This window comes from Natator depressus, chromosome 3, assembly GCF_965152275.1.
Source record: "Natator depressus isolate rNatDep1 chromosome 3, rNatDep2.hap1, whole genome shotgun sequence".
In the NCBI taxonomy this organism is placed as follows: domain Eukaryota; kingdom Metazoa; phylum Chordata; order Testudines; family Cheloniidae; genus Natator; species Natator depressus.
The window spans coordinates 97,777,077-97,921,255 of NC_134236.1; the positions used below are offsets into that span (position 1 = coordinate 97,777,077).

At 42.5% G+C, this 144,179-nt stretch overlaps 2 protein-coding genes across 3 annotated transcripts; one reads left to right on the forward strand and one right to left on the reverse strand.

Moving 5' to 3' along the window:
• The first annotated feature begins 1,975 nt into the window (after positions 1 to 1,975).
• On the forward strand, positions 1,976 to 19,222 carry RNF146 (ring finger protein 146). Its single transcript, XM_074946936.1, has 3 exons — positions 1,976 to 2,131; positions 12,233 to 12,382; positions 17,596 to 19,222. Exon 3 carries the CDS (start codon positions 17,597 to 17,599, stop codon positions 18,653 to 18,655), a length of 1,059 nt encoding a protein of 352 aa, XP_074803037.1. The 5' UTR covers positions 1,976 to 2,131; positions 12,233 to 12,382; position 17,596; the 3' UTR covers positions 18,656 to 19,222.
• A 10,897-nt stretch (positions 19,223 to 30,119) lies between these two features.
• On the reverse strand, positions 30,120 to 74,971 carry ECHDC1 (ethylmalonyl-CoA decarboxylase 1). Of its 2 annotated transcripts, none has more exons than XM_074948396.1 (6): positions 74,837 to 74,971; positions 57,737 to 57,958; positions 52,423 to 52,565; positions 48,268 to 48,320; positions 43,256 to 43,336; positions 30,120 to 31,392 (listed from the first exon to the last, which is right to left on the reverse strand). In XM_074948396.1, the coding sequence occupies exons 2-6, from the start codon at positions 57,954 to 57,956 to the stop codon at positions 30,987 to 30,989; spliced, it is 903 nt and encodes a 300-aa protein (XP_074804497.1). In that variant the 5' UTR covers positions 57,957 to 57,958; positions 74,837 to 74,971; the 3' UTR covers positions 30,120 to 30,986. The 2 variants fall into 2 exon arrangements, with proteins under 2 accessions (XP_074804497.1, XP_074804498.1); XM_074948397.1 differs by lacking the exon at positions 74,837 to 74,971 and adding an exon at positions 74,545 to 74,639.
• Positions 74,972 to 144,179: the final 69,208 nt, after the last annotated feature.

A 144,179-nucleotide genomic window follows, 5' to 3' on the forward strand; every position in this document is an offset into this window, starting at 1 on the left:
ATACGTTGGCTCCCACCATATTCACTAGTTCAGCTAAGCTAGAGTCAGACCTGATGGGAATTATTTTGATAAATTTCTCCAGTGCAGGCAAGGCTTTAGAGCCACAAACAGAAGTGGGCTAAAAATTCAAAGTCTGGATCTGAACCTCTCCCAAGCAGAGAGTTGTTCAGATGTGGGGACAAATCATACTAAAGACTAAGTATGGTGGCTGAGAAGTTCAGATTCAGAACAGAATTTCTCAAAATTTTAGTTGTTTGGATCCATGGTCTGGTCTGGAATCACAATTTCAGCATAAAATATTGTAACAAATCAGTTGCTACCTAGGAAATCTCCCATGGGAGCTGGGGCTGCCTTATGCATGCCAAAGCTGCTGAGAATTTCACAAAGTCAATGGGACCAGAACTTATTTCCTTCTGCTGCAAAAATGGTACTTAAGCTAAAGGCAAGTTCCATTTGTAGTCACCACTGCAGGGCAGTATGGTATTACTCATGGTAGGGTGCTCCTGAGCCCATCCTGCAGAGACAAGTAGAACAAACACACATACGTGCTTGCCAGTTCGGTAGGGTTATGATTTGTACAAGCTCAGAAATCATGTGCTCTACTAATCCTGACTGTGGTTTAAAAATAATGAGATTTTTTAAAAAAATAATACATATGGGTACTTTTTATTTGGTTGTGGGGCCGTTATAGTGCTCTCAGGTTGTGTTTTGAAGCTCTTCTCTGCGACCTTAATGGCTAGAAATTTACCTCTTTTTAATAAAAACTGAGGTTATCACATAATCTCTTCAGTCCAGGAGCTGCGGCTTTATGAAAGCCATCAAATACCGTAAAACTCAGAATAAAATTGTGAGCACTAGGATGCACATCGGGACTCAGCCCATGTAATTTATAGCGCTGCTGATTTTCATTATGCAGCATAATTGTTAATGATTATAACATATAATAAATTGGTTAGTCTCTAAGGTGCCACAAGTACTCCTTTTCTTTTTGCGAATACAGACTAACACGGCTGCTACTCTGAAACATAACATTTATACTGTGGCGGCACCTATAGCATTAACAAATTCTGGTGTGTATAAAGAGGAGAGGAGCGGGTAGGCGATGTGATTTTACCCCTGTACCTAGCACTGGCGAGGCCGACACTGGAACGCAGTGTACAATTCTGGTGCCCACGCTTTTAAAAGGATGCTGAAAAACTGCAGAGGTGCAGAGAAGATGCACCAAAACGAGTCAAGGGCTGGAGAAAATGCCTTACAGCGAGAGACCTAAAGGGCTTAGCCGATCCAAAAGACCACAGCGCACAAGGAGAAAATACCGGGTCCACAGGGGCTCGCTAATCCAGCGGCAGGAAGCGTGACAAGAACCAGGGGCGGGCTGGGAGCTCAAGCCGGACACGTGCAACATTAGGTACAAAATACCACTGAAGGTGAGTCCCCACTGAAGCGAACTAGGAGCGTCTCCACCTCCTGCTGTCTGCAGATCCAGGCTGGCTGCCCAGCTGGAAGACTGGCTTTGGCCAGACCCTGGCGCTGGGGCTCCCGGCAGGGCTGGCGGGTCACAGCCTGCGCCGCGCAAGAGGTCAGACTCCCGGAGCTGAAGGTCCCCGCTGGCCGGCGCGCTAGGGCTGCTGGGCGAGGTGCTGTGGGGTCACCACCGCCGCAGGCCGCGCGGGGGAGCCGGAGCCGGAGCCGGGTCCGGGCTGCTGGGCACCAGCTCAGGCACGGTCCGCGGCGCCTGCCCCAGGCGCCGCGCGCCACCAGCCGGGGCCGAAGCAGGAAGAGGGAGCGCGCGGCGGACACGCGCAGCAGTAGGAAGGAGGCTGTGAGTATTGTGGACGGGGGGGTCTCCCCAGAAAAACACCGCGGGGGGAGGGGCTACTTGGCCGCGCGCCAATCAGGGTCTGGTTTGTCGACACCCCCTCTCAGGCTTCCACCCTGGGAGAGTGTCTCTCACCGCTCCCTCCTCCCCTTCGCCACGGCGCGTTCCGCGCTCCCCCTCCCCTCTGCGCGCTGACGTTGTCGCGTCTCGCTCTCTCGGCGGCTGGAAGCGTCGGGGCAGGTGACGGTGGCTCGGGCGGCTGTTTGCTCGCTCAGCGGTGAAGGCACGGAGCAGCGCGAGCCGGGCCCGCGGGTGAGTCCGTGACGCCGCGGCGTTCTAGATCCCGCCGCTCGGGAGCCGGGGACCTGCGCGCGCCCGCGGGGGGAGGGGCGTGGGGTTCCGCTCACCACCCCCACCCCGCGGGCTCCTCACAGCGGCTCCCGCCGGGGCCTCCCCGCCCCGAGGGCTGGAGCGGAGGCCGGGGCCGCCGTGCGCGGCCCTGGACAAAGCGCCACAGAGCCCCCGGGGCGGGGTGGGTGGTCGCTGCCTATGGAGAAGCAGGAGCGCGCCCGCCCCTCAGTCGCGGCAGGTTTCGGCGCGGGGACCGCTCCGCTTTGCCGAGGGGGAGCGGGGCCGGCAGAGCCCCTGGCAACCACCCACCCGGGGGAATCGGGCTGCGTTGTTTGGCAACTGCGTAACCCCTCGGTCACGTGACGCCGGTGTCCCAGCGCCGCCGTCGCCCTCCCCCCCCCCCCCCGGACTGCTAATTTATCCCCCTCACCCCCTTCCGAGCTCAGCCTACGGCCCGGACCAGCCGGGGGTGCGAGGGGTGGGGGGGCAGCGGATCGGGGAAAATTCACCCCGCTCAACATTTTATTTAAAAAACAAACAAACAAACAAACCTTACACCACCAAACTCGCAGTAGATTTATAATTCATCCACTCGCTGTGAAAACCCTTTGGGGAAGGGACCTGTGTCTCCTCCTGACAGGTGGGAAGCCCAGGGTGGGGTGTGATGTAACTAGGCTTAGGAGAATTTTTTTTTTTTTTTTTATGATTTGCAGGAATAATACCCAGGTCTATTTTTCTGCATTTTTTTAAATTAATTTAAATTTTCATGGTTGTGGGAAATTATAGGTGGTCAGACAGGTTCAGACAATTGTTTGATGACAGTAGACATTGAAATTCAAGAAGTTAAATTTTTATAACTCTGAAAACACAAATTGTCAACATCCTGTCACGTCAGAACATAAAACCTAAATGTCCTCAAATCAAGCTCTAATAAGTTCTCCAGCAGCATTTTTCTTATTTTGTCTCTGTAAATTTCAGTTGTTGTTGATGGAAATATTTTTATGGGTTTACGTGTATGGTGAAATTGATGTTGACCAATATTTACTGATAAAAATCTATTACTTCCGAGCTTAGATATAAGTAATATCCAAACATTTGAGAAATAGCTGCTCATCTGACGAAAGCTTATGCTCAAATAAATTGGTTAGTCTCTAAGGTGCCACAAGTACTCCTTTTCTTTTTGCTAATACAGAATAACACGGCTGCTACTCTGAAATCTGTCAGCCAAATCTTGCATTCATATTTCTTTTGATGACTTCACACAGGATTGTTTTGCTTTGTTTTAGGTATTTGTAGTGTTTTCCACAGTTTGTTCTGTGGTTGGGTATTTTGAAGAGTTAGTGGAGGCAGAATTGACTTGCAAATATTAAAATATATCTAAGTTTCAAAACTTTAGACCAGAGGTCCCCAAACTGTGGGGCATGCCCCCATATGGAGGCACGGAGGAATGTTCCGGGGGGCATGGGCACGGCTGCTCCTCAGAGCAAAGGAACTGCATAAGTGTGCAGTATTAATTTTTAATATCTTTTTTAAATAATGCTGTGCAGTATTTTGTATATCCTCTTTTCAAAATGTTATCTCTGCAGCTTGTAACTTTCATTATTGTAATAAAAAATTGAGCCAGGAAATGATATCAAAATGATGAAGGTACTTTAGGAGGTCTAAAAAGGGGGCACCCAAAAACTTTTAGTGAAAATGCTTTTTTTTTTTACTAACTAACAGTTTGAGCCCTGGGATTTCCTTGCATCATTTTTAGCATGTTTAAATGGAAGATGAAAATAGATCTGTGGCCCAGTTTTTGGTACAATGAACAGATAACACAGCTTCTCCGCTGAAACTAATAGACTATTAGGAATATCTAGTAAATATAATTTTTATCTAAGAGCAACAGATAGTAACCTATATTGACATGATCTAAAAAATTGAAAGTGTTGTAGTTCACAATAAAAAGGATAAAATGTTTACTCTTTGACTGAATCTCATGGTAATCTTCCTATTTTGCAGACTGTAAATGTTGTAGTTTTAGTTGTTTGTCTGCTAAAACAAATTCCAGAATATTTAGTAATCGTTAGGAGGAATAAGGTACAGAATATATTTTTGTGTTTCTCATATTTGATATCTTAAAGGAAATACTGCAGTCAAATACAAATTTGAAAACAAAAGCACAGAGGCAGCAGTCAAGTGTTGACAGTTTGTTTAAAACTGGTCTTTGGAACTGCTCTTTAAAATGGATTATCAGAATGAAGCTTTTGTCAGATAGTATTGAATTAACAGTAAAATCTGAATCTTGATTTGGTCAAAATGAGAGTAAATCTGACTTTTATTTACTGATAAATTTGCAGCAATTTACTCTACAATCCGTTGGACAGAACTAAATTGCTAACAATTACAGTAGTCTTTATAAGAAATTAAAAATAATACTTTGACTCTATTGATATGGTGCAGAATCTGTGCTAAAAGAGGGAAGGAAATTGTGCCCTCTTTTTACTAATGTGTAAATCAATTGATGAAATATGGTTTAACTTGCATCTTCAAATTATGCAGCATCAATTTAGCTGTAATTGAACTGTCAGTTACCAAGATGGAACTGCAGAATTTTCAAAGTGTACAGGAACAATTGACTTCTAGAATTGGTGGTAGAAAGCCAACTTAACAGAATCATACTCTTTCTCTGCTGTGCATCTTAGTCAAAGTTATAAAGGTGTTGCTGTATCCAGCACCTGTCTCTACACAGCAGTGGTAATTTGGGGCCCAAACCTGCTTCCACAGACATCCGTGGCAAAATTCCTGTTGCAGTTAATGAATATTACATTGTTTTGGTTATGACTGGTGAATCAAAGTTTAGATACTTTAGAAGTAAGTCATAGTAGGACTATTAAATTTGGCAGTTTATCCTTTATTAGAAATAATCTTCAACTATGTTAAGGGCTGTTCTAAAAAGGACTGTGATCAATTGTTCTTCATGTCCACTGAAGGTAGGACAAGAAGTAATGGGCTTAATCTGCAACAAGGCAGAATCAGATTAGATATTAGGAAAAACTTTCTACCTATAAAGAAAAGGAGTACTTGTGGCACCTTAGAGACTAACCAATTTATTTGAGCATAAGCTTTCGTGAGCTACAGCTCACAGTGAGCTGTAGCTCACGAAAGCTTATGCTCAAATAAATTGGTTAGTCTCTAAGGTGCCACAAGTACTCCTTTTGTTTTTGTGAATACAGACTAACATTGTTGTTACTCTGAAACCTTTCTACCTATAAGGGCAGTTAAGATCTGGAATAGGATTCCAAGGGAGGTTGTGGAGGTTTTCACAAACAGATTAGACAGATGCCTGTCAGGGTGGTCCAGGTTTACTTTGGTCCTGCCTGAGTACAGGGGCTAGACTTGATGACTTCTTGAGGACCCTTCCAGCTCTATATTCTTATGATTCTATGAAATTGAAACTTCTGTAACATATCTTTCCTAACATGGAAGGCATAAAAGGACTCTATCAACTTGAAATCTAATCAAATCACTATATATATTTTTTAAATCTTTCCCGCTGCTTTGCGAAAGAGTTTACGGAAACATGGGAAAGTGACTGGTTATATGGGGGAGACAGTGCGCTGTCAAATGCAAAGAAGACAGACTAATTTCAGTTATACTAATATCATGTGTTAATTGTAACAATGGCAGGTAACAAACTTTCAGACGGAAGTATAATTTTCATTTATTAAGTTGGAGTATCTTAAAACAAATCTGCAATTTTTATAACTGCTTCATGAGTATTAAGCAGAGGCACTAGTCAGACAGGGTTTTGTTTGACTTCTTTTGAGTCAGGGAGCCTAATGAAAAATTCTAAAATTGGATTTTGGTAGAGCCAGCTGTATTTACAGAAGAAAAGTTTTTATATATCTTAAATTACATTTATTGACAAGTTACTGAATGAGAATTTCACATCTTTTTAAGCATATAGGGTAAATCTTAATGAATTAATGCCTTAATTGCATTCATTATTTCAGAGCACTCTGTGCAGTGGTGCAGTACTTGCAGGGTTGGCAGTACTGTTTAATACGAGGCTTTAAAAATCCACTAGCCTTTGGCAAGCAGGAAGCTTTCCTGCTATCTGCTTTTGCAGAATCTAAGCTTCTATCTGGAAATAAGTTTTTTAGCCCTTGTGACTGTGAAGATCACCTTCCAAATACGAACAAAGTAGAAACTGAAAGCTTTGTCTTCCTAAATCTGCAGATTTTTAGTTCCTCTATTGATGTTCGGATCTCCAAAGCAGCATCCAAGCAAAAACTGACCAGAACCTTCGCAGTCTTCCCTGCTGTTATGAGAAAAGGAGTACTTGTGGCACCTTAGAGACTAACAAATTTATTTGAGCTATTTGAGCATAAGCTTTTGTGAGCTACAGCTTACTTCATCAGATGCATTCAGTGGAAAATACAGTGGTGAGATGTATATACACAGAGAACATGAAAAAATGGGTGTTACCATACACACTGTAAGGAGAGCGATCAGGTAAGGTGAGCTATTACCAGCAGGAGAGCAGGGGGCGGGGTGGGGAACCTTTTGTAGTTATAATCAAGGTGGGCCATTTCCAGCAGTTGAAAAGCATGTCTGAGGAACAGTTCCGGGGGGGAATAAACATGGGGAAATAGTTTTACTTTGTGTAATGACCCATCCACTCCCAGTTTTTATTCAAGCCTTTGTTAATTGCCACTTTTAGGTCCGTAATTGAGTAACCAACGAGATTGAAGTGTTCTCCGACTGGTTTTTGAATGTTATAATTCTTGACGTCTGATTTGTGTCCATTTATTCTTTTACATAGAGGCTGTCCAGTTTGGCCAATGTACATGGCAGAGGGGCATTGCTGGCACATGATGGCATATATCACATTGGTAGATGTGCAGGTGAACGAGCCTCTGATAGTGTGGCTGATGTGATTAGGCCCTATGATGGTGTCCCCTGAGTAGATATGTGGACACAGTTGGCAACGGGCTTTGTTGCAAGGATAGGTTCCTGGGTGAGTGTTTTTGTTGTGTGGTTGCTGGTGAGTATTTGCTTCAGGTTGGGGGGCTGTCTGTAAGCAAGGACTGGCCTGTCTCCCAAGATCTGTGAGAGTGATGGGTCGTCCTTCAGGATAGGTTGTAGATCCTTGATGATGCGTTGGAGAGGTTTTAGTTGGGGGCTGAAGGTGATGGCTAGTGGCATTCTGTTATTTTCTTGGGCCTGTCCTGTAGTAGGTAACTTCTGGGTACTCTTCTGGCTGTGTCAGTTTGGTTCTTCACTTCCGCAGGTGGGTATTATAGTTGTGAGAATGCTTGATAAGAGATATTGTAGGTATTTGTCTCTGTCTGAGGGGTTGGAGCAAAGGTGGTTGTATCATAGAGCTTGGCTGTAGACAATGGATCATGTGGTGTGGTCTGGATGAAAGCTGGAGGCATGTAGGTAGGCATAGCGGTCAGTAGGTTTCCGGTATAGGGTGGTGGTTATGTGACTACGGTGCTAATAAGCGATGGTGTCCACACAAGTGGAGCTCTTGTGTGGACTGGTCCAGGCTGAGTTTGATGGTAAGATGGAAATTGCTGAAATCATGGTGGAATTCCTCAAGGGCTTCCTTTCCATGGTTCCAGATGATGATGTCATCAGTGTAGCGCAAGTAGAGTAGGGGCATTAGGGGACGAGAGCTGAGGAAGCGTTGTTCTAAGTCAGCCATAAAAATGTTGGCATACTGTGGGGCCATGCGGGTACCCATAGCAGTGCCGCTGATTTGAAGGTATACATTGTTCCCAAATGTGAAATAGTTATGGGTGAGGACAAAGTCACAAAGTTCAGCCACCAAGTTTGCCGTGACATTGTCGGGGATACTGTTCGTGACGGCTTGTAGTCCATCTTTGTGTGGAATGTTGGTGTAGAGGGCTTCTCCATCCATAGTGGCCAGGATGGTGTTTTCAGGAAGATCACCGATGGATTGTAGTTTCCTCAGGAAGTCAGTGGTGCCTCGAAGACAGCTAGGAGTGCTGGTAGCTTAGGGCCTGAGGAGGGAGTCTCCATAGCCAGACAATCCTGCTGTCAGGGTGCCAATGCCTGAGATGATGGGGCGCCCAGGATTTCCAGGTTTATGGATCTTGGGTAGCAAATAGAATACCTCTGGTCGGTTTTCCAGGGGTGTGTCTGTGCGGATTTGTTCTTGTGCTTTTTCAGGGAGTTTCTTGAGCAAATGCTGTAGTTTCTTTTGGTAACCCTCAGTGGGATCAGAGGGTAATGGCTTGTAGAATGTGGTGTTGGAGAACACTTCAGTCTCGTTGGTTACTCGATTACAGACCTAAAAGTGGCAATTCTTCAACAAAAAAACTTCAAAAACAGACTCCAACGAGAGACTGCTGAATTGGAATTAATTTGCAAACTGGATACAATTAACTTTAGGCTTGAATAAAGACTGGGAGTGGATGGGTCATTAGACAAAGTAAAACTATTTCCCCATGTTTACTCCCCCCCCCCCCCCCCCCACGCACTGTTCCTCAGAGGTGCTTGTCAACTGCTAGAAATGGCCCACCTTGATTATCGCTACAAAAGGTCCCCCCCCCCCCGCTCTCCTGCAGGTAATAGCTCACTTTACCTGATCGCTCTCGTTACAGTGTGTATGATAATACCCATTGTTTCATGTTCTCTGTGTATATAAATCTCCCCACTGTATTTTCCACTGAATGCATCCTATGAAGTGAGCTGTAGCTCACGAAAGCTCATGCTCAAATAAATTTGTTCGTCTCTAAGGTGCCACAAGTACTCCTTTTTTTTTTTTTTTTTTTTTGCGGATACCGACTAACACAGCTGCTACTCTGACTGCTGTTATAGAGTACTCTATGGGTAGCAGTTAAACTGACAAGAATAATCAATTTCCTTCTGTTTCAAATTGGGAAAAGCTCTAGGCAGTAGAGGAGGGTGCCAAAATCAGATGCAGGGGGATGATGGTTTTGTTGGGAGAACCCCACCATCACTCTTGCAACAACCAGAGGGGCTTCGAAGGATGCAGGTGACACCTGCTAGCCAGACACTTCAAAAGATGGAACCCCTGAGTAGATTCCATGGACGTCAGCTTGGTAGGAATCCCAGTACCTTTCACTTTCACAGCAGCTGGTGTGGGATGTGGCTCTCTCTTGGATGTTGCTCCTGGCCATTAGAGCTGCTCCTCTAGTTTAATAATTTGGCTGTTAGGTGTTGAATAAATGTTTCAGCCCCTGTGTGTGAGATGGTAGGTGAATGAAATGAGGTTTTGTGTGTGTAATGGGAGAGCTGGGGGTGGTACAGTTGAGGAAGAGAACATGAGGTGCATAGGGTGAGCGATTACATTAAAACATACTGAAATTAGGAGCAGGGGCAGTTTGGGGAAGGGTGCATGTTTCAGCACAGGAATCTTTCATCCTGGCTAGGTAAAGTTTTCAAGTCCTGCTTAATGTAGAAATAACAATTTAATGAAATGTAGAGGTTACCTGAAGTCGGTTTCTGAACTAATTCATTTTAAAGGTACATAGCAGTTAAAAAGCTGCTTTACCTTAATATTATAGTTATATCCCTGACTGGATATTTAGGGGTAATTACCCTCCCATATAGTAGCACCTTGCTTGCTTTTTAAAAGGACTCATTCAGAATTGAAAGACCTGACTTATTTTCCTTCTCCCCACTCCACAGTTAACTAATTTGGGTTATGATGTATATTACCTCTGACAGTGGATTCGGAAAAGGGTTAGACAAAAAGCTTCTTTAAATGAGATGCAGCAGCAGTAATTCAGTGCCAGCTTCTGAAAGGTGATAGATCAAACACCACACCCAGGGTATTGAGCTTTGTTACAACTGCCTCTTTGGTCACACTAAACCCAGTATCTTGTGTGGTGGACTGCTTAAGGAGGAGCTGGAGTTTTAACACTGCTGCAGCTCTTCTTTTTGGAAGCTAATGGGTGGTGGAGGAGGGGGATGACCAGAAAGACACTGAAAACAACCTTTGTCTTTAAAAGAGTGTAAGGACAAATGTCAAGGCCTGTTGATCTTGGCATTATTCCTTAGGAATAATTTCTAAAATGTCCTATGCTCAGCTGGAGCCAGAGAATAACTTTAGTATGGCGATTTATTACTCAAACATGTTAACTAGAAAGTCATCTAACATTTACAGTCTGCTGTTATCAATGATGTATGGTCTACAGATACGCTAAGTATTCAGCTCTCTCTGAGACCTATCACTTTTTAACTTTACTCTGTTGCATACATATGAGTCTGATCTGTGCACTAAAATTTCACTGAAATAGCTCTTTTCTTGAGTGAATGGAAATATTGCATATGACACTTCCTCATGTTCGCTTTAAAATGAACCTCAAATGTAACACATGATGCAACAGTTGAAAGGTGTAGTGCAAATTGGTTAAGTAAATTAATAGTGCTTTAAAAGCTGCAGCAGAGGAGGAATGTATAACTCATAGGTGTAGGTGTAGTCAGGGGTATTTTTAGTAAAAGTCATGGAGAGCTCACAGGCATTAAACAAAAAGAAAAGGAGGACTTGTGGCACCTTAGAGACTAACCAATTTATTTGAGCATGAGCTTTCGTGAGCTACAGCTCACTTCATCGGATGCATCCGATGAAGTGAGCTGTAGCTCACGAAAGCTCATGCTCAAATAAATTGGTTAGTCTCTAAGGTGCCACAAGTCCTCCTTTTCTTTTTGCGAATACAGACTAACACGGCTGTTACTCTGAAACCAGGCATTAAACAAAAATTCACAGCCCATGACCTGTCCATAACTTATACTAAAAATACCTGTGATTAAATCTGGGGGCGGGGGGGAGGGGGATACCCATGGCTGGCTGCGGACTGCTTCCCAGGGCTGCGGACTGCCAACCAGGGACCACTACCCAGGACCGCGGATGCTCCAGCTGGCTGCCATGGGACCACTACTGGGGTCGCTGGAGCAGCAGCTGGTGTGGCTGTCCTGGAGGCCACCTGAGCAGCTGGCCCCAGAGGTCAACCACACTGGCCCTCACAGAGGTCGCAGAAAGTCACAGAATCTGTAACTTCCGTAAGCTCCGTGACAGACACAGAGTCCTACTCATAGGACTGGTAATGCTTTACAGAACGAGTAAGGGTTACCAACCATTTCCATATTTCATCTCCCTTTTTTATAGTAGAACCTTGCTTGATCCCAGTTAGGGTCTGGGGACAGTGTGATCTTGACACCTTGGTATCATTTTGTGACCTCGTGGAGGCTGTGGATCCCTGCTTTAGAGCTATTTGCCTATAGCTTACTGCTTCAGTTCCAGCTTCTGTCATTAGTAAGATAGTTATTACCATCTGATGGCTATTTGGCTTGTGTGACGTGAATTAATCTCAGTCTAGTTTCTGCTGAACAAATCACACACCGCAAAGTGTATCATGACTGGCATTAACTGGTACCCTTGGCACTTTGAAAGACCAAATAGTTATGGAAACTGAACTACCTTCTCATCCTCTCTCATAAAACGCATACATGCAATTTATTATGAATGAATCCCAAAACGTTTTATGAATGTTAAAGCCCCTGTCTTCCCAGACTCCCTGAATTTAAGAAGGGACTTGTGATTGAGCATACAACTTCCTAGAATTACGCAATGTATCAAAAGGCTTGGGAAGTAGAGAGAGAAGTGTTGGGTATGAACATAGTTGCTCTTGTTTCTCCACTGCTTGTCAGTACAGTAGTAAGCAGCAGTCTTAAGAATGACTGTTCACCTGCAGATACCTAGTTCTTATATACCAATGTAATTGCCTTTATAAATACCTTAGAAAGAGAGGTAGGTTTGTTGAATTTTGATATCACAACAGTAGATGACAAAATGCAGGCAGAAATTGGGGATTTTAAAACAAGAAGACCACCTGTTTGAAAATTGTATTTCTAGATGTTGAAAATATCCTGCATAAAATGGTAAAAGAGGTTGGTATTCTTCTGTTTGCTGTAATGAGAACATAACACTGTATTTTGTTTGATATTAGACTGCTAAATGAAAGGGAACTCTGTTCAGTGTTGCTCTAATAATGTTGTTTTCTTTTCTTCAACTTGCAGAGAAGTTGAAACGCTAGTAGTGTTCCCTTGTGCAGCGCAAAAGAATGAGCCAACAGTGGGAAAGAGTACACTATATCCTGATTGGATACATTTGAAGAGGACAATTTTAATCTTGTGGCATGCTTCAGCAGGAACCATACTAAAAAAGAAGTAAGCTCAACATCATTGTTTTATTATGTTAATTGAATTGCATTTATCAATTACTTAAAGAGATACTGAGTTGAGGTTTAAAATCTGGCCTTTACGATTTAAAAAAAAAAAAAAAAAAATCCACTGGGACAAATTCAGTTTCTCTCTTTGAAGGAACCCACAATGCCTTATGGCTTTTTATCTAGATCTCCTGCATCACCTGTTCCAAATTTTGAGTGCCAATGAGGACACTTCCAGACATACAATTTCACACATTCTTAGGATGTATGTATGATTTAATGATGATACATTCCTATAAAAATAGGGGATAACAGGGACAGATGTCTGGCAGAAGTGTGGGTTGCGTCCACCTTAAGTGGTTTTTTGCATTTCAACATGCATTATTTAACTGTGTGGTTCAAATGCCCAGTGTTCTTTGAGCATTCTTTTCACACCTGAATTGCTGGCTAAATGTTTCAGATAGTTCATTTCCAACATGGCTTTTAAAAATAAAGCTATGTATATTTTAGGCTGCTTTCTGCAACAATAGTAAGAAACATAATTCCTCCTGTTTATCAGCCATTTAAAAAAGTGAAAGTAGAGCTTAAGCAATTCAGGATAAAGGCAGTCCTACAGATTGACGCCGAAGAGTTGTTGATCAAACTTCAAAATAAAAAAAAATCACCATTGCAGAACAAACATGGGAAATTTCATCCCAGAGTAAGCTATCCTTTACTTATATGAGCACCTGAAAATAAGCTTGGAATGAGAGTGCTTCTGAACCATAACTTGACCATTGCTACTGTGGTCTCTAAATATTTTTTCCTCCTTTTGAAGTGCAATGTACTAATTTTAAAAACAAATATTTTTTGTTTGACCTACTGGATCTGATTAATCAAGTAAACCCGTAGACTATGATTATTAAAGAAAAAACATTAATGATAGGATCTTCTAAAAATTACATGTTTAGATGGTGGTGGTTTTATTGAATTTAAATGTTTTGGGACCTAATTGCCCTATCGTTTATGCATATGCAACTCCAGTTGACCTCAGCTGTTATAGGATGTGCACAACCAAGAAACTGATTGGGCCTCTGGAGAAATGGCTTAAACCTTCAGCCTTGTTAATTTAAAAAAACAGTTTTTCATCACTCTAAGTTATGGAATAACAGTGCTTATATGAATTTTGAGATCAGATAGTCATGCCCTATCTACCTGAAATCATTCCTCCTCCAAATAATTGTCTTCCTCTCTTAGCTCAAGCCAAGTGAATAAGCAAAAAGTCTTAGATAAGCCAGTTCCACACTCGGAAGTCAAGATGCAGAATTTGATAAGTTTGGCAATCTCTTCTAGAGACTATGCATATCTGTGTAAACTAGGAATGCTTCCGTTTCTCTCCTGAGAGTCAGCATTCCAAGACTGAAGGCAAATCTAGCTTCCCGCCCACTCCACCCCACATGCTTTCATGTGGCAAATTGGAAGTAACATAGATTTACTGTTAGTTATAAATTTAATTCATTTGAACCATTGATCAGACTTTCTAAGTGCTAATGCTCTTTGCATTGCTATTACTAAATAGTGGGAACTTTGAATCTCCTGTCATTAGAGGTCACCAGTAAGTGAAATTTGTGGCACCAGAATTTGTGATTTGCCAATACCAGCTGCATTTGTGCTTAGTGTTTGGATGTCTCACCTTTCTCTGAGGTGTTAATCAGGTGTGACATGAAACTTGTATAGAAAATTATTTATACACAAAGTGTGTTTAACCACCTCCACTCCTCTAAAGAGATGACAATTTTAAAAAGAGCATTCAGAAGGGAGTCTCTTGTAAAAGTAGTAGGGAAATAAGAATCTTTACCTAACTCTCTGGATAGTAATGCACCATCATGGAAGCTGCTGTTCCTGCTCTCCTCTTCAACGGTTGGCATATGGTAATCAGTACAAGGGTTTTTCTTTCAATTACTTCCCTGGGATATACCACCTCCATTACATCCTGTGGGTATTCTGAGAAATCAGTAGCTTGTGTCCCTCTATAATAAACTCTCAAGCACAAACACTAACTTAAATCTAAACAAATTCTATTCCAAAACATAACTTCAAAAGTCTGAGAAAGCTACAAAGCAAGTCAATTGGGGGAAAATCTGAAACACAACTGGTACAGTATCTTCTCAGATCCTTCTAGGGTGAATCACTCAATTTGGCATATATTACTGTGCAGAAAGACAATTGCCAGATGTAATTCTATTTCTGCATTCTGGCATGTTAATTCAGACACTATTACAAAGATTCCATTAATCTTTCCTCTTAGTTATTGATCTTGTCTAAGGGAGGGGGAAATTCTCAGATAAGAAACTGAAATATAGGTGGGCACAGTTATCCATATGATCTGCTAAGTGCTCAAGCTGTAGTGCTTTTAGCAAGCATAAATTGATGACCAGGAAGTGGTTTGAATAGATTGGTGTCTGTCATTCAGAAGAAAATTAAGACGATAGCACCCAACTATGTTACCTAGCAGATAGGGAGGGAGTGCACTAAAATAAAAGGCCTGAGATGCTGCTACATTCCTAATCCTTTTAAAATCCCTGTCTATATCTATGGGTTCTGCAGGGGTTGTATCATCCTCTGGGGAAGAAAAGAGCTTCTTGGCTCCTGAAGGAGCCAAGTCCCAGGTAGTTTGATAAATTTCCTCAAGATAAACAATCTTGCTGTATTAGGAGGAAGATTATATAGAATTAGGATTCTCCCAAAGAGAGCACTTGGGATTCCACAACAGAATGAACAGGAAAGATCCATTTCTTAGTGTTGTCACCAATATTATTTTAACGCTTCAGGTATCTCTTTTGGAGTCATGGGAGCTATATGAAGGACCCTATCTAAATCTAGAAGGAGAGGTTTGATCTTCAGATTTGTATTGTCATATAGCCTGCTTTGCGTCCTTAGAGTTCCCCTTTTCCTTTGAATTCTGTAGGGGATAAATAATGCCTAACAGCCTAGGCAAAACGGTTCTTTCCCCTTCTAACCTCACACAGCTTTCAAACTGGGTTCCCCCCATGAAAATTCCTTAATATTAACTTTCTGAAATTTTCACACCTTTGGGGTGTTTGGTTCTGAAAAAGATACATTGCTCCAAGAGATAGAGGGTCTGGTAAGCAGCAGGCTGTATATGGTAGAGGACTAGTATCAACTCTGAGGCAGCTAATACCTTGTTTGGATGAGGGAAGATATTTTAAAGGACCGTTTTACTTTGAGAACACCTACCAAAGGTGGTAGGCTGGAGAGGCAAAGTAGAAACTGACAGTTACCCACTTGGGAAGGGAGGGCGGTACCTCAGGCAAGAAGCAGCTGGAATGGTATCTGTTGCCAAGCCTAAATCTAGAGTTAATATGGTTGCCAACACATGTGCCACTGCTAGTTACAGCCATGTCTGGTAGGAGTTACGATGCAGGTTCTCTCTGAGCACTCTACAACACTGGCTCTCAACCAGAGGTACGCATACCCATGGGGGTATGCCAGGGGTGGACAAACTTTTTGGCCTGAGGGCTACATTGGGATTGCAAAACTGTATGGAGGGCCAGGTAGGGAAGGCTGTGCCTCCCCAAACAGCCTGGCCTCCGACCCCTCTCAGCCCCCCTCAGTACCCCTGACCTATCCAACCCTCCCTGCTCCTTGTCCCCTAACTGTCCCCCCCAGGACCCCATCCCCTATCTAACCCTCCCCCCCGCGCCCTGTCACCTGACCGCCGCCTCCTGGGATGCCCTGCCCCTAACTGCCCACTGGGACCCCATCCCCATCCTACCCCCCTATCCCCTGACTGCGCCCCTCCCCTCCCCGTCCCCCAGAACCTCCGCCCCATCCAACCGCTCCCTGTCCCCGACTGCCTCCCGGGACCCCCCGGCCCCCTTACCATGCCGATCAGAGCAGCATGTCTGGCAGCTGCGCCACCCAGCCAGAGCTAGTCACGCTGTCGCTCTGCCTGGCAGGAGCGCGCAGCCCCGCCACCCAGAATGCTGCCTGCTGCAGGGGAGGGGGAACAGCGGGGGAGGGGCCTCCCCGGCCGAGAGCTCAAGGGCCGGGCAGGATGGTCCCGCGGGCCGTAGTTTGCCCACCTCTGGCAGAGGTCTTCCACAGGGTACATCAACTCATCTAGATATTTGCCTAGTTTTACACTAGGCAACATAAAAAGCACTAGCGAAGTCAGTACTACATAAAATTTCATATAGACAATGACTTGTTTATACTGCTCTATATACTATACGTTGAAATTTAAGTACAATATTTATATTCCAATTGATTTATTTTATAATTGTGTGATAAAAATGAGAAAGTGAGCAATTTTTCTGTAATGGTGTGCTCTGACACTTTTGTATTTTTATGTCTTTTGTAAGCAAATAGTTTTTAAGTGCGGTGTAATTTGGGATTGTGCAAGACAAATTAAACTCCTGAAAGGGGTACAGAAGTCTGAAAAGCTTGAACGCCACTGCTCTACAACACTCACCATTCATCACAAAGTTACTTCTTTTGCCTGGGTGCCTAGCTGACTCTTGAGGGCTATTAGATGAGTGGAAGGAAGGAAAGTCCCTCATGAGAGCATCCCATAGAGTGTGGTGGGGGGTGGGAGAAAGCTGCTGAATAGGCATTTCCATCTTCTAGACTCCTGAGCTGATGCTCACTAGCCTTATTAAGAGAAGCCCTATATGTTTGCTTCATGTAGGTGCCTACAGGCAGAGCACTTCTTGAGGATTTTCTGTCATGAAAGCAAGATTTACAGTCTCACAGCTGCTGTTCATTTCTTGAGGAGGCATACAAACAGCTGGCTGACTGGATGCACTCAAGCAGCTATTGCACCAGAGTATGCATGAAAGAAAATTCGTTATTGATTAGCTAACACCCTGCCTGGGAGCACAGAAGGAACTGCATACCAATTAGTCTGAATTGGCATACTAAAACTGAAATAGACAACAAGGTTGGGATGGTGAACTTGGTATTTGGAAGCCATTGTTTTTGTTAATGTCACTGAAGTACAGAACAGAATGCTGTAATCTTTCCTAAAGGTATGCACCTATAAAACTTAAATATTTTAAAGGGTTCAGTTTGTTTCATATCTGATTGTCCAAAAGTTTAACTTCATGGAAAGCTTTCATTTATTCTGTGATTGGTATGGTCTTAGGTGAGTTAAGGTACTGATTTGGCTTAATACTTATAACCTGAGGTAAATCTATTTCTGATTCTTTGTAGGATGGCTGGCTGTGGTGAAATTGATCACTCGATCAATATGCTTCCCACTAATAGGAAGACAAATGAGTCCTGTTCCAATGCAACACCTTCCCTGACGGTCCCTGAATGTGCTATCTGTCTGCAAACGTGTGTCCACCCAGTGAGTCTGCCTTGTAAACATGTTTTCTGCTATCTGTGTGTGAAGGGAGCTTCCTGGCTTGGAAAACGATGTGCACTGTGTCGGCAGGAGATTCCTGAGGACTTTCTTGACAAGCCAACCTTACTATCACCAGAGGAACTCAAAGTGGCGAGCAGGGGCAATGGGGAATATGCTTGGTACTATGAAGGTAGAAATGGTTGGTGGCAATATGATGAACGTACCAGTAGGGAGCTGGAAGATGCCTTTTCCAAAGGTAAAAAGAGTACTGAAATGTTAATTGCTGGGTTCTTGTATGTAGCAGATCTCGAAAACATGGTTCAGTATAGGAGAAATGAGCATGGACGTCGCAGGAAAATAAAACGGGACATAATAGATATACCAAAGAAGGGAGTGGCCGGGCTTAGGTTGGACTGTGATTCTAACACTGTCAATCTAGGAAGAGAGAGCTCTGCTGATGGTGCAGACAATACATCGGTTCTGGGGGCTGCTGCTGCGCAGCCTCTAGCATCCGTTTCTGCTAGACCCCTAACTTCACTAGATGGTCAGCTGACGAGTCCTGCAACGCCATCACCTGACGCAAGCACTTCTTTAGAGAACTCTTTTGCCCACTTACAAATAAATGGAGACAGCATGGCTGAAAGAAGTCATAGGGGAGAGGGAGAGGAAGACCAGGAGTCATCGTCTTCTGGTAGGGTGCCAGCCCCTGATACCTCCGTTGAGGAAACCGAATCGGATGATAGCAGCGATAGTGAGGATGTGTATGCTCAACTTCAGCAACACACGTCCCCTGCCCAGCAAAGACACTTGAATGCGAATGCAAACCAATCAGTAATAGAGAGACCAGTGGCAGGGGGTGGGATAGCAAGCACCAGTGTAAGATCTAGAAGACCTGATGGACAGTGTACGGTAACCGAAGTTTAAATTTAGAGCCATGTGTTTTAAAAACTCAGTCCAGTTTCTGTAAATTTTCTGTCCATGCTGGCATTGCACTCAAACCTAGCAGTGTATTTGAAGTGGGATGGGGGGAAGGGGAGAAACAGATTTGGCCTGTTAACTTAAAAGTCTCAACATGTCTCAGCTGGAAGACTCTTTAAATGTAAGAAACTGGGGTGTCTTGTTAATGGTTTGAAAGCTACTTAGCAATACCCAGTTTTCTTGAAAATGTCTTCTGTGTTTATTTTGTAGCATTTTACCCCATGGAGATACTCAGTCCCTTTTTGGCCAATGTATATCCACTGTACAATTCAGATTGTCTTCATTATCTGACTGTTGCATTAAGTGTCTTACTACTTTCTGCATGGATTGATATATGAAAAGAACACTAAAGCAATGTGGGAACAGACAAGATGTTGGGTATGAGCAGGATGCTTAATTTAATGTGAGAAAATATATGTGAGTTTGGAGTTAAGATGTGTTTTATTAGACAAAGCAATCATTTTATCTTCCTGCAGTGGAAATGTAAAAATGCTATTAACTTTTGTTGAAAATTCTTATCTGTACACACTTCATGGCATTTTCATTGGCTTTGCTGTCTAGTCCTTGTAGTTTGTTTTTGAGTTCTTTGTTGATCTGTCTTGTTTTTGTTACAAAATTTATAATTTAATAAAAACTACACTTTAACAATCCGTGGTGTCTTTGCACTTTGATTGAATTGTACCAAGGGGCACTTAGACAAAGGTATCATGAAGCAGGCATGTTATGCTGCCAAAAAGGGAGGCTTGGGTTGGCTTTGAGGGATCTTGAAATTCTCGCTTCCCAGACCAGGTTATCATATCGTGTGCTCACTGGCATGAGCACATCCTTCTGGCTGACTGAATGTTAACTGTGGTGTTGGAAGCCATGCGTTCTGATTTCAAGGCTGCTCAGTTCATTTTGCTGTTGTGGTGGGGAAATAAACTATTGCAGGAGAAAACCGCAGGTGATCTATACCTGTTACATCCAGTAGTGGAGCAAGTATGTTTATCTGGGTGTATTTCATCTTAGACAAGCAGCTAGTTTAAATGTTTGGCCCTGGTTATGGGAAAGTTAAGGTATGCAAATATTAGGGAATACGTTTCCACTTGTTTATATACCATTAGAAATCTAATTTCATGCTCTCAAAGGGTGGGACATGCTTCTCCTGAGGTTGTCGTAGGTCTGGTCTACACTACAGAGTTAGGTCGACGCAAGGCAGCTGACATCAACCTAAGTATGGATGTATTTACACTTAAATTTAGCTTCCGCTGACATAACTGCCCCTTACATCAACTTAATAACTCCTCCTCCACAAGCAGGTTAGAGTCAAGGTCAATGTAGTTATGTTGACGCAGTATCAGTGTAGAAACTGTGTTGCTTATGTTGACTGTTACTGGCTTTCAGGAGCTGTCCCGCAATGCCCCACACTGATAGTACAATCCATACAAGCACTCCGAGGGAGGACATGCACCACTGACACAAGGAGCAAAATGTAGACACACACATGCGATGTACTGTAATTACTCTGGCGGCTTTACACCAATGTAAGTTAGGTTGACATAATTTTGTAGTGTAGACATGGCCTTAGTGGGAGATGTGGCTCTACTGCTGGCCTCAGTGTCAAAAGACAGGATAAGCCTTTTCCCCCCCTGGCTTCAGAAAAGCTTACAATAATTTGAGCTGACTTGAGGTCATAAGTACTGCATTTGCTTTTAATTTTCCAAATTCATTAAGAAACCACTTCAGTTAATTCGGTCCAGATTTTGGTCAGAGGGAAAGGACATGGCCGTATTTGCAATAAAAATGTACAGACTAAGACATTACAAGAAAGCATCTATTCACATGTCTCAGCTTCTTAATGTAAGTCATTGGAAAACAAACCACACAGTTCACATACAGTTATCATAGAAATATGATACCTGAATTGTACAGAAATTGGATACAACACTTAAATCCTCAGCTGAAAGGTGCTGTTTTTATTCTCTAGGACTTCAGTTCTTTGAATGTAATGAGGTCCATTCTGATTTAGAATTGTTCTGTAAGATTGAAGCCCACATACTCAAATCCTCCTGTTTTTCTGTAAGCCATAATTGAAGTGCACACTTGTGAGGAAGAGAGCTCCAAAGACCATGCAGGTCTCTATTGCATTGTCTGGCTTCTGTTTAGGAAACAGGGAGAACATGAAACAAAGGAGAATTTGACCTCCCATAGAAACTAATTTGCCTTCCATTTTTCTCCATACCAAAAATTGATGGATATGATTAAAATTACTATCTGAGCACACCAGTGAGTTGTTTCCAGAGACTGACAGAAGAGGAAGGAATTGCAAAAGGACACCTTTTGGCAGAGTGGACTGGAGAAGATGTGTATTTCCCTGCCCCCTAATTTGGGCCCCACAAAACAAGGTTCCTTGATTCTATTCTTTTAAGGGATATAGACTCTGAAGTTTCATCAGAGGAGACAGTAGGGAGGTTTCATTTTTTCGCTGGCTTATCAACTGATCCATTTTTAATTAAGGTTGATGAGGAGGGTGCTCTGTGACTCTTGGGCCAATTTCCAATCCCTTGTCCAATCATGCCTCCAGGCAGAGTCCCTCTGGATAGTGTCCATTGACTCCTTAGACACCTTTGAGGAGCGATGGGCACTATCCAGAGTGTTCTCTGCTCAGTGTCCCCTTCTGGATCCCTGATTTTTAACTGGTGACTCCTGTTTCTGTTTACTTACTTGTCCCAAGAAGTCATTTGTGATCTGGGCTCAGTGGGTCCTCCCCTGCAGTTGAGGGGGTGGATTTCCCGGCTACCACAACAAGTACACCTTTTGGGAAGGCTATTTTTCCTGCCAATTTTCACTAAGCTGCAGCCACAATGCGTCACTCTTTTCTCTAGCTGAGTGAATTAAGAGATTTTCACCTTGTAAGAAAAGATTGGAAAGATGCACATACGGCAATTTAGAGAAAAAGGGACTACAACTTATGTATGACATTGCTACCCTTAAATTTTATGTGGCAAAGTAAATCGGAAGGGAAGCTTGGGCTATGGGAAAGACTTGTGATACCTAAGATGGTGGCTGTTACAATTCAGGACACCTGCACCTGTATTTCCTCTCAGTGGTCCCTTGAGGGCACGCACTCTAGGTTCCGGGCACCCACTCTAGGTTCCTGGCTCCCATCACTTCTCTTGGGCAGAGACCTGTGTTTCTCTCCCTTCTGACCAGGAATTGTCCAGGCTGCATAGTTCTTGGCCTATATTGTGATATTCCCAGCAAGCCACACAGCCTAATGAGACCACCAGCTGCACTTTGCTTTCTCGCCAGAGGCTACGAACAGCATACTGACCCACAGTTGTAAGTTATCACATAGCTCTTTATAAGAAAGCACATTTATTCTTAAGGTGAATGCACTCTAGAAACATTAAAAAACCATAAAAGGACCCACATGCATGCTAAAAAGCTTACCAGAGGCCACCCCAACTTCACTCTCGGACTCTGATATGCATCAGTCCTTCAAAACCCACAGTCATGTTTCCCATGTGGTTACAAATTCATAACACTCTCAGGTTCAGAACCACCTGACGGCAGCAATCACTTTTGCAAGCCTACCCAGTGAAGCATCAAGCACTTAATTGCCCGTTTCTGCTGGCTGGTTATATACATCCCAACGGAAGAGGGGGAGAAATACCAAAATCTAGATTGACAAAGGGCCTTAGGTGTTTCAATGTCTGATTGTTAGGTCCCCAGTGCATCCTCAGGGATCCAGGCTCCTCATACTGTGCATGGGGAGAGTTAGGTGTCCAAGGAAGGGCTCCTCAGAAGCCGAATGGGGCACTTCCTAAGCTAGTCAGGTATGAAATACAGAGCAAAGAGCTCTTAGGGCCAAGAATCTCAAAGGTATTTAGGCACTGGACTGACAGGCCAGAGATAGGACCCTTCAGCTGCCTGGAATTCTCAGCAAGAACCTGCTCCTAGAGTTAGGCACTTAAGCCAGGTCAGCGACTTAGGTAGCCTGTGCCTTTTCTTAGGAAAAGCAAAAGAGAGCCCTCCTACACCCTATTAATAGGGTACTACACACCTGGCAGGGGAACAACCTGGCTTCAAATCACTGCTCTAGCTGGAGGGGAACACAAGTCTCCCAAATCCCTGCGGCGTGCCCTCACCACCAAGCTATTGGCTAGGTTAGAGTTGGGCTTTCTCAAGCTTATCTGTTAGTGCTATTCCATTGTTTATAAATAACTACTAATTGGAGCAAGGATGTGCACCTGAGTACCCTAACCAGTAGGCTAGAGAGGCTCTCTCTGGCTTTAGTGCAACAATTTCAACAGGAAAGCATGAAAGGGACCCATCCCCACCCAGTGATTAGGGCATTCACTGCTGAGAGGGGAGACCTGTGTTCAAGTCGCTGTTTCAAAACAGGGGAGAACTCAAACCTGGGTTTCTAGCCAGTGGGTAGTGTGGGACACAGCCACTGACCCCAGGGCACCCTTTGTGTGAAGTCCCATAGGTGCACTGTGAGACCTCGTACAGGGACAGGCAGGGAAAGCCCTAGCCTGAGAAACTTGCTAGGGATCGGAGTAGCTGGTTAGGAGTGGGGCAGCAACAGCCCTTGGGTGGCTTTGTGCCTGTGTACTGGCAGAAAGGTAGGCCCCTGTTGGGTTAGACAGCAGCTGAACAGTGGCTTTGAAAATGTCAGTGGCACCTAAATGTTGGGCCTTAGGCATCTAAGTAGCTTTGTGAATCAACTCAAAGTGAATTTTACAGTCTGCCATAAGTACAAGGAGCATGAAAGTGCCTATTGGCGCTTTTCATATAGCAGAGCAATACAGCTTCCCATGAGTAAGGCCCAGAGACACAAAGCGACTTAGGTTTGACACTCAGCATTGCAATGCCTGACATTTAGCCACTTAGCAAAAAAAAAATCACTGGACTCCACAAAGCCTTAGTAGGTGCCCAGGCTTCTTAGACAATGAATGGGGAGAGATATGTGATCCACAAAAATCACTTTCCTACCTAAACTAGCCAAGAATTGATAATGATACCAGAGGTATTTCCTAAGCACCACTCCCATCTGAATGATAGAGAGAAGGGATTTGAAAAGGCATCTCCCCCCTCCCAGAAGAGCGTGCTAACCAGTGAGCTATGGGATAGTCTGATCGGGGTGAGCCTCTCTTGATATGTCCTCTTGACAATGTTCTACTTTGGATAAATGATTCGTCATTGAAGCAGGGGCCTGGACCCTCAGTCTTCCATCTCCCTAATCACAAGGTTATAGAGGCATTCTCACTCTTCTCTGGCCTCTCTCTCAGTGACCCTTTTATTTATCCTAAGTGTATCAGCTTCAACAGTAGACCTTGCGGAAGCACACCACCCTCCCCCCATCAGACTGTCCCATAGCCCCCTGGTTATGGCAATCCCCTGAAATGTAAGATTTGAACAGGGTGTGATACTGTCTCAGGGTGCATAGGACTGTTTCATCTTGTTACCCCCTGCTGCAACAGGGAGTCTGCTGTAGCTAGATGAAAGCTCCCTGACACTAACAGACATTCAGCCACTCACACACTCTCTTCTGAGTATATGCCAGTCCTAAAATTGCCTAGCAGGTTAACACTAGGTGATCCCTGTCCTTGAGCTCCACTGACGCCTACCCCACTCCTGCAACATCCAGCTTTTAAGCATCGGGCAGTTACCAGGTTTGCTGTACCTAAGGGAACAGTATACACATAGCTAGCTAGGGTTGCCAACCCTCCCAGATTGGCCAGGAGTCTCCCTGAATTGATCTTGATCTCCTGGAGGCTACTGAAGCCAATCCGAGAGATTTTAGGCCACTAAAAGTCCAGTGGTGCAGCAGAGCTAAGGCAGGCTCCCTACCTGCCCTAACTCTGTGCAGCTCCCAGAAGCGGCCAGCATGTCCGGCAGTGGCTTCTAGGCACAGGGGCATCCAGGGAGTCTTGGTGCACTGCCCCCCACTCCGAGCACAGACTCCGCAGCTCCCATTGGCTGGGATCTGCGGCCAATGGAAGCTGCAGGGGTGGTGCTTGCAGTCAGGGACAGTGCCTGGAGCCACCTGGACACACCTGAGCTTAGGAGCCAGACCTGCTGGCTGCTTCCTGGGAGCCACCCAAGGTAAGTACCATGGGCCCGGCCAGAGCCCGCACCTCTCACCCCCTCCTGCACACATCCCAACACCCTGCCCCCCCTCCCACACTCCAACTCCCTCCCAGAGCCCACACTCCAAACCCCCATCCCAACACTGAGTCCCCCCGCAACCAAACTCCCTCCCAGAGCCTGCACCCTCTCCTGCTCCCCAACCTCCTGCCCCAGCACTGAGCCCCCCCTGCACCCAAACTCCCTCCCAGAGCCCACACCCCAACCCCCTGCTGCAGACTGGAGCCCCCTCCCACACTCTGAACCCCTCGACCCCACCTCCGAGCCCAGAGCTTGCACCTCAACCCGCTGCCGCAGCCCGGTGAAAGTGAATGAGGGTGGGCGAAAGCGAGCAACAGAGGAAGGGGGGATGGAGTGAGTGGGGGAGGGGCCTCATAAAATGTCAGGGTTGGAAGGGACCTCAGGAGGTCATCTAGTCCAACCCCCTGCTCAAAGCAGGACCTAATCCCCAACTAAATCATCGCAGCCAGGGCTTTGTCAAGCCTGACCTTAAAAACCTCTAAGGAAGGAGATTCCACCACCTCCCTAGGTAACCCATTCCAGTGCTTCACCACCCTCATAGTGAAAAAGTTTTTCCTAATATCCAACCTAAACGTCCCCCACTGCAACTTGAGACCATTACTCCTTGTTCTGTCATCTGCTACCACTGAGAACAATCTAGATCCATCCTCTTTGGAACCCCCTTTCAGGTAGTTGAAAGCAGCTATCAAATCCCTCCTCATTCTTCTCTTTTGCAGACTAAATAATCCCAGTTCCCTCAGCCTCTCCTCATAAATCATGTGCTCCAGCCCCCTAATCATTTTTGTTGCCCTCTGCTGGACTCTTTCCAATTTTTCCACATTCTTCTTGCAGCGTGGGGCCCAAAACCCAACACAGTATTCCAGATGAGGCCTCAGCAATGCCGAATAGAGGGGAATGATCACATCCCTCAATCTGCTGGCAATGCTCCTACTTATACAGCCCCAAACGCCGTTAGCCTTCTTGACCACAAGGGCACACTGACAACTCATATCCAGCTTCTCGTCCACCATAACCCCTAGGTCCTTTTCTGCAGAACTGCTGCCGAGCAGTCTGTCCCTAGTCTGTAGCGGTGCATGAGATTCTTCCGTCCTAAGTGCAGGACTCTGTACTGGTCCTTGTTGAACCTCATCAGATTTATTTTGGCCCATTCCTCTAATTTGTTTAGGTCCCTCCGTATCCTATCCCTACCCTCCAGCGTATCTACCACTCCTCCCAGTTTAGTGTCATCTGCAAACTTCCTGAGGGTGCAATCTACACCACCCTCCAGATCATTAATGAAGGGGCGGGGCCTCAGGACAGGGGGTGGGGCAAGGGTGTTTGGGTTTATGTGTATAACTCAGGAACAGGTCCTCTATAACACACAACACTCAGCTATATTTATAGTGACAACAATCATAAGTTTACAATTGAAGACTAAGATCTAAGCAATAGTGTGCAAGGACAGTAGGAGGGGACAGAAATGATTACATATAAAACAAAATGTGTAACACACTCTTCACGTATAAACTTAATTTTAACAGGCAAAAATGCTTGTCTCAAGCAGTTTCTCACCGTGTCGCTAACCAATGTGGCTAGAACCCAACTTTCATTAATGCAAAAAAACACTGTCCTTTTTGCTTCCTCAGCAAAGGATAACATGGTGTTCTTTTTGCCTTCTAGTTATATCCCCAAAGTCGCCTAAAGACAGGACAAACCCCTATAGTTTAGTCTCTGGTGTATTCCCATTCCTGTTTACTCTGTATGCAGATTTGGCTTCCAGTGTGTGGGCGTACAATGCTTATAGCCAACAGACAGGTGAATCAATGTCCTTCGTCTGACCCAAATCTTGTCTGTCAGCTCTACCTTGAATACAGATTTCAGTATATATACACAATTCTTTAAATATCATCCATACTTACATCTAGCAACGATTCGGAAGATGAGTATGATATAAGCTTTTATTAGATACCTTACATGATATTCTTTAGGGATAAATACTATGAAAGCAGTATGTTAGGTGTAATGAGTTTGGCAGGCCAGCTAAGGGTTGCTGTTACAGAACAGTGAATATTTCACTTGTTGGCATTGAGGGGGTTCTTAGGGTCACACAGAGGTCTCCCTTCTTCATGTCAGGTGGCAGGGGTAGTGAATGTAGGGCTCTCACAACCTGGGCTCTAACCACTGAGTTAAAAATTATAAGGTATTGTGCCCGATCAAGTAGGCAGCTTCTGCACACTCATGCTGGATTGAGCCCTGCAGTTGCCCTTAACTGTGACATTCTCTATCACCGACAATTTTTAAATCAAGACTGGATGTTTTTCTAAAAGATCTGCTCTAAGAATGATTTGGGGACCTTCCATGACCTGTGTTATACAGGAGGTCAGATGATCACAATGGTCTCTTCAGGCCTGGAATCTATGAATATCTATGGCAATTTAGTATGGTAGGCTAATTTGCATCCTAATGCTCACTGAAGGCTCACATTCAATCTTAGGCTGGCAACAACAGTAGTGTGTGAAGGTAGATCAAATGCAACATCATATTAAGCTGCTCACAGTGAATTGTACAAACTCTTCTCCAGATGCTTCCCCACCCTATCATAAGTAAGGCAAAGCCCAAAGTCAAGGTGGGGCAACTGCCTTGCAGTCTTCTCTGTTAATCAGTAAATTTGGGGTTCTGGCAGACCTTTGTTGAAAGTGTCCTAATTACTCATATATTTGTAGATATTCACTCAACTCTTAGAATAAACTTGTGGCTTCTGATACTTTTTGAAAACCACACCCCTTTTTGTACCTGCTTAAATAAGAAATAAGTTGATCATCAGTATTCTCAAATGGAAAGAGGTTTTGGGGGGGCGTTAATAATGTTCAACTTACTGTTACAGCACAGCTCTAGTCTAAAAAGTGACTAGGTAAAATATTAGGTGAGGTAATATCTTTTATTGGACCAACTTCTGTTGGTGAAAGAGACAAGCTTTCGAGCTTACACGGAGCTCTTCTTCAGATCTGGAATAGGTACCCACAGTGCCACAGCTAAGTACAAGGTGAAAAATTGTTTAGCATAAGGAATTAACATGTTGTAAGAGATAACTCAAGGTGAACTGAGCAAACATCTCTGCAGTCATAGGCCAAAGGAGAGTTAGTGGGTTATAGATTGTGGTAATAGGCCATAAATCCAGTGTCTTCACTGAGTCCATGATTTTTAGTGTCTAACAAAGTTATGAATTTAAGTTCCTGGGATCATCTTTTGAAGGTGTTGTGCAGGTTTCCTTTGCAGGCGAGGCCTGAGAGGTCAGCTATGGAGTGATCGTTCTGTGATAAGTTTTCACCCATGGGTGATATGGTGTTTTTGTCTGTTGTCATTTTACTGTGTGAATTCATTCAAGAGCTTAGTGACTGTCTAATTTCACCCACATAGTTATTGAGGCATTCAGTGCAGTGGGTGTGGTGCACCACATGTTGTAATAAGCATATCTAGGATATATGGATCTGGTTGGGAGGTATTGATTGCCATAGCAGTGGCGATAGGTCTACAGATTTTGCATCAGTTGTTATGGCAGGGTCTGGTGCCACTTTGAGTTGGTGTGTCCTGGTCTCTGGGGAGTTTGCTGTAGCTGATGAGCTTGATGAGGTTGGGGCCAGAAGGCCAGAAGAAAGAGTTTGGGAAAGATTTCTTTCAGGATGTGGTCCGCACTGAGTATGGGTTGTAGTTCTTTAATAATATGCTGTGCAGGTTCCAGCGTGGGGTGGCAGGTGACAATTTGGGGTGTGTGGTCGGAAGTTTCCTTCCCCTCATACTGAAGCAGGTTCTTTTACGATATTTGGGTGGCTCATTCCATGATAAGATCTACTTCTCTGGTGATGTGTCCTTGTTCAGCGAAGGTGGTTTTTAAGTATGTGTATCCCGGACTTTCTCCTTGGAGCATATTCTGTAGTACCTGAGTATCTGGCTGTAGACCACAGATTTCTTGGTTTGTTTGGGGTGGTTACGGGCTCTGTGGTGATCTCTGGGTTTCTTGTATATAGTTTTCTGCAGGGATCTATTGTTGCTAATAAAATATGGGATCCTGGGATTCCATGTTTGTTTTTCAATCGCATCTGTATCTTATTTCCATCACTTCCACATAAGCTGTAACTGGTGGCCCTGCAACAACCGCCTGACGTCTGAAAGTCAAAATAATTCTTTTTTTTTTTTTTCTAGCTCATTGGGTCTTCAGGTCTTTCATCCTCTCCATTACGCAAAAGCACCAATTTGGAGTAACCCAGTCTTGCAAACTGGGAAAAAGATATAATGTGGAAGAACTGTCTGAACAAGGGCATCATTTCCCACTTTGTCAAGGATGAGGGCTTTGCCTCTTTTCTAACACTAAAGCAAAGCTATAACCTGACACCCTCAGCAGAGTGGCAGTATTTACAACAAAAACACTTGCTAACTACAGATTGGTCCAGATGCCCTAGGACTGTCAGAAGAATTGGGAATCTTGGAAATGCTTCATAAACTCCCCAGGCCCATGTCCACTATGTCTGCTTTACTAATTAAGAGGAACTCGACTGGTTTGGGGTTATTTGTGAAAGAGTGAGAAGGGGGTTATCACAGCCCTTAAAATGATCCTAGTGGCAAGGCATATTACAGAATGTTAACAATGTTTCTGTGGAACTCAGGTTACATCTGATACAGCAAAAGATTCTATTCAACATATACTGGATGCCACAAAAGTTGTGCAAGATGCGGGCCTTATCCTCTGATGTTGTTGGTGCTGTAAATAAGGGGAAAGGAACCCTGGTGCACATGCTATGGGACTGTCCAATAATCAGGGAAAAGAGGTGGACACAATAGTGACAACAGTGCTTGGCTTCAGCAACCAAACCTCAGCTGAAAGTTATATCCTAGGTTATGTACCTGCTATGCTGGGTTGAACTCCACCACAAAGACTTTGGTTCTTGAGGACCGCAATGATTACGAAGCAGATGGTTTTATAAATATGGAGTAGGCTTATACCCAGATTAGAGCAGTGGTATTTTGACCTGGCTGAATAGTGAAAGAAAGACTATAGGTGTATAAGAATAAGAAAGCTTATAGATGTAGAGAGCAATTATATGAAATTTGTCCCCCGTTTCTAGATACATTTGGATAAAGAATACCGAGATAGCTCAAATAATATCAGACTTCCTTTCCACCTGACGTCTCCACTGTTCCCCTCCCATTTCCCACCTCCCCATTCCTCCCTATTTATGTACATCTTTTATTATTATTATTATAACCTCCACCATAACATCTTACATCTGTGTAACATTGTCTGATCTTGTATTGCAGCTTTGACAAGTTGTGAAGTTGTGTAACTGCATAATTCTATTGGCAATCCTGTGAAATGTGCAGTATTGGGTGATATAAATAAGCTGTAAGTCATTTACTATTCTGTATTTTTATTATTTGTTTCTTTATGAAAATTAATGAAAAATTAATCACAAAAAAGTTATGTACAGGGGCAAGTTAACATACAATTCCCAAAAGCAAATGCTAGAATTCCAAAGAAAGGCAACAGAAAGCAAAAATTGCCGTCTTATTTGAAGTTATTTGTGCTAGTGGAGTCCTTCACCTCTAAAAACCATCACTACAATTAGCGTCCTGGTTTGCATTCTCAGCAGAGAGGCCAAGAATTGATTGAAGACGGAAAACAAACTACCCCGTCACCTTAGTGGTTGTCCCACCAAAACTGATTTGAGGCACATTGGCAGCAAGTTCTGGGGAAGTGTACTTTCCTGCCTGGGATGCACTTGTTCGGTTGATGAATAGGCTTTATTTCTAGTACAGTCAACCTAGCACCTTCACAAGCGAATAATTCAAAATGCAGCAAGAATATAGACTTCAACTTCATTCTGAGAGGGTAACAGTTCAATTCGCAGCACAGAATTTACCCTTAATTTCACTAATCTCCATTCTACCTGTGATTGGAACAGCAAAGGATCCACTGGGGATTTCATTCTGTGGTAGCACACCAAATATGGTTCCATGATATGCAAGCTAGGAATGTTAGTGCCAGTTTAAATGAACAAATTCTTAAATGGTTCAAATAAACACCTGCTTTAGCGGAGGCTTTGTTTGCAAAAGATCAAAAACATTTTCCTTATGCATTGACAGTTAATCATTTGCGTTTTGTGCTTTGAGCCAAGGCCTGCAAATTGGCAGGCCCACCCCAAACGGTTCCAAAAATGTCCTTCTCCGCCCGCAAGGCAGCTTCTAGTTGTAGCTCTCTTCCTGCTGTGACCACCTTTTTCACAGCCTGAATCACTTCGGCCGGAGCCTTTGTATATTGATTTAGCCATGCTTGGGCTTCTTCTAAAGATCTGGTTTCATCTGAAGACGGCAAAATTTCCTCAGCCAGCCCGAGATGCACTGCTCTCTCAGGATCCACTTTGAGAGCGCCACTTAGTAGCTTCAGGGCAGCGCCACTGCCAACGATTTGTACTAGCCTGGCAGCTCCACCCCAGCCTGGTACTAAACCCATTTGCTTGTGGACAAATCTAATCTCGCTTCCTGGAGTCATTAACCTATCAGTGAGAAAAAAATATTCAGTGTTAACCTCTACACCTGATTTATATGACCCACATTAGAGTTGAGCAACGTTTACTATTTTTTATCCCAAAAGTAAAGTGCAACTGGATAGCGTGCTTATTACATATATTGTCCAGCCGCTTAAGCATCTTGTACCTGGAATCTCCTAATGCCAGACAGGAACCTAACTAAACACCATGGGCTTGAGCTCCCACTGACTTCAGCTCGAGTTGTGAGGGCTCAGTAGGGCCGTCCTTAGACATACGTGGCTGCGTAGGGCACCCGAAAATTTGGGGCACACCTGGATCTTAGTGTCCACCCTCCTGCCTCTTCCTATCCCTGTTCTGACCCTTCCTGCAGGCTCCCACCACAGCTGGCTGCTGCAGCCTGGTAAGTCTTCCTCTGGAGGGGATTTAGTAACTTAAAAGTAAAAAAAATCATTCCAGCCTGCCAGACCTATTCGCACAACATTGAAACTGTTAAAGAGCCATTCAAGTGGTAATGAAGCCATTTAACAGGCATTTGCCAACCCGCAGGTATATACTGTCGGCTTCTGAATTTACTGACAAAAAGAGTTGTGCATAACTGTAATGTTTACTCAGAACATGTTAATCTACAGGACCCTTAGTTTAAAATTTGCTTTAAAATATTTCATTGGTGTGTTGCTGAAGATTATAAAATCCCATCTCTAAAAAATCCTTGCACAGATTTTTAGATGCACAATCTGAGTATTCATCTTTAGCCTTAAATGCGTGGATCTTCAGACATATAGTTTTTTAGATATATCCTTCAAAAGACCACCCTTATCTAAAATGCACATTTTAATTACTATAGTACAAAAAACTTGCCTCCAAAGTCTTCCTGTCCATCCCTTTCTCCCTTCACCCACCTGTTGAAGAGAGCCCTTAAAGGGCAACACCCCTTTCCTTCCAGATATCTGGACAAACAAGTTTCCCTTTCTTTACTTCTGACTATTTGATTAACTAGTTTTAAGAGAATCCTCCAGCAAAGTCAGTACCTTAGTAAGATATAAAATCCATTGTTATGCCTAAAATCTTTGGAAACATATTTTTTAAAGTTGGTGAAATTTCATACACATATCTATTGTTTTGGAGATCACACAAAGTAAATTAGTGTTCCCTTTTTCTAAAAGCAATGAACATGGTTATAAACACTCCAAACCTCTGTGATTGATTAATTTCAAATGTCTATTTCAGTGAGTTAAATATGTACTAATCTGGAATGATTACTTTATGAAGGCTTAAGAGTACACTTAAAATATAAAAATCAGCTTAGAAATACTGATTAAGATAATGTAAAACAGAGAAGAGCTGCATGATGTATTCCATAATATGTAATTGCTGACTTGCCCTTACTACAAAGTTTTTGCAAATAAATCTCTGACAAACTTCAGGGTATAACAAAAAACCTGTGACTGACATTTTTTATTCCCAAATTTAGTGCTTTTAATTAGGTACTTTCTGCATGTCCAGTCTTCACCATCTGGCATGCAGTAGAAAACATGCTCCATTTTCTTTAGAAAGAAATTGTAGAAAAGTGTTTTTTTCAAATGTCATTTGCTTCATTTGGATTCAGGGATTTGGCTGGAAGGGGGGTGATCAGGGAGGGGGAGGGAAGAGAGGAGGGAGACAGTGGGGAGAGGGCAGGGCCGGAGTATGGGTGGGGCCACAGGCAGAAGAGGTGGGCTGGGGAGCTAGCCAAGCGGCAGCTTCACCCACCGCCCATGAGAGCAGGTAAGAGCGGGTCAGTTCCCATACACCCAGCGCGCACTGAAATCTCCTTAGGCAGGGGCCGTATTCACAGATCCGAACGCGCTGGCGCGGAGCATTCTGTGTGAGGGAGAGGATATGGTGACTCTCCGCCGCCATGAAACGGGCCAGATGGCTTGGTATCCTTTGCTGCCTCGTCCCTTCCCCGCCCCCTGGCTTTGAGCCTGGGCTGCCATCGGTCATAGGGGCACCATTTTAATAATACTGCATAGGGCCCCATAAATCCTAAGGACAGAACTGGTGCTCAGCACCTCTGAAATTTGGAAATCAGACCCTATATCCTTCGGCTGCTGTCACACAGCCCTGGTAAAACTGCCTTTGCTGGATACTCACTAGACTACTGTGTTCCGGTCCCCACCATACTCGGCCCGTGTGCCCTTATGCTTCCCATGATCTGACTAGGCTGCACGACTGTCTCTTTTCTTGGCCTCTACGGCACACTTCCTGGTTACAGGCTCACTGTTATCCTTTCATGGAAATGGGACCACATGGCCCAATTGCCCAAGGCCAGTGCTGATCCCCCAGACTCCCCAGTAGCTTGAGTTCACCCTTTCCCAGAGCTCCAACCTCATGGCACTCTGGGTTTATAGGTCACCTCTTCAGGGACACACGATAGCATTCTTCAGACTTAGTTGAGGGTCCTCGAAGGAGCAGCATCCCCACTCCTGTTCAAAGCTTCTCCTCTCTTCCCCTGCTTTGCAACCTGTTTCCTTCCTCCTCCGCTGGCCCCAGAGATAAAAAGACCGCATGCTGCTCTCTTCCTCTGTCCTGCCCAAGTGTCTGTGAGCCCCTCTGAGAATCTCAGGGCAGGTCTATATTACAAATTTACATCAGCGCAGATGCACTGGTGCAGCTGTGCCGCGCCTGGTGAAGCCACTCTAAACGGATGGGAGACAGCTCTCCCGCAGAGGCACCAACTTTCTAATGTGCCGGGGGTGCTCCCCTGGCTCCGCCCCAGGCCCTGCCCCACCCCTTCCCCCAAGGCCCCACTCCACCCCACCCCACCCCTTCCCGCTCTGCCTCTTCCTGCCCCGTTCCACCCCCTCCCCGAAGTGTGGCCCACCCTCACTCCTCCCCCGCCCCCTCCAGCGCCTCCTGAACGCTGCTGAACAGCTGATCACCGGCATGCGGGAGGCACTTGGGGGGGAAGGGGCAGGCGCTGATCAGTGGGACTGCCAGCGGACGAGAGGTGCAGGGAGGCAGGGGAAGAGTTGATCAGGAGTCTGCCGGTGGGTGCTGAGCACCCACCATTTCTTTTTCTGTGGGTGCTCCAGGGCTGGAGCTCTCCCATCTGCTTAATAACTCCACCTCCGTGAGAGGCAGTAGTTGTGTTGGTAGGAGAAGCCGGGGGTTAAGGCTGATATATGATATTACTACGTTGCTCAGGGGTGTTGATTTTTCACACCCCAAATGACATAGTTATACCAAAGTACATATGGGCGATCTACGCTACGCTTAAAAGTTGATCTAACTTACGTCACTCAGGGGTGTGAAAAAGCCACCCCCCCAAGTGATGCAAGTTTCATGCTGTCCACACCAGTGCCACTCTCCCGCCGACATAGCTTATGCTTCTTACCGCGGTGAAGTAATTATGCTGACGGGAAGGCGCTCTCCCATCAGCATAGTGCATCTTCACCAGATGCGCTACAAAGGCGCAGCTGCATCAGTGCAGGTGCCCCAATGTAACGCTGTAGCGTAGATTTGCCCTATGTGGGGTAGACCAAGCCTCATGTTCTGTGGCTTTTAAGAACCAGGGTTAACACCTGAATTCTTTGTTCTCTCATTTGGGGATTTCCCCCTTTCCAAATTTCAGCTTTGTGTAGAAACCTGGCCGGTCTAGTTTTCCTATGCTTCAGTCATCCCATTGTCCCAAGGTGCTTTCACTTGAATTGGAGCCATTGTTCCTGGTCCGGGAAATACCTGAGACAACCCTGACAGCAGGTCATAACCACAAAGGTTAATCCAATTTGGAAGTGGATTAAGCTAAAGCAAAAAGTTGCTTCATGATGAGGAATAAGAGTGGCTACATGGAAAGCTCGTGTGGAATAGCTATTTCACTATAATACCCTGTGAGGTTATGCCCTTATTGGAGTCAACATATCTTCCTTGCTGCAGGGGCACATGTCACACGTACAGGAGGGAAGAGGGCTGGAGTTGAAAACTTTCATACAAAGTCAGTCCTTTCCTCTACAGCGATGGCATTCCTCTTGCTGCTCTGAGCATTGGCTAAGCAGGTTGGGATTATTCAAGAGCTGTGTGAGGTGTTTCTTTTGCCACAGGCTGAGTATTTTTCCTGGAGTATTCCCAGCCCCTGCCCATCCAAAATGGGAGTAGTCCAGCTAAGGACTAAATCTGACTCCCCTGCATCACAGCAAGATACTCTGAGGGCTGGTAATGCTTCCCTTGTCAAATAGCTGGCCCAGGGAATGATATACTCAGATTACTGGGGCCGTTTACTTACAAAAACAATTTAAAAACCCTCTGTGGTTACATTACCTAGAATGTTTTATATGAGATTTTACCTCAGGACAAGAAATTTATAATGCAGTGATTTTTGGAGTCTTTGATCAATTTTGACGTAGCGGTGTGCAGCGGGAAGCATGTTATACAGTAGAAATATGCAGTACTACACTAAAATAATTCATCTAGTCAGCAAAGCATTTGATCAGCAGCTTGCAACCTTCACTTTGATTTTAATGACAGAGGTCGAGATACTGTCAGAATTCAATCCTCCAGGGTAAGAGTCTCCTCTAAAAAGCAAATTGGGACTAATTATTCCTTTTACACCTGCATGTTGTTGTATTCCTTCAGTCTCTGTCTGCCCTACCTACACTTTCAATTCATTATCCTGGTATTCTGTAAAGAGATTAGATAATCATCCACAGATTTTTCTGAAATTTGACCATATAACTCTACACTCAATCTATCAAAATTGACCCTTCTTCTCACAACAGATAACTGCATGAGATTCATCCTAAAGAAAGTGAGTCACAATTTCACCTGCTTTTCAGTTTTAATTGAATAGTTAGTTAGGTTTCTAAAGGGATACAAAAGCCTTGATTATACATTCAAATTACACATTCAAATCAATCAACAGCTTCCAGTTATTAACATTTAGCAGGTTTTCAAACTATAGCAATACTATGGATGTCTGACAGACATGACTTCCCTGCTCTTTCCCACAAATGCTCAACTATATGAATAAACCCCCTCCCTTTTCTGGAGAGCCCTTTGTGTTTTTGCTCTGTGCAAAGAAGGAATAAGGAAATTATGCATTACAACAACTGCTGCTTCACCATTGGGGATGACAGGAAGCAAAGCAGGTCCATTTTACTTGTAACACCAAGTGAGAATTCTACTGTGAAAATATTGTAATGTTGATATACAAAAGGTTTCTCCTACAGAGTTTTGCTGATTATCTAAGGAGAAGGCTGGTATTATTAAAAAAACAAAGCAAAACCAATTTTGCTCTTCTTGAAAATCTTCTGGTCACAAATATTCATTTGGCCGAAAATGATAATGGTAACCACTCAAAATCAAACTATGCCAAAAGTTTAATTTACAGAGATATATATTTTTAAAAGCCTTCAGCAAACCTACCCCTCATGAGGGGTATTTTTAGCTGCAAGCTCAGCAAGCAGTTCTACAATCCCAAATTTTGGGTCAATGAACAGAAGGTTCTGCAAAGTCAGGTTCTCTCCTGCTTGCAATACACAACTCACAAAGGTGAGCAGCTGAAATCTAGAGTCTTGAAAAAAAGGAACAGGTCTCAGCTACTATTTTAATAAACCAACAGGACAGTGCAGTCCTCATAAATTCTTTCAGTGATTAAAATAATAGCCTCATTAGCAAGAGTTAAATAAGTTAAAATGATATCCAAGAACCCCCCCTCCCCCCCAAAAAAATGAAAAAAAGAAAAAAAAGAAAAAGAAAAAAGTTCTACCTGACAGTCCCTAGTACAGAATGTTTTGGGCACTTCTTCTAAACATCTGGGTCAAAGTGATAGGCTTACTGCCAATATGAGAAATCACATTCATGTTACACTTTAAGTTAACTGTTCTTACAACTCCTTTCCCATGGCCCTACGTTTCCACTTGTTGAATTAATCCATAATATATTTTCTTTAAAGTCCCAAACAACATTTAAAGTTTAAAGTTTAACTTGAAATAATTTACATGAAATAAGCAATGGACTTGTTTCTCTCCCCGATCCCCCAGTAGGATCCTAATATGGAATGTGCAGATTAATAAGAATCAGGGACAAAATTTCCAGTGGCTCTTAATGCCAAACTTAACAAAAGATGCCCAGTTTTCAGAGGTGAGCAAACAGAGTCCAAGTCCATGATGAGGCAGCTACAGACAAGATCATAGCTTAACAATAAGGATTATTTAGAAGATGATTCTCATAGAAGTTGATTGTATTTGGGGTGATGTGGTCACATTTCTTTGAACACGTGAGAAGGCAGGCAGCTGCATTCAGCACCTTCTGAAATCTGGAGAATTGGGGTTTGTGGGACAATAGAGAAGGGAGTTGCAGTAGCTGAAGTAGGAAGAGCTGAAGGCATGGATGGAGGATTTCAGCAAAGGTGGAACTGAGGCAATGGTGTACACAACCAATATGGCAACTGCACTCATAGGCAGATTTTCAGACAAAGAAGATTATAGGAGGAGTCGGAGTTATGAATTCGTAGTCATTACAGCCGATTCATGCTGCCAAGTAGATCTCATTAGCTCCAACCTTGACTCTCTTTCTGAGGGAAAAGGAACTAGTACTAAGGTAAAGCCCTAGGAACAACCAAGCTTGGAAAGAAAATTTAGAATGAAGTTTATGTTTTGCTGTTATTTAAATCTTGATTAAAACCAAACTCTGAGAACTGAATATATTGGAATTCTAGACAATGTGTGTATAAATTGTTCTAAGCAAAATGGGCATTTAACCTGTTTACAACAAAATTAAATGAATAGTGGTAGTTCAGGGGGAAAAAAATCCCATCCTTAACACTGCTGTGATTATTTAAGCAGCAGTCAAATGTACCAGACCAAGGAAAACAACAGCATTTTGAGGGAAATGCTTCCTGGAACTCCGAAGAATCTGAAACTTCTAAAGCTATAAATTGGCTCTTTGAAAATTTGTCAGAAAATTGTACTAACAAACCTCCCAGGGTTTTTAACAAATGTGCTGTGATGCATGGATGTTCAGTGAAATTTTAAAATTGTGCACTGACTTTTTAGGAATATGTACATGGTTAAAATAAATCAGCTGACCTATGGAATATTAAACAAACAGCTAAAGTTACCAGAACCCATGCCTAGATTTAACCAACATTCCTTTTCCTGAAAACGTCCACTGACTTTTTGGATATTTTTGGCCCCCAACCCTCCTCCAGGAAACGTACTGCATCTGGTTAAAAGTACTTTGTCAGATTGGACTTCCAAAGAAGAGCTCATGAATATGCGAATGCCCTTTGTTAAATTCATGTCATGTTCTGCCTTGTGAAAAGAGCTACTATTTCAAATAAAAAGCATCTTGTTTACCTAAACACTGATTCTGATAGAAATACAAGCTGAAATCCTTACACAAAGCAAAAAGTTTTCAAAGAAGCTAATTTAGTGTGTTCTAACATTATGAAACCTACTCTTGGAAAAGCTTGCTTCAGAATACTAATGTCTTTATAGCTTTCTTAGAAGCAAAGAATTATGTTTTATGATTCACATTTTATACCATAAACAATAATACATTAAGCTACATATTTCACAAGAAATACAGGAATAAAAAACACCATATACATGGAACTTGGCTGATTTAACATTGTTAACAAGATATTAGCATTATATTTTTCCTGCTATGGGACAGATTCTGCCACTATCTCTCTCACAGATGAGAAGGATCACTCAGCAAGTAAGTCCCTCTTTAAATCAATGGTAACATTTATGAGGCAAGGTACTGCTCACCCAAAGTAATGATACGACAACTGGGTTCCTTGTAATTTTAATTGTGCAATATGAATGTTACATTTAACAATTGTTTTAATTGTTTAATTTCCTTTATTTCTTTTATAAAATGAATAGAATTGAGTGGTGCCTAGTAATGTTTGCATTTAAATGATCCCAATTAGACTTTAAACCAAATTCAGGTCAATGTTATGAGGACGGGCGATTTCCTTCCTTTACTGTTGCTGTCATCTGGCTGAAGACAGTTTATCTGAGGTTGGATTAACAGGGCACTGGCACATCTATCCACATTGTGACTGCATGATCTTTGGGGGTGCGTGTGTTAGGGAAGGAGATAAGACAGAGGGCAAAAATTTTCAAAAATGCCTAAGCCCTGGTCTATACTGGGGGTGGAGGGGTCAACCTAAGATACGCAACTTCAGCTATGTGAATAGCGTAGCTGAAGTTGGCGTAGCTTAGGTTGACTTACCTGGCCGTGAGGACGGCGGCGAGTTGACTGCTGCCACTCCCCCGTCGACTCCGCTTCCGCCTCTCGCGAGCTGGAGTTCAGGAGTCGACGGGGAGCGCATTCGGGAATCAATTTATCGCGTCTAGTTGAGACGCGATAAATCGATCCCTGATAGATCGACCACTACCCGCCAGTCCAGCGGATAGTGAAGACCTGCCCTAAGTGACATAGGAACCCATTTTCAAAAGTGATTTAGGGCTAGATTTCCAAAGGTGTCTGGGTGCCTAAGGATGCAGATAGGTGGCAACTGGGATTTCCAAAAGTTCTTCAGCAGGTTAGTCTCCTAACTCCCACTGAAGTCAATGAAAGACAGGCACTATGGTGCTTACAAATTGCTACTCGCTGTTGCTGCCTAAGGCAGCAGTTATGTTCCTTGAGACTACTAATTTGCGCAAATCATCGTGTCTTTACTATTAGCTTGTCCCTCACCTACCTCCATTTTGTCTGTTTATTCATCTGATGCATCGTGTCATAATCATAGATCATTAGCTTTCAAAGGCCCCAATCCTGTAAAGATTTATGTTGTGCTTTACTTTATGAATAGGGCTTAAAATAAGCATGTGCTTAAGTCTCTGCAGTCCTGGGACAGGGAATTGTCTTCATTTTGCATATTTTTTGTAAAATGCATTGATCGGGGCTTTTAGGTGATTCGACAATAGATAATCATTCATGTTTTTCAATGAGTGCTACAATCTCATGTAAAATTGCAAATGCACATTGACTCAGGCAGGGTTTGGGAACAGCAACCTCCAGACCTGTCAAGTTGGCTGGGGAAAATGTGCAATAATGTCACAAAAAGTCCAGCTTCATTAGACTAAACTAAAAATCTTTGATGCCCAATGAGCACATGCATGCGCACACACACACACACACATATATTTGAGGTAATTCAGTTTAAAACAATAATGAGGGGACACTAGAATTTTGTTTCTTATTACAGAGATAAAAGTATTTATTTTCCTCAGTTTCCATCACATAAAAAAGATGAAGGGATTTTGTTCAAACTTCAGAAACCAACTTCAAGCCTGGTCTACAAACTATTTTTATTTGAATATAACTACGTCGGTTAGGGGTATGATTTTTTTTTTAATTGAAACAGTTTTACCTGTACCAGCCCTAGTGTGGACATTGTTATACCAGCATAATGGTGCCTTATACTGGCATAGCTTCTTCCCCTTCTCTGCTGGAATAGGATATAGCAGTGTAAGCACCTTTATAATGCTATAACTGCATCCACACTCGGGGGTTGTCCCACATTAACTATACGGGTATACTTAAAGTGGTACAACTTGTGTGTGTACACAAGGCCTCTGGATAGATAACATACAGAGAAAAATTTAGTTGAGTAGTGAATATTTCAGTAACTTTGAAAATGGAAACAGTTTTGCAACTTCCAATTTTAGCTTGTACAATTGCCAAGTGCTATAACTTGAAAAAAAAAGGGGAAGGAACAGATAGTTTACTTGAGAAAACGAATAAACCTCTTTGTTTTCAATGTCCTTAACCTCCTCTTTGACCCAGGTTTTGCCACGGACTTCAGTGAAGCCAGTATTTCACCCCCAATATCACAGAATCATGGAATCATACAAAAATACGGCTGGAAGGGACCTGAGAAGTCATCTGCAGTAGATCCTGTTTCTCTCTCTAACCCCCTATCCCAATCAAGATCTTGCCTTTGTTATCCATTAAAATCCCACCTGGTGCTTCTGCATAGCTGTTATTTAGTTGTACTGGATTGGAGTGTTGGAAAGTGATGGAAGATGGATCCACAGCTACAGCTATTAGGAGAATTATGGCAGAATATGAAAGGAATTCCAGCTGCCCACTTCCTACAAACTACTTGACAGTGATTATAATTGTACAGTGTATCAAAACTGCATTGCTGCAGTAAGACTAGAGAATATTAAATTGTTTTTTAGAAAGCCAAAAGATGCATTCTGTACTACCAGATGGGACTTACTTATATTACATATTGTTCAGAGTGTCAAATTAAGGTTAAGGATATTTAAAGCAGGTACATTTATAGATCCATTGATATAAGGAAAAAACTTATCTTAGGTCCTCTTAAGTGTATGCTCCTGTCAATGCTTTATATGTCAAATATTTAGAACTGGGGTCTCATTTTTCTAAGAGCTCTATAGATACTTATAAAGACATGGTTTAGTCTAGTTTCAAGTGGCTTAAGTGAAATGGCTTCCACCTTTTCCTCTGGGAGGCTATTCTAAATTCTCATAGAACTGATTGCCAGGAGGTACTTTCTGATATCCAGCATATATTTTCCTTTGCTCATTTTTATACCATTACCTTTGCTTATAAGTGCCTCTCTGGACTGTCCTAAGCCCCTCCATTTAGGCATTTATGTTTTTCCTCCTTTAGATGCACATGGATAATTCCCACTGATTTCAGAGGGAGCCACCTGTGTTATCCCTTTGCTCCTTGTGCCAGCAAACTGTTTTCACATCCCTGTTAAACATCATTTAACTTAATGACAAATATACAGTTATTTTAGTCTCTCGGTCCCCACTCTGCCTTCAGCCTCTTAATAATTAAAGCCCTGCTCCTTCAGACTGCTTCATGCTGACAAACCCCTGCGCAGCTTGCAGGACTGGAGCCTCGTTTGCTATCCCCTGAATTCCAACTATTGGCATCTTTCCAATACTGATGCACCAAAAACTGTATGCAGCTCCCCAGTACTACAGTCCAGGAAACAAGTGCTTAAAAAACGATCCTCGATGTAACCTTTCATATAACATTAAAAAGAAATGGAGACTTAGCAATTTTTTTTTACTTATGGCAACAGATTCCTCAGCTTGGGTACATTTTAAGGGTACAAAAATTCAGCTGCTAGGTAGGGACGTAAGGTGATATGCAACGTATCATACTTACATATCAGGGAGGGGAAGTTTGAACTAACCCTTCTGTAATGTAGAGAATTAATAGTTAAAGTCACTGCAGCAGCGTATCTGAGGGTATTCACTGAGTAACAGACATAAACCAGAGCCCAGAGTGCAGATGAGAGAGGTCACGTGGCAGAAGAAGCACTAAAGGCTGAGCTCTTTTTACCCTAAAATGAAGACCTGTTTAGTTTAATTTATTTGTGTTGTAGTCTGAATAACACTGAGGTAGCATCCTGTTCACAGATATCTGATCCCATCAAGTGAATGAAGAGGTGCTCCCTTGTTTGCCCAGTGTGGAGTGCTTGGCTTGGCTTCACTGGTGGTTATGTTCTTTCCCCCCCATCAGGAGCTGCAGTCTGGAACTACTAGGTAAAGCATCTCTCCTGTTTCTAATGTCGGGAAACCCAAACCTCTCTTCCACACATGGTATACTTACACAGCAAGTGGGCAAAATTACAAATGTCCTGGGGTTCAGGGATATGAGTCCTGGTGCATTCTAGGAATCCATATGCAGATGTCATGGATTTATTAATTCCTCAGATTTCTACAATAACTGGTGGTTTTAGCGTATTAGTAGAAAGCCATTTCCCTACAGGTTGTAAGACAGTGATCAGCAGTGGAATATAATACCTTAAACATGACATGTCCCACAGAGACAACCATTCAGTCATTGTCACCTGTCTGGAGTCTATTCAACAAGATTTTAATCCTACCTGAAATCACATGCTGTGGTAAATTCTGCTCCACCTCCCAGAGCTTTTCCTTGAACTACTGCAACACTAATCAGAGGCAGCCTACACAAGAGAGAAAGACAGAGGATTTTTGTACCCAGAGTGTATATTTTTAATACCAATGTACAAATAATGAATGGACTCAAGCATTATATTTCTGCAGTAAATGCTCAGTAAACAGAAGTCATATCATTCAAATGCCTTCGATCTCTTGATCTGTGCATGTAAACAGAACAAAACTGATCCCTGCAATATTTATACCATGCTGGAACACCAAGAGAACAAAGCATCTAACGGAATAACTGATTTTTTAGACAAAAGAAATGCAGTAGATCTAATCTACCTGGATTTCAGTAAGGCATTTGATACAGTGCCACATGGGAAATTATTAGTGTATTACTGGAGATGATGATGATTAATATGAGAACTGAAAGGTGGATAAGGAATTGGTTAAAGGGGAGACTACAATCGGTCATACTGAAAGGTGAACTGTCAAGCTGGAGGGAGTTTACTAGTGGAGTTCCTCCAGGATTGGTCTTGGGACCAATCTTATTTAACATTTTCACTCACCACCTTGGTGCAAAAAGTAGGAGTGTGCTGATAAAATCTACGGATGACACAAAGTTGGGAGGTATTGCCAATAGTGAGGAGGACCGGAATATCATACAAGAAGAACTGGATGACCTTGTAAACTGGAGTAATAGAAATGGGATGATATTTAATATTTTATGCATTTAGGAACTAACAACAAGAATTTTTACTATAACCTGGGATGTATCAGTTGGAAGTGATAGAGGAGGAAAAAGACCTGCATGTATTGGTCGATCACAGGATGACTATGAGCTTGCAATGCAATGTGGACATGAAAAAGGATAAAGCAATCCTAGGATGCATCAGGTGAGGTATTTCCAGTAGAGACAGGAAAGTGTTAGTAGCATTATACAAGGTACTGGTAAGACCTCAGCTGGAATACAGTGTGCAATTCTGGTCTCCTGTGTTTAAGAAAGTTGAATTCAAACTGGAACATCTGCAGAGAAAGGCTACAAGGGTGATCAGAAGAATGAAAAACCTATCTTACAAGAGGAGACTCAAGGAGCTTGGCTTGTTTACCATAACCAAAAGAAGGCTTAGGGAAGATATGATTGAACTCTATAAATATATCAGAGGGATAAATACCAGGGAGGGAGAGAAGTTATTTAAATTAAGCGCCAGTGTTGACACAAGAACATATGGATATAAATTGGCCATCAACAAGTTTAGGCTTGAAATTAGATGAAGATTTCTAACCATCAGAGGGGTGAAGTTCTGGAACAGCCTTCCAAGGGAAGCAGTGCAGACAAAAAACCCAACTTGTTTTACAACTGAGCTTGGTAAGTTTATGGAGGGGATGGTATGATGAGATTTGCCTTCAGTGGCACGGGGCCTTCTACAACTGCTAGTAGCAAATATCCCCAGTGGCTGGTGATAGGACACTAGATAGGGAGGGCTCCGAGTTACTATAGAGAATACTTTCCCAGGTGTCTGGTTGGTGTGTCTTGCTGACTTGCTCAGGGTCCAACTGATAGCCATATTTGGGGTTGGGAAGGAATTTTCCCTCAGGTCAGATTGGCAGACATCTTGGGGGGATTTCACCTTCCTCTGCAGCGTGGGGCATGGGTCATTTGCTGGCTTAAACTAAATACTCTGGAATCTGAAGTCTTTAAATCATGATTTGAGGACTTCAGTAACTCAGCCATAGGTTGTGGGTCTATTACAGGAGTGGGTGGGTGAGGTTCTGTGGCTTACAATATGCAGGAGGTCAAACTAGATGTTCACGATGGTCCCTTCTGGCTTTAAAGTCTATGAGTGTCACCTTCATTAGTGAAACAATCCACTGTGCTACTGTGAAACGTATCTGCTAATGAATGATACAAAATATTGTTAATTATTTATCTAGCCACGTAAGTGCGTATAGTGCCCTAGAGACAAATAAAAGACCTTCCAGTACCCCAATGAGCGTAAGTGGGGACCTAACATGCTCACAGATAGTTACAAGCATTGGAAGTGGTGGTAAGAGAAACAGAGGACGTGGGTTACAACAGAAAGGTCATTTTGGTTTTGTTGGAAAATAACATGCACATCTGTCAAGGCTGATTCCCCACTCTGGCACTTCGAATGCAGAAGGTGGGGGCCCGCAGGGACTCTAAAAATTAATACTGGCCACTCCAGGCTTGTATTAAACTTCCAAGGTTACAGCTTTTCTCTGACCTTGAATTGGTAGATGCTGCCACGACCCAAGTGCAAAACCCCTTTGAGAACCTAGGATGGCACACTTGGGAATTCCTTCCTGTGGGGTACCCACAAGCCCTTTCCTGCCCCCCCTCCCCTAGGGAAAAGCTGAGAAGAAAAACAAAGGAAATCAGCTGTTGCCACCAGCTAATTAAACAACATGTGCATAAACCTCTTAGGACACAAAAATCCAATTCTGTTCTTAAAAAAGGTAAACTTTATTAATAAAAAAAGAAGAAAATACATCTCGGACTTAGGCTTTTGCTAGATTTAAAAAAAAACTACAATAATTAAGCATCAAGAATCTCTCTCTTGAGGTCCTGCTTAAAGGTTACAAGCAAAACAAAAGCACTTGGGGTTAGCACAGAGGAATCCACAAGCCATAAAGAAATAAAAGGGATAAACTTAATCGTGTCTTCCTAGACATTTCCTGATCTACTTACATATCTGGGGTTTCAGATGAGTAGTTTCTAGGTATGATACTAATAATTTTTCATACCTGGCCCAAGCTTTTCACAGCATAACTGCTCCCTGTCTGCCTCTCCCCAAGAACAACGACAGACAGACAAAAGGGGAGTCTTGTTTCAATTTTAAAAAGTTCTGGCCTTCCCACTGGCTCTTTTGGCCAGGTGCCAACTCGCTTCCTTTTACCTATGCATAGCAGTGAGACTTTTTAACCCTTTACAGGTACAGCAATTAGAGAATAGCTACTAAGAGGGATTTTATAGCTACTAGCTGGCTGGGTGTTCGTAAAAGGGAACTACCCCTCCCCCCCTTTCATTTATCACAACATCTTGAGGATTTCGGTTGAGAGTGCTTTACATGAAGGCTGGGATGACTTTTTTAAAATACTGAATTTGATCCACTTCCCTTTTCCACCAGAAGAAGCCTGGTCTATGGGGCCTCTGTGGCAAAAAGTCTGCCATTAAGAAATGGTGGTGGGATCAGCAACACTAGATTACTGGAGGACTTCAGATCAGAGTATAGAAAGTGGGCAGGGCTGGATGAGGTGGAGTGTGGCTAGGAACCTAAAGAATGCTGTGATTCAGAATGGTTTCTAGGTAGCCTCTGCCCGCACGTCTCCTATAGAGTCTCATTTATAAATGAAACTGCCCTTCACTGGCAGAACTCCTGAAGGGCAGAAGCAGTTTGTAGCCTTTGTGACTGCTGTATCTGCCTGTACCCGCTGGGGGGAGTCTCGTCCCACTGTTACTTCAAGGTCAGTAATACTTTCATTAATCACACTAACCAACTTGAGGTCTACCAGGAAATTGAAGCAATTGGTCAATGCCAGTTTACATTTCTACACAGTAGGTTGTCTCTAATTGCCAGACTAAACGTAATTCAGTGAGTTAATGGACAGTTTATTGTGAGGTTAAACAAGAAACCTAGATTCAAAAATAAACTTCAGAATTCTCCATCATGGGTAGACAGGGAATAAAACCACAGGAGCAGGAACAATTTTCAGCCCCCAACTGTGCCTAAGAAACATCCCTTAGAGAAGCATTAACGCCTGTATGTCTCGTATTCACAGAGACGAGGCACAAGGAGCTTATTGGAGAAGAAGGATGGTCTTGTAGTTAATGCACTCAGATGGAAATCAGAAAATATGGGGTCAATTCCTAGGTCTACCACAAACTTCCTGTGAGATTTTAGGTAAATCACTTAATCTCTCTGTGCTTCAGTTAAATAATATCTTTATGCCACCATTTGTCTGTCCTGTCTATTCTGATGGTATTAGAATATGCAACATGCATAGAATCATAGAATATCAGGGTTGGAAGGGACCTCAGGAGGTCATCTAGTCCAACCCCCTGCTCAAAGCAGGGCCGATCCCCAATTAAATCATCCCAGCCAGGGCTTTGTCAAGCCTGACCTTAAAAACTTCTAAGGAAGGAGATTCCACCACCTCCCTAGGTAACGCATTCCAATGTTTCACCACCCTCCTAGTGAAAAAGTTTTTCCTTATGGAGTCCCAGTTCTGCCTGAGACCTCTAAGCAGTGCTGTGATACAAATAACAGGTCTTCGATCTCCTGGGGAAGGTTACCGAAAGATGGGGAGCATGGCCGTTAACCCATCTCAATGCTCTCTCATATATTGTCTGGAAATATAGAACCCTTTTATCTTCCAAGTGCCCCCAACAGACATCTTGAAATGACAAATAAAGGACAGAAACAATCCACAGCACAGACTCATTAGAAATACTATTTCTTGATTTCTAAAGGTATGCTACAAACAAAAGAGAACAAAAACCAAGTATGAAAAACTATCAGTGGTAAAAGTGAACTACTATACCCCTCATCTGCACGTGTTCCTTCCATAAAGTGGCTGACCTAAAAAAATAAAATAATGCACCTGTATAGGCTGTGTAAGTTTTGCCTTCCCACTTTTGAAAGCTCACCAGCCTCCACTGAGTTAACTATAGAAAATGTGAAGACCCAGATTTTCAAAGTGACTTCAGCCTGCTCTCCGAATATAGGTCTGCAATTTTATCTGTGCAAATTTTTGCAAAACATAAAACTCAGAGTTGTACGTGCAAATCAGAGGTAGAGACACACGTCACTACCCAATTTGTACACACAAATATGAGATTTTGGGCTCCAAAAGCTTGCACTATTATAAACTGTATATGTAAATTTAGAGACCACTTCTGAAAATGTAGCCAGAAATGCATTGCAGTCCTTGCATGATTTCTTCATGGAGAAGAAGAAAGAGAAAATATTACCTCTTGAGTCTGGTTAAGGTGTTTTGCATAAACATGCACATGTTCATTCCATCCTATAAAGAATTAAAAAAAAAAAAAAAAAAAAAGATTAAAACCACCCTAAGATACAGTAAAGGTATAGAAAATTCTTTTGCTCTCTTAAGGCCCAGATTCTGATCTCAAACTAATTTATTCTTGTGTAACTCCACTGATATCAATGGAGTTGCTATTGATTTATATTTACGTGAGATTAAAATTAAGACCATTGTTGATAAGAGACTGCCAAAGTTAGTAGACTCAAAATATTTATCACAGTTGTAACAAAATATTTGTTAGTAGTTAGTTGACAAAATATTTGTCAAAGATAGTAGACTCAAAATATTTAGAGCTAGTCAAACAATGCCAAATTATCCCTCACAGGACATTTTTGATTTTATTTATTTTATGAAAAAACAAAACAAACCCCAAGAAATTTTCAATTTTCAATTCAATGTTGAGTGTAAATTTTCAGTTCTCAGTATAAATTTTTGCTTTTCAAAAAACCAGAAAATTTAGACCAAGATGAAAATTTTCCATTGAAAATTTTATTTTTGTCAAAAAATGTTTCAATTAAAAAATTCTGACATCTACTAGCCTCCCCTTTTATTTCAGTTTGCAAAGTCTATTCACTGAATTGCACATATGTATTTCTAGAACAAATGTTTCAGTTCTGCTTAAGAGAGAGAGAGTGAGCATGCTAGTTATTCCTGTAGCTGTGTGGATGAGACAGAACAAATCTGTGGATAAGGAAAACATTTTTTGCTTCAGTCTTCCAAGTAAAACAAATTTTAATGTGATGAATAAACAACTCCATTTCACTTACATATGTATTTTTTGCAGACTCAGTTTTAGTGCTAGTTAAAGGTGCTGTGTTGACTGAAGTTTTCTACTCACAGCAAGTATAGCACATGCAGGTCAAGCTTATTTCATACTGCCCTGCCAACATGTCTTAAGTAGTTACTAGAATGACCACCTGCTAGGTGGGAGAACATTTCAGCTACTCTGCCATTTATTTCTGGGCTTCTGAGAGCACAACATGACACCACTGCTTTGTATGAAGACAACTGGCAGTTTAATATATGAGAGCAGATCTTTAGCTAGTGTAAACTGTCATGGCTCCATTTAAGTCCATTTATGTGGCTCTGTCCCATAACAACTCAAAGGTTGCTTGGAAATGGCATTTCACAGTACATATGACTGTATTTTAAGATATCAGATTTTTATCCATTATTACAGGTCTGATCTCACACCTATTGAAGTCAATAGCAGCTCTCCCATTCCCATCTGGTGCAGGAGTAAGCCCCTATTTGATCATGTCTAGTATTATTGTGCAAGAAGAAAAAATTCAATATGATTGCAGATATTGATGTTACGACAATGTTCAGGCTCAGACCAGAGTGCTGCATTTTATATGCTATCATCAACAGGATGCAGCCAAACAAATTGTCCCTGACGAATTTGTTTATACTTTATCGCACCACAGTGGAGTCCTTGCATTCAAACTGGCACTTTTGTACACTTTTAATTTCATGCTGAAAGTCAAAACGGAAACTAAAGATTAATCGGGTGGAACATTTTGATAAGCATGTCTGTGATTCAGTAGACAAAAACAAATCTCTTCCTACTAGAGCTTTTCAGAATAACTATCAGGCGGTAGAAAGATTTGTCTATTTCACATGGACAGATTATGAGAAGAACTCTCAGAAACCTTATCTCAGCTCTGACCAATTATATTTACAGACTTTTCTGATAAGACAGAAAGAAAAGAAGAAGTAGGTTACCAGACACAGAACGTGATCAGAAGAAGAAACATGTTCTTTGCAGGCTACTGGAACAATCACACTTTTAGCTAAAAGAAAAGGAGGACTTGGGGCACCTTAGAGACTAACCAATTTATCTGAGCATGAGCTTTCGTGAGCTACAGCTCACTACTATCCTCAGAGTAAGAAGAAAACGAATCAAAGTGCACAAAGTAAATAAAAATATAGGAATGAACTATTTGTTGGTACAAAGACAAGTAAGTTTGTTGGGGGAAGGAAAACCCCATTCACAGAGAAAATAGAATATGAAACCATATTGATGGTCTTAGAACATCACTGCTCCTGTAAGAGTCAAATAGCCTCGGTTACGCTCTCAACTAAAGCAAGCTCCCCACAGACCACTGGTAGTCTACAAATCGCAGCTCAGGAATCACTGCCTTACAGCTTCTAGAGAGGGATCAAGAAAAGGTGCGAGTTTCCTCCATTCCTCTCACCTGTCCCCTCTAGACCAGTGGTTCCCAAACTTGTTCCGCCGCTTGTGCGGGGAAAGCCCCTGGCGGGCCGCGCCAGTTTGTTTACCTGCCGCGTCCGCAGGTTCGGCCGATTGTGGCTCCCAGTGGCCGCAATTCGCTGCTCCAGGCCAATGGGAGCTGCTGGAAGCGGCGGCCAGTACATCCCTCGGCCTGCGCCACTTCCAGCAGCTCCCATTGGCCTGGAGCAGCGAACCGCGGCCACTGGGAGGCGCAATCGGCCGAACCTGCGGACGCGGCAGGTAAACAAACCGGCCCGGCCTGCCAGGGGCTTTCCCCGCACAAGCCGCGGAACAAGTTTGGGAACCACTGTACTAGAGCTTCCCCTCTGTTTCAGTTAGCTGTATCTCTGTGGTTTTCTGCAGAGTAAGGGTATTGCTGTTCTTAAGCTAGGGTCTGCTCCTGCAGGCAAAGTCACAGAAAAACAAGTTTTTTTTAAACGTGCCATTCCTGCTCATTTGTTTTCTGTAATTTGGTCAACAAGCCAATGACACCCATGCAGAAAGCACTTTGTCCCAGGAAAGAACAGGGGCTGCCTCCTAGCCAGCGTTACCTCTGTGCTATCATTTTTTATTTTCAGATTAGAAGCGATTAAATAGGCAGGGAGGAGGAGCCACTAGAGGGCATGAAAATCCTTCAATTTTCTGGGCCATCTTTCTGCCTCTCTGTACCAAAGGAAAAATGCAAGATTTGTGATGGATCTACAAAAATCACAGAAAACAAATCAGAAAATTACTCAAATAAAAAATTGTTTTTCAATAATTGCATTAAAAAAAAAAAAGAAATGCCATGGAGAAAAGCCACCATGCAAAAATGCAATGAAAAAAGTACTGGACCAGACACAAAAGCTATTCCCCCACCTTCACCATGCGGATGATCAAAAACCTAATGTTCCACCCTTCATTAATGAGTAGAGTTCTGCAAGACTGGATTAAAAGCAAATGTTATTCCTCATGCTATACAGCTTTAGCGTTTTCAGAGATATTCAATCCCAGTGGATGGATGTTTCAGGGATCGGCAATTTTAAACAATCTCTCACATCTGAAAAATTGGTTTGAATACAGCCAAGGTCATTAAGCCAAAAGTGTATTTGAAGTGTTCTCAGGCCAGTTCTGTGGCTTTTGTGGTTTTATTTTAGTTCTTGTATGTGATTTGGCTTCTTGGAGAGAAAGTACTTTCTTTGAACAAGATCGTATCAATACCTATCCACTCCATTCCTCTCAGTAAGTCTACTGAGGACCATTTTACCTCAGCCTTCCCTCCTGTTGCAGTGGATCCAGTTTGTATAAACAGAATGCTGAATGTCAAAGAAACTTTACATGGAAATAGACACTTCGAGAATTATTAAATATGGAATGAAAGAGAAAGCTTAATCTGCAAACTACAAGAACAAGTTGGCACACATTTGGTTTGCAAAGACCTTTCAGCTACTTTTTACTTATTATAACAACACTCATGTGACATAAATGGAGATTTCTATGTATAATCGCAGCACGAGCACTGTGGAACATCCTTGCTTGAAAAAAAGAGTTCCTCAGAACATCAAAGATTGCACCTTCTACCAAAAATAAAATGTATATTAATCACTTGGCCACTAATGTGCTGATACTACCGCTGATCACGCTAATATTTTATCATTGTTTCTTTGCTTACGCACTTGTCTGTATCCATCTGTTGTCTCATCATATACTTAAATTATAAGCTCTTTGTGCCAGGGACCATTTTGTTGTTCTGTGTTTGTACAGTGCCTAGAACAATGAGGTGCTCTTCTATGAAAGAGGCTCCCACGTGGTATGGTAACACAAAGAAAATAATAGTAATACATAATAATATAATAATAAACTTGCCTCTGAGCTGGACATTGCTCTGACAGCATTCAAATCAGATCCTGAGCAAAAGGTATTTTCTGCACCATGGATGATAAAACCTTTCCCATCCTTCCAATTTTCCAGTTCAGTTACCCTCTCCTGGAGTTCTAGCATCATAGTGCCTGTCATTAGGGGAGAAAAGCACAACTGTGTCAATAGGGACACAATCAGAGTGTAATCTTACTGTACTGCTTGATATTTCAATTGTGCACCACCAAGAATACCTTATACCAACAGAGAATTAGTAAATGATTGCTGGAAACATTTAAAGTAAAACAACACCTTGAGATATTGGGTCAACGTCTGGCATAGAACATCAGAGACCTTAAGCACATGCTTAACTTTGAGTGGTGACTTGTAAGGCACTTCTATGAGATTAATATTAAGCATATGTTATAATGACATCAAAATACTACTCACTTCCCTAGAGAAGTAATGACATGCATAGCATTTTTGGTGGACAATTCAGTTTCTGACGTCCTGAGGAATTTTTAGTGAAGGAAGGATATTCCACAATGCTCATGCTGCATTTATAGAAAGAGTAACTTGACTTTAGTGAAACTACTCATGCTTAAAGTTAAGCTTTTAAGTGCTTTCCTGGACCAGAACCATAGTCAACAGATGAAAGAAGAAACACACAGTCAAAGTCAAGGAGATCATCAGGAAGGAAGCTAGTGATGGTGAACATGGACCCTCTCCCCTCCCTAAGGCAATTAAAATGGGGGTACAAAAAGATCAGCACATATACACAGCAAATATGTGTTAACTGGTAAATGAACATCCAGAGGCCAAGTTATAAGCAGAATTCATTGTTAATAACTCAGGTCTTGCCTTGGTGAACAGTTAGTGTGCAGAAGGTTGAGGTGTAAATCTACAGAGCACTAGCGTGTTGCACACTAACTGTGCATGTGGTCCCTGCTACTGTGCACTAAAAGTCACCTGGTGAACACTGGCTTACTCCTGTTTTGCAGCAGAGTAGATCAATGTGCTAACTTTAAAAAAAAAATCAAATATGATACCATTTTTGGAGTCTAGACAGTTAAAAACTATCTCACTACCCTTACAGCTTGGCTCCTTTCCCTTTCAACCTTGGTCAAACTAGAATTCAACAAAGATGTCTGGGCTGCTGAAATTGGTTTCACTAGGCTTAAGCTGATATTATGAACATTTGTTTCCAAAGAGCATTTCAAACAGGAGGCTATCAGATTCTAACTAGAAAAAAAAAATAGCAAGACTATATCCATATTGCCCATTAGCTATTTGCCAACATATTCTTGCTCAGCTTTCTGTTCCATGAGTTGTTCAAGCACAGAATAAACATTATTCCTAAGACAAAACTTGCTGTATAAAGTAAATGTTTGGCAAACAGTTTTTATGCTACAGTTTGTTAGTGATATTTTTAAGCTTTCTAACAAAAGTGTGCATTTTATATATATTACACACACATGTATGACTATTTAGAGAAGCCAGGTATCCAAGGATAGGCTCTTTCTGACAAGACCTTTCTGGAGCAAGGACTATAATTTACTGTGTTTGTAGGTTGCTTAGCACAATGAGCACTGGTTTCTTGACGACTCTGCACTACCATAATATAAATAATTACACACACAAAAAAGGAATGAAATTTGGAAAAAATATGTGAGCATGTAATCAAAGACTGTATCATAATCCATACACAGAAGGGGGCCAAATTAAGGTTGCACAGACAAGCATAATTCTGGCATTTCCTAACTTTTCAGTGCTTGATTTCGCAACCTTAACAACGTAGATATGTTCGTGTAATTTCCTAGGGTTTTAAAAAAGCAAACTGAAAAAGAAAAAAAACCCAGAAATTGTATCATGCTGGCATCATATTACCATTGATGTCAGTTATCAGTGAGGTTGGAACCTTTAGATCCATGACAGAGCTTCTGCTCTGCCCTCTCTAAGCAGCTCCTGTTCCAGCCTTCTCTCTTCTCCATCTCGGACTCCTCACTCTGGTCCCATTCTCCTCACCTAGGTAGGCCCATTTCCATTTGTCAGGCTTCTATCCCCAGTCCATTTGTCCAGCCATTCCCAATTCCCTCCACCATCCAGCTCGTCCCAGTCTCCCCCCAGCTCCTCAACTGATTTCAGTCTTCCCTCCCACATCTATCAGCTCCCAAACCCTATTTCCCTCCCTGGCTCCCAAGTCCTAGTCTCCTAGCCCAGCCAGTCCAAGCCTCCCACAACACCAACTCCAAGTCCTAGTTTCCCACACCCTTTCTCACCCCCAGCATCCAGTTCCAGTTTCCCTCCACAGCTCCTGTTCTTTGTCCCCGATTCCAAATCATGCAGCTTCTTCCCCCAAGCTGCCAAGGCAGAGCAGGGTCTCACAGAGTACCTGAGAGAAAGGCTCCCTTGCCCTCAGTTCAGATGCCCAGACCTGGCATGGCCTGCTATCCAGAGCTGAAATTGCATGGAAAGTTCTGCTCATCTCAAGGCTGAAGCATGCCAGGGTAGACAGAATCCTTGGGGAATTTAGCTGCTAAAATCAAAGAAATCCCTACTGAGCATGTGCAAACTGCATTTTTTTTTTTTTTTAAGGCTTATAACTCAGCCATATTTGGGTGGATTTTAATGTGGACACCAAAAGGCATATCCTGACACAAAGGCCGTCCTCTTCTATATTTCAAGTCCCTATTCAAAAGCATGGGAGCACGAGAGCTTTTCAAATAAAAAGTAAAAAAAATTTAATGTGGACAAAACAACATTTTTCCCTAGCTTCATTCTCTGAAACGGATGAATTGTTTTGACTGAAATTTTCAAAAATAAAATTAATAATAATAATAATAATTCAGCCTGAGGCTGACAAGCAAAATTACAAGCAACCAAAAACAGTCTTATAATGTGGAGTGTTGGACCAACTTAATAATAGTTAGAACAACTAGTCCCGCCTATTGTAATACATTGTAGTGATCAGCAAATAGCTAGTGAATTAAAGAGCTGCAATAACATATTCCACTCAGCTGAAGGCGAAGGACTGAATTAACACAGAGAATGAATTAACTGTCATCTCATCTCCTAGAGGGTCTTCCTTGAGGTGAGGATTTGGAGGCACACTGGTGGGGAAGCTTTCTAGCTGTGCCTGTTTCATGGATAAATACAAATTTCCAAGGCTGTCAGTCTAGAACTTTTCATGCATATTAAATTGGCTAAAAATAAACTTAATGTGCCTACATTGATATATTACATAAAAAAATTAAGAGAACCAAACGTTAGGAAGTGCCAGATTTACGGGTATCCATACAACCTTAATTCAGCCCCCTTGTATGTCCTGGATGTACTGAATGAGGCAGGGATCCTGTGAAAAACACAGCATATGATTGTGTAATTAAAGTCTGTACTGTGATGTATATGCATAAGGGGGCTGAACTGTAAGGCTTAGCAAGTCTCAAAGCTAGGGCTACAGAGCTGTCGGCAGCAAACACCTCCACACTGCCACCCAGCAGCAGCAGTCACTGCTCGCTGCACTATCCATGACTATCTACATACACAAACCACAGGAAGTCCCGCCTCAAGGGGTCCGACAGGCAGTAGCTTCATGTCTCCTGATTGACTCCCCGCCTTATATAAACCCAAATGGTGTTCCAGGAAGTGTCCAGGCAACAGGGCAGATCTTCTGTAGCTGCCATGACCTTAACTTCTGCTTTCTGCTCTTAACTCCTGGTTTTGACCTTGGCTTAATTTGGACTTCACTTCCTGACCTAGACCCTGACACCTGACTTGGACTCTAACCTTTGATATCAACCTCGGCCTGGCACTTGACTTCTAACTCCTTCACCACTCTAAGGCTCGGGTTTGACACTGCTCTGACCATTAGCCCTGAATGCCTTTGTCAGGATCCTGACATGAATTAAGATTGCACAGACAACCTTAAAACTGGCATTTCATAACTTTCTCCTAATTTTCTAGTTCTATCACCTACTCCTGCTACTAGGTATCCTTCAGCAGCTCCCAGGCATTCCCAGGATTATGGCTGTTGTTACTGCTTCTGCAGTGATGTGGGCTGCCTTTAGAATGTTCATGTGATCATTATTATTTTTTTGGCACATTTTTCCCGGGGAATGCAAATGAGAGAAGAGATATGGTAAGTCTGTAAGGATTTATATCCTCATTTTAAAAGTGGGGAATTCAGACACAGAGGGTTAGTGACGTGCCCATTGGACACACAGCAAGTCCATGACAGCGATTACAATAAAGTCCACAAGTCTTTAACCCAGTTCCCTGTATTATCCACTAGAGCAGCATCACTAGAATGTCCTGTTCTTAAATACGCTTAAATTGACACAGTAAATAGACGTACAGCCCTGTTCATATGATGTCAGACATACTATGGGTATAATACCGTATATGTTGTAGGTACTGACTGATGTAGGCTGGAGATACTGAGAACCGTAGGCTTTAGTCTGAAAACTCCCTTTATTAACTAATCTAAGAATAAAGAATATAATCTGCAATTAATTTGCCCAACTGGAAAGTTCCTCATGGGAGAATCCAGAGTTCTACGATAAGAGTAGGGGCAGACAGACCATAAGGATATATGAAAACAACTTTTAGGATGTTTCTAACTGGGCTGAGAATGTTCATCCTTTAGTAAATAAGTTGGTATGTTACGTGTAAAACTGATGGAAGAAGAAAGGGTGGACAGGTTGGTATATGTGGTTGGAAAAGGCCAAACTATAAAGTGCTGGGTGATGGAGAGTAGAAAGCAAGTTGGAGAAACTATGTTCAAGTCCTCCTTGCACCTCAATTTCCCAATCTACAAAATGGGCATCATGATATCTGCCAACATTTGTCAAGTGTTTTGAGTTGAAAGACACAATTATTTTTATTTGCTTCTAGAACAGCTGGGATGGATGGAAGGAACAAAGTATAAAGAGAAAGAGCAGGAAGGAAGGATTGAGCTGACTGAAAAAAGGGCAAGCATGTTCTGACAGATGGCTTTGTCCGGTGTCTAAAGTTTCTTGTGTTTTTATGTTTATTACGGAGTTATCGTGCAGAACAGTAATCAGTTAATGTATCTCTTATCAAAAGTCATGACCTCTTATTTCTAACTGTGACATAGTTATGGGCATAATTTTTCAGAGTCATATAGTTAAAGACCCAAAGGGACCACTAGACCACTTAGTCTGACCTCCTGTATATCACAAGCTACCAAGTCCCCCCAGCACCCGCATGCTAAATCCAACAATAGAAAAGAGATCAAAGTGAGACCAGCAAAACTCTAGGGTAACTGCAAAAGAAAAAAAAAATCCTCACACATTGTCAGTACCTGTGAACGCATTCATTTGCTTTGGGTTGTTCAAGGTCAGGACTCTAATGCCATGGTCTTCCTTAGAAAGGTTGATGGATCCACCACCAAACTGCTGAAGTTTCTTCTTTATCGCTTCTTCCTCAAAGCCATGGACACCATTATAAAGTGACACACCTCTTTGCAGGAACAGTCTACTCTTTGTGGTTTGGAGTAAACTTTTCCAAAGAGAGACTGCCATTTCTGGAAGGAAACACACAGCAGAAAATGATCACACCTCAGCTATTTTCTCCCTTTCAGATCCAATCCAGTTCTTCAGCAGAGAAATGGGATCTTGTAAGATTAACCTTTCAAGTGAAACAGTCACAGAAAAGCCACAGACCTGAAGCTGGATACTTAAGAGATTTGCAAAAGCACTCAGGTTTCATCTAATTAAGCTCCCACTGACTCAATGGGTTTTACCACAGATTTCAATGGGAGAAAAGTTAGGCCTACGCTGAGCATGTTTGGAAATTCCACCCTTAAAGTAATTTAAGAACCCTTAGATGAGACTGGAATGACCTGCTCAATAAACAAAGTTAATTACTGAGGTTTTCTAGCTGTTTACTCTACACCAGTCTGAGGAAAAGGACTTCTCTTCCAGAACAACTAATAACCATATATACATAATTATAGTGGCCGATATAATTATAGTGGCATACAAAAGCATCAGTATTGTTATGGATATATCAGGTCTTTCTATGATGAACCCTTCGTTTTACAGGTTTCCTATTGGTTGCAAGAGTCTTCTCCAGTTAATCTTGGTATACAGATTTTAGAGTGGTAGCCGTGTTAGCCTGTATCAGCAAAAAGAACGAGGAATACTTGTGGCACCTTAGAGACTAACAAATTTATTTGAGCATAAGCTTCCATGGGCTAAAGCCCACTTCATCAGATGCATGCAGTGAAAAATACAGTAGGAAGATACATATATATATACACATATATACACACACACACACAGAGAACATGAAAAAATGAGGGTTGCCATACCAACTCTAACGAGACTAATCGATTAATGTGGGCTATTATCAGCAGGAGGAAAAAAAACTTTTGTAGTGATAATCAGGATGGCCCATTTCAAACAGTTGACAAGAAGCTGTGAGTAACAGTAGAGGGGAAATTAGCATGGGGAAATAGTTTTTAGTTTGTTTCAGAGTAGCAGCCGTGTTAGTCTGTATCTGCAAAAAGAAAAGGAGTCCTTGTGGCACCTTAGAGACGAACAAATTCATTTGAGCATAAGCTTTCGTGAGCTACAGCTCACTTCATCGGATGCATGATGAAGTGAGCTGTAGCTCACAAAAGCTTATGCTCAAATAAATTCGTTAGTCTCTAAGGTGCCACAAATACTCCTTTTCTTTTTAGTTTGTGTAACGACTCATCCACTCTCAGTCTTTATTCAAGCCTAATTTAATGGTGGCCAGTTTGCAAATTAATGCCAGTTCTGCAGTTTCTCGTTGGAGTCTGTTTTTGAAGTTTTTTTGTTGAAGGATTGCGACTTTTAGGTCTGTAACTGAGTGTCCAAGGAGGTTGAAGTGTTCTCCGACTGGTTTTTGAATGTTATAATTCTTGACATCTGATTTGTGTCCATTTATTCTTTTGTGTAAAGACTGTCCAGTTTGGCCAATGTACATGGCAGAGGGGCATTGCTGGCACATGATGGCATATATCACATTGGTAGATGTGCAGGTGAACGAGCCCCTGATAGTGTGGCTTTTGTGATTATGATGGTGTCCCTTGAATAGACATGTGGACAGAGTTGGCAACGGGCTTTGTTGCAAGGATAGGTTCCTGGGTTAGTGTTTTTGTTGTGTGGTTGCTGGTGAGTATTTGCTTCAGTTTGGGGGGCTGTCTGTAAGCGAGGACTGGCTATCTATCGTATTTTCCACTGCATGCATCTGATGAAGTGGGCTTTAGCCCATGAAAGACTATGCTCAAATAAATGTGTTAGTCTCTAAGGTGCCACAAGTATTCCTCGTTCTTTTGGTATATAGAGTGTCTCTTCCTGGGAGCTATACTTTGTTGTGTTCGTGTATGTGAAAAACAACCAGATAGTTACAACTGTAACTTTACAGCAACCCTGTATTTTTACTGACGAAGATCTAAATCTAAAAATTACAGAAAGTTCCTCCCCATGGAAAGAAGTTTCTAACAGGGCATAATTGTCCACAAATGATTTCACAAGGACCTGGGGGGAAAGATCTGTGTTAGCTGGAGGCAGCTAACGTGAGGAAAAAGTCTGTTGGATGCTATCATATGAGGTCAAGAAAACTGTTCCCAGGAGATCTATGGAAAGGGTTTGAGTATGATTATTGCTTTATAACTTCCTAGCTCAGTCCTGCCTTTGCCCAAGAAAACACTGGAGTGTCCCGTTGCCACACAGAAGACATAACACATATTTATACCATTTTCCTGCAAGTGCTTTTAAAACTACAGATGCCTGTTAGACAAGAACCAGTATAAAGGGAACAAGGAGAGGACCATAAGAGACTAAGGCTATGGCTACACTAGAGAGCTTACAGCAGCATAGGTGCACCAGTGCAGCTGCGCTGCTGTAATCTCTCGCGTAGCTGCTTTAATGTGACGGGAGAGAGCTCTCCTGTTGACTTAATTAATCCAACCGCAACAGCAGTAGCTATGTGGGCGGGAGAAGCTCTCCCGCCGAGATAACGCTGTCCACATCGGCACTTAGGTTGATGTAACTTATGTCACTCAGAGGGGTGGCTTCTTCACAGCCCTGAGCGACATAAGTGCTAGTGTAGACATAGCCGAAGAAAGACCATTGAGAGACATGCTGCAATGTTTCTGTTCTCAGAATAGGACAAAAAGCCAAAGGAACTTTTTGTCAATCCTAAGGGTTCTTTCTGGGAAAGCAGCTCTGATCTGAACCCGAACCAAAGTTTATTCATAATAAAGAGAATTTTTGATAGCTGGCTTTTAAGTCGTGTATAGAGTGAATGGACATGTGTTTGTTAAAAATACAGCAAATTAATTATTATATATGCACACACTTTTCAGAACCTAAATAAAAAGAGTGAAGGGTGAACAATGATGCTACTGACGTGTTTGTCTTTCATAGCTTCCAATGTCAGAAGTGACCATTGAGATCTCAGCCAGTGGCTCTCAACCTTTTTGGGCTCATCTGTAAATGTTTATGACCTGTTGTGACCCAGTAAATAGTCTGGGGGAGGAGGCCCTGGGGCAGTTTCAGTCAGGTCCTGCATCTTGGGGGCGGGGTCCTGCCCAGCACTCATCCCACAGTGGTGGTTCCTACAGCACCTGTGCTGTGCGTATGGCTGGGCTTGGCTCTCCATTCAAGGCATTGCAACCTCCAGGGTTGCAGCGCCACTCAGGTTTGGCCCCACTCTCCCTCACGGGACTAAATTTGTGAGAGTGGAATTGTGACCTGGCTAATGGGGTTGCACTGCCCCTCACTCAAATTTGGCCTATCCGGACTCCCGTCATCATGATGGCTGGGCCAAGCCTGAGTAGCAGTGGGACCACAGAGATTGCAGTGCCTGGAGTAGGGAGGCGAGCCCAGCCCGCCCTGTAGGACAGGAGGCACGAGAGCTGCTATGCAGTGCTGTAACTAGGCATTTTAGTGCCCACGGTGAGCAAGCATATTTATGCCCCCTACTAGCGCCCTGCAAGGGACTATTTTTTTAATCCTGCTCCATCCCCAGAGTACCCACTCCCACCTGCTCCCTCGTTGTTTGTTGAATTTTTATCTCGCTCCCACTATTATGACAGTGGGATAAAAATTCAACAAACATTGCAGGAGCAGGTGGGCATTGCATGGGTGGGGCAAGAGTGGGATTAAAACATTAGTCCACCTGCGCCACAAACAACATGAACGCCCCAGCCAGCAGCCACCTCGCTCCGGCCACCCAGCTGCGAAGGCAACACTACCACTGCCAGCAGTAGCGCAGAAGTAAGGGTGGCAATATCATACCCGCTGCAGGGCTCTACCCCCATTGCATTTTTTCTGGCATTCCCTCTCACTCCCTCAGCTTTGCGCCCTGGGTGGCTGCCCCACTTGCCCTACCCTGGTTATGGACCTGCTGTCACGCGACCCTTTGAAACATTCTGGCGGCCCAATTTTGTGTCCCGACATGTGGGTTGAGAAACCCTGATCTAGTCTAACCTCCTGTATAATACGGGTCATAGAACGTCCCCAAAATCATTCCTAGAGCAGATCTTTTAGAAAAACATCCCATCTTGATTTAAAAATTGCCATTGATGGAGAATCCATCACCACCGTTGGTAAATTGTTCCAATGATTAACTGGAATCACCATTATAAATTTACACTGTTTCCTGTCTGAATTTCTGTAGCTTCAACTTCCAGCCACTGGATTGAGTTATACCTTTCTCTGCTAGAGTGAAGAGCTCATTATTATATATTTGTTCCCCATGTAGATATTTATAGACTGTAATCAGATCACCCCTTAACCGTCTCTTTTTTAAGCTAGATTGATCTTCTTAAGTTTATCAATATAAGGCATTTTTAAAAATCCTTTAATCATTCTTGTGCCTCTTCCCTGAACCCTCTCTAGTAGATCAACATCCTTCTTGAATTGGGAGCACCAGAACTGAACGCTGTATTTCAGCAGATGTCAGACCAATGCCAAATGCATAGGCAAAATAACCTCTCTACCCCTACTCGAGAATATCCTGTTTCCTGCATCCCAGGATCGCATTAGCTCTTTTAGCAACAAGGTCACATTGGGATCTTATGTTCAGCTGATTATCCATCATGACCCCCAAATCTTTTCCAGAGTCACTGCTTCCCAGGACAGAGCCCCCAATCCTGTAAATATGGCCTGCATTCTTTGTTCCTAGATATGTACATCTACACATAGCTGTTTTAAAATGCATATTGTTTGCCTGTGACCAGTTTACTAAGAAATCCAGATTGCCCTGTATCAGTGACCTGTCCTCTTCATTATTTACCACTCCCCCAATTTGTGTGTCATCTGCAATCTATATCAATGAAGATTTTACGTTTTACAGCCACCAATGTCACCCTTTACTGAGTGGCCAACACCAGTTCACCTGTGAGCTCTCAGTCCATTTCTGACTTTTCATGGTATATTGAAAATAGCTGTAAGACTTGAGGCCATAAACCTTGTGTTTGCCTCTTCTACCCTAAATAAATAAAAAAAGGTGTGTGTGTGTGTGTACGCATGTGCATGCACACGTATATATATTCTACAATGACACACACAGCAGCAGGGAAAGGGTTCATTTTACAGGGATAGCTATGGAAAACTTCTCCTAAAATAACAAGTAATTCTGTCTCTGGAGGTAAGTATAAGGTGTTATCTTCATCCATGACAGACTATTTCCATCTTACGTTAGAATATAACAGAGAGAGACTGTTTAAAAAAAAAAAAAAAAAATAGCTACCAAGTTGGTGATGAATTAATTTGTACTTCTTGTTCTGAGATCAATCTTTTATACTGTTTATAACTCCAAACTCTATTTAAATCACACACCTCCTTCTGCCCATGACATTTCAATAATCACATTTTAGAATTGTTTCAATTGTTTTTGTGCTCCAAGTATAGACTTAACAGATTTCCCAAGCTGTTTTTTTTTTTTAATTAAGTTGTTTTTCTGTCTGGTCTTTTTGATAGATCTTCTGATTTCTGTTTGCACAGCACCTAGCATAATAGGCCTTTCAGGACTACCATAAGACAAAGAAGAAGAAGAATACATAACACAAACGTACGTAACAAAGTGGACTAATTCACTAGTTTTTCATTATGGCAACCTGAGTTCACAGATGAAAATAGGCTGATGATCTCAACCTTCTGACCCTTCTATAGTCTATACTGGACATGCTACCACATAATAAAAGCTACTGCACAGCTGCTAGTCTCTGCTCAAGAGAGGACAGACTAGAGAAGCAGGGATGATCCAGGTGTGTTAGCAGAGCTGCACGGGATAGCTTGCACTGTGCTTTCCTTTATTATGCTTGACTTAATGCAGTGCCATTAGTCCCCCACTTTCACAGACTCAAAATTTCCACAGTCACCACAAAAAACAATACACTACATTTAACTGTCAGTGCAGCCTCCAAAGCATAAACTAATAAAAAGAGAGGTTTGGGTTTTTTGTGTAACTCACTGCCAAATTATACCTGTATGATCACGTTTGATATTTTAAATTTTGTCTGTTAAAAAAAAATAAGTTAAGAGCAAAATAGACTCAAGCTATGGAAATTTTATTCCAAAAAAAATCTGACAATTTAAATTGTGTGTGGCAGTATGCATTAACAGCCTTTTTTTACTATTATTGCTATGGCAATAAAGAACATCAGCAAGTGAAAGATTAGAAAACAAATTGGACATCATTGCCTGCTGATCATTAGTAATGCTCAATGACTCATACAAGACAAGGTATTATCATGGAATTATTTTTCACCATCCTCCATAATACTGGTCACTGTACAACATTTTCTAATTCAATGAAAAAAGAGATTTTTTAACAGCTCAGTCTGAGAAAGATAACCACCTAGGACAACAGGACTTGAAAGACCACTTAGGACAAGCATGGAATTTAAGCATTTAGCTCTTTCATACCAAAAGGAATTTTTGTTGATCTCTAACAAACAAAAAGCAAAATTTCAGTCAGTGTGGAGCACTTGCAGCCCACGGAATGGCTGGAATTGATTTTTGCAGGTTCTTTATGGTAAGAGCACAACAGACTGGAGTAAATATAACAAATGCTGTTTGGATTCTTTAATTATAAATATTCTCTGTTAAACCAATCAAGTAAAGTTGCTAAATTCTTGGATTATAATATGACTATACAGAACCAACTGGCCAAGAAGATAGAATGGCCCAATAGGACTTGAGAGACCCAGGTTCATGTGTAAAATGGGGACAACTACATTAAAGATTGTGAGGTGCTCAGAATGGTGGGGGACATATAAGTATGTGAGATAGACTATACTTCCACTAACAAAGTCCTAGTAAAACAGGGTATGCTACACTCCACTATTATCTGTACCATAATCAGTTTACGGAATAACTTTTTCAATGACAAACTTTCCTGTAGAAGTCACAGGTGGTCAACTTGGGAGTAATTACCGTTGTGGCCTGTTCGTATTGTTGGCATGTTTTTAAACTTGCCAGAGCTCTGGCATATTGCAAGTGATCACTGATATATATCTACACCAATGGCTGGTGATAGTTATCAATAAGGCTAAGATTTTGACATGGTTATTTTTAGTAAAAGTCACAGACAGGTCACAGGCAATAAATAAAAATTCACGGAAGCCGTGACCTATCTGTGACTTCTGCTGCTGCGACTCCATGGTTTTCCCCACCACCGTGGCGGCTGGCAGCTGTGGGGTTCCCCCTCCATCCTGCGGCCGGGAGCTGCAGGGTGACCATATATCCCAAAGAGAAAATGGGACACCCCAGCCGCTCGCTAGAGGCGTTCACCTCCCCCCACACGAGGCTGTCGCCCATCGCTGGAAACCTGAGGAGGGCCCCCCTCAGGAGTCTGTCACCTGTCGCTGGAACCTTGCAGGGGACCCCGTCACTGCTGTCGCCGGAGGGCCCCACTGGCTGTCAGCTCCAGAGTCCTGCAGCCCCTGGGGCTGAAGCAGAGAATGTCATGGAGGTCTCTGGAAGTCACGGATTTAGGGTTTTGTTTGCCCTTGGACTTTCAAATCATGGATTCATCTGAACGCATATCCAGTGTTGATACTTAAGTTCAATGCCAGAGGAGTGCTATGCACTGTTAGAGGTGCCAGCACACAGAGGAGCTGTTGTATCTTTTCTGAATGTCTCCGGTAACTGTCCAGGTGAAAGTTAAAGATATGACAGCTATTTTCAAAAAAGATAAAGAGAAAACTCCAGAATTGTGTCCAACATTCCTTCTCTAAACCAGGCAATTCCATGCTCCAAGACCAGGTGGGAGACTGTGAGCTATGATTCATAACTGCCATATTTGTCCTGGTTATGCAATCCCATTCTGTTAACCCAATTTCTTTCTCCCATCTGCAACAGCCTGGCACACTGTACTATTTGGGAACTGTTAGGAATAGTACTAGATGCTGCCAAAAGGGTGATGGGCCTGCCAGTGACCACTGGTCCAGCTTCCCTCCTGTTGCATATGGAGAGGGGAGAAAAATCTCCAATGGCCTCCTCCTGGGCATATCCTCATCTCACCTCTCCTTTCCTGGTATGTGGGGAAGGGAGCAAATAATTCAAAGGCTTTCTGAAAGTCCAAGTAGACAATAGCCACTGGATCACGTTTGTTGACCCCCTAATAGATTGTTGAGGCGTGATTTCCCTTTACAAAAGCTGTATTGACTCTTCCCCAACAAATCGTGTTCATCCATGTGTCAGATAATTCTGTTCGTCACTATAGTTTCAACCAATTTGTCTGGTACAGAAGTTAGGCTTATCAGCCTGTAATTGCCAGAAACGCTTTTGAAGCCTTTTTAAAAAAATGGTGTCACATTAGCTATCTTCCAGTCATCTTGTACAGAAGCTGATTTAAATTATATGTTACACACCACAGTTAGTAGCTCTGTAACTACCTCTGATTTCCTTCAGAACTCTTGGCAAATGCCATCTGGTCCTGGTGACTTCTTATTGTTAACTTTATCAATTCATTCCAAAACCACCTCTACTAACATGTGACTCTGGGACAGTTCCTCAGATTTGTCACCTAAAAAGAATGGCTCAGGTGTGGTAATCTCCCTCACATCCTCTGCAGTGAAAACCCATGCAAATAATTAATTTAGCTTCTCCACAATGGCCTTATCTTCCTTGATTGCTCCTTTAGCACCTTGATTGTCCAATGGCCCCACTGACTGTTTGGCAGGCTACCTGCTTCTGAAGTACTCACAAAAGTTTTTGCTGTTAGTTTTTGAGTCTTTGGCTAGTTGCCCTTCAAATTCTTTTCTGGCCTGCCTAATTAACTAATTTAACTGACCCTTCCCACATGCCTCTGAAATACTATGACATCTAGCCTAAGGTTGGTAAATAAAAGAGAGCTATGGATAGGAAGTATGTAAGGACATTCTTATACATATGTAAATCTGTAAAATGATTTTAAAATACTTATTTCACAGGTATGTTGTGAGGCTTAAATCATCAACAGATATAAGGATCTTGCATGAAACGTGCTATAGAAGCACATATTATTAATTCATCCCTTTTATAGATAAATAAGATGAAGCACAGCGAATTTAAGTAACCTGCCAATGAATCACAGGGAGTGATGAAAATAGAACTAGAGTCCTGGTTCCCAGTTCCCTGCTCTAACCACTAGAAAACATTGCTTTCTTAGCTTCTAGACAAGTAAACTTGTTGGCGAAGGAGGATGAACTAATATAAGTAGCTTCCCAATGAACCACTGATCAACTAAAATAAAGGAATGAGAAAAGTTTAAATGAACATTACAATACTAATTTAAAACTACTATACCTACCAGTTTTTTGCCTTTTGCTGTGCTTAGTATTTATTCCACATCCCTGTTTTCATCTAATTTTTTTTCCTGCGGACATTATTTTTGAACAGCTCAATATTTTGGATGGAAACCCAAGCGTTTTCTAATGTATTTGTTCTCCATTTGTTTTTGTCTTTTTTACATTCCTAGCATTCAAGCTTAGACCAGTACTGCCTTTCTGCTTTGAGCCAACTGTCTTCTGTGATTATTTTAATATATTTTTAAGCTCATTTCCATTTTCTTCATTCAATCATCCTGAAAGCATCTATTTCATTTGCTGCAGTATGTTGGAACCACATTCTTATTCTAACTCTTCCAGACCATGGTTGCAAATGTGTATGAATATAAAGGAATGTTTGTTACCAGAAATGTCGGGGGGGGGGGGGCAGGGGAGAAGCTACATTTCCTCTCCCTTTATCCATTTTTATGTGACTGATTACTGCTGTGTTGGATGGCAATCTCTGGATTTAAGAATGGATGTTCCTTTCTCATAAGATAGCAGCTCTCATGAAAGCGCTAAGCAGGATGAATGGTCTCTCCCAGGTGGCTTCTATGAGCTGATGCCAAAGCAGCTTTGGTGCCACAATAGGGTAGTACACACACTTGAATTAAACCCTTAGATTTAAGGTAACAAACAGTAAATGTTTTTATTAGCCCAGACTTTTCACTTGTACACTGACAAGATCAGTCAACAAAGAAATCACAGCAGGTAAGCACGCACGGAACCGCAACTGCTGTGGAGATTGTGGCCCTCAGGAATACTAAATAGCTGAGAGACCGCCCCCTTCCCTAAAGACACAGTTGAGCTCAGGCATGGCATTCTTTCTAATTGCCAATCCCTTTATGAACACTAAGCTCTTGGCCTCAGTGGTGTCTTTTGGCACAGAGACATAGGTGAAGGTGTGGGGAAGTCTATCAGGTATGCTGCACAGTAGGCCACATGTACTCTTGCAGCGGGACTTAGCATCACAGAAACGTACAGACTGCCCAGCTGCTGCCTGAGCATGGAGCCCTCTCTGTTGTTGTAGCAACAGCGGAGAGAGGCAATTTTCAAGTGCCACCCATTGGTGTCCCTGCCTATGCAGGAGACAATGGGCTCCTACAGCTTTCACTGCATGCACTACACTGTGGCAATAGAGGAGGTCTCTCCCTGCCCCAATGATCTATGTCAGAGGGGACGAAGGTGCTTCTGACAAGAGAGAATGACACAGCCCATCCCTGTCCTTCTGCAGACAGGGCCCCAGTAAGCTCATTAAGAGCAGGAATCTTCCTGGAAAGTTGGCTGTGGTTCCTTCTATAGTAAAGTCAACTGCGTATGCTGTGTTCTCATTCTGTACTACAGCAGGAGCCTTGTTGTGGGGACACAGTGTGGTCTAGTGCAGTGGTTCTCAAACTGTGGGATGGGATCTCCAGCTTAGACTTGTAATCCCCAGTCTTCAGGGAGAGAGAGACAGACAACCCAAGCCTGGTTTAATGTTCCTGAGCTTGTATAGTATGATTCGTAAATATTATGGGCCAGACATAGCCTCTAAAATTGAACCTGCAATTTTCTCCACCCAAGGTGTTTGGGTTTTGGGTTTTTTGGTTTTTTGTTTGGGGCGGGGGGGGGGAGAATCTGATAATTTAATTCCCCAACTCTGCAAGTAAATTGGCTCTGAGGGAGGAATAAATGCAACATTCTTATCATACCGTAGGGCTCAAAATGTAACTGTAAAAGGGGAATCATCATTGAGCGGGTTTACTTCCCATGAGTAGCTCTACGCTATTTAACATTTTTATCAAAGACCTGGAAGAAAACATAAAATTATCCCTGATATAATTTACAGATGACACAAAAATTGGGGGAGGGATAAATAATGAAAAGGACAGGTCACTGATTCAGAGCTATCTGGATCATTTGGTAAACTGGGCACAAGCAAACAATGTGAGTTTTAATATGGGTAAATGTAAATGTACATCTAGGAACAAAGTAGGCTGTCCTTACATGATGGGGGGACTCTATCCTGGGAAGCAATAAGTCAGAAAAAGATTTGGGGATTGTGGTGGATAATCATGAGCTCCCGGTGTGACGCTGTGGCCAAAAGAGCTAATGCAATCCTGGGTACATAAACACGAAATCTTGGGTAGCAGTAAGGAAGTTATTTTACCTTTGTATTTGGCATTGGTGCAATGTCTGCTGGAATACTGTGTCTGGCTCTGGTGCCCACAATTCAAGAAGGATGTTGATAAATTGGAGAGTTCAGAGAAGAGCCATGAGATTGATTAAAAGATTAGACAACCTGCCTTATAGCAATGGACTTCAGGAGCTCAATCTATTTAGCTTAACAAAGAGAAGGTTAAGGGATGACTTAATTACAGTTTATAAGTATCTACATGGGAAACAAATATTTAATAGGGAGCTCTTCAATCTAGCTGAGAAAGGTGTAACACAATCAAATGGCTGGAAGTTGAAACTATTTAAATTCAGACTGGAAATAAGCTGTAAATTTTCTCTACATATTTTCTACATAAAACTGGACATAGTACTCCAGCTGAGGCCTAACCAGCGGCGAGTAGAGCAATACTAGCACCTCCCCGTGACTTGCATGCTATGCCTCTGTTAATGCAACCCAAAATTGCATTTGCTTTTTTTCCCCAACAGCATTGCATTGACTCCTCATGTTGAGGTTGTGATCCACCATAACTCCCAGATCCTTCTCAGCAGTGTTGCTGCCAAGCCAGTTATCCCCCATTCTGTATTTGTGCATTTGCTTTTTCTTCTTCGTCCTATTACATTTTGTAATCTCTAGCCCAGTTCTCCAATTTATCAAGATCCCTTTGAATTTTAGTTCTATCCACCAAAGTGTTTGCAACCCCCTCGCTCAGCTCTGTGTCACCTGCAAATTTGATCAGTATGCTCTCCATTCCTACAACCAGGTAATTAATAAAGATGTTAAACAAGACCAGACCCAGAACAGATCCCTGTGGAACACCACTTGAGACCTCCCGCCAATCTGATATCATTCCATTAACAGTTACTCTTTGTTTGCAGTTTTTTAATCAATTATGTATCCACTTAGTGGTAGTTCTACCAACTGCATTTCTCCAGCTTACTTATGAGAATGAAGAGTTTGTTTTGCCTGATTTTCTTCATTCTCAAGCAAGCAGGATTCCCCAAAAATCTTTTCCAAAAGTTAGAAGAGTTTCCTAATGGTCCTCACTTCCCATTCTCTCTTCTGAAACAGTTAGATCTTAGAAATACCAAGATCCAAGATTTTCAGAAGTGACTTGTGATTTTAGATGCCCCAATTTTTGGTTGCCCAAGTATGAGATACATTAAAGGGGCCCGATTCTCAGAAGTTGGGTATTGAGTACTTTCTGAAAATCAGATTTCTTTAAGATGTCTCAAAGACAGATACCCAAATATCAAGTCACTCAAAATCACTAGTCACTTTTAATATTTTTAGTAAAAAAATTTTTGTTTTGTTTCTATTTGTTATGCTGAGGTAGCTTAATCAAGGAGGAGTATCTTCAATAGCAGAAGAGGGAAGGGACAATAGTTATTGGGACCTGATCCAAATCCCATTGACTTCAATAGGAGCTGGATCAGTCCCCTACTTACTAAAGAGATGGAACAACTTAAGATACTAGCATGATCCCATGCAGTGATTATACTATTCATATGGACTGTTAAGATGGGTCAGATTTACCATCACATTGCACCTTAGGTTGTCTGCACCCATAGTCAACAAACCTTCAATACAACATACCTCCATTTTAGTCCATGACTCTTCACTGATAATTGACAAACTTATTCTATGAGCATCACGTTAATAGTGCCAAGATGTCCAGACTAATAAATATATCTTTTAGAAACCAAAAATCAATATCAAATGTCATAGATGTTATTCAATAATGTAAGGAAATTCCTAGACAAAAGGCTTCATCACTGATGGAGCTAAAGATATAAATATTAATTTTAAAATCTCAAGAGAACATTGTTGTTTCGCCAAATCCACAAATGTTAGCCTGGTATTTCAAAATTCAGAGTAAAATATAACAGTAGAAGCTATGGAAATACAGAGTGCAAGAAAATCATACATTCATTATGATTACTTCTTAAGGACCAACAAGATGCTATACAAAGTGAAGTATAAAGAAAGACCCTGCTTTTAGCAGATAAGGCTGATCTTGCAAACTGGATCCCTCATGGATGCAGGAGTACATCTGCATAGAACAGCATGTAGGATCAGGGCCTAAAGAAAACAGTTAAAACAAGGCATATTGACACACCGAGAGAGAGAGAGAGAGAGAGAGAAAAGCTTTCTTGCTGACTGTTTAAAATAGATACAATATTATCAAAAGCTCAAAATCCAAAATATTTCACCATCCCAGCACACAGTATTAGCTGATCTTGGGGAAAAAATTGATGGGTTGCTTTCACAATGTTCAGAACCACATCAGTGACTCTGAAAATTAAGAAGTGAGCTTATGTCTTGTTGATGGACTGCTTGGGCACTACTTTATATTTAAAGGACTCAGTCAACATGATTTTTTAATTGACTAATTTTTTAAAAGATTCAGTCTTCTGATAGATCATCCTTTAATTTTAAGAAAAAAAAGATAGAGCATTCGTTTTAATCTTTAGGCATGTTTACAGGAGTCTTTGAGGTGGGCTCAAAAGTAACACCAAATTCAGTCACGTGTATCCCACCTTCCCTTTCTATCTTAGATACTTATACCACCAAGTTGCCTGAGTGCCTCACAATTTATCTTCACAAGGGATTTATCCTTCCTTGTGAGGTAAGGAAGTACAACTATCCCTATTTTACAGGTGGGCAAGTCACATAGTCTCTCTGTGCTGCAGTTCTCAAGGTGACACTGCCAAAATGCACAAAGTACACAAATTTAAAAACTAGAGAAAAATAAGTATTTTCTCCAAGCTCTGTTCTACTAATCTCAGAGGTTACTGTAACAACAGTAGGTTCAGCTTTTCAGATAGAAGTGTAATTTTCCAGACAACAGCGTCCCTTTAATCCGAAATGCACCTGCCTATTTAAGACACACCAAACTGTTCCTGCCTTTGTTAATACAACACACATTTCTGAAAAAAGTGACAGGTTTTACAACTCTTCACCGAACGTTACTGGATTCCAGATAATTCAGGACAATTCCCCCAAAGCACACTGTACATAGTATTAAATGTAAAAGCGTTATTTGCAGTGTTGTTCCCAGAATATTAGAGAGACAAGGTGGGTGAGGTCATATCTTGCATTGGAGCAACTTCTGTTGATGAAAAAGACAAGCTTTTGAGCTACACAGAGCTCTTCTTCAAGTGTTGTTATGACACTTAGTATAGACATGTAGCTGCCATAGAACTACAAGCCTCTAACAAACATTTAATAGCTCACATGCCAGACACACAGTGAGGTGAGATTACATTTAGGTATCCTAGATACACTTGTGGCACCTTAGAGACTAACCAATTTATTTGAGCATAAGCTTTCGTGAGCTACAGCTCACTTCATCGGATGCATGCTGTGGAAAACACAGAAGATGTTTGTTTTTATACACACAAATCATGAAAAAATGGGTGTTTATCACTACAAAAGGTTTTCTCTCCCCCCACCCCACTCTCCACAGTATGCATCCGATGAAGTGAGCTGTAGCTCACGAAAGCTTATGCTCAAATAAATTGGTTAGTCTCTGAGGTGCCACAAGTACTCCTTTTCTTTTTGCGAATACGGACTAACACGGCTGTTACTCTGAAACTAGATACACTTGTATTATACCAGGTTTCAGAGTAACAGCCGTGTTAGTCTGTATTCGTAAAAAGAAAAAAGAAAAGGAGTACTTGTGGCACCTTAGAGACTAACCAGTTTATTTGAGCATGAGCTTTCGTGAGCTACAGCTCACTTCATTGGATGCATAGCATATTGTGGAAACTGCAGAAGACATTATATACACACAGAGACCATGAAACAAAACTTCCTCCCACCCCACTGTCCTGCTCGTAACAGCTTATCTAAAGTGATCATCAAGGGAGGGCCATTTCCAGCACAAATCCAGGTTTTCTCACCCTTCCCCCCGCCCCCCCACAGACACACATACAAACTCACTCTCCCGCTGGCAATAGCCCATCCCTCTTCGAAACCTCTCCCCACAATGCGCATGACAATCAAGGTGGGTCATTTCCAGCACCAATCCAGGTTTTCTCACCACCGCCACCCCCCCCAGTTCATGTACCCCAGAGCTCCTCACCTTCTAAGTGGATTTGAAATGTCTACAGCCTGCAAACACCTTAAAATCATTATCAAACCCTCCTTCAAAAGATCTCTGTTTTGCAATTTAATGTGTATGTGAAGTAGCAATTCAGCAGGTGTTACAGGTATTATATTGTGGCAAGACCTCCTAACAGGGTGTTAATAATCAGCAAAGCTTAGCATTAAAAAGGAACAGGGTCTGAACACTATTAAGTAACATGCAGACAGAAAACAAGCAGCCTCATGAGGCTACAGACAGCTTCATACCAGAGAATCTCCTGGGGCAGGGAGAGCCAAGGAAAGGTCACCAGCATTTCAAAACTCACAGCATTTGACCCACTCCAACAACTAAGATTAAAACCCCATCCTAACGCTAGGAAGATTTAAGATTGTCCAGGTGACTCTGACTGTGCCTTTGCATATATTTCTAGTGTTTGATTAGCAGTTTAACCTTAGCTTTGCATTTATTCAGGTAATATTCATTTTCTGTGAAAACTAGAGCTTCTCTTAAGGATTTTTCTCTCTTAAGTAACAAAGATATTTACTACCCTAGCTTCATTTTAACCGTCAGTTTGTAAAGATGCCAGAAGAGAAACAAACAGAGAGATCTGTGGCAAGTCTTAGAATAATCACAGATTTATTTGAACCAAAATAATGGTTTGCTTTTAAATGGTGCCTGAAAGTGCCTAATTTTCTGTGAATATTGCACATTGCCATGTCACTATCAAATCACATGTCAGATTTCTATAAACTTTTACAACAGTCTTCCAAACAGCTTGTCAAAATAAACATTCAAAAAAACACCACCAAACCAACCAACCAACCCACGCTCACATTTTGTATCATCGTTTAGAGTTGCCTTTTTAATTATCAAAGGCAGGAAAAACAAACTGAAGCACTTTCGAAAACTCCACGGGGAAATATATATAAATATAGCCAAGGAGGGGAAAGAAAAAGCAAACTGACCAGCATTATCTGGTTGGGAGTTAAATATCAATTTGGGGTGACAATATGACAATATGGGGGGGGGGGGTTGGGGAGGAGGAGATGAGAACCGAACAGGTACTAACGTTACCTTGGCGCAAGGGGGAGCGAGACAGAGAGGAGACCCCGCATCCCAGGGGTTCACACTGGGGGAGGAGAAGAGACGCCAACCTGGAGGGGGTTAATATCAGGGATAGGGTGGGACAGATGAGAACCTACACTCCCAGGGTTAATTTGGGGGCAGAGGAGAGAGATTGCAAGATCCAGGGGTTAATTTGGGGGAAGCACGGAGAGGAGCCACCCCAGAGGAGCGGGGCAGGCTGAGATTCCCCACTCCGGGGTTAACAGGGAGTTCATTAGCTCCAGCCCAGCGCGTCACTGACCTGCTCCAGCTTCAGGACAAGCAGCACAGCACAGGGTGCGGCAGGGAAAGAGGCCCGCCCAGGAAACTAGCACTGTGTGTAAAAGGGCCCAGGCAAGGCAGGAGAGAGGAGCTGGGACTCTGCGGGTGTTGCGTGTGGCTCTGTGACTAGGGCTGGGGCTCAGGGGAAGGCAGGCAGGCAGTGCCGCAGAGGCGGGAGGCTGTGACCCACTCGTGATCTAGAGTGGAGAGGTGTTAAAATGCTGCCACCCAACTACAGGCAGCCTTGGGCTGATCACCTTGTCTCTGCTTGAGTGTCCCTCTCCTCCTCCTCCTCCTTGCATGCTGCTAAACCATCCCTGCCAGAGAGAGCTTATCTCTGGGGCTAATCACACTACTTCTGGAGAGCAATAATTTTGCCTTTGGGATAGACCAGATTGCCCCAAATGAGACATATTTTCAAAGCCCTAATTGCTTAGTGAGAATATGCCTGGGGACACCCACTCCCCACCAGTGATGTCACCCTCGCTGTGTGTGGGATACTCTCAAAATGCTTGCAGTATTTTGTCAGGACCAAAGGTAAGTTTGTCAAAGTATGAAAATTTATGGCAAAGTACGGCTTAGTAGAAATGACTCCCTCCTTAGTTTTGGTTATTCAGTCATTCTGTTATTTAGTCCTTCAAATATATAACACTATCTGTAAGTAGTTTTGCTTAAATACGTTTGCACATGTTTGTTGTGCACATATGTGACAGGGATATCAGTTTTCTTTGTGTTACCATCTTTCCCCCCTCCCCACCAGGATTTTGCTATATGTATTCACATCCCTGCTTGGGATTGAGGTTTGGGGGGCAGTGAGGGGCATTTTGCTACATTTTTTACAGTGTCTTGCTAGGGAAAAGGAAATTTTTCTGTGTCTGATTTAATTGGACACTTACAGTCTCACACATCATTTTATTTTTAAATCTCCTTGCTCAATTATCTCTCACAGTGTGAGACTGTACCCTGAGGAGTCATAGCAACTAACATGATGCTAAATGTAATTTGTCACTCGGTATAAAGAGGAACTCTTGTGCTCACCATTATATCAAATGGCTGTGGTTCAAGGTGGGAATACAATGTTAAACATGACAGTCATTGTTTACACAGAGGCCATGTCTACATAAGGAGGTTACACTGGATAGCTCTAAAGTGCAATTTAACTTTATAGAGCTGAATAATACCTAGCTCTTGGATAGCACTTTTCGTCAGTAGATCTCAAAGTGCTTTACAAAAGAGATCACTATAATTAACCCCATTTTACAGATAGAGAACATGAGGTAGACGGGAGAAGTGATTTACCCAAGGCCATCTAAGGGTATGTCGACACAGAAATTAAACACCTGTGGCAGCTGACTCGAACTTGCGAGGCTGGAGGGCCCTAGAGCCCGGGCTTCAGTAAAAGCCCAAATGTCTGTACCACAATTAAACATCTGGAGCCAGCTGACATGGACCAGTCGCGAGTGTTTAATTCTTGCGTAGACCCTCTCTAACAGGCCAGTGACAGACCAAGGATAGAACCCTTGCAGAACTCTATCCACTAGGCTATGCTGCTATTATACCAGTTTAAAATACTGTACTTTCCTTGTTAATCATCGCATCCACACAGCTCTGCTTTTTAAAATTAACCACTCAGCATCCTGGACAGATATCCCCTGATGCAATTGTAACCCACTTGTGAATGTGTGCTACAGGGCCTCCTCTGCGCCAACCTGCAGAGAATGTGCATTGTTATAGAGATTTGACTCTTTAGTTCAAGCTTTAGCAGTTTATGCATTTATCTCTCAAGGTCACTGGTTGAATTTACGGTGTCACTTCGCTCTATGCGCTGTGATTTTTCATGCAGTGGATTTTCAGAATGCCTACTGGGAATTACAGGAATTCTGCAACTGGGGAACAGACTAACAAACTCCCATGATTACTCTCCTGGCAGCTGTTAATTTTGCCATTACCATTTTCAAACTGCTGTCAGGCAGCATGGAGGATCCAGTGCTGAGCGCTCTGATCATGACAGTCATTAATACAAACAGGATGATGCACATGCATTTCCAGTCAGACTGATGGATGGATGCAGCTTAGTGGTTTCATAGGGCTGTTGATGCTATGGGTGTGGCTAATAGAGGAGGAGGAGGAGGAGGAAATTGTGCAGTCAGTTCTGCAGGGTATTTATCTGGAACATCTTTACTTAGCAGAGCACTGCTTCTTTGTTCAATCAGTAGAAGTGACTGATGTGACAGTGTAGTGATTCAAAACTGTACTGACTAGCAGTCATATCAGCACTTCAGGATGACAAAGGACACTTTCCTAGAAACCTGCACAGAGCTCTCCCTGGAGCTTCAGCACCAGAACACCAACATGAGCTCCTTTCAGCATGGAGCAGCATGTTGCCATCCCCAGGCGGAAGTTACCAGTCAGTAGCTAACCAATTTGGTGATAGAAAATGAACTGTCGGGGCTGTCGTCATGGAGGATTGTAATGCTATGAGGAGAGTGCCATCGTGTCAAAAAGTGCGGTAATGCACAGGAGGTTACCAACGGCTTGCCAAGGATGCGATTCCCAAACTGCATAGCGACTAATGACAGAGGATGCATGCCTATTTTCTGCCCCCCACACCAGGCCAAAGACTTTATCAACAGGAAGATGCATTTCCCATTAGTGTTGCAAGGTTGATCACGGTGGAAGATTAATCTTGGTGAATGTGCAGTGGTCTGGAAAGGTCCATAATGTCACGTAGGGTTGCCAGGTGTCTGATTTTCGACCAAAATGCATGCTCAAAAGGGACCCTGGCGGATCCGGTCAGCACCACTGTCTAGGCTGTTAAAAGTCCGATCGGCGGTGCAGCAGGACCAGGCAGACTCCCTGCCTGCAATGGCTTCGCGCGGCTCCCAGAAGCAACAGCATGTCCCCCCTCCAGCTCCTATGTGTAGGGGCAGCCAGGGGGCCCCGCACACTGTCCCCGCTGCAAGAGCCGGCTCTGCAGCTCCCATTGGCCGGGAACCACAGTCAATGGGAGTTACGGGGGCGGCACCTGAGGATGGGGCAACACGCAGAGCTGCCTGGCCAAGCCTCCATGTAGGAACCGGAGAGGGGACATGCCGCTGCTTCTGGGAGCTGCTTGAGGTAACTGCCACCTGCAGCCTGAACCCCTGACTCCCTCCTGCGTCTCAACCCCCTGCCCCAACCCTGATCCCTCCGAAGCCCTCAGTCCCAGCCCAGAGCACCCTCCTGCACCCCAAACCCCTCATCCCCAGCCCCACCCCAGAGTCTGCACCCCCAACCAGAGCCCTCACATCCCCCCTCACCCCTGCCCCAGCCCAGAGCCCCCTCCTGCACTACGAACCCCTCAGCCCTAGCTGGGAGCCCTCTCCTGTACCCCAAATTCCTCATCCCTGGCTCCACTCCCTAGCCTGCACCCCCAGCCAGAGCCCTCACCACCACCCCCGCCCCAGCCTGGTGAAAATGAGCAACTGAGTGAGGGTTGGGAGAGCGAGCAACAGAGGGAGAGGGGATGGAGTGAGCGGGGGTGGGGCTTCAGAGGAGGGGTGGGGCAGGGGTGGGGCCTCAGAGGAGGGGCAGGGCAAGGGTGTTCGGTTTTGTGTGAGTAGAAAGTTGGCAATCCTAATGTGAGGATATTTAGAAATTCACACCTGTTTGCTTGATGAGCAAGGGAGTGTGTGCTCCCCAGACTTCTATGGCTGTTAATGGAGTTATGATTCCTCTTGTTAGTCTGGGAGACCCCGCTTACTTTCTGCTTCCCTGATTTATGAAGCCTTTCACTGGCTGCTTGGACAAGACAAAGGAGCAGTTACCTTTTTCCTGAGTTGTTGCAGAATGTTAGGGGAATCTTTTGGCAGACCTAAGGGAAGCTGGTGGCAGAGACCATGAAGAATGGATGGGAGCAGATGGTGGAGTGGAGAGACTTTTTGAACATTATAGACACCCAGAGATGGTGCCTCTGGAAAATGTCTCAAGTAGACAAAGAAACAGGGTCAGGGATGTATTGTGCTGGAACCAGGGGGGTAGTTATGGAAATGAATGTACTGTAATCAAGAAAATGTGTTGGTTTGATTTTCATGGGGAATTGCGGGGGGAGAGGGAGGGAGAAGGGAATTTGTTGTCATTTATGGTATTTCAGGGTATGAATACACTGCAATTAGACACTCACAACTGGCCTGTGCCAGTTGACTTGGGCTCACGGGGCTTGGGCTAAGGGACTGTTTAATTGCAGTGTAGGCTTCCAGGCTTGGGTTGGAGTACCCTGCAAATACTGGGGTCTAGTACCCTGCAAGGTGGGAGGGTCCCAGAGCTCAGACTGCAGCCCACTGCAATTGCGTCTACACTGCAATGAAACAGCCGCACATCCAGACTTGAGTCAACTGGTATGGTCCGGCCGCAGGTTTTTATTTGCAGTGTAGACATACCCTGGATGACATATTTGAGTAGAGTTGTACCAAAATGAATGTACTGAGTTAACAAAAAACATAGGTAACGCATTTTTTCTTGGATAAAAACAAAAGTAATTTAAATAAGAATGTGGAGCACACATAAGACCAATGGAACTCCGGCATACCCATCTCAAGGAGTGCTCACAAACTCCTGCAGGTGATACAGTTGAAAGGGTTCTCCTTCATCTCCTGGAGGGCTGATTGTTGTGGGAAGGGCTTGTAATTAGAGTCACTGAAACGGTAGTCTGTGTGGTGTTTTCTCTACAATTTGCAGGACATCAGAATGTCAGGAGGTGTGGCCTTTGTAACACAACGTGCTCTATCAGAGCTGTTTGCTTCTGAGTTGTCTGCATTGTGTTCCTTTCCAGAGCCAGGCACTCCATTTCAGTCCTTTGAGACTGCTCCAGGAAACCATCCCTCCACACGTCTGCCTTAATGGCTGTCCTTTGGGATGAGTTCACTAGCTCCTGGAACATATCCTCTCTTGCCTTTTGATTGTTTAATCGGAGAGGTTTCAGCCTCTTCTTTGCTCAGGGGGTAAGGCATTACAATTGCTAAGAGAAATCAGAAAAAGCACAAATACTTATTGTCCCAAAAACAGTCTCCATGCCAAGAATGTTTCTTTTCCCACCGTTTTGGAGTACCATTCCCATCTTCTCTTCCCACGCTGGCACTCCTGTTGCAATGGTAAGATGTTTTCCAAAATAGTTCCCCTTTGCATAGGGTCCCTGCAGCAAAGGATGGGTGTTTGGGTAGCTATGCTGGTTTCAGATGGATGAGGGCTGAGAGTGGGTGGACATTTGGGTGGCTGTCTTGGTTTTAGGTGGGTGGGGGGCAGCTGTCTGCAGGTTAGTAATTGCATGTGGCCCCCTGCAATCTGCCTTTTCATTGGATGGTGTTACCCAAAGGCAAGTCCCCTGGAGCAGAGGGATCTTGTTTAAAAAGGCAATGGGGCAAGCCAGCAAGATATGCAGTGCTGCTGGGTGGACACACAGGATAGTGTCCACCCAGCTGGTGCAGGAGTGAAAGGGAATCACTAGCTATATGGGCAGTCCCAAGACAGTCTCTCTACCTTCCAGTGCATGTGCCAAAAAAACACCACTATCTTTGCTTTAAATTCCCTTTTATGCTGTAGATCAATATAAAGTTCACTGGAAAATTAATACAATTCTGCAGTAACTGCTCTAAACCCAAATAGCTTAAGATCTCTATGCGTCTTGAAATGTCTCTGTAGCCTCATTTGGGCCATTTGCCTAATGAAATTTCAACTGTACTAAAAGCTGAGTGCCTTAATGAAACCATTAGACAAGGTAACTTTTCTGTTTCCTATTGCGTTTTCTCTTTCTGTATCTGCTGCTATGCATTTGCCGAGCAGCACACTTGACTTTTTAATCCCCATGGTGCTGACATCTGGAGTGAGATGGGGGAAGGCCATGGAAGAGGAAGAGGAGGGGGAGAGAGTGAGCAGGCAGCAGTTTGGGCTGGGGAAGAATGGAGGTGGCAAGTGTATCCAGTGACTGTATATGAGATTCCAGGGTGCAATCCAGACCAATGAGGGACTCTGTCACCACCTACCCTGCAACCTGAGGTGCCTCGCAATACTCTGCTGCCATGGCTCCAACGTGGGCCCTTCACAAACGGCATGCCTGTCACACTAAGAGTGTCTGTATAGCCACAGCCCTGGTCCAGCACTTCTGATGCCAGCAAACTGTTAGCAAACACTCCAGTCACTCTTTGGCTTCCAGTAGCCTTGGTTACCACATGCAGGGTGACCACAACACACTCCCAGTCCCAAAGTTTTCTCTCCCCCCACTCCCCAATACATATGTTCTGCACTGTCCAGCACTCTCCTAGGTCTGTTGCCCCTCTAAGGGGATTAAGATACAACAGTTTGCCACCACAGATGGAGTTACCCACAAAGTCCAACACCAGATTGATTAAAGAATAAAACATTTATTTAACTACAAAGGGATGGGTTTTAAGTGAGTGCAAGTCTAAGGCATTAAAGTCATAAATAGTTACAGGAAAAATAAAGATAAAACGCAAAAAGAAAAGGAGTACTTGTGGCACCTTAGAGACTAACCAATTTATTTGAGCATAAGCTTTCGTGAGCTACAGCTCACTTCATCGGCTCACGAAAGCTTATGCTCAAATAAATTGGTTAGTCTCTAAGGTGCCACAAGTCCTCCTTTTCTTTTTGCGAATACAGACTAACACGGCTGTTACTCTGAAAGATAAAACGCTTTCTAAACTTAACCAGTTAGACTTGGTTCAAGGTGAAGTCTCTTGCCACATGTTCAAGTAACATTGCTGACAAAACTCTCAGGCCAGGATGTGCTCCCAAGGTCCAATAGCTGCATCTTTTGGCCTCTTACGTGAAAAAGAGATATGGATAGAGAACTTGGGGTGTTTTTGCCCATCATTTTTATGGTCTGGCCTGCCTTTAAAATGCATTTTCCTGAGAGTGACCCCTAGATATAGTTCTTTCCAGCTGCGAGCAAAGAAACAGGGAATCTGGTGGAGGAAATTCCATGCTGTTTCTTTTCACCTTTGCATGCAGAAATGCCGACCTCCCTTGTCGCTTGCCTTACTGCCTGTCCAGGCCAAAGAATGTCCACTTGATAGGTGATGTCATCAAAGTTGATAGGTCATCCGATGAAGTGAGCTGTAGCTCACGAAAGCTTATGCTCAAATAAATTTGTTAGTCTCTAAGGTGCCACAAGTACTCCTTTTCTTTTTGCAGATATAGACTAACATGGCTGCTACTCTGAAACCTAACACAATGTAGTTTCCCAGTGTAAATAAGCCTTCTGCCTTGTTAATGCTACCTCCCTCTCCCCTATCTTCTCACTGACTTGTGCACATCTGATTTGACATAATGCTTTCTTTAATAACTTTTGGGGTGAAATCCTGTCTGCATTGAAGTTAATAGCAAATCTAATTGATCTAATTGTTTAATTGTTCCGTTTCTCAGTTCATGTTTGCTGGGGAGAGACTAAAAGTATTTTTTCAATAAAAATACTTCTAAACCCCCCTAAGTTTTCAAAGTGCAATACAGAAGTATACATACGTACAAGACAAACAGATGGCAAGAACATCAATAAGAGAAATTGATATTGCTCAGGCTATGTAATCCCAATAATGGTATCTGCATACAGATACCCACAAGCATTATAAAATCAGCCTAGAATAAAACATTTCAGCAAGAGCAGACATTTACCAGATCCCAGATTGATAAGAATTTAGAGTGGACATACTTTTTGCAGCTCTAGCAATCTGGGTTACTAAATATAGCCACATTTCAAAGTCAATTTAATTAAAGGGGTTAATCTCTCTTTCATTCTACAACAATAGTGCAACTAGTTCAGAATATGATGCTTAGTTCAGCCTAGAGAACACAGCCCAGAAGTGGAACAGCTGTTCATTAGTCACTACAATATTGTTCCATTGGGATGTTAGGGTTTCATTCTCATTCTGATGTTTATACCCGTGTTGCTCCATTCACTTCACTTCACATGATTTACACATAGTGTGAAGAGACAATCTAGTTGTTTTGTATTCAGATGTGTGTGTGTTGGAGATGAAAATACATATACTTAGTTCTTACATAGTACTTTATATTTTCGAAGTGTTGAGCAAACATGAACTAATTCTCCCAACGGCCCTTTATATCCGTGCTAGTACACACTACCAATAGTTCCCTGCCATTCTCCTTATAATTTTAATGTGTTTGTTGTGGTGGAAGGATTGCATCTACTTTATCTTTACATTTTTTAACACTGTTTTTCAGTCCAGGTGTCAAATACAAATGTTCCTGACATTGGTCTTGTTGATTAAATATGATGATTTAAAACAAATATGTAGGTGATATTTTGGCATTGAGTATTACCTAAATGTTGATTTTAGGTGTATAAAGTTTGAATGGATGTTGCAGAGAAGAGACACAAAATAGCCAAATCATAAGGGACTTCAGTGAAAATGTGCATTTTGAATTCATTTTGGGTAGAATTTTTTCTCATCTGAATAAATACCCCCAAATCTTTTGTATTGTTAAAAAAAGCACTGGTTAGGTTTGGTGAGAACACTATCGAATTCCCTTACGAAATTTTAAAGAGAACACTACTATAGAATCATGGAATCAATAGCCTAGTCTCAAATTGTAATAGCCTCCACAACCAAAGGGTTAATTCCTATTAATTCTGGTAGTAGAAAGGGAAAAACTGCAGTGGTGGGCCTATGACCCCTTCTTTGTTTTAAGGGAGTCTTTCCCCTTCTATTCTGAGGGTATTTCCCCCTATTAATAGATACTTGGCTATAGCATTTAGTTCTACATCTCTTTCTGTAAAACAGTGAACCTAATTTAGAAATCTCCTGAGTGGGATGTGGCTTTCTGTAGGTCCTGCTAAGAGAAACAAATCCCTCCTTGGGAAAGGGAATAAATAAATAGGACAGGATCTATGGCAAAGTGACAGCTACGCCTTAAACTGCAAATCTCATGGTTTTCTAGGTAGCATATTGCCACCTAGCAGCAGTTAGGGTAAGTAGCACAAACCTGACCATTGCTTCATAAACAATACTCTGTGGTAGTCTGGTAGGTCCTGGTATTGTTTTGTCACATACAGAACTATGTGGCAGATAATGGAATTAGGAATGGAAGAACATGGATAGAGATTAATTGCACTCCTGTTTTTGGAATTTAAGATATTGATGTACTTCAGGTTTAGAGTCTCTTGAACAGGTTTTGAATCTATTTTCTGTACATTGCATTATGACAAGAGAAAGACTCTAAAACAATAAAATCATCAGATAGGTTAGTAAAGGATGTAGGTCTGATCCAGCAAACCTTAGTGTGTATAGCTCTTCACTCATGCAAGTAGTCCCATTAATTTAAATACTCCCATCTTCTCCTTTTCAAACTGCAAAACCAATATAATTATGGGAGTGAGGTCATCATCTCAGTTAACTGAATTCCAACTGCAGGGCCAAATTCACCATCACTTACACCTGAGCATCGCCATTATTACTGCTGATGGCATACCAGCCAGAAAGAACAAAGCTCGACTTTCAGATCCTCGGTGAAGTTTGCAAGGCTGCCAGTTAGAAACATTATTGAAATACAAAACACATGGAACTTTGTAATGCTATTCTTTGTAGTCACTTTTCAGAATAGAACACTATTGTACGTAGCAAGACAGTGGTAGATTCGGGCTTAGCTTCATAGATTCCAAGGCCAGAAGGGACCATTTAGTCTGTGATCATTTAGTCTGACCCCTGTATAACACAGGCCATGGAATTCCTCCAAATCGTTCCTAGAGCAGATCTTTTAGACATCCAATCTTGATTTAAAAATTGTCAGTGATGGAGAATCCACCACAGTCCTTGGTAAATTGTTTCAATGGTTAATTACTCTCACTGTCAAAAATGGATGCCTTATTTCCAGTCTGAATTTGTCTAGATTCAACTTCCAGTCATTGTATCATGTTTCACCTTTCTTTGCTTGATTGAAGAGCCCAATATTAAATATTTGTTCCTCATGTAGATACCGATAGACTAATCAGGCCTGTAACCTTCTCTTTATTAATCTAAATAGACTGAGTTCTTTGAGTTTATCACTATTTGCATGTTTTCTAACCCTTTAATCATTCTCGTGCCTCTTCTCTGAACCCTGTCCAATTTATCAACACCCTTCTTGAATTGTAGTCACTGGTACTGGATACAGTATTCCAGCAGTGGCTGCACAAGTGCCAAATACAGAGGTAAAATAACCTTTCTACTCCTACTTGTGATTCCCGTTTATACATCTCAGGATCCCATTTGCCCTTTTGGCCACAGTGTCATACTGGGAGCTCATTTTCAGTTGATTATCCACCACAATTCTCAAATCTTTTTCAGAGTCACTGCTTCTCAGGATAGAGTCCCCCATGCTGTAAGTATGGCCTACATTCTTTGTTCCTAGATGTATACATTTACATTTAGCCATATTAAAATGCATATTGTTTGCTTGTACCCAGTTTACCAAGCAATCCAGATTGCTCTCAGTGACCTGTCCTCCTTGTTATTTTCCACTCCCCCAATTTCTGTGTCATCTGCAAACTTTCAGTGATGATCTCATATTTTCCAACTCATAATGTTCAGTAGTGTAGGACAAAGAACCAATCCCTGCAGGAGCCCACTGTAAATACACCCACTCGATGAGGATTCACCATTTAGAATGACATTTTAAGACATATTAGATCTCAAGAATTTCTGGGTTCCAGTCACATTACCATATTCGGCTCACTAGAGAGGCAACTGACTGTCATCAACTCTGTATGGAAATATATTGAGCACATTAAAATACATACAGACATAAAATACATACACACCAAGTTTGTGTCTCTTGCATCTCACTCCTCCTTCCTCACTTCTCCTTCTATGTTCTACAAAACTTTCAGAAAAAAAGTGCACCCCACCTTTTTCTTCAAGAGCATTAGAACCACACAGAAATAGGCCAAGTGATAATCATGCATCACTTTGCTCCATTGCATAAATGTCACTTTTTAATTAAAAGCGTTCCCTGAAAATAGGTCATTAATTAGGGCAAGTATAGATTCTCTTTATGCATTCTAGCCAACCAGTAAATAAGATCATAAATGCAGACATTCCTGCATTAATAACAGGGTGTTGATTCATTTGCTGTTTTTGATTTGTCTGGTTTTTTTCCCCAAATTGCACATAAAAAACACAACTGAAAAAAGCTAACACATTTTGTAACTCACCAAAGACATTGTTCTGTCATTTAATGGTAAAGGGTACTTAAAATAAATAAGTAACCACGGAAATATAAAAAACATCATTACAATAGAGAACACTTTAATATCAGATCCAGATGTTTATAGAAATTATATAACCTTCGTAAAAATAAACAAACACGACATGTTACAAAATACAGCCCTGATCCAGCAAACACTTAATGAAGTGTGTAACTTTACTTACAAGTAGCTCCACTGAAGATAAGAGGACTATTTTTGTGAGTAATATAGCCCATAGACTTAAGCGTTTGCAGTGTCAGGGACATAGAGTACAAAATGCTCTCCCTTTGAAATCTTCATGAGCCTCAATTAATTATTAAGGGATGCACATGCATTGACAGAAGATCCAGATGTTGCAGACTATGGTTATATAATGCTCCTACCACCTACTCATCCTCACTTGCTCTCTTTGATCCTGATTCAGCAAAGCACTTAAGCATAAATAGTCCCATTGATTCTGGTGGAATTTAAGCATATGCTTATGTGCTTTTAGAATCAGGACCCTTCTTCCTGCTAAACTACCTTCCTTCATTCCTCATTCTATTCCTGGTAGTTTATTAAATATTTTTAAAGAGCAGTTATTACAGTTATCTGTATGTTAAGTTTTAGGTCCCAATCCTCAATGGGGTCCATCTGGGGTAGGCTCATTGTAGGTGTGGGGCTTTAGTGATCTGGATCTCTACAAAACACCACCAGTGCTATAGCATTACATGAGCAATATTAAAACACATGAACAAAAACAAAATGTATTTTACAATAAGAGCTCTTAGCATATGGATCTCATCTACTACGACTAATTCTGAGCGAACCCTTAAAAAGTTTTGTATCAGCTGTTGCAGAGAAGAACATCTCAGACATTCTCATGTCAACACCTTCAAAAGACGACCACAGGCGCTTAAATTCATAACTTTGTTAGACACAAAAAATCATGGGCTTAATAAAGACATTGGATTTATATTTTATTACAACAATCTGTAATTCTCTAGCCCTCATTTTTTGTGTGATGACTGCAGAGGTGTGAATGGGCACTTCACCTTGAATGGTCTCTTATAATATGTTAAGTACTTATGCTAAACCAGTTCTCAAAAGTTCTCAAACTTTTGTACTGGTGACCCCTGTCACATAGCAAGCCTCTGAGTGCGACCCTCATAAATTAAAAACACTTTTTTATATATTTAACACCATTATAAATGTTGGAGGCAAAGCGGGGCTTGGGGTAGAGGCTGACAGCTTGTGACCCCCCATGTAATAACCTCACAACCCCCTGAGGGGTCCCGACCCCCAGTTTGAGAACCCCTGTGCTAAACAATCAGTTCCACCTTGTAGGTAGCTGTGACTCTGAGTGCCTTTCCCTGACCTGAAGAAGAGCTCTGTGTAGTTCAAAAAGCTTCTCTCGCTCACCAGGGGAAGTTGGTCCAATAAAAGGTATTACCTCACCCACCTTGTCACTCTAATATCTGGGGACCCATACGGCTACAACATGTCTAATGTAGGCGTTTTTAATAAATGATATGCTGTAACTTCTAGAAAGGTCACTAGATGGCAGATGACTGAATTATATGAAAGTACTAGTTGCTTTGGGTGCAGCAGGAAAGTGTTTACATTAATACTAAGAACTGAGGCATTTTCATACAGCTTTATTGTGCTAGCCTACTCCCCTGCCGTGTTCAGAGATTCCAGGTGAAATGGTAAAAGAAAAAATTCTGTGATACTGAGATGGTCACTGACAGTGACAAAACTGAAAAATCCCTTAACATATCCCCTTCTTTTTCTACTTTTGTTGTTCTATGTTCCTTCCTTTTCTGCTCACTGTTATTTTGTTTCTATTATCTCCATAGTTCAAATTTTATAAAAAGGAAACAATCTCAACAGGCAGTTATGAACCAAGTAACAATGTTAGCTTCATCGCTCTTCTTTTTGGACCCGGCAATTGAACAAGATGTTTTCATGGTATACAGACATGCCAACTCTCATGAATTAATCACGAGAGATGCGATTTCTAAGATCAATGAAGCCTGACTCATGGTCGCACGACAGAACTCTCACATGTCAGGATTTTTTTTTTTCAGATGCACCTGACTCTGGGGCTGACAGCGGGAGCCACAGCTACCTGGGGCTGACCTTGGAGCCCCTCCTTGTGTGGTGGGCTGACAGTGGAGCCCTGATGCAATGAGTAGACTCCCACTGTCAGCCAGTCCCAATTGGCTGGAATTCCCGCTGTCAGCCCCAGTTCCGGGGCAGCCAGAGCTCTTGCTGTCAGCCTGGGAAGTGGGAGAGAGGACCCCACTGCAGCCCCTCCAGGCCTGCAGAGGGTGAAGAACCCTCAGGAGCAGAGGTGAGGCTAGGAGGGCTGAACTATGGTCTGGGAGCTGCAGTGGGGACTGACGTGAGTATGGTGGGAGCTGATGGGGTTTGGAGGGCTGTATTGATGGTGGGTTCTGAGCAGACGGGGTTAGTGCTGGGAGGGTGAAGTGAAGGCAGTGGGGGTTGATAGAATAGGGGGGCTGAACTGATGGGGTGGTGATGTTGGGGGATGGGGGACTGAACTGATGGGAGGCTGAATTGAGGGGGGTTGGGTGGGGACAGAAATGATGGGGAGCCTGGGGACAGGATTCATTGCTGGGCAGGAGACGGGCAGATGTGGGGGTGAGAGCTCCTGCAGCAGGGGTCAAAATCACCTTACCTAGTACATGTGGGAGAGTGGGTAGGGGGAGTTCAGCAATCAAGAGACTGACTTAAAAAACACAATATCATCCTTTTAAAAAATCTCATGATCTTTGATCTCCTGAAGTTGGCAATAATGTATATATAATATGATATACACGTAGCTTCCATTTTTAAAAAGAAGCAGGCCTGGATCCTCACCTGGTGTAAATCGGCATAGCTCCATGGACTGGTGTAGCCCTCTTTGTGACCTCAATGGAGTGACACCAGTTTACACCAGCTGAGGATCTGGCTCCAAGCTTATCATGCAGTAGTTTTGATGTAGAAGCCCAGTGTTTGGAAATGTTGTAATATTAAAAGGAGCATGCTGTTAATAGTAATAGGTTTAACTGTCCCTATGGTATAGAGCAGGGGTCTCAAACACGCGGCCCGCAGGCCGCATGTGGCCCGCGGAGCTATTTGCTGTGGCCCGCCAAGCTCCCCGTGCCCCCAGCAGTTATTTCCTGCGGCCGCCAAGCTCCCCTCCCCCGCTGCCCCCCAGTGCACCTTGTCCCCGCTTCTCTAACTACCTCCAGGCTCTTCCTGCCACCAAACAGCTGTTTGGCAGTACTTAGCAGTTTCCAGGAGGGAGGGGGAAGGAGCGGGGAGCCACATGCTCAGGGGAGGAGGCGGAGAAGAGGCGGGGCAGGGGCGGGGATTTGGGGAAGGGGTTGGAAGGGGGCAGGGAAGGGGTGGGAAGAGGCGGGGCCTCATGGAAGGGGTGGAGTGGGGCGGCAGTGTCAGTGATGCGGCCCTCGGGCCAATGTATTAGTCTTCGTGAGGCCCTCGTAATTTGAGTTTGAGATCCCTGGTATAGAGTTAAAAAATGTTTTAAATACTATTAAAGAATTGCTGACATTCCAGGAAATACTTTCTAAAAGGTTTTATTTAGAGACAAATCAGTGTAGGCAGATTTTCTGTATTTTCCTACCCTGTTGTTGGTTTTACATGAGCAAACAAATTGTTTATTAATTATCCTGGTTATTCAGATTAAAACTCAATAACATTTACATTAAAATATTTTTGTTTAGAACTTAATCTGCTCCTGTAATTTGTTCCTCAAGTGAAATTATAATCCTATATGTCTGTGACTTCCAAACTGGTTACTATGACTATGGTGTCACAATTTTCGGTGTCTGTAGCTGTAGCTGTGAAATAAAACCAAGAGCAGAAGGTCTTTGTAGCTGGAACAAACCTGTTTTCCTGTAAGTGCCATTCATATATAAGTTGATTATACTTTTATTTCTTTTGCTGTCCTGTGTCTTATTGTTGTGTGAAGAATAACAAATGGATGACTGATCTACAAAAATCAAATGGAACTTCTGGCGGTAGATGTTCCAAGATGAAATAGTAGGTAAACAGGATTAGAAGTAGATCCTGTACCTGTGCGATTTTTCTGGGCATTCTGATTCTGTTTGATAACAACAGTCCAAGCATATTTAATCTAATTGTGGTATATGTAACTGGTTGGTCCTCCCTATCACTGCCACAAAATCACTGCTGTGTCAACTAAATAATGCACACTGTGGGCCAAAGTCAGCCCTAGCATAAGCAGGTGCCACACAGAGGGTTGCTCTTACTTATGTCAAGGGTGATTTTGGCTCTACAATTGAATGGCCTTTTCCAGGACTTCATTGTGGACTCTATCTGAAAACACTACTAGCCTAGGGAGAGCAGCTGTCAGCACAGCAGACAGATATAGCATAAAAATATTTGTGCAGATTACCATGTTGCTGTAACACATCTAGCCATAAGTTCTCAAAACATACATAAACAAAATAAAATTTAACAGGGTCATTGAAGATATGCATCCGGACTCACTGCGCAACATCTCTCTGACTCTAAGGTAACACTTATTTCACATTATCAAACTGAGAAAGCAATTTTCACAAGCTTCTTACAACTCTGCGGAGGTGAACAAATAATTCACACTGAATAATGCATCCAATTAATTTAACTTATTTTTGTATTCATGGAAAATCTGTGAGCAGATTGCAATTTCCATTAATTTATTCATCATTTTAGAGTACTTGATGGAAGGGGTTTGGGCAAAGTTTTCTCTACAAGTATTTCTTTTTTATCCAACTTGTGTTGGTTCATTGTGGTTGGTCAGATAAATTACAGTGTTGTTTCCGCTGCTTGATTGCATGAGCACACTAGGGATTCTGACATGAGTGCTTATGATTGCAAATTCAAAGTTTGGGGGGCAGATCCTCGTTTGGTGTAAATCCACATGAAGCCAGTGGGGCTGTGCCAGTTTACACCAGCTGAGGATCTGGTCCTGAGCTTCTGATAACGTTTACACCAATAAAAGTAGAATACACAAATGTTCACAGAGAATGAATAGAAGGGTTCTTCCCAAGGGGAGAGCACAGCTAAATCAAATTCATTTAAAGTGTGTTTTATTTTCTCCTGTAATATGGCGATAATGCTACTGGCCTCCTTTGTAAAGTGCTTTGAAGTATACTGAGGAAAAGTACTATATAAGAGCTAGGTATTGTTATAACTAAAATCAGAGTAGATATTCATGGAATATATTTGCATTGCTACAGCTCTGTTAGGCATGCCACGCTGTGCTGAACTCATTCTTTTCTTGTTCAAGCAGGAATAGATAGGTGGGAGCTTAATCAAATTTTCCATAAGAAAACTGCAAATTAAAACAAGCTTAAATGCATCTTAATCCAAACCATGTGCAGATACACAGCTTGGGTTACACTGATGGAAGCTAGGCTGTGGCCCCCTCGGGGTAGAAATCTGCTCAGAATCTGGAACACCAACAGCCTGAACATCCTGCTTGGCCAAGAACTTCAAAGGAGCCTACAAAGTGGCAGAGCCTGAATGGGACACTTGGGAGGCAATATGAATCAGCCTATTTCACATCAGCATCCACTAGCAGGGCTCCTATCCATGAGCATGAGGTGGCTGCATGACTGGAAGCTGGTGGACAGTTTCACCAGCCAGGGATTGGAAATAAAGCTCCAAGCCTCAGTACTTTTAAGGCCCTTTCCCCAGGGCTTGTTTAGTAACTACAAAAAACAAAACCAAATCAACTGAAAAACCACCAGGCAATGCTTCGCCACAGGCTTTCCTTGCTCCAACCACTCCTTAGCCTCCCTTTGAGCCAGCTTCCCCTTCCTTTTATACTCTGCCTCCAAGCAGCCCTGAGACCAGCTGGGGCCTGTTAACCCTTTATAGGCTGCAGTGTCTTTATCTTGCCACACTGGCCTTGAAGGGAGATTAGAATGGTGATTAATAACGTTCCCATTCACACTGAACTGTAATGTTTAATTGAGGCTTTATAGCGGACTAGGAGAGAAAAAGGTTTTGTAACCCTGGCTGGCACAACAGTTCAGAAATCATGGGGTAGGCCCCCAAATCAGGAGATTAACTTAAAAATCATGAAATTATGTTAGACATAATAAATCTTGAGTGTTTTTTATTTCTCGTCTGGTTTTAGAGCCCATAGGTCATACTCAGGTCATTTTCAAGCCTTTCTCTGCAACCATGAGGGTTAGAAACTTATTTTTTAAAATGAAAGCTGAGATTTTCACATGACAACTAGACGGCAGAAGCCGGGGCTTCCAGGCAAAGCAAAAGTAAATATTAGGAGCCATGTGACAAATTTGCAAAAAGTGTCAACTCTGCATGGTAGTAAATCTGTAAGAAATACACTTATAAGTTCAAAACAGGGTGCAAAAGGGAGGTTTCACTAAGCCTCGCTGAAGTAGAAGCTGGCATTCCCGCTCACTTCTGCCTGGAACAACTATTATTACTATTTTTTACACTAGCTCCTCCATCAGACAGCTTATTCCATTGCTTATGGAGTTTACAGGTGTTCTCCATACAGTTATATGGCCAGCCAGGGTTACAAACAAAATCTTCTTCTTTCCTGGTCTGTTAAAGAAACATAGCAGTTTAAAAACAACAGCATTTTAAGAACTATTACTGAGAAAACATAGTAAAGGGGGAAACCTAAACTAACACAAAGCCAATCTCTTTCACATATTAAGGGACAGTTTCTGCCCCATGAGTTCCCTGGTGTGGCAATGTGTTTTGGAGGGGCTCGTTCACATCCCCGGGCACTTTGGGATTCATTTCCACATCCGATCTTTGTGGCTTAGAGGCATCTGTAGCTTACAGCTGTTTGTGTCCGGGGGTAGCACCAAGACTTTTTGCTACAAAGCCATTTCTATACTGTACTGTGACTCGTACCATTTCTGGAATAAGCAGCTCCTTTTAGCATTGATCCACCACACAGAAGACCAGCATACAGTTGTTGCATAGCCGTTGCCTGTGAGCAGAATGTGCTGGCGGAGGAGTTTTATTGTTGTAACATCAGGCATTTGTCCAAGATAGTCAGAACCGTCTCTCTGAACTCTGCCACACTTTAGCAGCTTTTATGGATCACATGAGATGCCTACACTTGAGCTCTCTTTTTGACCCTCTCAGCCACTCGATGGCTGCCTGGGAAGTACAGATGCACTGTTCGGGCTCCAATGTGGAAGCAGTGAGTTTTTCATCCCTGAACAGTAATAACATTTATTTTTTTTCCAAGGGGCTCTTTCTTTGTTCTTTCCATATATAGTAAAGCCAAGGAAGAGCGGGAGCAAGAAACATTAATAATAATGGCAAGTTTATGTAGTGAAGGCAGAAGGTAAGTGTCAGAAGAGTAAAAAAAAAAGAAGCAGAAGAAGGGAGGGAGGGGGAAGGGGAATCGGATTGCTGTGGTGTGCAAACAGTGCTTGTTTCAGCCTGGCAAAATGAGAGATTCCAATCCATTTGCCAGTTGTTTATGATAAATCATCAGTTTGGATCCAAGGCAATAAAAGGAATCCTAAGGTTTGCAGCGGCTGAATCTGTGTGCCTAAGAAAACGTTTACAGCTTAATAATATCATCATCATCTATCAATGCCAATTTCTCATGGGGATGGCTATTTGAATTAGGTCAGAAATTAAGAAGATGGTTAAGTAAGGAAACCAAAATGAACCTACCTAGCATGTCACATTTCTTCTCAAAATGGTGACCTGCCTAGAGGGCACAGTAGGATGTGATCACTGATAAAAATATAACAGAAATATGGACCAGCTGCTCCTTTGTATGTTTCTTCCTGAGAGTGAGACATTTTGATAGTGGTGAGTCCCCTGTTCCATTTAGCCCAGCCCCAGGATAGAACTGAAAGTCAGACTTACACTGTTCAAGAATCATCTTAGATTTAGTTATAGATATACTTAAAAAGCAGCCACTTAGTTAATGTTACTGATTATGTCCTTTATGTGCCATCCTGCAGTGCTAAGGAAAATGAGTTGAGAAGGCTCAGTTTAGTGCCAGAGCCTCTCAGAGCATATGAACAAGATGATTCATTGCTAAATGCACCAGGTAGTCTGGTCTTAGACACAGCCTAAATCTGATCTGGCATGGAGATTGCATTTCCCCTCAGCTTCACAGAGAGACATCTCTACAGCGGTTGTAGACAGTGTGGGAAAGCTACCAGTGCAACTGCCCGCACTTTAACTAGGCAAGAAACAGAGAGAACCTCAGATTTCACTAGTGCCAGTAGTTGAACCATTGTGATAATAAATATTTGGTTACTTTTTTAAAAAATGGAGGAATTGCCTGGCGGCTCAATATTTCTTGCGGAACAATAATAATGATTAGTAAATAATAATAAATGTTAATGTATGGCACCTGAAGTCTCTGATCAACGCCTTAACAAATCATAACGGAAACATAAATTACATATAGCAACAAGCCCAAACATATGTCCAAAGAGGAAATAAAGAAACCGGAAAACCAAGACTCCATACAACAATAAATGTACTAAGTAAAATATTACATTAGGCCATACCCTCAGGTGGTGTATATTGATATAACTGAAGCCCATGGAGTTATGCTGATATACACCAGAATCTAGGCCAGCACACACAAAACAGACACACTGTAAGAGGGAAACAACAAAGTCTTACATGGAAAGAAGCCACAGGTTTACTTCAAGCTATACACTTCAAGAGACACAGGCCCTTGATGGAAAAGGCTCTGCCCCCCATCCTCTTCTCTCCAGATTATACTGTGGGATTCCACTGAGTTCAGTTGTCAGGACAGTTAGGGTAACAGGAATTTCCTCAGAGAGACTAGTTCTATACTACTTAAGGCTTAAATACGAGGTAAAAAGCCTTATTGAACACATATGCAGCCAGGTTGTGAAGCTTGGGCAGCGCTGACTCTTGTGGCTGAAATCCCTTGAAAAGTTGCACTGCTGCGGTCGGCACCAGTCACAATCTACAAGTGACTTGACTTGATTATGGGATATCAGTATCTTCATGGGGAGAAAATATTGGGGCAATAAAAGGTTCTTCAATCTACCAGAGAAAGTCAGAAAAAGAACCTATGGCTGAGAGCTGAAGCCAGACAAAAATCAATTTAGAAATAAGGCATATATTTTTACCAGTGAGGGTGATTAACCTTTGGAACAAACTCCCAAGGAAGTAGTGGATTCTCCATCTCTTGATGTCTTCAGGGCAAGGCTGGATACCTTTCTGGAAGATATGCTTTAGCCAAACACAAGTTATTGGGCTCAATACAGTGCTATCTAGATGAAATTCTGTGGTTATATGCAGGAGCTCAGACAAGGTGATTTAATGGTCTCTTCTGGCCTTAAAATCTATGAATGTAAGAGTGCTTTCCAAGCGCAATCCCAAATAGAGCACATTACAGTAGTCCAGCCTAGAGGCCAAAAGGCATATATCACTGTAACAAATTCTGAGTCTAGGAGAAAAAGCAGGTACTTCTGAACATTTTGGTGCGTGTGTGTGTGCGTGTGCGCGCACGTGTGAATAGAGTTACTTTTAACGAAACCTAAGTCAGTCAGCATTGTCCCAAGTTGGCCAGGGCAAATCCCATCAACAGATAAAGCAGCCACCAAACAGGTGAGAATCTTCAGATATTTCTCCACAGTCAACAGTAGTACAGGATAGTATCTCTCACCTGTCCAATCTGAATTTTAGTTAGCTGTTCCTGATTCACTCCTGCATTCATAGTCAGGCAGTTGGACAGCAAAGCATTATATCAGCATAATTGGATTGGGCTGGGTATAATCATCAGACTGGTGATAGCTCAGTCCATACTCAGAGTGATCTCAGATGCCATCCAATAGAAGATCCATTAAATGTCCTTTATTTCTGTTTTGGGAGAATGTTTCTTGTCTATTGTTCCAACAGTGCCCAAAAAATTAGTTCGTGGCCAGTTATTTCCAGTATGCACTATGCTGGAAAGGGGATCAACCCATTAAATAACCTGGGGGTACAAAGGTGCTGTAGACTTACATAATGTAGCAACGGCTACTTTGAGTCTCCAGGTGAAGGGGCGTCGTAGAGACAATTCAAAAAGTATCTGATAGTTTTAAGATGAGTTTGCTCTAAGATTAGCCTTTCCCCAGCACAGTTCTTGTGCAGGTGTTTCGGAATACCTTACAGGAGGGGAGATAAATAGGAAGCTAATATGTCTGTAAAGCTCACAATGCCAAACTCTAAGTGCTTATAACAGTGCTTTACTTTTCCAAACTACTGTTCCTGGGAGGTAAATGAAAGATATTTGTACAGGAGGAGGAGTATAAATTCGAAGTTAACAACCACGATAGTATTTTCTTGATGCACCGTTACTTTGGACACATAGTTAACTCCGAGTTTGATTTGTCTTGCATTTGGTGTTGAGTAGGATGATATTATGCAGCAATACCTGTGACAGGGCTGAGCAACAAAGTTCAGGTCCAGATACAAACACTGCTAAAATTCAGGGGTGTTCAGAGGGTTGTGCACAGACCCATATCGACAAATAACTTCTGAATTGAAGCCCTGCTGTGCACATGATGGAACTTTTGTATTCTCCTTTCTGGTGTTCTGTAAAACCAATATGGAATCTATATTAACAACTGTTGTGGTACTCATGATGCCTGCAGTTACACAAAGCAGATTGTCCCTGTCCATCATAATATTGTGTAACAATAATCTTTTCCTTCTCAGCACTGGTAACCCCAAACGTCCATAGCTCATGACTGAGGCCTCAAAAATCATGAGATTGGCTTAAAAATAATAAATGCCAGGTTCTTTGTGTTTGCCTTCTGGTTCTTGAGCCTTTAGAGTTCATGTTTTCAAGCTTTTGTCTGCAACCCTAAGGGCTAGAAAATTACTTTAAAAAAATCTGAGCTTCTGACTTTAATCACATGAGTGCAGGAGCTGGGGTTTTATGGAAAACACCAAATATCGCAAGCCAGGATCAAATTGCAACAGCTGGCAATATGGCCTTCTTGGAAGACGAGAAAGGAAAAAAAGCTACAAATCAGCACAAGCCCATTAGATGCTGTTTAGATGTTTACTGTTAGAATGAGAACTGGAATTCAGGGAAACCATCGCTCTTTATTGAAATAAAATAATGAACTTAACAGACACAGGTAAGGGACAGAAAGAAGGTGTACGGTTCTTTCTATGATTGGAATTATCAACACCTTAATGTCTCAGAATTCACTTAATAATTTACTTGTATAATATTTACTTTTTCTTGATTAACCTCCATGCCCAGAAGTTACACATACATGACATTTTGACACAATATGATACCCAGGTAACTTATAGGCAAAGCGCTACAAATCAATTCTGAAGAACTTGGCAATCAATTCAAGGAGGCCAAATCAAGCATTCTTTGAGCAACCAAATCTTGCAAAGAAGTCAATGGGAATTTTGGGTATATAAGGATTGGGCCCAAGATGGGCAATGTCCAGCATTCCAATGCTGATATATTCATGTTCGCAAACAGACTGAAGGCTTTTTACCTGCCAAGATCTGAGTTCAAGGTTCTGTTGATTATTTCACTCATAACCTAAAACTGTGTAAGAAGGTGGGATCACTGTAACTGCTTCAGATGCTATGTGCTATTATGGCTGGAGAAACACAGATCTCTGAATTCTGGTCTTTTGGCTGGAAAATGAATGAAAATCTTAATTTCAAACATTAAAAATCTATTTATTTGTAATTTTAGGCTGAGAATCATCCAAGATGTCTAATGCAGTGCCCCGCCCCTACCAGTAATTGAATCTATCCGTGCCCTGCGGGGAGTTGGGGGCCGAGCGGCGTCCACAGCCAGGAGCCAAGCCGTGGTCAATACCCGGGGCTGGGAAAGGAGCTGCGGTCAAGGTCGGGAGCTGGGGGCCCAGACTGGGGCAGCAGCTGAGCTGGGGGCAGAGTGGGGCTGAATGTTCCTCTATGCCCCAGGGCATCCAAACCCAAGCCTCAAAGTCTATAGGTATATTCCGTTTGGGACTTGATCCTTCAGCAATGCAAAGCAGCTGTAAACTAAGCCTAGGGTTTATAGCTGCTGTGTGTGTGTGGTGCAGTGCCAAGTGACTGCAAGCATACTGGTGAATCTGAACAAAGAATTAATCAAATATTCTAGGGGAATCTGAGGAAAGAGTGAAAAAGTCTCACTGTGGGAAAGGATCTGTGGGAGAGCGTCAGTGGCAGAGATTGCAGGGAGTTTGCTCAGCATAAAGTCAGCTGTTGCTGTTATCACTGTACCTATATAGGGGAATATTCTATTCCCTCCCATACAGTCACTGTGAAAATCAAATGTGAAGCTGCTAGCCTTCTCCCTTTGAAGGCCCAGAGTGAAAAACAAAGGTGCTGGTTTGGTGCAGTAGAGTCAGCTTGCATGGAGGCTCGGGGGCCAGCCTATGGAACAGACTGCAAAGAGCTGTTGAAGCCTTTTTCTTATTATTAGGAGCAGACTTGATTCTGGGGCCTTATTCCTTAAAACGGGAGGAAATGAGGTGGGACGTACATGGCCTGGGGACCTGTTCCCTGCGATGCTAACAATATGGAGTAAAAGCTGCATAGTGGGCAGACACCAGCTCATCAGAGCATCATTCTGACTACGTAAAGGTGTCACAAAGACATTAAAGAGAGGATGAGTGCTTTTCTTTTCAGTGCAAAGTGTTAAATAACTGGTATGTCTATTGTGTACCACCTCTGATGGCTATTATGCCACCATGACAGCTGCACGCTGATATGACAAGATCACCGAAGTGTCACTGAATACCACACATGGGGCTTGGAGAAGTGCTGGGCATGAAATAAGAACCAGAGCTGCCAAACAGAACCGCTGCAACATGATACAAGAACATTCCCTCCCCGGTCCGGGAAGTCTGTTTCCATTTTGATCAGCGACCCAAAAAAGCTCAAACAAATATAGAAAGGGTATGATGTTAGACTCTGATATTAAACAGTGATGATAAATACAGAGAAATAAAATTGTGTGTGATACCGATTTATTATGTCAGGCCACCACAGGGAAAAAAAGTGGCAAGAAAAACCTTTTTCAGAATTGTGTTTGGGTAACCACATAAAATGAACTACACCAAATTGCAAACTGAAAGCACTTGCCGCGCCTCTGAAATCACAATCTACCTAATCTTTCCAGGCTCTCTGTAATGACCCATGAATAACGCAGCCATTGTCACTACAGGCGCAAGTTAGAAGGATGAACAAACTCCCGCCAGGCATTCTATCTTCATTTCATTGACAGCATATCAAATGTCAGAGCCCCAACTGAGCCACACGGAAGCCACTTAAATGAATGACATGGGAACTGGGTATAACAGGATGTTAAAAAGAGTGCATCTACCCTAAGGGACAGATTGCAGCAGTTATTTGCTACGCTCACTGGGGGCTGAGTGGAACTAAATGGCCTCTGTGGGAGCACGAGGAGGCGAGGTGTCTCAGAAAACCAAAATGGTCTCTGGGAACCCTGTAACAGGTACGGGGGAGACCCTGCTGCACCACCACTTTGGAGCCACAAGTCCTAGGGCTTGCTAGTACACATTGGGGTTTTGGCCATTGGCATAGCTACACCATGGAGCTTCATTTTACACGCTTCACCAGGGCGCCCCACCCCGCCCCCCATTGTAGATGCTCTGCCATTGGTGTAAAAAAATGATTTGCACCATTTTCAAACTCCGGTGTAGCTACGCTGATATAAACCCACCCTCAGGGTACACAAGCAGCCCACTATGGTAGCATTTCATTCCAGAAAGGAGAACTACACAAAAATGAGGAAGTTAGTTAAACAGAATTTAAAAGGTACAGAGTCAAAAGTGAAATCCCTGCAAGCTACACAGAAACTTTTTAAAGATACCATAAAAGAGGCTCAACTTAAATGTATACCTCAAATTAAAAAACACAGTAAGAGAACCAAAAAAGTGCGACTGTGACTAAACAACAAAGTAAAAGAAGCTGTGAGTGGCAAAAAGGCATCCTTTAAAAAGTGGAAGTTAAATCCTAGTGAAGAAAATAGAAAGGCACATGAACTCTGGCAAATGAAGTGTAAAAACATAATTAGGAAGGCCAAAAAAAATTTTTTTTAAGAACAGCTAGCCAAAGACTCAAAAAGTAATAGCAATTTTTTTTTAACTACATCAGAAGCAAGAAGCCTGCTAAACAACCAGTGGGGCCACTGGCTGATCGAGATGCTAAAGGAGCACTCAAGGACGATAAGGCCATTGCGGAGAAACTAAATGAATTCTTTGCATCAGTCTTCATGGTTGAGGATGTGAGGGAGATTCCCAAACCTGAGCCGTTCTTTTTAGGTGACAAATCTGAGGAACTGTCCCAGATTGAGATGTGTTTAGAGGAAATTTTGGAACAAATTAATAAACTAAACAGTAACATGTCACCAGGACCAGATGGCATTCACCCAAGAGTTCTGAAGGAACTCAAATGTGAAATTGCAGAACTACTAATTGCGGTATGTAACCTATCATTTAAATCAGCTTCTGTACCAGCTGACTGGAGGATAGCTAATGTGACGCCACATTTTAAAAAAGGCTCCAGAGGTGATCCTGGCAATTACAGGCCGGTTAGCTTAACTTCAGTAAAGGGCAAACTGATTGAAATTATAGTAAAGAACAGAATTATCAGACATATGGACGAACATGATTTGTTGGAGAAAAGTCAACATGGTTTTTGTGAAGGGAAATTGTGCCTCACCAATCTACTAGAATTCTTTGAGGGGGTCAACAAGCATGTGGAAAAGGGTGATCCAGTGGATGTAGTGTACTTGGATTTTCAGAAAGCCTTTGACAACATATTCATAAATGAACTGTAAAAAGGGGGAAACAGTGAGGTGGCAAAATTTGCAGATGATACAAAACTACACAAGACAGTTAAGTTCAAAGCAAATTATGAAGAGTAACAAAGGGATCTCACAAAACTGGGTTACTGGGCAACAAATTGGTAGATGAAATTCAATGTTGATAAATGCAAAATAATGCACATTGGAAAACATAATCCCAACTATACATATAAAATGATGGGGTCTAAATTAGCTGTTACCACTCAAGAAAGATCTTGAACTCATTATGAATAGTTCTCTGAAAACATCCACTCAGTGTGCAGCAACAGTCAAAAAAGCGAACAGAATGTTGGGGATCATTAAGAAAGGGATAGATAATAAAACAGAAAATATCATATTGCCTCTATATAAATCGATGGTACGCCCACATCTTGAATACTTCATGTAGATGTGGTCGCCCCATCTCAAAAAAGGTATACTGGAATTGGAAAAGGTACAGAAAAGGACAACAAAAATTATTAGGGATATGGAACAGCTTCCATATGAGGAGAGATTAAAAAGACTGGGACTTTTCAGCTGGAAAAAGAGACGACTAAGGGGGGATATGATAGAGGTCTATAAAATCATAGCGGGTGTGGAGAAAGTAAGTAAGGAAGTGTTATTTACTCCTTCTCATAACACAAGAACTAGGGGTCATCAAATGAAATGAATAAAACAAGCGAAAGGAAGTATTTCTTCACGCAACGCACAGTCAACCTGTGGAACTCTTTGCCAGAGGATGTTGTGAAGGCCAAGACCATAACAGAGTTAAAAAAAATAACTAGATAAATTCATGAAGGATAGTTCCATCAATGGCTATTAGCCAAGATGGGCAGGGATGGTGATCCTAGCCTCTGTTTGCCAGAAGCTGGGAATGGGCGACAGGGGATGGATCACTTGCTGATTACCTGTTATCTTCATTCCTTCTGGGACATCTGGCATTGGCCATTGTTGGAAGACAGGATACTAGGCTAGATGGACCTTTGATCTGACCCAATATGGCCGTTCCTATGTTCTAAACAACCGTGTTCTGCCTCCAGGGCTACATGCATGCAGTTTATAGTAGCTGAAGATCATTACATCTGTATATGTAACAAGTCGATTTGTATGTTCAGGAATCTCAAAACATGGATGCTGCAGGTATCATAATCATGATTTTGCTGGAGATGCCATGACAGAGGAGAAACAGATTACTTGCATTAGGGCATTCCTATACTACCATTTTGTTTGTTAAAATTCAGTCAGATCAAGATGCTATTGCTCAGTGTATTCCTTGACCAGAAATGGGATTGGGGAGGAAGGGAAAGACTGAGATAAGGGTTTGTTTGGATCAAAGGAAAAGTCATTCCGATTCTCACGTTTCACAGAGTTTTGTATCAAGATGAGGGAAATTGACAATTTTTGTGTGATTTTGATGCAAAACCATAAATCTACCTGGGTTCACTCGAAAAAGAGGCTCAGGCCTAGGTTTACTCTTTGAGAACTGATCTGAGTTTAGAGTTTGTGCCAATACATAGAACTACCTAGGTTTGTGCCACATTTTTGTACAGCTCCAGTTTTGACAATTATTCCATTGATGTCAATGGCATATCAGTGTAAAGAGACAGAACAGGGGTGACATGGGGGTCTAATGACAAAATCTTAGTAAAGGTTTCCAGAGTCTCCTAGGGACTGATTCTCATTTAAATTAATGTCCCTTTACACTTCTGTAGCAGTGTAAAGGGCCCTGGTGTAAATGAGCATTGGACTCACAAATTTCAAGATCACTAAAAAAAAACTGGTAACAGAGTTTGGTTATTAAAGAAAGCTTTTCTGAGTCCTAGCATAAAATTCAGCAGTAAAATATTAATGCTGTGATGATTTACTTTTTAAAACAGTTCATCTACCAAATCCAAGACCACATAATAGTGTAGCTTGAATATCAACCATGCAATCCATCTACAAATGCTGTGTATGCTTTTGTTATTATGTTGTTCGTTTGATAAAAATATGTATTTGCATGAAACTGTAATTTGGGTGCTCTTGGATAGCTGAGCAGTTCAATTTAGTCAAAGTAATGAAATGTTGTGAGCAAATTACTTTGAAATAACCCAATACATTCCCAAACTCCTGTGAGATGCTGATAGAATGGTTTGAGTGCACTGGCAGAAAAAATAAGCAGCACTGAATTTAAGATGCTAGGAAATGAATAGGCTATTGGAGCCTAAATGGGCAAGACAGTCTGAAGTGTTCCTCATCTCAGTAAGTAACTAGAGTCGAGTTAATACTGCAAAAAATATCCATGAGTATTTCCTTGAATTCAAAAATGAATTAACTCCAACCATGCTTCTGCCACTTTAGGGTTCACTTTCCAAGAGCATTCAACTGATGGAGTTTTACTTGCAAGAATACTTATGAAAAGAGAATGTGAAGCTTTCGCCCTTTAGTGTATCACTGGAAGTGATATATGGGATGGGAGATGGCTTGGCACAACACTAGGACAAGGCTCCCAAAAGCCCCACCAGAATCCTGAAACGGAGACAATTAAACAAGCTGTACAACAATCTGACCACTTTCCTCATGAAATTCAGGCAGAAATTCAGCAGTGTAGGCTATGGCTTCCCCTGTCTGAAAGAGAGGTGGGCTGTGGACTGGATCCCCCTGCCTGTCAGAGCAGCACTTTCTACTACCTTCCCCTCCCCATGATCCTGAGGGCTGTGGGAGGAGCTCCTGGCACTGGTCAGAGCAGCTTCAGGGCTGCTCTAACTTGTACTAAGAATCTTCAGTGAGCCACTCCACCAGTCAGAACAGCTGAAGCACATTGTGCTCTGGTCCCACCATCTCCCATCCTTAACATACCTCCTCCTCTCACCCCATCCCATCACACCCTCAATGCCAGCCAAGGATTTTCCCACACTAGGAGGACCAAAGACGATATCTAATTAAAGATGGAACAATTTACAGCTATCGCTGCACCAGGACCGGTCGCCTAAGGCGCCAAGTGGTTGGGGATGGCCAAAACCGCGCTCTGGGGAGACGGTGGAGCAGAGATGAGCTGAGGCAAGGGGGCCAGGGCCGGTGCAAGGATGTTTCGCGCCCTAGGCGAAACTTCCATCTTGCCCCCGCCCCCCCCCCCACACACCTTGTGGCAGCTCCCCGCCCCCCCTCGCCCTTAGGCGCCCACTGTGCGGCAGCTCCGTGCCCCCCCTCCCTTGGCCCGGGGAGCAGTGCTGCAACTCCCCACCCCAGCTCACCTCTGCTCCGCCTCCTCCCCGAGCACACTGCCACTTCTCCCGCCTCCCAGGCTTGAGGCGCCAATCAGCTGTTTGGCACGCAAGCCTGGGAGGGAGAGAAGCAGAGCGGGGCGGCGCTCAGGGGAGGAGGTGGAGCAGAGGTGAGCTGGGGCGGGGAGCGGGGAGCGGTTCTCCTGTGCGCCACCTCCTCCCCCCCGTTACTTGCTGCAGGCAGCCCTCCCCGTGCCCCCGTGCCCCAGCTCACCGCCGCTCCACTGCCTCCCCAGAGCGCACTTTTGGCCGCCCCCAACCACTTGGCGCCCTAGGCGACTGCCTAGTTTGTCTAGTGATTGCACCAGCCCTGAGGGGGGCGCGGGGAGGGCCGCCCGCAGCAAGTAACGGGGGGGAGGCTGCACCTTGGTTTTAAAGTTGATGCATGCCAGGGGCTACATTTTAGGACTTCACAAACATCTGACACACAGACCACATTTCTCTGCCCTGTAGGTTGCAGTCATGGATTGCTGTATGGATATACCTGCTGCTCTATATGTTAGTAAAACAAAAATGTCTCCATCTTACCACACAAAAGGGTGTATTTTTGAGACTAACTAAGTTTCCTTGCATCCAAGATTCATAAAAGAGTTGGCTAAGGAGACCTTTGGCTTTCCAATGTTAATTTTTAATAAATCTTGAAATACTGAGGAAATTTGAGTAGACTGGAAGAGTGTTAATGTTGTGCCAATATTCAGAAAGGGCAAGAACCATGACCCGGGTAACTACAGGATGGTTAACCTGACATCAGTGTCAGGCAAAATAATGGACAAGCTGCTATACAATCAACTGATAAAGAATTAAAAGGGCAGGAATATAATTAATGCCAGAAAACATAGCTTTATGGAAAATAGGTCTTGTCAAATAGGTCTGGTTTAATTCTTTCATGATATTATAAATTTGGTTGATAAAGGTAACTGTGTAGTTATAATATACTTAGACTTTTGTAAGGCATTTGATTTAGTACCACCCGACATTCTGATTAGAAAATTAACACTATAGAATGTAAATAAAGCATATGTTAAATGGATTAAGAATTGGCTGATTTACAGATCTCAAAAAGTTGTGGGTCAATGGAGAATAGTCACTGAATGGGGAGTGGAGCAGTTTCTAGTAGGATCCTGCGGGGATCAGTCTTAGGCCAAAAGCTATTCAACATTTTCTTCAATGATCTGGAAATAAATATTAAAATCACTACTGATAATACAAAGATTAGCAAAGTGATAAATAATGATTGGGATCACTTGGTAAGCTGAGTTTAATACAGCCAAATACAAAGTTACACATGGAGGCACAAGGAATGCAGGCCATGCCTACAGAATGGAAAGCAGTACATGCCTACAGAATGAAAAGCAGTAACTCTGAAAAGGATTTAGAGATCATAGTGGACAAACAATTGAGCTCCCATCGCACAGTGCGATACTGCGGCAAAAAGACCTAATGGGATCCTTGGATATAAACATCAGAATAGTGAGTAGGAGTACAGAGGTGATTTTACCTCTGTATATGACATTGGTGAGACCAATACTGCAATATTGCGTCCAGTTCTGGTGTGCACATTTTAAGAAGGATGTTGAAAAATTGGAGTGAGTGCAGAAAAGAGACAGAAGTGACGAGAGACTAGAGAAAATGCCTTACAATGAGAGACATAAGGAGTTCAATCTTTTTCGCTCATTCAAAAAGATTAAGAGGCGACTTTATCATAGGGTGTATGTACCTTCATAAGGAGAAAATGCTGAATACTAAAGGGATCTTTAATCTAGCAGAGAGAGGCATAACAACCAGTGGTTAAAGCCAGACAAACACAAGTTAGAATTAAGGCACAATTTTTAACAGTGAGGGTGATTAATTATTGGAACAAACTATCAAGTGACTTTCTCTTGATATCTTCAGATCAAGACTCGATGCCATACTGGAAAATATGCTTTAGCCAAAATGCTACTTACTGGGCTCAATATTGAGGAAACTGGGTGAAATTTAATGGCCTGTGTTTTGATGATCTAAAGGCCTCTTCTGGCCTTAAACTCTATGAATCTATTAAATAAGTCTCAGGACTGTTACCAATAGCATTAGCAATAGTTGCACAGGAATCAGGTCCTGGGACAAATATGCAATCAGAACAAATGCTTTTCTTTGGCCTGTTTCAGTGCATACAAAGTCATGTATGGACACATATGGGGGGATATGTTCTGGGAACAAAATGAAAGTTGTGGCCATACTTGCATGTTCATAGAAACTGACTTGCTTGCCCTATGCTCAGCATGGGAAGGCTATGAAGACTCTCCTCACTTTCAGCCATCAGTCCTTAAATATGAGTTATGAAATGGCTTTCAGCCTTAGGACACAATTGGTGCTGGCTGACCGTCTTCCAGGTCCACAGCAAAAGGCTACACTCGACTCAGTAAAAACATCTGCTTCTAACATTATTATTCATATATACTGACATGACAAAAGGTATCCCAAGAAGCCTATTATGTACTTTTTTGGAATTTAAATAAGTTTACCATTTAGATTGTCAGGAATCCGAAATGTGTGAGGGAGGCAAAGAATGGGGAAAGAGACAAGAGAGGAAGGGGAGGAAGAAAAAAAGACATAAATTAAAGATATGGTATTTTTAAAGCAAGTGTTAGCTCCAAAATACACAGGGATTCTACTCAGGGGTCCTTGGGACATTGCATCATGGCTTGTTATATCACCATCACTCCCTGATGGATTTACAGCCTTATAAGGTATACCTAGAGGGAGACAGTGCACCTTATATGATGTATTTATATTTTTGTATGTCATAATATTACTAATACACCCTAGACAATTTGTTTCAGGGAGCTATTGTACTCTGAGTGGTTATTGCTACTTGGCATTTATCTGTGTGCTGTAAATACCAAATCACAGAGTGCTATAATCACCCAGAAATGCACTTAACTGTCATGTCTGACTGGATAAGTCACCTGATTTTAAGTACAGATATCATTTATTGTAGAGGGGTTACATCTGTAAACTCTGTATCTTTGTCTTTGCTGAGCTTTCGGTAGAGGGAAGGCAGAAGCTGCAGAGTGATCTCATCCCTAAGTGAGATAAAAGCACACAGAGAATGGCCTGAACAAGACTTAAGTAAAAGTGCCAGAAAATCTCAGGTGTGACCACCATGTACCTGGCTAGCAGGTATTGTCAGATACTGATGTTGCCAGGTGACTAGCAGAAAACGGCCTTCATCATACTACTGGGAGTTGGGAATCCTGGGAGGGTGGTGCCCAGACTTACCCCCAACCATCAAATCCTCTCTTATGGGGGGGAGAGAATGGGAGAAAGCCTCTGCACTGCCCCACACACAGGTAAAGAGAAGGGGCCAGATCCCTTAGTTGGTGTAAGTCATCAACTTCAAGGGAGATGCACCAATTTATACCAGCTGAGACTCTGGGCAGAGATATGCTGTGATGGCTTTAGGGGTCTTTAGCTATTTGCTGAATGTTGTTTCGGTTTGGCAGAGCTAGAAATGAATGAATGAATGAGGAAACCTTAAGGTGTAGTATCAGCATGCCATAGAAAGGTCCAGCATATTAGAGGAGAAAATTAGTGTGGCAAACAGAGGGGGCAGCTGGCTTATGGGGCAAGGGAGTAAAACATGGCATGAAGAGTGCTAAGGTGAGTATGGAGCATGTGATTGTTTTGTGGAATGCCCATTGTAATATAAATGTTACCAAGAAAACAACGATGTAGCCATTAAGAGGAGAAAGGAGCAGTTTCAGGTGTGAGGGAACACAGACATGCAGTAAAACTCTCAGAGTGCCTCCAATCTAGTCCCGTGTCCACTTCCCACAGGTGAGGTCTGTTTTTATACATTTGCTCAGCAGAGCACACAAACCTCTGTCCCGCTATCTGGAGGGCCTCATGACCCTGAGTGCCAGTCTCAGGGCAGACTGTCAAAAAAGCAGGGCAGAGACCCCAAACTGGGGATATGTTCTATAACTAGATTTCACCAACCCAGTAACAAGAGTTGTTGTATACGGTGAAGCACTATAACAGTCTTACCATGGAGTCACAGACAGTCCCCTTGGGCATTGCAGGCTATCTTGCCACCCAGGAAAGCTGGACTCAGTGATAGTTGGTTGCCACACACCAAAGATTACAAAAGATTCAGGTTGCTTCCAGTCCCAAGGGACCAGTCACTTATCCTAGGTCAATTTGTACCTCAGATCTCACACCAAAGACAACGCTTGTAGCCAATCCTATAGTAAACCAACTAAGGATATATTAACTAGGAAAAAGAAATGGGTTATTTACAGGTTAAAGCAGGCAAACATGCATACACAAATGAGTTACATTCTGTGGTTCCAAAATGTCACAGAGTTGTAGCAATCTGGCAGCACTGAATATCTTTTAGGGCTAACCCAGTTTGACCCTAGGGATCTCTGCTTCTGTTTCCTTGCTCCAACCCTGAGAGAGTCCAAGCAGCAAAGAGATGAAAATTTTTCATGTCAGCTATCTTTATTTCCTTCTTCCAGAATTCAAGCTGATGGGACAAGCCCTTTGCTAATTGCTCCTGCAAAGGCTACGTGCAAAAGGCTTTGTAATGTGACATCCCACAATGGCCCATTCTGTTTTGATAGTCCTTCCTGATGGGCAAGAGAAAATACCATTCATAAGGATTTAGCATTTAGCACTAGACAAAGTTTTTTCTTGTTTGGTGAGTTACATATAGGGCCCTACCAAATTCACGGCCATGAAAAATGCATCCCAGGCCATGAAATCTTACTTCTGCACTGCCTTCGGAGCTGGGTGGCGGGAGAGCAGCGACGGTTGGCCAGGCGCCCAGCTCTGAAGGCAGCACCCTGCCAGCAGCAGCGCAGAAGTAAGGGTGGCAATACCATACCATGCCATCCTTATTTCGGCTCTGCTGCCTTCAGAGCTGGGCAGCCAGATAGTGGCAGCTGCTGCCTGAGGGCCCAGCTCTGCAGGCAGCAGTGCAGAAGGGTGGAAATACCATACCATGCCAACCTTACATCTGCGCTGCTGCTGGCCATAGCTCTGCTTTCCAGCTGCCCAGATTGGAAGGCAGCGCCGCCACCAGCAGCTGCAGTGCAGTAATAAGGGTAGCAGTACCTTGCAAACCCACCCCCCCACACACACACAACTCCTTTTTGGGTCCGGACTCCTACAATTACAACACTGAAATTTTAGATTTAAATAGCTGAAATTATGAAATTTACAATTTTTAAAATCCTATGGCTGTGAAATTGACCAAGATGGACCATGAATTTGGTAGAGCCCTACGTATATAGTTCAGAACAAACGTTTTACAGCTATATAGCAAACACTTACGTGTTATCTTATAGCATGAGATACAGACCTTATAAGTAGGATTAATACATGTAGCAATTAAAAAATATTTCACAAAGTCTAAACATATTGTTATAATTCTAATACCCATCTTAACCATACTAACACACAGGAGAGCTGGATTGGTTTCCAGGAATGAATTTGCCAGTGCTCGGCTTAGGTCTAACGCCTTGGCAAGAGCTGGCACCCAGTCTGCCACGGTCACACCTCCCTCTTCAGGATAACTCTTTTTTTCAAGGTCATTTTCTTTAGACAAATTAAATTTCAGCTGCCACTGGTCTATATTAGAGAGACAAGGTGGGTGAGATAATATCTTTCAAGCTCCACAGAGAGCTTTTCTTCAGCTCTGAGAAAGATACCAGGAGTGTCACGGCTAAAAACAAGATCAAACAGATAGTTTAGCATGAACATGGACCATTCAAGGCCAGTGGCCTGTTGTCATAGGACAAAAAGGGTGGTTAGTAGGCAACTCACTAGGATATCTGTTTCGGTCTAATCTATACTTGTTTGGCATTTTTCCCCCAGAATTTTTTCCATGCCCCAAACAAATATGTTTATAGTCTTCCTGTTAACTGCAGGAGTGAACCACAGTAATATTCCCAGAGGTGTAATGAAAAACAAGCTAACATGGAAACCTGATTTTATCAGCATCCTGCCCCCCATCCCACACTTCCTTCCATCACCCTTTTAACCATATTCCCATTGCCTGTTCTTCCCAAGGTGTATAACTCCCAGCTCTAAAAAGTATGCAATGATAGTTCTGTTATAATTTTGCATGCCTAGCAAAGCAATATTGTATATACTGGCTGGGATGGCAAGGTTCGGGACAGATTTTGGTACTTAACCTGCAACAGAACTGTATTTGTGATGGGACATGTTCTGTCCTGCTCAAGGAAGTTTGTCTTTCCTCCTACCTAATCCAGGAGGTGATAGAAGGAAATCCCCTGTTCTCTCTTATCTACAATGTGATACTAACAACATGTAACACAGCTAAAAATCTAACCAGGAATAATGAGATGAAATTAAGAAAAGAGAAATTCAGGCTGAAAGTTAAGAAAAACTTCCAGACAGTCAGATCTGTCATTCCATAGAACAATCTTCCAAGTAGAGCCCATCCTGGAATTCTGATCTAAAAATGTTTACTTTGGGGGGGTTGGGATCAGAAACACCAGATCCATCTTCCAGGTTTAACGACAACCAATTAAAAAACCTGGAAAAGGACATGTTTCACCTCCAGAATTCAGAAACAGAAAAAGACCGCACTCACTCAGGCCCCTCTCTCACCATTGCTCTCATCTTCATTCACCATTTTTTATCTTCTAAGACGGGGCACACAGACCAACCCGGGAAAAGCTGGGCATGCAACTCTGATACCACTTATCTCCAGAACTATCCAGCGGTCCCAGCTGCCTGCTGCTTTAAGAGGTTCTAGCCCAGGCCAGGACCGTCCAATCACATAGGGAGCTTCTGGGATCTAGTAGCTTACTTCACACACATACCTGTTTTCACCCTGCCCGCCTTCACACCCTCCCACAGGACAGGAATCATTACAGTTGCTGCCTGTTGGAAATACAAGTTCCAGAAGCCCTTGTACAATTTCTAGGGAATACTTCATTTTCATTCTGTTGCCAAATTCAAATCCACTCTGCTGTTGGGATTCAGATAAAAATTCCTGCCCTGAATCCTAGCTTTTGCCACATACGGATCCAAATCTGGATTCAGCTGGGTCAGTTCGTCTCAACTCGTAAAGGGCATGGTGGAAGTTCAGTGGCCTGAAATGTAAAACCGAAGCACCGGAGAGCTACAATATACCTGATTGCCAGCAGGATGGAGTAAGTGACTTCACTGGTATTTTCTCTCTCTAATATGCTAGAAGCATGCAAGGAAAATAACTGGTACAGCTATCTCATAATATTTTCGAGAAAACAAAACTGAACAAAGCTTTATAATCTCTACCGACAGTGGCTCCTTTTTTAATAGATATACATTTCTAAAGAAACAGTATCGTTTTCACTGCATGATGTTTGTCAGACAGAATATACAGGAGTCTTTCCCCCCTCATCTCAAATGTCTAAGATTTTCTGAACTAAGAGGTACAATGAATAAGACTGGAGGGTTTCAGTGTCCCCCACACCAAGCTGCTACCTGGTCTATTTTTATTTTACTGATGTGTTCAGCTGTTCTTTTTGCACTTGGCCTGCTTTGTGCTCAGATCACAACTTCTCAGCTCTGCATACAAAAATCAAGGACAAAGATTCTATGACAGAAGGGCAATAAAATGAAAAATAGTTTCACATGCACTTCAAGCTCATGACAGCAAAGTCCTTTAAAAGAACACTGTCATGTACTTTTAGAAAGAAAATTGAAGGGTTTTTTTCTTTCCACTGTTTCTAATTCCCCTTTAGGGATCCTAATCCAAAGCCCATGGAAGTCAGTGACTGCCATAAGCTTTGGATGTGACCCTTTGGGCCCAAAACTTGAAGTCTATTCTATCAATTGTGGCCTTTTCTATGTTCTCTCCTTTCGCCTCATGCCCACAACTCTGACTCCCCCTCCCCCCCACTCACCAGCTAGCAATTCATCTGCCCATCCCTGAGGGAAGTAGAGAGAAGAGATAACCACTCCCCAGGACAGTCCCAAGCTCCCATCCTCATACCCTAGCAGAGGTAGTGTTCCTGTGGTTAAGAGACAGAACTAGGATTCAGGAGATCTGGATTGTATTCACCACTGCCAGAGGCTTTCTGTGTGACCTTGGATAAATCACATAGCCTCTCTGCACCCATTTCCCTATCTTTAATATGGGAATAATAGTATTTACCTTCCTCATGGGTTGTTATAAGTCTTAATTCATTAATATCTCTAAAGTGCTTTGAGATCCTTGGATGACAGCCACTGTGAAATTACACAGTATTATGTTTTCTCTTCTTCATCACCAATTTTAACTACTTCACTCCCATCCTTTGGTTCATCTTCACTCCCCTTCTTCGTCCTATTTCCTGGCTGCTTCTCATCTTTCTTCCCCATCCCGCCTTAGTTCCTGATTACTTCCCACTCCTAATGTCTGTTCCACTTTCCCTCTGATCTCACACACACACACACTTTCCCCCTGCTCAAATCTTCTACTTCCAGCTGCTCCACTTCCCTATCCACCCCTCCCACCCCCATCCCCGCCACATGCTGCTCTATGTGAACTAGCAGAACAGAGTTTGGGGAAAAGCAAAGAAGACAGAAGTGAAATTAAAGAATTACCACAACTTAGAATGTATTTATTGCTCTTTCAGCTGCTGCACTCTGAGCTGTTATCCTGCAGCTTGCAGGGACAGATTGTAACCAAGAAAAAAAACAACATTAGTACATCACACACAAAAGTAATGCCCAATCCAGCCCCCTTGTTTGTGCATGAAAGTGTGTCTCCACACTCCAGAATTACCTTGATGGTACTTAAATTGTGCTAGTTAGCAGTCATTGCATACATATATAGTATTCACACTATATGTTCTGCCCCAGGTTCTGCTCCATTCAATTGTTTAAGCAGGAATGCCTTCTGGGCATGCATCCCAGCGTTCCTAGCACTGCTCCAAACTGGAGTATTGCAGATGATTTTTGCACATCCCTTGCATGCTCCCAGGGATTGTGGGAGGAGAGGTCAAATTCTTAACTCTCCCACAATCCCTCCTGCAAAGTCCCATAATTCCTCCAGCATCTAGAAACCTATTACTATTATTATTTCCCAGCACACCACTGTACCCAGTGATGTCAGCACAGTACTGGGGCTAATACTGGTTAATTAAATATTGCAGAACCAAGAAAGAGAGCTCACACACAATTACATTTTGCGGGTCCTGAAAAGCTGTTTGCCATTTAAAAAATTTTCTCAGAAATGATTTAAAGATGGGCTTTTAATCAGAAAAACAAAAACAAAACAAAAATTTAGAATGCAGGAAAAAAAATCTTCACCAAGCTAATGATTTTCAGATTGTCAAATAAATCTAAAATCTGAACTATTAATCCATTCAGGCTGCATGCTCCTCTTTCCCATGGATGAACTATAGAATCCAAACATACTTTTGAAATATATAAGACCATATGTGTTGCAATCAGCTTTGGTTGGGAATGATTGGGGTCACATTGTTCGCATCTGTTTCAGACATCCCAGCGTGTTGATGACAGTTAACATACTTATGCGCACAGTTCCATAATAATCCAAGAAAGGAAGCCAGTAATATCGAGCTCCAAATATTTTTGCTACACTATCTCTTCTTATTTCTTTAACCCATGAAAGTTTGTTGTGATTCAATAAGAAAGCCAATAAGAGCGTCAATTGCCTCAGTAAAGAATTTCTGCTTCACCCCACCATTTTTGCCAGTTTTACTAGTGTGCTTGCAACTAGGGGAGTGAAGTTCGTCTTACCTCTCTAGCTTTATTTGTTCTCTTGCTCACATTGAACGTTTAGCTAACATGATGATGAACAATTTGTTCTTGTCCAAACTTACCACTGCATCAAGTTTGGCCCCCATTCAGCTAAGAGACTGCTGGTCCATGATCCAACATGGTTCAATTTCACAGAGTCTGTGTGTTATCAGTGTAGTTTGCCTACTTCATGTGATTGCCTGTGCAAAGTGGCTCAAGTATGCTATGGGCCAAATGCTCTCATGTCCTGTGCAGAAACAGGAGCAATAAAAGCCTAGGGAGGAGGGAATGTGGCAATGGCAGACCCGAGCCCCAATCCAGCAAAGCGCTTAAGCACATTGTGACTTATAGATAGCCCCATTCTAGTGCAAGGCTGCAGAGTGGCATAAGTGGGCATGAGAAGTATTGAAACAGGGCAAATTCCACAGCAGCCCAATACAAATAATCAATAAATACGTGACAACCAGACTAGCACAGATACATCAGAGCAGGAAAATGCATGTCTTTGCAGTACAGAGTAGGTTCAAATTCTGAACTCATCACCTAAGTAAAGGCCTATGGAAGGCCCATGTAATCTGAAAGTGAGTGTTGGTCAGGTGAGAGCTACTTTTGCCAGGTTGACTGATTTTTCAGTGCATCACATTATTGCCCTGATTTTCAGAAGTTCTGAAACCTCAGAAGTCCTACTGAGGTCAAGGGGCGTTGTTTATGTTCAGGACCTCTAGGAATCATCCCATAGGGCTTTCATTCTTTACTTGTGTGCACATGAGTGTGTACGCATCTACATGTGTGCATACATGTGCACGCATCCACTGTCAGCATCAGGGCCTCTGCTAGGAGACAGCATCTGCATGTTCATGTGTGGGCGTGTGAATAAGTGTGCATTTGTGTGTGAGCGCACATGTGTATGCGTGCAAGCACATGACTGTGTGTGCACATACTTCACTGTGAGGATCTGAGGATAGGAGACAGCACGAGTACAATAAGCTTTATTTACAGTCAGTAGACAGTCAGGCGAGTTTTATTTTTAATGTAGTGCTGTAGCCCAGATGGTTTATTAACGTTGCTGACATCATTAAAGAAAGATCCAGAAGACCAGGATGAAATCTTGTGGTGGGTTAATTTTAAGGCCCAATAACCTTGTCAGTGTTATTAAGTGAACAAAGCTATTTCTGAGTCAGTAAACAGAGGTGATGCTGAGGAGCCAAACATACCCAGATGACATCATCAAAGGGTACAGTTCTTCCCTCCTCCCTCCCCTCTTGTTAACCTTGCTCCTTTGCTATTACCGTTCTTTTCCCATTCGTCCCTTTATCTCAGCTATAATTCACTTAGTACAGTTTATATGCTGGGAAGTGGCTTAACGTTACACCTTCAAGGAAGAGATTTTGTTTCTGGAGATTTTTTCAAGGCGCTCAGCACACTGACCACAGATTTCACATTGGGAGGTGCGAGGTGCGAAGACCATTTGAAAATCTGGCCCTTGAACGATAACTTTATTACTTGAGTTCTGACCTTTCTTTTAACAGAGCTTCCTACCGGCTGGAGCTTCCCCATGCTAGAGATGGAGGCAGGTTGGGTTTCTCAACAGCAGCAAAAGTGCCTCACCATCTCTTAAAGGGGTAGCTGCCGTTCCTACACTTCCATTCAGTGGGCGAAATTTTTCAACTGAAACTTTCTCAGTGAGTGGATACATTTTGCAAATTCAGGTTAAATTCACTGAATTGTTTCATTAAAAAACACAAATTCTGAAAAATAAAATCAAAACATTTTGTTTTGACATTTTCAAAGTGAAACCTTTTAATTTTTCAATTCAAGCCAACTTTTTGTTTCAAAATGTCCTTCCTTTTTATTTAAAAAAAAATGTAAAAAAAGCTTGAAATCAAAAGCAAATATTTCATATTAGGTGTAACAAAATGTTTAGTTCAATCCAAAACTAATTTTTCTGACATTTCGGTTTACCAAAAAGGTTTTAAAAAATATTTCAGGTCAACCCAAAGTGACACACTCCCCCCGCAGTTTTTTGGAACTATTGATAGAAAAAAAACAAAAAAACAACCCGGGTATTCACACAGCCCTGAATTACACAATACTTGATACTAGAACTTACTGAAAACTGCTGGAAAAACAAAAAATTGGAACCCCTTCCCCCAAAAAATTTTGGCTAACCATCATCCGATGAAGTGAGCTGTAGCTCATGAAAGCTTATGCTCAAATAAATTTTGTTAGTCTCTAAGGTGCCACAAGTCCTCCTTTTCTTTTTGCGGATACAGACTAACACAGCTGCTACTCTGAAACCCATCAAAAAGAGGTCAGCCCTACACCAAAAAAAGCTTTTGAAAAATTCTGTTTTTCAGGTTTTCAGTTTTCCATTTAAACTTTTTTTTCAAGGAAATCAGACAATTTCTGTGAAAGTGTTCATTTAATCAAACACAGAAATAAAAGTTCTGAGAGAAAAGTTTCAGCTAGCCTACTTGCTACATCTATTACCAAATGTACACCCACTACAAGTACAACCACGAACACACATTCAAATAAGACTGAAAAGTGATTGCTAAATGCAGCATTTTACCATATAAAACCCTTTCTACAATATTTATCCCAGGGTCCTCATGGTAGCGTTATTCTAGCTGCACCGCTTTGCTTTTGGAAAGTGGATTCTAACTACTGCCTCTGTGAATGTTTTCATCATATATATTCTCTTGTACAGCGTATGTCATATATTTCAATACATATTGATTTATATATTTCTTCAAATAGGCAAATGAAGTTCAGAAGTGACACTAAAATATGAATCTCTATACAGTAGCTGCAGCATAAAGTAAACAACACTCTAAATACTGAAGAGTAATTATCTATACAATTTGCTAGTACTTATTAAAGCTATCAATTCAACACACTGAACATAAAGTAATTCCATAGCAGTATAACTCCATTCAATGGAGAAGTGCCTTTGAGCAATTTGTGCCTGGTAGTATAAGTCAGCTGACGGTACCATCTGTTGACTTCATTCATTCCAAGCATCATAAACAGCCTGTGCTCAGAAGTCCTAAAGTATGATTGGTGGTGTTGGCAATATGCCTGTTTGTAGCCATTAGGAAAAACACAATGCAATGGTTATGAAAAATGGTTATGGATCAATTGTGCGGTACCATGACTGGGAGTTTTTTCTGCAAAGTAATCACTCAGATAAGCTTGTCATCTCATCTCTCTCTCTGTCTCTCTCTCTCTCACACACACACACACACAGACAGAACTATTCTCTATTTCTTTGCAAGATTTTTCCAATAGAATTTCAGCTGAGTATTTCTGTAGATAGCGTCTGAAGAACTGAACCAATCCTCCATAGAAATTGCCACAAACATTTGTCTTTTATGTGATCTTTTTTCCCACACTCTATTCATAGGGTAAATTATGAATTAAACATTTGAAGATCACTCAGTGCTTTAAAGCATATTCAAGACTAAAACCAATGCTAAATTAGCATTTAGGGAACTTGTAAAACTCACAAAGCGGGACATTCAAAGCTGCCCCATGGTGATTAGTTTCTTACAGGACTACTGATATACACAGGTTGTATTCTCTGAGAATCTGGCAATATCTCAGCAGGGGACAGGGGAAATTGGGGGCCTTTAATTCTGATTTCCCTTACTTTTTTCAGACTTTTGAAATGGGAGAAGCCAAATAGGAACCTTAATCTTCTGGAAACTAGTTAATTTCCAGGTGGATGTCGCCTGGGAACAAGCTAATTTATTCACAGATTGGAGATTGCCTGGCCTTGTGGAAGGGGTGAAATGAAAGGAGGACTTCTAGTGACTGTGATGCAAGGCAGGTGAAGACTTTAACGAAGACAAGACAAGAGTCATCTTGTTCCAGCTTTCCCCCTTCTCAGAACTCCCTCTTTCCCCAGCCTGTCCTCTCATCTTCACTTACAGTAGGCAGGTGGGTTTGAGTGGCAGGTTGGGCTGGGGCAGAGAAGTAAGTTTTGTTGGAAACATTCTAAATTTGACATTTCTCAGCCAGACCCACTGTCAACATGATCCTCCACTTCAGGTCCTCAGTGGAGCACATCGAGAATGGACATATGCCTCTTGACTCTTCTATGCATTCATTTAGAAAATGCCTAAACTTGTCTGGCTCCCTGACTTACAGTAATTTGTCTGCAAACTGAATCCTTTCCATGTCTTGTTTCACATATGCCTCAGCTCTCTCCTTCTCGCAGTCCCCAACCTGGCCTGTTGGATTGGTCAGCTGCTATTTCTAATCCACTGTGCCTGCCCATTGCATTCATAACATAACCCTATACTTGCTCTTCTAGAGGGTGCCCTGAAAACAGTTATTTTTGATTCAAACTGACTCACAGGCCCAGCCTACAAAGTAAAAGTATTTGTAACTAAGTTTCTGACAAAACAAATTTGCTTCTCCACCCTGTAATACATTGCAATGTACATTTTTAGATCACATTGCTTTGTTGGGTTTTAACTTTGATATCACAGTGTAATAAGCCCACAACCATTTAGGTACTTAGTAGCTATCAGTGCATTGCATAGCATGGGCACTCGGAATGTGAGTGTGCAAATATAGAAATCAGATACTCCAACTCAGGACTTGGTCCAAAATGACTTCAATAGCAGGCTTTGGATTAGGTCCTTGATGCACAGACCTGTACACTACATGAGGTAAAGAAAAATCTCAATTTGCTATTAGCAGTATAAGGCCTATGACACAAATGAGCAGTTGTAACTCCACACAGTAGAGCCCAGTGGTACAAATACACACCATCCAGTTCATTACAGTAATAAATTCCTTTTCCTCTCCAGTGACAGTTAAAACGACAAATACTAGAATAATTTTTAAAATGCCTTTGACTACTGTATGAACATGTGGTTATAATGATTGTATTTACAGAAGAATCTGTTGTTCTCCTTTCTTCCTATCTCCTGTGTCTCCCAGGAAATATGCCAATTTGCAGGCATTTTGCTCCATATTAGAGGAAACTTTCCTACACACAGGGCTCATCTGTCACAGAGCACCAGAGTGCTAGGAGTAGAAAATTAATAGCCTGAGAACCATCTGTAAAAAAATGGGCAGGAATGAATATGTAACTGTTGGAAAGTTGCCTGGGTTCCCTTGATCTTTCCGGTTCATTCTTTATTCCATTTTCTTTAATCCTCCACTTTATCTTTAATTCTCCATTTTCTCGCCTTCCATTTCCCCTCTCCTGTTTTTCCCATTTTCTCTTCTCCCCCTTCCATCTTTCTTCATCCTCTATGCTTCTCCTCACATTACTCTATCTATAACCCTGTTTCTCTTCTGCCCATCCATTTCCATCTGACCCCCCCACCCCAATATCTTTAAGCCTATGATACAATTTCCTCAATGAGTTTGTTTTTCCCCATTTTTTGCTGTCTGACCCCCATTCTCTCTTCCTTCCCAACCCATTTCCCTCCCTCTCTGTACCTATAATATCCTTCCCTTGAGTCCAATAATTTTCTCTCCCTATTTCCCCCCCCGCCCCCTTTTCCTTCTTAGGTCAGACCTCCTTCCCATCCATTTCTCAAATCCTTTCCTCTTCTCTCCACTTCCATATGCCCCATTTTCTTTCTCTTCCTTCCCAACACCCCACCCCACTCTGCCATTACAACTCTGTCCCTTCCCTCCATTCAACCCCATTCTAACAACCCCCGTTCTTCCTTGTTTGTTCCTTTCCTCTGGCTGTTCCTTTCCCTGGTCACTTATCCAGCTTCCCTTCCCCTGTTATAACTGTCCAAATTCCTCTGTTTCCTTGAGTCAGTGGTATGACCAGGAATCTAACCCAGCAGACATGATTTGCAGTCCCATCGTGTTAACCACTAACTCTCACTCACGCAACACTTGTAATGATGTGGCACTGTGTTTGTGTAGAGGTCATTTGGCCCTAATGCGATATAAGTAGAATTGCTATAGTATTGAAATCCTGAAGCTCTGGAGCAAAATGAAATTTGCTCATTTTTATATTTGTATTATTTCCACCTTCCTATTGCACTGTGCAGAAGCTTTCAGAGCCAACAGGCGCAAAGCAGAGCAAGCTGCAGTGTTGTTCTTGGAAGGCAGTTCATAATGAAAACAATACTGCGGGACTGGGGGAAGTCGCCTCTTCCAACACATACATCAGATCCAATATCAGATCTGGAAGAATGGCAAATGTTACACACCCACTGGAATCTTTTTTGAACTTCTTAGTTGTTAGCCCAACACTAGAGGGCAGCGCATTCCATTCAACCATTGATCCAGCCAGGCTTTTCTTTGGCAGCATTTTGAAACAAGCTGCTGAGAGGGAATGTAGTGAGTATAATAATAGTACTTTGTATTTCTGTTGTGCCTTCCATCAGAGTAGCTCAAAGGGCTGTAGCGACACTAATGAATTAATCCTCAGCACACTCTTGTGAGCTGGGTAGTGTCGTCTTCTTTTCACATCAGGTAACATCTAGTGCACAGAGTGGAGAATTGACCTTCCCAAAGTCACACATCAGCCTTACCTAAGTCTTTTCCACACAGGAGACAGGGCCCTGCAACTCAGAATGAGGCTTGGTGAGCAAAGAGGCAGGACACAGGGGAGTAGGGGGAGCTGCTCAGAAAATGTATTTTCCACAACAGATTTTGGAGGTTTATTATGACAAAAAGCTGAAACCTGAAAACTTTTTGTATTAAGGTTTTCAGCTTTCAAAAACTGACTCTAAAAGCAAAAATCTATAAGCTGAATTGTTCTGAGAGGTCTGCCCCTAATAGTAAGCCTGTCTCCTTCCACTCCATGGGGGTGTGTGTGTGTGCACATGCAGACCTCAGATTTCACTCTCTGAAGACCTGCGCCCTCCATATTCCAGAAGGATCAGAATGAATAGTTGCTTCACAGACAAGCAATAAATGATTTGTTGAAATTACTCATTAGGTGCCTAAATGCTAAGTGAGGGACCCTTTACAAATGCCTGAGGGGCAGAAGCAGAGAGCCTCAGGCACTAGACAGAAAAATTAAAATAATGGAAAAGCAAACTAATCGAAAGCTTTCAAATATCAAGTGTTCTTTTTCTTATAAAGTATTATTAAAAGCTGTTGGCTCAGAGTCCATTTGAGTTTTGGGGAAAGATTTTGGTCAGTACCCCTCATTACTGGCAATTTAACATCAGCCAATCTGTTGCCTTCTCCCACTGGAATCCATTATGAATTCCTTGAAAGCAGCTTGTCCTTATGCACAGGATCACTAACAAAGTTAATTTGGTAATAAAGGGGAAGAGGAGCTGTATGTTCAGTTAGGGAAAGTACAAATACAAATGAGATAAATGTTTCTAGCAGACAAAAAAAAAGATAGTAACCCATAAACAAACAATAAAAAGAAACATTTAACACAAGAGAGAAAAAACAGTGAACAATTAGACAAACACATACAACATAAGATAGAAGAGGGGAGCCAGAGATGGGCTATGTCTGGGGTGCCTAGCATCTGGCTATGGAGGTGAGCAGCCTTAAATAAGAAGCATGTACAAGTCCAAAAGCCGATACAAGTACACAGGATTAAGGGCAACATCTGCTGTTGCAGACAGACATTTAGGCCCAGATCCTCAACAGGAGTTTTTGGAACAGTTAGGAGCCTAAATAATTGAGCCCTAGAGCCTTGAGCCATGCTTAGATCTGGGATTTATTCCACTGGTGCTGTCTCTAGATCCATTTGGGAATACAAATCCTAAAGTACTCATCAATATTTTGACATTTATTTTCAGAGGAATCAGGCTAATCCTTGGAAAATGTATTGGTAGGATTAAAGGTACTAGGGAGTTTTGGAGCCAAAGATAATCACAGATTAAAACCACTGGGTGAGAAACACTCCCCAGGAGTACCCATGGTTGCGAGGCCCTCACCACCATTTGCCTTAGTAGGAGGAAGTCTTGTCGGTGCCTGTCGGGGGCCAGCTCCCTCAAATCACCTGTCACTGGCAAGACAAGCATTTCCCTCCAGGCCTCATCCTCTTTACACATTAGTGATAAACACACACCAAACTCCGTGTCCTCGAAGCATTCTCTGTAGTGTCCAGTCCCTTATTCGCTGAACACTTACAGAATTAGCAGACCTGCTGTTCCCAAAGGAACACTACACACCAGCAGATTAGTCTTGTTTTTCACTGTAAATATAGCTAAGTTACAAAATAAAAAACCCAATAGATATTCAAGTGATAGTGAGTAAGAGCATTGGAAACCAATGGTTACATATAAAATAAAAATCATAAACACTTTCTAGAGCAGTGGTAGGCAACCTGCGGCCCATCAGGGTAATCCGCTGGCAGGCCACCAGACAGTTTGTTTACATTTGCACGGCTGCCGGCAGTTCCCCAAGACTGCAGTTTACTATTCCTGGCCAATGGTAGCTGCAGGAAGCTGTGCGGACCACAGGGACGTGCTGGCTGCCCCTTCCCACGGCTCCCATTGGCCGGGAACGGCGAACTGGTGCCACTGGGAGATGCTGGCAGCCGTGCAAATGTAAACAAACTGTCTGGCAGCCTGCCAGCAGATTACCCTGATGGGCCGCAGGTTGCCCACCACTGTTATAGAGGCTAAACTTAACTAACAAGTTATCCTCCTGTCTAAAAGAAAAGGAGTACTTGTGGCACCTTAGAGACTAACCAATTTATTTGAGCATAAGCTTTCGTGAGCTACAGCTCACTTCATCGGATGCATACTGTGGAAAGTGTAGAAGATCTTTTTATACACACAAAGCATGAAAAAATACCTCCCCACACCCCACTCTCCGCTGGTAATAGCTTATCTAAAGTGATCACTCTCCTTACAATGTGTATGATAATCAAGTTGGGCCATTTCCAGCACAAATCCAGGTTTTCTCACCCCCCCTCCCCCGCCCACACACAAACCCACTCTCCTGCTGGTAATAGCTTATCTAAAGTGACCACTCTCCTTACAATGTGTATGATAATCAAGGTGGGCCATTTCCAGCACAAATCCATGGTTTAACAAGAACGTCTGGGGGGGGGGGGTAGGAAAAAACAAGGGGAAATAGGTTACCTTGCATAATGACTTAGCCACTCCCAGTCTCTATTCAAGCCTAAGTTAATTGTATCCAATTTGCAAATGAATTCCAATTCAGCAGTCTCTCGCTGGAGTCTGGATTTGAAGTTTTTTTGTTGTAATATCGCAACTTTCATGTCTGTAATCGTGTGACCGGAGAGATTGAAGTGTTCTCCAACTGGTTTATGAATGTTATAATTCTTGACATCTGATTTGTGTCCATTTATTCTTTTACGTAGAGACTGTCCAGTTTGACCAATGTACATGGCAGAGGGGCATTGCTGGCACATGATGGCATATATCACATTGGTGGATGTGCAGGTGAACGAGCCTCTGATAGTGTGGCTGATGTTATTAGGCCCTGTGATGGTGTTCCCGAATAGATATGTGGGCACAGTTGGCAACGGGCTTTGTTGCAAGGATAGGTTCCTGGGTTAGTGGTTCTGTTGTGTGGTATGTGGTTGCTGGTGAGTATTTGCTTCAGGTTGGGGGGCTGTCTGTAGGCAAGGACTGGCCTGTCTCCCAAGATTTGTGAGAGTGTTGGGTCATCCTTCAGGATAGGTTGTAGATCCTTAATAATGCGTTGGAGGGGTTTTAGTTGGGGGCTGAAGGTGACGGCTAGTGGCGTTCTGTTATTTTCTTTGTTAGGCCTGTCCTGTAGTAGGTGACTTCTGGGAACTCTTCTGGCTCTATCAATCTGTTTCTTCACTTCTGCAGGTGGGTATTGTAGTTGTAAGAATGCTTGATAGAGATCTTGTAGGTGTTTGTCTGTCTGAGGGGTTGGAGCAAATGAGGTTGTATCGCAGAGCTTGGCTGTAGACAAAGGATCGTGTGGTGTGGTCAGGATGAAAGCTGGAGGCATGTGGGTAGGAATAGCGGTCAGTAGGTTTCCGGTATAGGGTGGTGTTTATGTGACCATCGTTTATTAGCACTGTAGTGTCCAGGAAGTGGATCTCTTGGGTGGACTGGACGAGGCTGAGGTTGATGGTGGGATGGAAATTGTTGAAATCATGGTGGAATTCTTCAAGGACTTCTTTTCCATGGGTCCAGATGATGAAGATGTCATCAATATAGCGCAAGTAGAGTAGGGGCGTTAGGGGACGAGAGCTGAGGAAGCGTTGTTCTAAGTCAGCCATAAAAATGTTGGCATACTGTGGGGCCATGCGGGTACCCATAGCAGTGCCGCTGATTTGAAGGTATACATTGTCCCCAAATGTAAAATAGTTATGGGTAAGGACAAAGTCACAAAGTTCAGCCACCAGGTTAGCCATGACATTGTCGGGGATAGTGTTCTTGACGGCTTGTAGTTCATCTTTGTGTGGAATGTTGGTGTAGAGGGCTTCTACATCCATAGTGGCCAGGATGGTGTTATCAGGAAGATCACTGATGGATTGTAGTTTCCTCAGGAAGTCAGTGGTGTCTCGAAGGTAGCTGGGAGTGCTGGTAGCGTAGGGCCTGAGGAGGGAGTCTACATAGCCAGACAATCCTGCTGTCAGGGTGCCAATGCCTGAGATGATAGGGCGCCAGGATTTCCAGGTTTATGGATCTTGGGTAGTAGATAGAATATCCCAGATCGGGATGCCAGGGGTGTGTCTGTGCGGATTTGATCTTGTGCTTTTTCAGGGAGTTTCTTGAGCAAATGCTGTAGTTTCTTTTGGTAACTCTCAGTGGGATCAGAGGGTAATGGCTTGTAGAAAGTGGTGTTGGAGAGCTGCCGAGCAGCCTCTTGTTCATATTCTGACCTATTCATGATGACAACAGCACATCTATTCAGGGGACACCATCACAAAGCCTAATCACATCAGCCACACTATCAGAGGCTCGTTCACCTGCACATCCACCAATGTGATATGCCATCATGTGCCAGCAATGCCCCTCTGCCATGTACATTGGTCAAACTGGACAGTCTCTACATAAAAGAATAAATGGACATAAATCAGATGTCAAGAATTATAACATTCATCAACCAGTAGGAGAACACTTCAATCTCTCTGGTCACGCGATTACAGACATGAAAGTTGCGATATTACAACAAAAAAACTTCAAATCCAGACTCCAGCGAGAGACTGCTGAATTGGAATTCATTTGCAAATTGGATACAGTTAACTTAGGCTTGAATAGAGACTGGGAGTGGCTAAGTCATTATGCAAGGTAACCTATTTCCCCTTGTTTTTTCCTACCCCCCCCCCCCCAGACGTTCTTGTTAAACCCTGGATTTGTGCTGGAAATGGCCCAACTTGATTATCATACACATTGTAAGGAGAGTGGTCACTTTAGATAAGCTATTACCAGCAGGAGAGTGGGGTGTGGGGAGGTATTTTTTCATGCTTTGTGTGTATAAAAAGATCTTCTACACTTTCCACAGTATGCATCCGATGAAGTGAGCTGTAGCTCACGAAAGCTCATGCTCAAATAAATTGGTTAGTCTCTAAGGTGCCACAAGTACTCCTTTTCTTTTTGCGAATACAGACTAACACAGCTGTTACTCTGAAACCTCCTGTCTAAAGAAGCTTGTGTCACCCAAAGTTCTCACCAGCATTTTCAACCAAGCCTGGAGGAGACCCCTCTTTCATGAAGAAAACTTGCTGGCCATTTACTTCCTCGGTTGTCTTCTTCATCCCCTAAATATACCAGAACAAACCTTTCATATGCACCTCAAGATAGAGTCCTCCCCATTCCTCCCCTCCCCAACTCCTCCACTGTTTAATTCTTCCTCTTACCTAACTTTGAAAAGAGATTCACAATCCATCAGCATTTCGTTCAGACTGGTGACTGGAGGCCAATTGTAAGCCATACAATACTTAATTTACATGTAAACAGCCCGATGAACATTTCTTGCTCGTTTTTCACCTTTCCTGGTGACCAGTGCCTAGACACAGACCTTAAGAATGTGATTTTCAGTGTATATACTTAACTTCTTACACAACATCCTTACGTGTGTTTTGAGTTGCTACTGCTGATCAGTGTGATACAGTTCACCCAAAGAGTGTCTTGTGAATACCAGACACAGGAAATGTTTGTGATCCCTGTACATCCTTTCTGTACCCCTTGCCAGCTGGCATGAAGATGTTTCTGGAACATAGGGTGTGCCAAACTCTTGCTGGCTCAACAGAAATAGCATGAAGCCCAATTACGTAGTAGAAGCAGCTTCAGACAATGGAAGTGCTCCCCTCCCCCGCCCCTAAGGCAATAGGCTACATGGCAGGTCAGCGCTAAACTGTGTGGACAGAGGGATTTCCTGATTGCAGGCGTAGGGGCTAGGATATCAAGAGCAGGCTGTGTGTGCTGGAGGAGTTCCGAGTGTGGTCCTGAGAGGAAGTCGAGGGATAGGATTTGCTGGACACAGGCCTCATTGGAGTGACAGACTTGGGAATTTCTGAGCAAGGAAACTGTCTGCTGTTTGTTTCTACCTAGGGAGGATGACCGTATTTTCCCAAAGGGAAACTAGGACTCTGCATGGGGCTGGCCAAAGGTCCCCCGCTCCCCCCATGTGGGGCCAGCCCGAGGCCCCTTGTACCCATTGTGCACAGGGCTGGCCCAGCCCCTCTCCCAAGCCCTTCCTCCCGCATCGGGCTGGCGTTGCTGCTCTGCCCACTGCCCCCTTCATGTTCCTCTGTGCCCTCCTAGGGGTCACACCCCACTTTTTTGGCAAAACTGCATTTGTCCTGTTTGCTCTTGCCAACAGATCATCAGTTAGCAAGAGCAAATGGGACAAATGCAGAGAGTTTTGCCAAAAAAGTCGGGACGGCCAGGACGGGGCTTAAAAAAGGGACTGTCCTGGCCAAAATGGGATGGTATCCTATTTCTACCCTGTTCAGGGAACCAGGACTGTGTGTACATTTTTTATAAATAAAAGATTACATTAAAGATTATACCTGATCCATGTAGCTGATTTCTCATCCGAAGAGAAGCAGCCCAGCAAGACATTAAAGTTTGGCTAACTGCTCTGGCCAGGGAAGAGGGACCTTTTATTCAACACCATGGTCACCCCCCTGCACCTACAAATGAAGGTAAACAGCTCAATGTTATACTGACCGGAAGTGAAAAAATCTTAAGTGTTCTACCTAAAATTCGTTGAAAAATATCCCTAAGGTTTTAGTTAAGATGAGAAAGCTTAAAGTCTATTTTTAAACTGCTTTACTTAGACAACAATGTATAATTTAAGAAATGGAAGCTTATATTGTAGCAGAGTGAAGCAGACCACAACTTGCTCCAGTGAATCATAGCTTTTGGGCTGACCCAGAAGTCTGGGATCCTAGATTATTACGGGATCTATAAAAGGTACTTCCTGATTATTGCTTACTTCTCTAGTCTAGTCTGAAGTGAATATCTAAATAAACAGCCTTCTTCTCACCAACTGCCAACCTGGTAAAGCTACAACTGTCAGAAAGGGGCCAAATTCTTCTCTCAGTTAAACCAGCATGAATCCAGAGTAACCCATCTGAGGTTTATGGGGTTTAATCCAGATTTACAGTAGTGCTAATGAGACCAGCATCTTGCTCTGGGCATTTGGACATATGGATTTCCTTTCTTGAAGGCATAATGTAGCTTCATCTACATAGGAAAGAAACTACAAAGCAAATTAGCTCATACACGTTATTTTTGTCCTAACTTGGCAATGCTTCCTCCTGCTGCTGCCACTATTAGTTTTTTTCTCTTTCACTGGTCCAGTATTGGAAGGCACCCTTAGCTCCTCATGGATATGTCTGGCAGCTGCAGGGATTCATATGCCAGCTGGAATGCACCTGATATCAGCGGCAGCATATGGAACTGTGTCTGTCCCTTTGGCTGCCTTCCTGGGCGAGCTTTTCCTTTACGTAACTGCTGGATGCCGCTAGTGCTCATGGCAGCTTGCTGGGGTGTCACGGAATTACTAGTAAAACTGAGACATTCTGTTCTCCTGTCTTGCTAACAAATACAGATTTCCTCCTCCTCCCCCCCACCACCATTTTTCCATGCGTTTGGGCCCAGAGAGGAGTTTGCTGCCTAGCAAGGACCCAATCACGCTCCCACTAAATCCAACGGAAGTTTTGCCATTGACTCCAGTTGCTGCAGGCTCGGATCCAATGGAAGATTCCTGTTGCTGCTCAACACCAACCTGCCCTGTCCTTATTTGGGGCCTGTCAAGGTTCCTTCCCCACTTTGAACTCTAGGGTACAGATGTGAGGACTCGCGTGAAAGACCCCCTAAGCTTATTCTTACCAGCTTAGGTTAAAAACTTCCCCAAGGTACAAACTTTGCCTTGTCCTTGAACAGTATACTGCCACCACCAAGCGTTTCAAACAAAGAACAGGGAAAGAGACCACTTGGAGATGTCTTTCCCCAAAATATCCCCCCAAGTCCTACAACCCCCTTTCCTGGAGAAGGCTTGATAAGAATCCTCACCAATTTATACAGGTGAACACAGACCCTAACCTTTGGATCTTAAGAACAATGAAAAATCAATCAGGTTCTTAAAAGAAGAATTTTAATTAAAGAAAAGATAAAAAGAATCACCTCTGTAAAATCAGGATGGAAAATACTTTACAGGGTATTCAGATTCAAAACACAGAGGATCCCCCTCTGGGCAAAACCTTAAAGTTACAGAAAACAGGAATAAACCTCCCGCTTAACACAGGGAAAATTCACATAAAACAAAAGATAAACTAATCCGCCTTGCCTGGCTTTCCTATACTGGTTGCAATATTGGAGACTTGGATTAGGATGGGTTGGAGAAGATGGATTTCTGTCTGGCCTCTCTCAGTCCCAAGAGATAACAACCACGTAAACAAAGAGCACAAACAAAAGCCCCACCCCCCCCACCCCCAAGATTTGAAAGTATCTTGTCCCCTTATTGGTCCTTTGGGTCAGGTGCCAGCCAGGTTAGCTGAGCTTCTTAACCCTTTACAGGTAACGGGATGTTGCCTCTGGCCAGGAGGGATTTTATAGCACTGTATACAGAAGGGTGGTTACCCTTCCCTTTATATTTATGACAGGGCCAGATTGCCCTTGGCACCAGGAGTAATTGCAGTCCCTGTAGATTGGAGAGGACAGGAACTGCTCCCTTGATGTACCTCAGGAGCACATGTTGCCTCAAATGAGGCAGGAAGTAGGTGTGACCGTGTCTTCATCTCCCCTACATTAACCCACAGAGTGAGTTAAGTGAATTAGCCAGAGTAGAGTGCGCCATCCTGAGGCACAATCCTTCCTTGGGTTCTTCCTGGAGCAGGGCAAGTCCATGCTTGCTCTCTACACAGGGGCAGTGCCTGTGCTCTAGCCCTTGATAAGAAGCAAGGCATGTGTGATGTGGGAATGTGTACATTCGCTCTCCCCCCTCTCGCCCTGCCCCCAGCATCCATAGAAAGCAGTCCTGCTGTGTGTCCCATTTCTCTCTGTGAATCAGGAATGACATCCATTCTCTTATCTGAACGTATCTGGTTCCTTCACCCTGGAGCTATCTTAACCAGAAGCTCAAAACACAACACGATCATTAAAACATACAGCATAGACAGTGCACATCAGGGACTGGCCCTGCTCAGAAATATGAGTGAGGACACTGGGAAATAAGGAGTCTATCAGACAAAGCCATGCTGAGAAATGTGACTGACCACCTGTGGACATTGACACCAACAGTCCAATTCTCATTTAAACTCTGGCAGTATAAAAAGGCCTTGAAGTAGATGTATATTTATGTCAAATTTAAGGCCCTTTTACTGCCAGATGACTGTTTTAGTGTAAATGAGAACTAGGCCCAAAATGTCCAACTATATTTCATATAAATATAATGTACAACACCATGAACGGCCAAATGAAGGGCCTGATCCTGAAAACATTTACTACCAAGTGGTGTGCTGCTTCCCACCCTGTCTAAACTCCCAGTACTACTCACAACAGAGAGCCCTGTGCTCCAGGAATACTTTCACAACTGGGCTCTAATATAGTAGAAGGACGTAAAACCTGGAGCAAGTTTAATTTCTTTAGCACGTGACTTTACTTGTCGTTCAGTGTCGCTTATCCTCTGCTGTCGTCCACTAGTCATCTGATAAATTCAGATCCGTCTGAAAAATAGATTGTGACTTTGAATCATCATCAACATCATAAGTTGCCCCATACTCTTACATAGCCCCTCTTACCAAATGTAGACACCTGTCAGGTGAGTCACAATTGCTTAATAGGGAACAGCTATGCTATAGGACAGAACGGTAAGAAAAAAGCTTTATCTAAGCTTAGGAACTGTGAAGGGTTTTCTTAACTGTATCCAGTAATGTATAACAATGTTTTAGCTGAGTGCTCTGCTGACATCGATTTGGCTCCAGTTCAGCCAAGCCCTTTAAACAGCTAGTCATGTGCTTAAGTGCTTTGCTGAACTGGGGCCTTAACCCTTTACTCTCCCAACACCACTAGAAAGGGCTTTCTCTGCATTATACTCACTGTCTCTCTAGCCCTCCCTCTGGAACCCATCAGAACTACTCTAAGCATTCCCCAAAAGGGATTTGCTAGAGAGCATTACACATTGCTCTTTCCCCTTAGGTACCATGCACGCTGCCATGGCAGCATCCCTGGCTGATTCATGCACTTGGAGGCGTGAACCACCAGTCTCAGGAACTGAGCTTCACAATCCCTCCATGCTGGATCTAAATCACTGGCATAGCATTGCCACTAGACTACCATGCTGCCCCAGCTGAGAGTGCTTTAAAAATGGAACCCTTGATAGCACTTGAATTGAGGCATGGGGAAATTAGCTTAGAGGACATGAATTGGTCAATAGTCGGACTGCATTAGCCTAAACGTACTTAGCTGTTATGCATTCTGTTACTATATACACAATAGTCAACCAATATTTGTTTCCATATTTCCTAGTTAGAGTTAAATATGTAACAGATATGGGAAAGCACAAGTCTGTTGTTTCTGCTGCAATCATATTTCAGAAATATTTCCCTTGTGACTGCAGGTTCATCAAGTTGCTGTAGGGAAAACTGCTGAGCTTGGCAAAGAGTCATTTCTGCAAGGCGAAGAGACTCACTGAGGGCCATCTGCCCTAAAAATGTCTTTGTCAATATAAATTCATATACCATATGGTAAGAGCAAAAACCTCACAGAAAAGCTAACCTCAGAACTTACCACAGCAAACCCTAACTTACCACAGCAAACCCTAACCTTATAATGTACCACAGCAAACCTTAGCACAGCAAACCACAGTCACCCTGTAGGCTCAGTTAACATACCTGAAGGAATCTCTTTCCTAATGAGTGTTTTTACTCCCTGCCATTTAGAGGCCGGCATTAGTGTACTTATTGGAATGTGTTTCTAATGCTTTGTTCACGGTGGTGTAACTGGGCTGGAAAAGCTTTATAGACCGTCACATGATAGAGACCCTATAAATAGATATAAAAAGGATGCTTTCTAATGTAATGCATTCTAATCAGACTGTCTCTGATTACATTTATTATGTCTGACAGAGGAGTCTTTATATTTCAGAACTGGTTCTATTCGTAGCAATGTTTCAGTTAGGGATCAAAGTCATTTAATAATATTTCATACTAATGGCTACTGTTTTTAAAGGCCTGCCCTTGTGCACGGACGTGGCAGCAGAAACAGCGAATGGCGCTATAAGGAGGTGCCTGTCTTCAAAGCTACTTGCGTAGTTTGCAAGGTTTGCTGGCTTCCCTAGGATGTTTGAGGTCTTCGCACGAAGTGGGTGCACAACTACATGCATATACATTCCTCATTATTAATTTGTATGGTAAAGCCTAGAGACCCCTGCTAAAAGCAGCACCCGATTGTTTTAGGCAGTGTGTAAAGCCTCTGCCCTGAAGAGCTTATACTCGAAAAAGACAAGACAGACACGAGGTGGGAGGGGAAACAGAAGCACACAGGTCAAGTAATTTGCCCAAAGTTGTACAGTCGGTCAGTGGCAGAGCTGTGATGAGACCCCAGGTCTCTGGATTCCCAGTGCAGTGAGCTAGTCACTAGATCAGCCTGGTGCAATTAATGCATCTATTTGTAAATATGCACTTGTAGACTTGAGGAAATCTGCAGTACATGCTCAGTGTGCAGTTTTCAAATGCTCATCACTTTGCAAAGCCGAACAAGGGAACTAGTCCTTATTGAGGTCCATGCCCACATCAAGGTTGTTTCAAACTACAGCCAGTTTTGCTGCATCCCTCTTCAGAAATGCCTGTCGAGAACTATTTAACATTGGGAAACGTGTATTTTTTTTGTTTTGCTCCCAAAACAGCTTAAAGGAGTTTGCTCAAACTTATAAAAAAAAATTCACCTTCATGAAGAGATAGGTACAAGTTGGAAACATGAGTTGCAGTTCAGTGAGTATGAATGATTATTATGATTGTGTAATTTCTGTATATTTGCACAGCACCACTTATGTACGTGGTTCTTAATGACCACATTGCTCTGGCAATCGCCTGTTGCGGGGTGGGGGAAGCAGCGAGTAAAGCTGGTTGGAAAATTTTAGTTGACTGTTTTCTGTTAGAAAATTGTTGGCAAAATCATATTGATTTCAACATAAGATTTTATATTGTTATTGAAATTAGAAAAATGTCAAAAAAAAAGTTCCCATTTCAACACTTCTGGAATGAAAAATGTTGATTTTTGTTTAATGACTTTCAAAATTTAGTTGATTATGTATTTAAAATAAAAATTAAAGTGTCAACATTGAAACTAAATGTTTCAGTTGAGCCCAAATGAATTTTTTTAAAGAATTTAATTTAGTGAAAATTTTTAAAACGTTGCCTGTGTCGTGAATTGGGACAACTCTTTTTTGAGATCTCAAAATTTATTTTGTGGGACAGAAAATCTGTTTTCTGATCAACTGTAATAAGGAGACAGGATGTACTGGATGTTACAGGAAAGCCTGGCCAGCTATTAGATGGTTGCTATGGTAACTAATGGTACATGAAAACAAAAGAAATAATGTGGCAAATCTCAAGAGAGTTCTTGTGCCCTCATTTCTTTGTCTACCACAAGGTAAAGACAAAGAAAGGAAAAGAGAGAAAGAAGGTAGTGTCATGCTGTCTGATGTGACTCATGACAGAGAGTGCCAACTTCAGGGAAGAATATCAAAAAGCAGGACAGAAACCCCAGATTGATTGTATGTTCTATACTTAGGTTTCACCAACTAAGTAACAAGCGTGAACTCTTAAAGCCCTATAACAGTCTTACCATGGTGTCACAGATAGTCCTCTGGGGCATTCCAGTCTGTCTTGCAAGCTGGACTATGAAAGATGGTCACTTTACACCAAAGCCACAACAATATTCAGGTTACTCCCAGTCCCAAGGGGCCAGTCACTTACCCCAGGTCAGTCGTCTTTGTTTCGAGATCTGAGCACAACACCTGTAGCCAATCCACAATGGCCCATTTGAATTCTACAGTCCTTCCTGATGGACAGGAGATAACACCTCTTGGGGTAAACTAATATTTCTCACTTGGTAACGCTTCTCCCCTGAGTGCAGGGAATTTACACACAGTTTTATAGTTACAGAGCAAACATGTAAACATTACCTTATTCCATGGGATACTGATATTGTAAGTAGGATTAATACATGCAGTATCCTACAAGTGTTCCATAAACACTAAACACACTGTTATAACTCTAAAAATCTATTTTGAGAACGTTAACACGCAGGTAAGCAAGACTGGTTTCCAGCTATACATTTGTAAATGTTCAGTGAGGCCCAGGGACCTTGGCATGAGCAGGCACCTGGTCTGCCTACATCACAGGTGGATTCTGGGCACAAGATGTGAGGCAGAATCAAGATGAAAGTACAAGAAAGAGGTCATTTGTCTCCTAGGCATTGTTAGCCTATGGATAAAAGTAGATCAAGTAAGGCAGTGAACTATAACCATCGTAAGACAGGGGATTGGCAGGTTAGTCCGTGCCTGAGAATGCAGGATATATGTGGGAGTTGTGGCTCTGTGTTCCATGTTAGCCTAGGGTGTGGCCAACACCCAGAGCCTGAATGCCACAGCTCAGATATATTTTTGGCTTCTCAATCAGACTTAGGTACTACTGCAGGCACACTGAGAAGCAGAAACTTTCACTTTTTGCTGCAGAGAACTCTTAGTAGTAGTTACATAGTTATGAAAGCTACGTATTGCGTGTCGAACAATGGAGATTTTCACATTAAAAGTTAATTAACATTAGCTAATCTACATTTGTACAGTGTATTAAGAGATCTAAAATGCCATATAAGTGCCAGGTACTATAAAGTATCAATGCCATTAAATGATGGCACATAATATGTTTGATCCATAAACTTGGGTTGCACATACAGTACCTGTGCCTGCATAGGTACTCTGGGGACAGAACATCCACAGCTATGGAAACCGTATCCCCAAGGTAAATATGTAAATCCAGGAGGATATGAGGTGATCACACCTGACGCTCTCAATACATCTGCTGTTGTCAGTAGCTACCGGTGTGGTGCTCCACTCTTGTTCGATGATGATAACAGTCGGCTGCGTGCGTGTTCCCTCTGTGTGCTGTCCCAGCTCTGCGCAGATAGCTAATATAGCAGACCCTGAGAGAACCCCCCAAAACCACAGACTCTAGTAAGGTACGAAGGAACCCAAGCCAGGTTTATTGTCAAACAAAGCACAGTAATAGTTCCCTCTAGATTTTACAGGGCATACTATGAATTTGTGCTCCCTGGCAATGGACACAGCTCAGTCAGTGGTGGGACACTCCACTGCCCCCTAGGCTGAACAAAGATGTGTGCTCCGGGACCTACTTTTATACTGTTGCAGGACAGATTACTCATCGTAGTTCAAACGAATCTATCCATCATGTTGTCCTTTTGACCCTGTCTTTAATATGCACCTGCCTGTTCTTTGTTATGTCTATGGAGTGTCTTGCCGCCGTCTTGGCACAAGTTCCTCTCATTAGCACTTGTGTGTGTGCGCACGTGCCTCTAACAACCTTTTCTTGCCAACTTCTGTGAGTGGGACCTGCCTCTGGCTCACAGCCCAGCTTTGCTTATCACTGCCTGGAAGTACTTTGGTTCAGGCTTTACTTTGGCTCAGGCTTCAGGCCTCAGACTGGGCCTCTGATACAAGAATTTATGTTTCAGGGCCTCCTCTTACTACATCTGCTATTACTTAGTCATCCCAAAATGGGATATTGTTGATCTCTTGAATTTAAGTCAAGTCTGAGCTAATTTGGAAGAAAGTTAATCTCACTTTGCATCAAAGCGTTTTACAATTATGAGAACAAAATATTAAGAGAAGCACGATACAAGATTCCTTTTGGTCTGATCATATGTTATAGCACCGGTGAAAGTGTTAGGTATACATATTGTAGTTTTATATTTTCAGATCTAAACTTCCACAGGGATAGCTTCCATCAAATTCTACCCAGAATGAAAACCTTCAGCATCAGAACAAGACCATCCCTCTCTCCCTCCATTTTATTGCTCTATATTGTTCATGGCTATAAGATCTGCTTCTGGGAAGTGCTGAATATGCTCAACTCCTATTAATTAAACTGTGATATAGCAGAAAATATTTAACTGAACTGTATATACACACACATATATACTGGGCTAGATTCTCAGATGCTGTAAATCAGCGTAGCATCATTGACTTATATCTGTCTTTCTGACAATCTGTCATATCAAATATGGGATGTGGCCCATGGGCTGTAGTTTGCCCACTTCTGTTCTAGAGAAACAAAATACAAAAGCTAAGTGGTCTATAATGAGACTTGTACAACAGAGAAACCATCCCTCAGTGCTGACTAGCTCTGCAAGACCTCTAGGGCTTGTTAACAAGGTCTCAGGTGCTGATCACATGATTAAGTAGTGTTGAAATGAGATGGACATCAACAAAATTATATTAGACTGCCTAATATCTTTTGTTCAACAGATCTATTAGTTCTGTTAATATATGCTTTTTGAGTCCTGTTGTAAATGCCTAATCTTCAAGAAAGCTATAGTTTAAATTCCAGGCCCCAAACAGCAAGGGTGGGGGTTGGATGGGTCAGGGGTTCTGAGAGAGCAGTCAGGGGGTGGTTAGGGGATGGGGGCCAGGCTGATTGGAGAGGCACAGCCTTCCCTACCCGGCCCTACATATAGTTTCGGAACCCCGATGTGGCCCTCACGCCAAAAAGTTTGCCCTCCCCTGTGCTAGAGCCTTATTGTGACATTATCCTGGGTACAATCTGAATTGTTGAACAGCTGTGTCACCTCCATTCTCCAACTGGAGGGCCTTTTACACTGCTTTGCTATCAGGGCAACCACTCCTGGTCTGCTCACACACAGCCTCCAACATGTAAATTACTCCCAGTTATACTGTATGAGTGAGATAGCCAGCCACCCATGAATTACACTGCAGGGCAACACCAGCAAACACCAGTCCCAAGACTTCCCCCCAGAAATGTGTGTTTTGTACTGCCCGGTCTTTTACTGGACAACACAAACTCATGTAAATTCCATCATTTATTAAAGAAAATGCTCTGCACCAATCTTATCTCATATGGAGTTTCCCAAACACATTGGTTTAAATAAAACAAGTTTATTAGCTACAGAAAGATAGATTTTAAGTGATTACAAGTAATGAGACCTAAAAGTCAGAATTGGTTACAAAGAAATAAAAGGTAAAATGCAACTAATATCTAACTTAACAAGTTAAGTGAATTCAAAGCAAAAGTCTCTCTCTCACCACATGTTGCAGCAGTCTTACCAGCTGAATTCCTTTCAGACAGTTGAAAGCTGTTTCTTTGTTCCTCAGGTGTTGTGGCTGCCATGGGTAGAGAAAAAGGGAGGAATAACTTGGGGGTATCTGTTCCCCATTCTTTTTACTTTTCCCCCTCTTCTTTGAGAATCATCTCCAGCTGGGGTTCAGGAGACAGAAAATGTGTGGGGATGGGAACCTCCAGCTGTTTCTTTGCCAAAACATAAATTTCTCACTCACATCCTCTTTCCTGCCAAAGAATGGCCACTTAATCAGGTGATAGTCCATTTGATTTTGTTGACACCTAGCTGAGACAGCTAACCTTTTGTCTCTGGGGAACTGGTTTGTGACTCTTCCTCCAGACTCAGAACATGTCTTTAGTAATATAATACAGTAGAATCCTATAACGTTACATACAATGTTGCCACACATTTTACCAGAACAATAATGATCAGCAAATTATGAGTTTTCAAGTGATACCTCACCAGGCATACTTTGGTCAAAATGTATCCTAGTCTTGAAAAAATGGTGAATATAAGGATTCAGTCTGTCACACTTATGTACATACTATACTTGCAACTGCCCTGCAAATGTATATCCAGACAAGGTAGAACCTTTCCTTTCAGATTGTGAAAGTGTTTAACAGACTCAGAGCACTCTAGATATTAGCTGATGCTGACCCATTCTGATCCCATTTCACAAGTTGGACAATCCCTTCCTCCCCTCTTTCTACCCTTATTTTACATATTTAATAGAAAATCTGATCTCTTTTGTCATGTGTGTATGTATAGGATAATGGAGAGTCTTCAAGTGCTAATATACCATGATGGATTTAAATTAAATTAACAGTATCAATTTAGGGAAAACACCTAGGCATCACTGTAGATAGCTCAATGAAAACCTCTGCCTCAATGTGCACCAGTAGTCAAAAGAGCAAACAGAATGGTAGGACACATTAAACTAGGATGGAAAATAAAATTGAATATATTATGTTATTACACAAATCAGTGGTACATACCACCCAGGAATACTTTATTCATTTCTATTCTGGCCACTCCATTTAAAAGAGGATAGAGTAGAGTTAGGGAGGATTCAGAGAATTATTAAAGGCATGGAAAAGCTCTCATGTGAAGAGAAATTGAAAAGATTGGGGCCTGTTTACCTTAGAGATGAGATGTAACAAAAGCATATAAAATAAATAATGAGTGGGACAGAGAAGGTAGATCAGGAAATTTATGGATTCCAAGACCAGAAGGGATCATTGTGATCAGTCTGACCTCCAGTATAATACAGGCCATAGAACTTCCCCAACTTGATTGAGCTCTTTGAGCCTATACTTCGATACATGTTTTCTAATCTTTTAGTCATTCTCATGGCTCTTCTCTGAACCCTCTCCAATTTACCAACATCCTTCTCCAATTGTTGACACCAGAACTGGCCACAGTAGTCTAGCAGTGGTCACAGTGCCAAATACAGAAATAAAATAACCTCTTCTCCTACTCCAGATACCCATGTTTATGCATCCAAGAATTGCATTAGCTCTTTGACCACAGTGTTGCTTTGGAAACTCATTTTCACCTGATTAGTCACCACCCGCATCCCAAAGCTATTTCAGAGTCCCTGCTTCCCAGGATAGGGTTTCCCAGCCTGTAAGTATGGCCTGTGCTCTTTCTTCCTAGATCTATACATTTGCATTTAACCATACTAAAACACATACTGTTTGCTTGCACCCTGTCACAGGGTGCTCACTCACTGCAGGTGGCACTTCCTCCTGGCTGTTCTGGGGAGTAGCTTTCTTCCTGGTCTGATGCCTCTCCATTCAGTCTCTCAGTTACAGTCTTCCATCTTACTCTGTGGCCTCTCTCTCAGTCCAGGAGCTGCAGCTTCCTTTTTCTGGCCAGGTCACTATGTGGTTTCCCTCCAGGGTATAGATTCTCACTGAACCCACTGTCCAGGCAATACCATTCCATCAGTGGCTGATATGGGAACTCAGGCCAGCCCACTGCTCCAAGTTCCAGCTGAGGGACTCTACACCATGCAGCAAAGGTCTGCTCAGTCCCCAACCTTGCTGCTCTCTCCTCCAACCTTCCTCTCACAGGCTTTCTTCTCCACCCTTCTCTCTTCTAGGTGCATCCTTCCCCAAGGTCCTACTCTTTCCCTGGATTCCTTCCCTCTATAATGCACACAGAACAACTGCAGACATCTTTACAACCATTTCTGCAGCCAGCTTCTTGGTTTTATACTAGCCCAGCCCATACCTGCTCAGTTGAGCTCCATCTTCCAATCAGGGGTTGCTTCTCCATCCTAAGCCCTCATGTGTGGCCTATCACACTAATTTGCCCTTTCTCAGCTTCCTTAATCCTTTCAGAGCTGGTGTGGAGTGAACACCCCCTCACGCACCCACTTACCAAGCAATCCAGATCACTCTTTATCAGTGACCTGTGCTCTTCATTATTTAGCACTCCCCCAATTTTTGTGTCATTTGCATACTTTATCAGTGATAATTTTATGTTTTCTTCCAGGTCATTGATACAAATAAATAGCGTAGGGCCAAATTCTATTCACTCTGTCTCATAACACAAGAGCAAGGGGCCATACAATGAAATTGAAATGTGGCATGTTAAACCAATAAAAGAAAATACTTTTTCACTTGTTGCATAATTACCCTGTGGGACGCTTTGCCACATGATGCTGTTGAAGTCAAGAATTGTAAGATTAAAAGGGGGACAGATATTTATACGGATAACAAAAATATCCAGCATTATAATAGTAAATATTACAAGTAAAGATGAGTTTTGGAAGCAACATATACTCTCATGGTTCCGGGCACAAACCAACCTCTAGATTTGCAGGGTTAGGAGAGAGAATGGATGGTCCGGTGGATGGGGCAATAGCCAAAAAGCTGGGTTCAATTCTTTGTTCCCCCACAAATATTCTGTGTGAACCTCTTTGCCTATTTTCCCAGCTGCGAAATGGGGCTAGTAGCACTTTCCTACCCCTTAGGGGCTTTGGGAAGATAAATCCATTACAGATTGTGAGGTGTTCAGATACAACTGTTTGGGCCACTATAAGTATCTAAGATAGAGAGTTAAGAGGAACTTTCCCTGGGGTCAGGTTATGCCATAAATTCCTACTTCCAGCTTTCTTGTTCCTTCCTCTGTAGTACATGATCCTGGCCCCCGCAAATGACAGGCCACTAGACCTGATGGACTACTGGTATGGAAATTATGTTCCTAAGCATTTTCTGTTTCTGGTGGGGGGAATTCCAATGACAGTCTTTGTCATTTAAAGTGTAACAGTTCTCTGAATCATAGGCTGATGGTACAGTTTTTTCTCTCTTTGAGGCATTTCTTCAAGGGCCACTCGTACTGTGTTCTCCTATCTTTTACCAAGCTTTTCCCGCATTGTGGCTGATGTTAGATATCAAAGCATTACAACAGCTGGGATAAAGGGTAAAGGGCACTGGCGTAGAATACTCATTAAAAGAGGAGTGAACAAAATGGGGCCCAAATATGGCCAGTGAATTATCAGCTGTTGTCTGTGGCTCTCCTTGTGGCACAGCCCTCAGAAACTACAAATGCCAGCATACAATATCACATCTCAATCAAAATGGAACATTGCATTTGCTCTGACCTGTAGTCTCTGCAACAAAGAGCTATAATGACTAGAGCTCTGAAGGTAATCAATGTCCTGTACCACAAATATTTTCAAGCGTTTGGAAATTTTTCCCATTATGCACTAGGACAAACCAGAAACCTTTTGAAGTTTTTGACCACCTCCCCCCAAAAATCAACCGCACCCCCCCAAAAAAAAATAGAGACAGAGAAAAATATCCAACCAAAATAGCCAACAGTCTGGGGGTGGTTAGCGCACTCACCTAGGATGTAGGAGGCCTGGGTTGAAGCCCCTGGTTTGGAGCCTGGACTTGAACTTGGCTCTCCCTCATGAGTGCTGTAACTGCCTGGTTGGTGTCTGTCTGTGATTCTGACCAGAAATTGCACCCTAGACCTCAGAGACCTCTCTCAATAAACCTTTCTTTGAACCAGGTATGTTCCTGCAAACAGCTTTGGTTTCAATGAATTGGCATTTTCCGGTTCATCCAAAAGTCCTAACCAGCTGTAATAATGAATATGGGGTGACCATAACCAGATTTAGGTCTCAACGTCCCAGCAAATTGTTAATGTAGCTTTTGGCTTAGCGAAGTTTGGACATAACTGTATGTAGAGCACCAAACAGTTGTAACAAGTGTAGTAAGAGGAAAGGGGGAATGCTGTATTTTTTGATTCTTCAGCCTGCCCAGAATGTGTATATGAATCACGTGGCAAATCACAAGATCCAGTGTGGCATTATATTTTACCATGCTTGAATAATCAGGTCATTCTCATTTGTCACTGATCCAACCTTTCATACAAATACTAGCTTCCTTGTCTAATTCCAGTTCATGCAGGCCCTGCTACCATTTACAATTTGGCTTTCTCTTGAGTTAGGAAATATCAATGGGGAAGAAAGGGCAAGGGGGTGTTTACAGAGAGTAAAAAAGACAGAAACATTTTTAGCCCTCAGCCTGTCTTCCTTTTTACGCTGTTTATGCGTGATCTCTGCTGGCAATATCTCCAAATTCTTTTCTTTCATTAGAACATCTGATTGTGGTAAATGTGGCTGCCAAGCACTTGATTAAAGATGGGCTTTAAACTGAGACGAGTTTTCACAAACAATTACATATGTGTTGTGTGGACCCAAGATCTGAATCAGGGTAGGAGAATAAAATATTTCAGAGTTGGAACCTATCACGTGGAATTTGTCAATTCCTACTGACATATGCAGAACTGTTCACCTTTGAATTCAATATTCAATTTAATAATCTTTGCATACCTTTAGACTGTTAATTGGAAATTCCTTTAAAAGGCTTTAGAGGCTATCAGTTGGCACTTCGGATACTTAGACATTTTCCCAGTACCAGACCTTGAGTGGAGCAAATCTTGTAAAAAAGTTATTCATAAACATTTGTTCAAAATGATTAATAGCATTCTTTTCACCTCTGTTCATGTCCCTTTTGTGAATACTTCCTGCCAATATTCTAACAAACAAATTTACTGAGAGGAATATTCGCAGAAAACTAATCTTAAGCATATAGGGCCTGATTCAAAATATATTGAAGTCCTGTGTCCAGTTCCGGTGTCCCCAGTTCAAGAAGGATGTAAATAAATTGGAGAGAGTTCAGAGAAGAGCCACGAAAATGATACATGCAAGGTACACAATCTATTTAGCTAAACAACAGAAGGTTGAGGTGTGACTTGATTACAGCCTATAAATACCAACACGGGGAACAAATTTTAAATAATGGTCTCCTCACACTAGCAGAGAAAGGTATAACATGTTCCAATGGCTGGAAGTTGAAGCTAGACAAATTCAGGCTGGAAATAAGGCATATATTTTTAATGGTGAGAGTAATTCACTATTGGAACAATTTATGAAGGGTTGTGGTGCATTCTCCATCACGGACAATTTTTAAATCAAGGATGGATATTTTTTCTAAAAGATCTGCTCTAGGAATGATTTTGGGAAAGTTCTCTGGTTTGTGTTATACAGAAGGACAAAGTAGATAATCACAATGGTCCCTTCTACTCTTGGAATCTATTAATCTATTCCTTTGGTTGAAATAAAGTATAGCATCAATATATATTTTCTAAATACGTAATGTAATGTTAATATATAGTAATCGGGAGAGAGAGGTCTGAGGCACTTACATGCCATGGTGATAAGCAAAGCATAAAAACTTAGATAGATTTGATGGCATAGGATTCTAGGATCTCCTGCGTTCTAATCTGGGCTCTGACACTCACACCCTTGGCAGATCACTACAGGCCAGATTCTTTCAGCCTTGCTTGCAATGGATAGTGTCTTACTCTCTGAGTAGTGCTGTAAGGATAGCACAATCTACCCCTTAGTCTCCCCATGCCTCAGTTTCTCTATATGAAAAATGGCGATAACAATACTTACCTGCCTTATTGGAGTGAGGACGCCATAAAAAATTAATGTTTGTACATTATGAAAAATTATATGTAAGAGCATAACATTATGATCTAATATCTGATTTATCTTCTGTAACCAGTCCTTGCGGGAAGACTAACTCAATGATCCAATGGTCTTTTTAACTCTAAATTTGTGACTCAGCTGTGGACAACAGTAATTTATTCCATCTTCAAAATGAAGTCTTGGGTTTAGAAGTAATAATCCCAACTATAAATATAAAATGATGGGGTCTAAATTAGCTGTTACCACTCAAGAAAGAGATCTTGGAGTCATTGTGGATAGTTCTCTGAAAACATTCATTCAATGTGCAGTGGCAGTCAAAAAAGTGAACAGAATGTTGGGAATCATTAAGAAAGGAATAGATAATAAACAGAAAATATCATAATGCCGCTATATAAATCCATGGTATACCCATATCTTGAATGCTGCGTGTACATGTGGTCGCCCCATCTCCAAAAAGATGTATTGGAATTGGAAAAGGTATAGAAAAGGGCAACAAAAATTATTAGGGGTATGGAACAGCTTCCATCTGAGGAGAGATTAATAAGACTGGATTTTTCAGCTTGGAAAAGAGATGACTAAGGGGGGATAAGATGGAGGTCTATAAAATCATAACTGTTGTGGAGAAAGTAAATAAGGAAGTGTTATTTACTTCTTCTCATAGTACAAGAACTAGGGGCCCCCAAATGAAATTAATAGGCAGCAGGTTTAAAACAAACAAAAGGAAGTATTTCTTCACACAGTGCACAGTCAACCTGTGGAACTCTTTGCCAGAGGATGTTGTGAAGGCCAAGACTGTAACAGGGTTCAAAAAAGAACTAGATAAATTCATGGAGGATAGGTCCATCAGTGGCTATTAGCCAGGATGGGCAGGGATGGTGTCCCTAGTCTCCGTTTGGCCACATGCTGGGAGTGGGCGACAGGGGATGGATTACTTGATGATTATCTGTTCTGTTCATTCTCTCTGGGGCACCTGGCATTAGCCACTGTCGGAAGAAAGGATACTGGGCTAGATGAACTTTTGGTCTGACCCAGGATGGCCGTTCTTATGTTCTTAAGTACTCATGTGATACAGGACAAGAATTTTGCCTAAGAAATTATGGAAATGGAAGACCACTCTGCTCATATTTATCCAACAGGAAGCAAAAAGCAAATATGTTTTTTATCCATATTACAGCCAAAGAAAATGAAGACTAAACCTTATGCAAAATCTCTGCCAAATGAGGAATTCAGGAATGGTATTTCTTTCTTCCTGTCCTGTTATTGCTGGCCTTTCTGTGATACTCAATTAGCCAACACTAGATAATGTTCCCATCATAATTAATATTTTTCTTCTTTGCCAAGAGTTACAGAGCACATAGAGGAAGAAATTCAACAACAATAGAGGTGAGGTTGAATGTTAGCTTCTTTACTGCAGCAGAAAAGGAAGGAGCTACTGTTCACCTTCAGGCAACCTTAAGTTACTTAACAGTGT

Bases quoted from the DNA above. Each gene is read 5' to 3' on its own strand.
- RNF146 (XM_074946936.1), top strand. From the start codon at position 17,597: ATGGCTGGCTGTGGTGAAATTGATCACTCGATCAATATGCTTCCCACT.
- ECHDC1 (XM_074948396.1), bottom strand. From the start codon at position 57,956: ATGGCAGTCTCTCTTTGGAAAAGTTTACTCCAAACCACAAAGAGTAGA. The intron at 43,337-48,267 runs GTAATATTTTCT...TCTCTTGTGTAG, and splicing joins ACCTTAACCAGACTCAAGAG to GCTGCCTCTGATTAGTGTTG. The intron at 31,393-43,255 runs GTAGGATTAAAA...TCTCACTGATAG, and splicing joins ACCACAGCATGTGATTTCAG to GTTAATGACTCCAGGAAGCG.